Source organism: Numida meleagris, chromosome 2 (genome assembly GCF_002078875.1).
Source record: "Numida meleagris isolate 19003 breed g44 Domestic line chromosome 2, NumMel1.0, whole genome shotgun sequence".
Lineage (NCBI taxonomy): Eukaryota > Metazoa > Chordata > Aves > Galliformes > Numididae > Numida > Numida meleagris.
The window spans coordinates 144,260,713-144,404,891 of record NC_034410.1 but is presented as its reverse complement, the minus strand read 5'-3'; the positions used below and the strand labels follow the sequence as shown (position 1 = coordinate 144,404,891).

Below are 144,179 nucleotides of genomic sequence, written 5' to 3'. Positions count from 1 at the left end.
ATGCTTGTGGCCATGTAGTCTTGAGTCTCCATTTGGCATCAGTGTAGACCTACAAGCTATCTATACCTAAAAAGAGCAGATGTTCTGAGCTTAAGACTAATTTAAAAAACAGTAAAAAATATAATTAAGAAGAAAGGAGGGAAAAGGAAATGGCCATCAGAGAAGTTCAAACACAAGCAAACTAATCACAAGTTAAAAGATGTATGTTTATTTCACAGTTACTGTATTGGAATAAATATATGAAACCATTTTCATTATTTCTACAGAATTGAAATTATGACATCTTCAGAACGAATTTGTTATACTGAAATGAAACAAAGTGAGTTTCTGACATTTCTCACAAAATTTAATTGCCTGAAACATTTCTTAATTGTTTCAGCTCCATCAAGGCATTCTGTTTTGCTTTGATGCATTGGAATATTTCTAGCTCATTTTATTACTGAATTTCATATATACATAAAACACTCTTTTTCAAATTAGGATTTGATTATGCTTCTTAAATTAAAATGTAAAATCAAACGAACATATATTGGTATTCCAAATGGGCAATTGGGATTCTAACTGTAGAGGTAATTTGAAATTAGGCTGGTTATCTCTGACAGTCTGAACTCTCAGTGACCATTTGTCCCTGGCTCCTAGCAGGTAATTGCAGAGCTGAGCAATATTCATGGGAATATCCAGGTCAGGTACTCAAGTCCCTTGCAGGACTCTGACTGCTCAGGAAGTGGCTGTATGCAGTATAACTCTGTTGAAGTGTCATACAGAATGGCTTGAGACAACTGAAAACAATATTAGTAATGCACAAAATTTGCTGAACTGAGAAGATGAGCTGTTGCATTATTTCTAGAATACTCAATTTTTCATGCTTTCTTGACAAATTTTGTCAAAACCATCCCTCCAAAAAGAAAAAAAAAAAAAAAGTTGACATTTTGCAGCACAGGATGCATCTGGAAGAACATTCTATATGTAAATTTTAAAGATGTTTTTTATTCGTAGGATGCAATTCAGCTCCATATTTTGCAGTCAAGATATATGTTCCTTCTCTCTGGGAAGGCTTGCTGGATTTGTATGGGGCCATCCCACCTCTGCTGCAACAATGGGGCTGGACAATGCAAACCACTGTCACATCATCACAACCTGTGATGTAAGGGTGGGGTACACTGTACTACAGCACACAACAGCTCTCTTGTGCCCTTTTTACCTAGTAATACTCACAATTACTCAGCAGAGAGAAAATGGGATTCCTTCTTTCACCAGTGTCCAGGGAGGTGGTGGAGTCACGGTCCCTGGTGGTGTTCAAGAAATATGGATACGTGGCACTGAGGGGCATGGTTTAGTGGGCATGGTGGGGGTGGGCGGACAGTTGGACTAGATGATCTTAGAGATCTTTTCCAATCTTAATGATTCTATGATGTCTTTCTAAATGCACTGATTTAAGAAGTAGAGGTTCAGTCTTCAGTCAGAGACTGCAATCCCAAATAGAGATCAGTTTTGAAACTCCTATCCCAGGCCCATTTTCAAAGACAACAGTCTTAACAAGAGTATTTCTGCATGTCAGGACCAAAATGTATGGTAGAAATTCTACCAAACTTTCTTCAGTTCTTGTGGGTCATAAGCTCAAGATGATTCAACAGCATCAGGCCACTCAAAAAAAAAAAAAAAAAAGAGAGAGAAAAAAGACAGTATTTCTTCTCTGCCAGTAGTGATCTGTGCTTTGGGAATCTCGATGTGCAAGGTAGAAAAACAGAAACTGACATTTTTGCCAAGGAAGGAGGAAGGAAGGAAAGAGAATACATCATAAGTGAATTCTAGGGTATATAGCACAGGGATGAGAGTCTCCATACATGCCCAAAAGCACTGCATGTTCTCAAAAACAATCCAAGCATCCATCATGCAATAAAACACAATAGTTGATCCTGTGCATTTTCTCGCAGTCCCTTCCAAGTCTGTTTAATGTGTTTCTCTAGAAAAAGGCAAATCCCTGAATAAGTATTCAGAACATGCTAATTTTACACGGGTAGTTTTGCTAGAAAAAGAAAAAAAAACCAACAAAGTATTTCATTCAGGGGCTCCCATGCAGGCCAACATGTTCCCTTGGATTCTCCAGTTCCTTGGGTGGCTTACTGTGTTCCTGATTTTTTTTTCACACTGCATACTATAGGTAACACATGAAGAGGAAATAATTCCTGCCTATCACTATCAATATCTCCCACAAAGCCTAGTTTGATGCTTCTGATATCTGGGAAGTGGAGAAGAAATCCAGTACTGATGAGCCTCAGCTTGCCAGCTTAATTCCTGAGGAATACATTATTCATGCATTTATGACAGAGAGCAGGGAGTGTAACATGCAGAAATGTGCTCAGAGAGCTGTTGGGTTATTGCTGGGGATTGGGACATCTTTGTGCTAGCTGCTGCTGCTGTGCCAGTATTCCCATTCATCCTGTGATCCCATCATGTAAATATTGTTAGTGTCTTTTGTTTGCATTGCTTTTTGGTTTGTGGAGCTTATCATCACTTCACATTTGTGATATTTACTAGTTGCTATTGGAAAACTAAAATGAGATGAAAAAATGTTACCCAATTGCACTCCAAAAAAAATCCTGGTGAAACAATCACAGATCCATAGAATATCCCAAGCTGGAAGGGATCCAGAAGAATCAGTGAGTCCAATAAGTCTTTCACATTTCCCTTTATGTCATTATAATCAAAGAGACCAAGTCACAATGGCCTGGAAGCATTTTATTTTAACTGACTGTGAAAATATTTGGTGCTATGATGTAACACCATCAAGAAATTGCAGATACTACAGAGTCATTGAATCACTGATGCTGAAGTGACTGAAAGACTCGTGTCATCCTGGTATTGCTGAAGTGCTGGAAGTAGAATTCTTTCAACAAACCAGAGTTCCTTAGATTTAGGCACCTAAAACATGTAGCAAGGATGAATCCTCTTTAGATTGATGGGAGGAGTTTTCATGAGGGGGGTATTCTGCACTTTTAAATTGTCATTTAAAAAAAAATGAAAAAAAGAACAAATTTTATTCTAAAAATTTCAAAAAAATACTTCAGTTTGGTTTTTTTTTTTTTTTGAAGATTAACTTTTAAAAAATATTGGTGCTTATTGGTATCATAAAAAAAATAAAACTTTTAACACCATTTTATTTCCAAAAAGCATTCATCTGAATCAACATTCTGAGGAAGGAATTTTCTAATCTACTCAAAGTGAGCTATCTGAACCTCACTTGCATCTTTCTGTTCTGTGGTGGGTTATGTGGGAGACCTGCTGCTTTGATGACCGAAGAGGATAATCAAGAGTGAATTTTACTTCCATGCTTAGTTCCACAGTCATGCATATCCCCATACACACATCTCAACAAAACTGGCCAAAGTGGGCATTTTAACTGATCCAATCATGACATCTTGCATTATAAACGAGAACAAAGAATTATATCTTTCCATGAAGTTGACCAAGGCTGCTGATAGCAGGGTAGCTATCACACAGAATCACAGAATTGTAGGGCTTGGAAGGGACTTCCGGAGATCACCAAGTCCAACACCCTTGCTAAAATAGGTTCCCTACCATAGGTCACACAGGAAAATGTCCAGACAGGTCCTGAATATCTCCAGAGAAGGAGACTCCACAACCTCTCTGGGCAGCCTGTTCCAGCGTTCTGTCACTCTCACAGTAAAAAAAATTATTCCAGGTGTTAGTATGGAACCTCTTTTGTTCCAGTTTTTGCCCATTGCCCCTTGTTCTGTCGCTGCACACCACTGAAAAGAATCTTGCCCCATCCACTTGACTCCTGAACTTCAGATATTTATAAACAGCAGTGAGTCTCAACTGGCACAAGTTGCATTTTGATGATCAAGGAATCAGAGATAAACATTCGTGTTATCCACGTCAGTTGTCTGGACATCTCAGAAAAAAAGAGCTATCAACATCATGAAAGTAACAATAGCAGTAATGTTATAATCTCAACCACGATTTCATTGGAATTTGTATGGATTGAGAAGCTTTAATATTTTCCAGACAGATTTCACATTCTAAATGAGATTGAAACACACCGAAGGTCCTTCTAGAGCTTGCCTGACCTTTGGCCAAGCACTGTAAACCTATTACAAAGAGAAGTGCTTTAGTAAATTTCATGTTAAACAAAGTGCCTCTTCTTCAGAACAACTGCAGGGGAACAAATCAAAAATCATCAAAAGCCTGTTTGTTTTTTTTCCCTATACAAAGTTATGACAAAGCTAAAAGTTCTTCAGCCATCACAATTTTGTCCTACTCCACTGATTTCCCTTAACAGTATTTAAAGACCTTTCCCATAATTCATAAACATTGAGCCAGAAGATGCTACCATCATTCTACAGCATGGTTTCTTATGTTCCTTCAGTAGGGCTGAAGATATTAATTTCCTGTAAAGTGATGCCTAGCCTAACTTGCAATTCGGTGCAATATATTACTCCAAGCTATAAAGGCTAACGAGAACTTTGATTGTACAAATCAGAATATATCACGGTGACATGCTATTTTCCTGTTATTTAGTTCCACAGTTCCTAGCGCAAGAAGGAGCTGTGCAAATGATACAAGGTTCAGAAAATGAACCTCTGCATGAAAAACAGAAAGAGCTTGAGCTCTTTAGTTTAACAAAAAGAAATTTAAGGAGTCTGTAATCAGACTACATACATTCCTATAAAGGGAAAAGTAATTGCATAACAGAGGCTTTCAGCTTGGCAGAACACTGAGTAAGACTATAAAAATGGTTGCACCAGGCAGACAAAAGATTATGTGGTTCCTATGTCTCTTTCTAAGATAAGCCTGCAGTGGATATGTAGGGAAGAGTATTTAACAAATGTCTAGGAGATTAAATTTGGAAAGTTCAGAGGGAAATTAAGTTCAGATTTTTACTTGCAAGGATAGTGAGGCATTAAAACTCACTAATGTTGCAGCAGATTCTCCACTGCTGGGTGGGAAGAAAGTGGTTTTCTTAAATTTTAAAGTTTAATGAATTTGAAGAAAACCCCTCTTTTCTCTTGTGTGGGAGATTGAGTGAAATAATTTCAGTTGTTGCTTCTGGCTGTATGCTGCATTGATTCATCACTGATATAACTCCTAATCTGATCAGGATCAATTAGTCCTGGCACCACTATGTCTTCCATCAGACTTGTAAGAAGGGAGGGAGGAAAAGTGCCAATAGATGTTTGGGCAGTGGTGAACAATGACAGTTTGTGCTTCCTCCAGAGAGAGGCAAATAAAAACAAGCTAACAAAAACAGATGGCTTGTTATAGCATTATGTCTACGACTGCAAGATCTGAGAAAACAAATGCAAGAAAGCAAAGAGCTCCATTGTCTCAAAAGCAGGAGAATCATCTCTTTCATCTCCTACCCGTATGAGATAATTCTCAATAGTGTAGTAGTTGAGGTATCCAGAACTGGCAGATTTATTACCAGATACCTTTTATTTTGTGCAGAGATTTCACTCAGACCAAAAATGAAGATAACAATTTCAATTCACAACACTCTAATGCCCATTAATTTGTTCAGTATTTGTCAAAATAACATGAATCCAGGTGAGCTGATGTATAGAATTAGAACGATCACCAACTTTATATTTGTTGTTATATTTGTTGCTGCTTAGTGCTCGGTAAACACAACATTTACTATCAAAGAAAATTTGTAGAGAAGCAATTCCATGCTTATAGGAATCTTTGAAAAAAAAAACAATGAAATGTTTAAGACATTCTTGTTGCTGCGTGATAAACTGAGAATGAGAATCATGATTTTTTTTCTTCATGCTCTCAGGACCTAAGATTAGCTGAGTTCTGTTCTTAGACCAACTGCTTCCTGCTTGACATTTGTATGTAGCTTTGGCTTAAAAAGTCTATTTGCATTGTCTGTTCTGTTTTCCTGAAAGGAAATCACCATCTGTATTTGTAATTATTTGATGATTAGCTACAACTAGTACCACACAGCTTTTTTAGGTGTTTGCTCTGATTAATCCTTCACCTGTTTTGTTTTTGGTTTTTTTTGTTATCGATTTATTAAAGAGCTTCAAATTAATCCAAAACTCTTCATTCTAAATGGCTTGTTTTCTCCCATGGAAACTGGTTTCCAGTTATGATACTCTGACCATAAGAACCACTATTAGAATCCTAGAATGATAGGACCATTAAAGTTGGAAAAGACCACTAAGATCATCTAGTCCAACCATTAACTCATCATCACCATGCCCACTAAAACATGTCCCTCGGTGCCATATCTGTATGTTTCCTGAAAACCACCAGGGACGGTGACTCCATCACCTCCCTGGGCAGCCTGTTTCAATGCCTAACCACTCTTTCTGAGAAGAAATTTTTCCCAAAATCCAACCTGAACCTCCCCTGTCACAACATAAAGCCATTGCCTCATATCCTATCACTGTTACCTGGAAGAAGATGTCTACCCTTACCTCACCACAACCTCCTGTCAGAGAGTTGTTGAGAACTCCAGACTATACAATCCCAGTTCTCTCAGCTACTCCCCATAAGACTTGTGCTCCAGACCCTTCACCAGCTTCACTGTCCTTCTCTGGACATGCTCCAGGGACTCAATGTCTTTCTTGTAGTGAGGGGCTCAAAACTGAACATAGTACTTGAAGTGTGGCCTTACCAGTTCCAAGTACAGAAGGATGATCACCTCCCTGCTCCTATTGACTGCACTATTTCTGATACAAGCCAAAATGCTGTTGGTCTTCTTGGCCACCTGGGCACACTGCTGGCTCATGTTCAACTAGCTGTCAGCTAACACCCCCAGATCTTTAACCTCCATGCTTCTTTCCAGCCACTCTGCCCCAAGCCTGGAGCATCACATGGGGTTGTTGAGACCCAAGTACAGCACCCATCACTTGGTCTTGTTAAAGCTCATATGATTGGCCTGTCCAGATCCCTCTGAAGGACCTTCTTACCCTCAGGGAGATTGACACTTCCTCCCAACTTGTTGTCATCTGCAAACTTACTTATCCCTCATCCAGATCATCAATAAAGTTATTAAACAGGGCCGGCCCCAATACTGACCCCTGAGGAACACCACTCATGACCTGTGTCTGGATGGATTTCACCCCATTCACCACCACTCTCTGGGCTTCATCATCCAGCCAGTTTCTCACTCAGTGAAGACTACACCTGTTCAAAGCATGCTGAAGTCTATGACATTGGCAAATGCCAAGGCCCACATCACAACACTCTGTAGAAGATTTGTTCATTATTCTTTCCTCATAATTGTTAACTGTTCTTGACACTATAAGAATGGCCAAAATACATACAGGAAAAAAAATGGCAGATTTCCAGGCAGTGAAAGCAATATTTCAAAACTGCATTTCACTGTAACTCTCCTGTGACTGGTCTCTGTATTTCTGCAGAAAAACAGGAAAGCCAGATATGCTTGAGGAAAGAGAGAGGCTCCACCCAAGCACAATGACCTGGGGGGAGAAGAAATCACACGCACAAAAAACTCGCTTGGAATTTATTTTTCCTTTTCTGGCACAGTATTCCTGATTGATTTTATGTTTTTAAAATATTTCCTCTGGATGAGGCTATTAGTATGTGATATCATAGAAAGGTGCTTAAAGATCCAGTTCCAACCCCATCCCATGGTTCCCAACCAACCTGGCCATGAGAGCCTCCAGGGATAGGGCATCCACAACTTCTCTGGAAAGACTGTTCCAGCACCTCACCATCCTCTCAGTGAAAAATTTCCTCCAACATCTAATTTAAATCCTCCCCCCCTTTAGTTTAAAATCATTCTCCCTTGCCTGCCTCCTCACTCTCATCGTTGGACTCCAGCACAAACCCTCTGGGATTGACTTGCACATCCTCCCTTTTCTTATTTGCAGTTTGTGCTGTGGAATGTAATTCAATTGCCTAAAAGTAAGCAGTCTGCACTATTTGAGGCTCTTTGGTGTCTGACACATCAGCTCAGGACTGATAGCTGTGGCAGAAAACCTACTGATGGCGCAAACTCTGCTGCAGAAGCGCCTGAAGGCCAAGAAAGAAATATGTGTATAATCCATAACAGTCATTCAAATTCACAGGCACAGTCTTCACAGAAGAATGTGATTCTGCCAACCATTTGCACGCATTAACAGCACAAGTATTGCTTTTGATTTTACCTTGCAATTTGTTCCCACAGACACTTCATCAGGATTGCATCCTCCCCTACAAATTGAAAACATGTGAGTCAAAAATCACAGGAATTCTGAACCCCTTCCTAGACATCAAAGGGCCCATCGTGTATTTGAGCACAGCTTGTCAAAAACTGTCACTATGTTACAGCACTTCCCTTTGCAGCACATCAGAACACAGAAAAACCAAATGAAAATAACAAAAAAATATATGGGTAAGCATATACAAGGAATAAAAAACTAAGAAAATTACATGAGGTTTTACCTCACCTAACAATTTAATACCCAGATCTTGTCTGACTAAGGGTGAGCATAACTCATCTTCATGGTTTATATTTCTCTAAGAGAAGATATCATTCTGTTTAAACTGCTCCAGACTGTAATTATGACCCTTTACTTGGAAACTAAAGAATTTTTGCTCTTTACTATTATTTACTGTAGCTGTCCCTGACTCAATAGTAATCTCCTAAGAAAAGGTGTAATCAATATCTTATTAAGGAATTTTTTGAACACAAATTGGCTTTTATTCTGCAGAAACCTATACATTTTCTTGTTTTAGTGAGCCTTTTCTCTCTAGATATCCACTCCCTTTTCATTTAATTTCAAATCAAAATGCAGATGCATTGGTTTATTTTTAAAGAAAGTGAAACAAATGGAATTTTGAGATAAAGACTAACCGGTACCATGAGAACAGGGATCCAGGAGACCTGAGCGGGACTGTGGCATGAGTTCTCTGTGAGTTCAAGCTGTAGTTACCTTTCTTTCTGTGGTGATACCCATTCTGTGCCTCTTACTGAAAAGAAAAGCAGATAAAGAGGGGAGGAAAAAGGAGAAAGAAGGGAAAGCTTTGCTGCATCTGTTACACTCACCTCTGTGCCAGGGAAGATCATGCAGCAGATCCTCCTGGAAGCTATTCTAAGGCATGTGGAAGAGAGGGAGGTGATATGGGAGAACCAGTATGGCTACACCAAGGCCCGGTCCTGCCTAAGCAACCCTGTCATTTTTTATGATGGCATTACTGCGTCAGTGAACAAGGGAAGAGCCACTGATGTCATTTATCTGAATTTCAGTAAGGTTTTTGACACAATCCCCCATAACATCCTGTCTCCAAATTGGAAAGATATGGATCTGATGAGTGAACTATTTGATAGACAAAGAACTGGTTGTGAGATCGTACCCAGAGAGTGGTGGTCAATGGCTCACTGTATGGATGGAAATCAGTGACAAGTGGTGCCCCTCATTAGGGGTCAGTACTGGATATTATGCTCTTTAACATCTTCATCAACGACATCAACAGTGGGATCGAGTGCACCTTCAGCAAGTTTGTGGATGACACCAAGCTGTGGGGTGCAGTAGACACACCTGAGGGACAGGATGCCATCCAGAGAGACCTAGACAGGCTTGAGCAGTGGGCCTGGGAAAACCTCATGAGGTTCAACAAAGCAAAGATTTGCACCTAAACCATGGCAACTCCCACTGTTGATTCAAGCTGGAGGACAAAAGGATGGAGCACAGCCCTCCCAAAAAGGACTTAGTGGATGGCAAGCTGAACATGAGCCAGCAATTTGCCCTCACAGCCCAGAAAGCCAATCATATGCCAGTTCCTGAAAACAACATTCCAGAGTTCACAGCCTCTGTCCTTAAACCCTTATAAAGTCAGAGAAATTCAAATCCCAGAGAAGATCCTTGTTATCAATGTGACTTTTTTGCATTATTATCTTTGACTAGCATAAAAGAATTTTCCCTCTTTCTTCCATATTCAGTTAAATTTAGACTGAAAGAGTTGCAACTAGAAAGAACTGATAGAAGGTGTGCAAATAAAATGAATGACCAATATTAGGAGTGCACCTGAAGCCAAGCAAGTCAATAATCCGTTATTTTCATAACAGAGGGCAGTAAAATTACAGTAAGGACACATTAAAGTCTTTGAAGAAGTCTTTATTTAGATATTCATTAAATAAAAAAGTATGTGCAGCTTGAAACTGTCAACCAATTATGTTCAGACTAAAATAATAGGAATTAAATCAAGAAGCTGCCTGCAACAGTACAAAACTGAACTGAAGTGTGATGGATTGGATCTGAGGAATGAAATCCATTGGAATAAAAGAGATAAAAGGGTGAAATGAGAAGAAGAAACTGTTTAGGACCACAAATATGATTGATGGAAAAATGAAATGGGAAAGGTAGTGGACTGGAACTGTAGAGCATGAAGCATCTTCATTGTCAAGTTGAGGCTCCCTTGATAGGATGCTTAAGTTCACACAGCCTGTAAATCGCTGTGCACTCCAGGTCTTCTTGATGAATATGTCCTGACCCACACCCATCTTGATCTTGCATCAAAATTACCATCCTCTGTGGAGGGTTTACCAAGACTTCCCATGTAACCAATTGAGCAGAGTGATAAATTGAGCACCCTGCCTATGATTCCTATCTTGCTGCCGAAGTGAGGCAGTCAGAGGCAAAGCCCTTCTCTCTGTACCCTGCCCAAACTCACAACTTGATCCATTTTTGCTGTAAGGGGTTTTTGATTTGCATGAGATTTCCACAAATCCTTTCTTTTTTAACAGGAGTGGATGGTATTTATGATATGTTTAGCAGCTGTGGGGAAAAGGGGACTGAAAATTTATGGAATCCTTCCTACCCTGCAGTGTCTGGGACATTTTCAAATGTCTGGAAATGCTTAGCATTTTAGAGGAAAGCACTCTGAAAGGATCCCAGTGCAGCAACCAACATTTGCTTAATGTTCTGTTAATATTTAAACAACAAATCTGTCAACAGATTAATTGGCACTGTCACTTTCCAGCAGTTTTATGGATACTTCAAGCCAGTAGCATTCTATTCCTAAAAGGAAGCATATAGCATTTAAATATGTATGTGTATGAGATAATAGGAATATTAAGCACCCTGAGGAAAGGCCATAATTGCTATGATGCTGCTCTTGTGCTGAATTCCCAGTGCTTCCTGCTTTCTCTGGGGAGGTGTTGACAGAAAGAGGTAATCAAAAGTATTTGGAAATTACTTTGGCATTTTTTTCCATGGCGGGGATGTCATATCAAGGACCAGGCATGAACTGCAAAGAGCAAGACAGGAGAGAGGAGGAGGGATAATGGAATAGAATCATAGAATAATAGAATCATTAAGATTGAAAAGATCAATAATTTCATCTATTCCAATCATCAGCCCATGCCTGTGACCACTTCAGACCATGTCACTCAGTGCCACATCAACCCCTTTCTTGAAAACCTTCAGGGATGGTGACTCCACCACTTCCCTGGGCAGCCCATTCCAATACCTCAGCAATGTAAAAAGCCATTTTAGACCTTCTTTAGACTTTAGCCTCTTCTATTTCTTAAATACATGTGAGATGCATCAAATCATAGGTAATTAACTTTAGTGATATACACCATCCAAGTCACCATCACTGCAAGAGCAATTCATCTCAATTTGTTCACCATTCTGTCAGCCATCCCATAGGTGTTTCTTCCAACAATTTGATCAGTCTCCCTGAGGAGTCACTGGTGACAAAGATACTGCAGAAAAAGTCAGTTCTTGGATGCTCTGAAACTCCCTTATCCTTTCTTTCCACACTTTGTTGAGGGAACTTAGATCATTAGATTTGAATTTAGGCCTAAAAGTTGAAGTTAGGAGAGAGGAATCTTATCTCTAGTAGTTCAGGTTGATGGCTGGACTTGAAGATCTTTTGCAACTGAGGCGATTCTATGAGTCTATGCATCTATTTGCCAACATACACAATCCTCTCTGAAGTACTCTGACTTTGCCACTTCTGCTTTGACAAGCACATCATGGTTAACTACGGGAAGAATGTTGTGAAATGTGCATAGAATAATTCATGCACTATCTCAGAGGTGATCAGAGTTAATAGATCAAGGAGAGAGTTATAGAGACCACCCAGACATCAAAACAAGGTTAAAGTGGGGATATATCCAGCAAGTGATTACAAGACATGACTATTGGGTATCCTTTAGTAAGCATCCTGGGAAAATGACATGCTCAAGTACCTCTCTGAAGTGCATGTACATCAATGCACGTAGAATGGGGAAAAAATATGAAGAATTAGATGTCTGTATGCAGTTGCAGGTCTTTGATCTCACTGCAATTACAAAGACACAGTGGGATAGCTTGCATGACTGGAATGTTGTTGTGAATGGCTACATGCTTTTTAGGAAAGACAGGCCAGGAGTGGAGTTGCCTGTTACATAAAAGAACACCTGGTGTATATGGAGCTCTGTTCTCGGGTGGCTGATGAGCAGGTTGAGTATGGATTAAAGAACAGACTAACATGGGTGACACTGTTGTAGGTGTTTGCTACAGGCCACCTTATCAGGAGGAGGAGGTAGATGAGGCCTTCAAAGAAGACTTGGAAGTAGACTCGCAGTCACAGGCCTCAGTTCTCATGGGGCTTTCAACCACCCTGATATTTGCTGGAGGAACAACACACCAAGGCACAAACAATCCAGGAGGTTCCTGGAAAGCACTGATGATAACTTCCTGACCCAAGTGATGGAGGAGCCAACAAGAAGAGGTGTGCTGCTGGGTCTTGTGCTAACAAACAAGGAACAACTGGTTGGAGATGTGGCAGCTGGGGACAGCCTTGACTACCGTGACCATAAGATCATGGAGTTCTCTATCCTGTATCCTGTATCCTGTGAGGAGGAAAGGGCAATATGTAAGATAGAAACCCTGGACTTCAGGAGAGTCAGCTTTGACTTCTTCAGGGATCTTCTTGGAAGAATCCCATAGGACCAGGAAGTGAGGTCCAAAATAGCTGGCTAATATTCAAGGATCACTTCCTCTACGCTCATGAATGATGCATCCCAATGGGAAAGAAATCAAGCATAGAGAGCAGACCTGCATGTTGTTGCTATTCCACTACAAAGTCCTTAGGGACAAAATAAAATCCAGACCCTCAGTGGATTTTTTCTGTAGCGTTTTTTATTTGCACTGCAGTTTAGATGGGGATAATCAAACCTTCTGTGTGTTTCATCACATTTCTCTGCTCAGCCAGAGGGTGAGTAAATAAGACGTAGTTACATTTTATGTTTATAATATTTCATAGCTCTAAATTGTACCTTTAATTTCAAGCAATCAAGTAATATTTGTGTTCATTCAACAGCTGTTCAGTGTGTCTTTGGTGAGGAAGATGTTTGTCCATTTGGGAGTTCAGACCAAGTTTCTGTAACATAAACGGAAAAGATTTTGATATTTACCATTGAGAAGAGTTTTTAAGGCTTATTTAGTTACCCTAACAAGCTATCACACTTTATTTAATGACTGTCTTCTGACTGTATCTTTGGACTATTTCTTCACTGGGGATTTCTGTAATTAACATTTCATTTGAAACTCAACATAATTGTTTGGCTTTACACCTGGTACCTTAACAGGAAAGACAATTTAAAGAAAAAAAGGCAAATTTTGAGATATTTACTCTTACTATTATTTCTTTATTTGGACTGTTATTGAACACAATCCTTTCCACTGTAGTACAATGTTCCAAATATTGACCAAATTTTGGTCAAGTGTTTGAGCTCAAAAAAATGTCTCTGATCCTCTAAAAGTTCATTAAAGCTCCTCCTCCACTCAGCCGCTGCAGTCACTTTCTCCATTACTCCATTCTGATGTCACTTGTTAGTAAATGTGTGAGATGCCATGACCACTAAAGCTGGTTATTTAGAATAAAAGGTTATTACATGTTTTAACAAAGGAGCTAATGAAACAGAGCTTTGGTAAGTATCTGCTCTATTACTTTGAATAGACTGATCTGTAAAATGTGCAAATTATTTAGGGACGGAAGGGACAAATTATGTCTTGGAGCCCCACTTGGATAGAAAGTTGGCATTGCTCTCTGTCAAAGAGCTTTTCCAAATGAAGAAAGGAACATTAATTCAGGACTGCTAAGTTTTCTGTTGAGGTGACAATTAAAATACACTTTCATTACTATTTTCATTTTCCCTGCATTTGGGATGAGATCATCATTGATTTGGGGATTTCTGACTTCAAAGGAAAGACAGCAGAGTTGATGAAGAGATGTAAATGCCAAGGATAAACCAAATGTGCTTACAATTAACATGTCCAGTATCTCCATCCTCATTTCTTTTCTGATCAGTGTTACAGCTTTAAGTATTAGTGAAATTCAGCCTTGAATTTACAACTTTAAGGCTTAAGAAGACACAGCTTCCTCTAAATTGTATTGGAACTTAAAAAGCAATTATAAATCATATATTAAATTACATTACAATCTCTTTATATACACAGAATATTTAAGTTTGCATAATCAATATGAAAGATAGAGACGGCTTTAGTGTGAACTTTGAAATCTGAAATATAACAGTTAATTCAGCCAACACAAGAAGCACAGTCCAAACAGCACTCCTTCAGTGCCAGCTGCAACAATGGACTCCTTAAGAACCAGTTTAACCTCAGCACTTTTCACTCATATGTAACAAGTTTTATTTAAAAGAGAAATAAGATAAAATGCTCCATTTGCAGGATTTATGAAGAAGAATGGAGTGAAACTATGCCTTTAGGATAGAATGGGACCCTGTTGTTCACTGCATTTTGCAAGAATGGGATAAAAAAATGGTCTTTGCCCTGGTGATCATACATGTTGCCCAAAGAGATTGTGGAGTTGCCATTCATGGAAATATTCAAAATCTGACCAGAATCTTGCACAGTCCACTGTAGCTGGCTCTTCTTGAGCAATGAGTTGAACTACATGATCAGGCAACCTGATCTTGTCCCTTATTTAGTAAATTGGCAACACTTCCTGTGGCAGGGAGATTGGAATTAGATGATCTTTGAGGTCCCTTCCTGCACCAACACATCCTTATCGCTAAATTGGAGAGATACAGATGTTAAGGCTGGACTATTACGTGGATAAATAATTGGTTGGATGATCATAGCCAAATGTTTTTGTCAATGGCTCTACATCCAGGTGGAGGATGGTCATGAGGAGTGTCCCCCAAGGGTCCATCCTGGGCCCAGTACTCTTCAGCATCTTTATCAATTACATAGACACTGGGATTGAGTGTACCCTCAGCAAGTTTGCTGATGACACAAAGCTGAGTTGTGCAGTTGACACAATAGAAAGGAGGGACACCATCCAGAGGGACCTGGACACATTTAAAAAGTAAGCACATAAGAATCAAATGAGGTTTAACAAGGCCAAGAGTAAGGTGTTGCACATGGGTCAAGACAGTCCCAGATATGAGTACAGACTGTGAGTAGAGTTCACTGAAAGAATCTCTGTGAAAAGGAAAAGGACCTGGGGGTCCTGATGGATGAAAATCAGGATATGAGACAGCAGTGTGCTCTTGCAGCCTGGGCTGCATCAAAAGAGGAGTGACCAGTATGGCAAGGGAGGTGATTGTTCCCCTCTGTTCTGCTCTGCCCTTGTAAGACCCCATCTGGAGTACTGCATGCAGGCCTAGGGCCACAAGCACAGGAAGGATGCTGAGATGTTGGAGCAGCTCCAGAGGAGGGCCACAAAGATTATCAAAGGCCTGCAGCACCTCTCCTATGAAGAAAAGCTGAGGGAATTGGACTTGTTTAGCTTGGAGAAGTCTCCAGGGAGACATCATTGCAGCCTTCCAGTACAAAAAGGGAGATTACAAGCAGGAGGGGGAATGACATTTTGCAGTCTGATGTGACAGGATAAGGGGAATGTCTTTAAACTAAATGAGGGGAGATTTAGGTTAGATGTTAGGAAGAAGTTTTTTACTTGGAGGGTGATGAGGTGCTGGAAAGGGTTGCGCGTTGGAACTAGATGATCTTTAAGCTCCCCTCCAACCTAAGCCATTCTATGATTCTATGATTCTATGACTCTAATCATGTTACTTTAAACTACACTCTTGGAATTGACATGTCCATGTGTAGTTGTACAGATGTCAGAATGTAAAGGCATACATGTAGCTGGTACTTACAGCAACTTTTTAAAATGAACCCAATTAGGATGTGTTTGGTGTCCGTATCTGAGGAGAACACGTAGGAGAATATGGAGTATGTGGCTAAGTGCTTGCCTTGCATTGGAAGATAAGGAGAAAAACAAGAATCTATTCTAAGAGAATAAAACCTATAAAGTGATTTTAAATTCTCTTAGGAAGATTTTAAAAGAAGAAGAAATTCATGGATGGATTTTATTTTTTAATTGGAGGGAGTAATTCTGAGGAGATCTTCAATGGAAAATACATCAGAACTGGAAGTAGATTTGCAGGAAACTCCTTTTCCAGGACGTACAGTTATTCTACTGCAAACAGGTGGAATGAAGTGAGACCAAGAAATAAAAGTTAAATAACAAAAGGATTAACCTTAATTTGCCCTAATTAACCTAGAGATAAATTGGTCTCTGCAACTATATTCTGCCATCACATTATGGTTTTTAGAAGTTATTTTTATTGGCCAATCCATCTTCACTTCGACTTTCTTTCTCAAGTCTTCATTACTATTCCACAGCTCAATAGATTTTTTTTTCCCACTGGACATGTTAAATGGAGGAAAAATAAAATGGATCAATACAGCGACTCAATTAATTCCTCATCTTAAATTCTAATAAAATCAATTTGGAGAAGTGGCGTATCATTAAGCTTACATCATAATGCAGTAATTAGAAACAACTTTCATCTTGCCAATTCCTTTGAAGATTTTAATGGCAATCAATTAAACGTGCCTTGCTTCTCCATTAAAGCCTTTCAAAATGGAAATTGGATGAGAAGTTGATAAACTGGCTGATTACACAATCATACTACACATCCCCATTTCAAATATTCACCCCAAAATGTGCAAACTCACCATTTAAATGTTAGCTTAATTCCCCCTACCATAGTAACCAACAGTAAGTTTTCTTTAATAGACAGAATTGCAGAGCACTTTGTGATTTGTGTATTTACTGGATGGAAATTTTGATGTAGCTCATTGTGATCAATCATTTTTTAGGTTTATACCCAGATGCTTTTAGGAGTTTAGCCACTTATGTATTAAAAGGATTTAAGATTCAATGTTTGTTATTTAAAATAATTTTATTTTTATTTTTTATTTTTAAGAGAAATGATGAATTTTCATAAGACTTCTTAAACTGCAGCAGCATTCTCCTGATGCTGAGATGTCAGTGCTGCAAACCCTATTCCTGGTGAAGTCTCAGCCGGACGGAGCAGACCATGCACCTGCACACCACCATCTCTGTATTAGCATCCCATGCTATCAGCACCAGAACTTGGGTTTTATTTTCAGTTTTGCTAAATTGCTCATATCTTACATATTAATGTTTGCAAAACAAATCATCATAATCAGATCAGAGATATTGCCACTGAGATAATCATAGGGGAATATTTTTTTGGACCCATACTAAATCCTGAGTACTACTTATTCTCCAGCTCACTACATGCTCTTTTCATGTTATTTTTATTCTCTTTTTTTTTTAACTGTATGTCGTTTCTATAGGGAAAGAAAAAGAAAGGAGCTACATTTAAGTAAAAATCTCTTCCAAGAATTGAACAACTTGTTCTTTATTCCATGTCATTGAAATTTTATGGATAAAACTATTTTAGGATATCTCATTGTGCCAACCTCATTGTACCAACATTTGCAGTCAGTCTGAGTATTGATTAAAATATGAAATGCTATAATTAATTTCATTCGAATTAGATTTCAGAAGAAAGTTAAACTTTTGTTGGAAATGTAAACCCAACTTTTGTCTAAAAATTTTTAAAATTCTTTCTTTGGTATTTCATGAAATATTAGTAAGCGACAACAATTCTATTTTTAAGTTTTCCTGAACTTTCTTGCATTTCAAACACTAAGTGAAGAACGAGTTAGAGAAGTGTTCTAAGAAGAAGGGATTTAATGCAGTGATAGCAAGGGGAAATGACAAGAGCCAAAGAGAAAGAGTAAAAAAAAAATGTAGATACTTTTCAAAAGATACTACCTTCAGAAGTCAGATTAGAAACTATAAATGTAAATTATTTCTGAATAAATTTACACACTTTAGTCAAAAAGTCATCAGGAAGGCAAGAAAATTCGAATCAGAGGTGATTTTTTTTTCTGGAAACCAGCTGCTAGCTCTAAAGAAACCCAAATATCTGTTTGGTGAGGCAGTGAAAGAGGTTGCCCAGAGAAACTGTGGATGCCCCATCCCTGGAGGCATTCAAGGCCAAGTTGGATGGAGCCCTGGGCAGCTTATCTAATGGGTGGCAATCCTGCCCACAACCGGGAAGCTGGAACTAAATGATCTTTAAGGTCCATTCCAACCCAAGCCATTCTGTGATATGATCTGCCAAAGGAAAAGATGAGGATAATAAAGATTTATGGGAATCGAGCCATTTTCAAAATAGAAAATGTGGGACATACTATACGACTTCCAGACATTTCCCAGAAAGTTTTAGCAGTTGCATCCTGTGCTACAGGCTGATGTCTGTGCTGCAGATATGTGAAACAAAGATGCAGTGGGACATGGAACCACTTATTACAGACCGATGCAACAGAGGCCTGGGATAACTCCTGTGCACCTCTAGAAAGAAACAGCAAAAAAGTGACCACTCTCATGGCAAGCCTATCACTGAGTTAGTATTTTCAGGATGGAGGATAGATAGCTGTTTACTCAGAAAGTTCTGCAAAAATCAATTAAAACAAGTTGACATCTCAGCTTGGTTCAGTTAACTTTGGTACTCAGTCTGCACCCGGGGAAAGCAGTGGCAGGGTGCATTTGTCATCCCTGACAGCCTGAAGAAACTATTTGCTTGGGGTTTTGCCCACTGCCCTGGGGAGCCTGTTCCATGCCCACTGCCCTCTGGTGAAGAACCATTTCCTAACACCTACCTGACCCAGAGGAGACACCAGAGAGCAGAGATCAGCGCTGCCCCTGCATTCGCTGTGAGGAGCTGCACCCACCATGAGGCCTCCCCTCAGCTCCCCCACTCTGGGCTGAACAAGCCAAAGGACCCCAGCTGCTCGTCATACACTTACCCCTCTAGACCCTTCACCGGATATATCCCGTGGTTTGGGTGCAGGATGGGAGAGAGAGGGAAGCTGAAAACTCCAATGGCACCAATAGAATGATCCTTCCAACAGGAAAAACAGAATTTGCTGGGCTTGAGGTTCACACTGAACATTGTGTTGACAGTTTGGCTGGACACATCCTGACACTGAAAACCACTATATACAGAGGAAGGGACAGTTGAAAAATACTGTTAATTTCCAGAGAAAATAATTGGAGATCTGATATACAGTGTTTCATGCATCTATTCAGGAACTGCAATCTAAGTGGCCTAATGGTACCATCAGTCATTGCAGACACTAGGAGAGAGGGCAAGATAAGGCTGATTCAAAACATAAAGCCATAAATATCCAAGCAATGCTTACCCTTCAAATATCTGCTGTGGGATATTCACCAGAGTCAGAATTTCATGCTGACGTCCCTAAAGAATTTTGTAACAGGGCTCCTGGGCTACCAGCTGTCCTTTTGTTATTCTCTGGAGAGAAACTGAGCATGAAGGAAAGATTATTTGAAACTAAAAAGAAATATACCTGTGTTTCTTGCTGAGCACTTTACATTCCCACTGACTACCAAAGCATCATGCAAGTGCTCTGTAAGTCTGTGGCATTTCCAGCCAGGTTTCTGGGATTTCACTAGCAAAGAAGTGCAACAAGTCTACTGCTCATTAGCAGAAAGAGGCACTTCAAATGTTAAAACAGAAGTCTTGCAAAGAATTAATTATCTAATGTTTAAAAGTCCCACAGGTGCTGTTTTACACCTTTAACGAAAAGGCATATGAAAATTCATATGATGATCTCTGATTAGAAGACAAATTTGTATATATTTAATGTATGTAATGTAAATACATTGCAGCACCTTGCATAACCACATTCCCCACTTGTGACCACAGCCAGAATCCTGTCTTTCCAAAAATGCAAGAGTACAGGAAAAACAGAGAAGAAAAAAGATCTCAGGGAGAGAGGAAAAAGAGATTATTTGAGAAAGGAAAGTAGAAGTGTTGAATAATTTAACTTCACAAAACAGTTAGGAAATAAATATCTACAAAAATTATAAAACATTAACAGGGAAGCTGCATAATTTCCTTCATCAGAAGTGTGTAAGAAAAGGTTGAACTGGCATGGCATCAATCCAAGTCAATAGCCTCTTGAAGGAAACAGCTTGACCTGATATACCCTCAAAATCTTTTCTAGTCCAGTATCCCTGCAGCATTCTCACACTCTTTTCAGTTCCTTTATGTCAATTAAAAAAAGCTGAAGCTGCACAACAGGAATTTGACAAGTCTGGTTTCCAGAGTTGCTCCATGCAGGAACTGAAGGAAAAAACAGAGTCTATTTTCTGCAGAACCATTTGCTGTAAAGAGCATTGCCAAGCTCCAGCAAGCCATTCTGACCAGGGCAACTGACAGCACCGTAACGTGGATAGGTGGCCATAATTCAGCCCTTGGGTCAACTAAACTTTGTCTTTCCACAACCATGAACTTGTGGCTAAGATGCCACATTCATGTAGGGAAAGATGTTGCATGCAGACTGTAAGATGAAATTTTGCTTTGTTGTCCCCGTGACAGTCTAGGCATAAGGATCAGGATGTTTTCTTCTAAAGAGAACAATTTATGCTCTGGGTATTTTCTGCACATGCCAGGGGATGGTTTAGGTAACAGTCATTCTGAGGGTGCTGAACTATAAAAATATTAAATATTAGAAGTTACTTTTTTTTATGCTTCCCATGATATTCATCAAGCAGCATAGCATCCCTTCTGCTACCTTATACAGCCACGCAGTGGTTAAGAGGGACTTTCATTGGTCACTTGGTTGTATCTCTGGTCAGGTTCACTGAATTCGATCCTGATCTGAGAGGCTCCCACTCAAAACTAGAGTTGTATTGAATTTCAGGTGATTATCCATCAAGTGGTTAAGCCATTATTATGTTCAAGCTCATCTTTCTCATCAGTGGTGGCCTATAAATGTCACATATATGCCAATACAGGTACATATATAGCTTACCATTAACGTAGTCTATTTAAAAACCAAGCCACCTTGAACAGCAGTTTGTTAGTATCATTAAATTCTTTACTCTTTTACGAGGGCATGTTTTTGTATGATTTACCCGTTCATGAAGCCTCATTAGACTTGCGCAAGAATTAATTTGACTGAAGCTGAGAAGAAAAAATGGCTTTATCTCTCCCTAGTAGATAGTTTTCCTCCTTCACTCTCTCACCTTCTCCACTCTTACTGGTTTTAAATGCTGTTGTATATTGCTTATCTCTAGGGCTGAGAGCTAATTTAGTACAACAGTACAAGGCTTTGGAATGGAAAACAGGCACAGAAGCAGCTCTGATGTGTCGAGGGGACAACTTGCTGTATGTCAGAAGTGTCTGGAGAGGGCATCTCAGCTGGAAGTGCTGCTCACTTGTCATCAGACTCTGGGTTAGCCTTCAGAGCCTGGTCTCTTACAAATCTCTGATGAGCTGAGGACAGGCGGAATTCTGTGGCAGTGGCTGTTTTTCTTGGGGAAAAAGAAATAACTGGGAAAAAAAAAATCACAAGTGAGAAGTGGTACTGATGGACATGGCCTAGTGGGCACAGTGGTGATGGGCTGATGGTTGTACTGGATGATCCTAGTGGTCTTTTCCAATCTTAATTATTTTATGATTCGAAGTTGTCTACTTCCTTCACAAAACAAATGTCTGTAAGATTTGTGCCCATGTGGTCTTCAACACCAGTGGCAACCAGGACTTTAGGAAAAGCCTCTAGTTCTCCCAGAATTCTCCCAAAGTCTCTAGAAAAGCAAGAATAGAATAAGAATGTGCAAGAAATCTACTTCTGCCCTGTCCTTCCTGCTGCTAGTTGTTGCATGCTATCCTATGGATAACAGGGAGTTTGTGAGTAAGATGGGAATTTGTTCTTGACTCCTCTCATAATTATCTATGTATCGCTCAAAGCATAAAAATTAGTGAAAATATTTGTCAGTACCTATTTCATAGATCAAAACAGCCACAGGAACTTCACTATTCTCTGAGATGACAGGAAAAATAACAGACATCTCATTTTGTGTGCTGAGACTGTTGCATTGTGCATTTCAATTACTCCTGTCAGTGAAAACATCTTATCATGTGTTTACTAAAAATGAACAGCTCACCTAGACTGACCCCTCATTTCCTTCTCCTTTTCTTAATCAGTGCAGTTGGCAGAAATATTATTGATTTTCTTCCTGAGTTCTGATATTGATTTGAATTAAGTGGCTGTGTTTGAGGAGGAGCTGAATAGAGAGAAGAATAATCAGACCGTATCTCCAAGCAGGCACCTGCTGCTTTCCCCTTTTCCTGCCCTAATGCTGGAGACTGAAATACATCAAAAGGATCATCAATTGTCTTTAGAAGGTGAAATAAAAGACGTTAAGTCCAGATCGAGACTAGCATCAAGAGAATGAAGCTTGTATTTTTCTGTAGTGCGGAGTTTACAGTCCCATGCAGTTTCCAGATGGAATTCAATCTCGTCTTCGTAACCATCTTTTCCAGAAAAGAAGTTGTTGCTTAAATTAGACAGATGTAATTATGCTAAATTGTGCAGAGGTAAAGTAAATGAGACTCAGTCATGCATGAGGGTCTTAGAAGAAAAATAGTGGGGCAGATTTTGTGGTTTCCATGGAATTAGTCTTCACGTCAATCAGTTTGATCTAAAAAGCTGGGCTGATAAGTCTTTTAGGATTTTATTATTATAGTAGCATCAGGAAATTGTGATGACTTGAGAGGCATCCACAAGCCAAAAACACTTCTACATTCTCAGACATTTTTTGCAGTCTTTCAGAAAAAAATTTAGGGATTGAAAGTGCCTGTCTTTTGGTGTGCTGTCCATTTTCCGAGTCTTGTTGTAAATGCTGCCAATTGATTAAGTGCTGCTTCCATTTATTTTTTTTTTATTTCTTCAAGAGCTGTCAGAAGTCCTGGCTTTTTACCACCATCATTACCTGCAGTTTCCTTTGAGTGCTAATAGTTAGAACAGTGAAGACATCTTATATGTGACTAGTGTGTAGAGATCTGGAAGGAGAGATTAAATACAAATGGATCCCTAGAGAAGCAGAGTATGGGAAATAGTGCTGTACCATAGCCAGCAGAAGAAAACTCCATAAAAGTACATGAAAGCTGTAAAATGACCAAATGAATGTATAGCAGTGAAACACATTTGAAGGCAGTGCTGAAGGGACATTGGAAATAAGGATTAGAAGGAGTGGTGAAGGATGAAAGAGTGGAAAGGAGTGTTTTTGTCCATGCTGATAATTTGCTTAAATTAATCTCCACGTAAATGAAAATCTCCCTGAATTATTTATTTGGCGGAGGTTTCTGATCTCTGTGCACTCACAGATGTGTGCAGACACAAGCACATGGATTACAGAATCACACAGAATGGTTGAGGTCAGAAGGGGCCTCTGGGTCCATTGGTCCAACCTCTGCTCAACAGAGACACCCAGAGCAGGGTGCCCAGGCAGCTTTGAAAGACCTGCCAAGAAGGAGACCCCGCAACCTCTCTGGGCAGTCTGTGCCAGTGCTCAGTGCAGTATAGAACTTTCTAAAGTTTGGGGGGAATTTCCCACATTCTGGTTTGTGCCCTGCACCTCTGAGCCTCATGCCAGGTATCACTGACAAGAGCCTGACTGCATCTTCTCTGCACCTTCCCTTCAGGTATTTATGGACATATGTGAGATCCCCTTGAGCCTCTCTTCTCCAGGCTGAGCTGTCCCGGCCCCTTCAGCCTCAGACCTCTTAGCAGAGGTGCTTCAGTCTCTTCACTGCCTTGATGGCCCTCCACTGGACTCTCTCCAGTATATATATATAATAATTTTGGATACAATAATAATACAAGTGGGGCCTCACCAATGCAGAGTAGAAAGGAAGGCTCCTCTCTCTAGACCAGCTGGCATACTTGACCTAAAACAGCCAAGAATACTGATGAGGGCACATTGCTGACTCTTGTTCAGCTTAATGCCCACCAGGATCCCCAGGTCCTTCCCTGCAGAATGCTTCCAGATGGTGAGCCTGAACGTGTCCTGGTGACTGGGGTTGTTGCTTCCCAGGTGGAGGACTTTGCACTTCTCCTTGCAGAATTTCATGAGGTTAGCTACTTCATACTGTACTGAGGCATCAGAAGGAGGCAACCAAGCCATCAGGGATCAGCATGCATGGGAAAATCCCATAACCTTTATCTGCAGAGAGCAATAACACAGGTAGTTCTGGCTGGTGGAAGTGACTAGGAAAGCCAAGGGCAAGGCTGAGCAAAATCTCTGCCTCTTAGGTTTCCAGGAGACTGGAAGTCAATTGAAATAACCTGTCAGTGTCAGCTTATATACCTCTAGTAAAGTAAAAACTGATGAATTTGTGGGGGCAGGAATGGCCAGGGGAGCCTGGAGAGATGTGAAATTTGAACAAAAACAAGCACAGGTCAACCCTCTGAGCTCAGCTCTGGGACTTACCTCTGGAGAACAGTCCTGTCGATCTGACAGGCCATTTACGCTCTCTGCCTCCTTCTACCAACAAAAAAATTGGGACTTAATAGCCCTGGAAGCACTGCTGTTTTACAGGCAGGAAATCACAATACAGGGGTAAGCACAAGGTTGTGCTTCATAAAGAAATTAGTTGGTGGCCAGAGTATGCCAGGCATCTCCCCATCCAATCTTCATCAGATCTCAAAAGGAAGCCATAGAGATTTCCTCTATATGTTACCACAGCCAGTCCCTTTCCTTCTTGTCTCCTTGCCTGCATGTGGCTAGGCTCAGACTGATAATGAGGGCTCTCCCCACTCTATTCTCAGTGCTTTATGCATCACAGGCATTGTCTGGTCTTTGAAGCCACTAAATCTATGCAGGAGCTGTTGTTTTGCACACTCTCTTGTGCCTATTAGCTCTCTGTGGGCTCAGCTAGAAGCTTGCAGACTGCCCTGAACTTTTGTCGCAGAAAGAAATAAACAGTCCTTGTGATTTTTGTCCATGGCACTCTGCAAAGAAAAGCAAATGTACTGAAAAAAAAAAAAACCCAGACTTTTAGTCCTCCAACACCTGAAAAGGGGAGAAATTGTCCAATTAATAGTGAGGTGAAGCTAAGTTCATTCCGTTTTTTAAGCTTAATGAAGTCCATAGGAGAGGAACTGCAAAAACAGAAAACACTGTCATAACTGAAGGTAATGCTATCAGGAGATGAAAGGCCTGAGACACAGGTTCAGGTTATGGCAGCTCCACAAGCTATAGGTCACTCACAGATAAAAAATGAAGCAAGTTTATGTTGACACAATTTATCTCTTACTTGTAAGAAGCCAAAAGAAAGTGCTGTATTAACTGTACCACCAGTGTAGGGTGACCTCACTTGGCAGCCATACCTCCACTTCCTGATGGAGTCTCCAGGATGAGCATTTTAGAAATTTTTAAAAAATATTGATACAATGAGATCTCATCCCACTGTGACTTCCTTGAAATCATAGAAGAAAAAGTAGCAATGTTGGGAGCATAACCAAAACCCACTGACTACAGTTGCTTCTCTTGGTGACCAGAGTAGTATCCAACGGAAAAAAAACAAAAATTAAAAAAAAAAAATCTGCCCAAGTACTACTGTTACTTCAAACCCTATTCTCTTAAACTTTTGTGGGGTTTTTTTCCTGACAAACTGCAAATACTTTCTGCCTTCCACAGGGTCTTAATATATCGCGTGTTTGTAGCAACAGATCTCCTGTGGGCTGGGTCCATTTGGTTGGCTGTACTGCTCAGGTCAGAGATTGTTTTAGATGAATGGAGCCTGTCACTTTTAAAGTAACAGCTGTTACTCACAAAATTGGACATTTTCCAGCTAACCACTGGTATGAAGTGAAGAGAAGAGTAAATAGAATCCATTTAGAAGAGGCAAGAAACTCGGCACTGCTAGAGAGCCGTGACTGTCACAGGGGACAGCTGTCCTCGGAGCAGGAAGGAAGGGCAGGTGGCAGAAGTGTCCTCCCATCTGCTGCTTCTTCAGCAATAACTGTCAACCTTATGCTTTACATAAGCCATTGCCTCAGGTAAATCAAGCCTTGGTGCTTCTTATCTGAAGTAAGCTCACAGAAAAAATAGCATAGTCAAACCGCTTATCCAAGATGTCAATGACTGGAGGAGTTAACCCAGGAAAACCTCCCCAAGAAGAACCTTCAAATATACACTTCTGAAAAGAATGGTGACAACTGTGTTAACTCTTCCATGGAGCAGCAAGGCAGCTTCAGTACTGTAGTATCATAGAATCATAGAATGGTTGGAAGGGACCTCAAAGATCGTCTAATTCCAACCCCACTGCCATGGTCAGAGTTGCCATGGTGGTTAATGAATCAGTGGGACAGTCTTATTCATCTCTGAGGAGCCTATGATCAAAGGCCATGTGTTAGCTGGCTGCAGAGATTTGGTGTTGTGTTAGTTGTTGTAAAGCATTAAATGTCAGTTCTGCAGTATGGATATCTGCATCTACAGCGTTCTCTCTGGGCAAGACTCATGCATCTCATAGAATAGAATCATAGAATCATGGCATTGTTTGGGTTGGAAGGGACCCTTAAAGCTCATCTAGTCCAGCTCCCCTGCAATGAACAGGAACACCTTGCTCAGATCCCTGTCCAGCCTGACCTTGAATGTCTCCAGGTACAGGGCATGCCCCACATCTCTGGGCAACCTGGACAAGTGCTACTTTAGGTTGAAACTAACATGCTTCTACTTTGTCTATAAACTAGTTCCCATTGGCTTAAAAAAAGATCATTTATATGCTTTTACATAGATGTCAAAATTTTAGAAGTCCACACAGAGTCACACAAATCCTAGCATATGCACAGCAAGACAACAGAATTTCCAGTGACCTAAACCAGCTCAAAAAGTCATCTATTTCTTCTTGGAGAGTTACACCCAATAGGAGACTTCAGCAGCTGTAGGACAACTCAGTCCAGTCCAGTTTCCTACAGGGAGGCTTTGCGAGTCCATGTTCTCCTATAAAAGTCAACACTGTGAAAGCATTGGATGAGTATGATGGTCCCTGGCAAACAGCACCTCTTCTCTCATTGCGTGGAGATTTATCTGACTGCCTCCCACAAGAGGTCAGAATTGATGTGTGAAGGGCACACCGACTTTGTAAACCCAGAGACACATTCCTTACACTTTCCTTTAGCTCATTTCATGCAAGTGCCAGTGCAGGGATTCGTTCATAGAGAAAATTCCTTTCTGCCTCACATGAAAGCATCATTAGCTGTAACTGAGCTCTATATGAGACACACTGAAATGGATTTCCAGGCCTCTTTTTCTTCTTCTTTCTCAGCAACTGAACTATCCTGCCAGATAATTTAGAAGGAAAATGTGCTACAAACAAAAGGAGCAAAACAAATTATTTTCTTTTTGCTTTAGACATCTTCCAGTTCCTCAGTTCAAACCACATTCAAGATTTGTTGAAGCTCTCAACACAGTCTTACAGCCACACCTGCTGGGGAAGGCTGTGAAGAGGAGGGTCTGCACCAATTCTTCTGCTCCATCACAATCACCTCAGCCACATGGGATCCGCTCATCACTTGCAGAGAATGTGTTGGCCTTACGCCATTCTTTTCCTAGTGAGCTCTTTGGAGGTCTTTAAATCAATCTATAGGCAGTGTTGGACCAGGTAGAAGTGTGGGTAGCAGTAAGAGGTCCAGAACCATAAGGAAAGTGAATGAATCATAGAATCATTAAGGTTAGAAAGACCACTAAGATCATCCAGCCCAACCATCAACCCATCACCACCATGTCCATTAAACCATGTCCCTCAGAGCCACATCTACCTTTTTCTTGAAACCCTCCAAGGATGGTGACTTCACCACTTCCCTGGGCTAATGGTACCATGATACATGGGTGGGAAATTCTATTATATTGTATAGGCTGGTACAGGGTTATCTCTGACACTTCATATTCAGAGCTATTGATTTCACAAGTCAATGCACTTTGGCCTCAACTTCTGCTGTCAGGCAAAGGAAAATGAGGCAATATCACCTTGGAAATGGCCATGGCAGCTCTGCTACACAGGAAGGAGAGAAGGCAAGGAAAAATTTGCCCTTCTTACTGCCACTGAGCTGCTATCTCCTACACTGTAAAAGTGAGTAACAACTCCACATTAGTGTCTGCACTCCTGCTTGACTGAGATTTTAAGCAGCTCCATGGAAGAGCTAGGAAAGAGAGCAGTGTGGGCAGGAAATGAAGGAGGAGGATTCGTCAGTGGGAAGAATGCTAATGTGCAGCTGGAGAGGGATGTGGTTGAAATAAAACAATAATGGAAACAAGAAAAAAAGGAGAAGGAGAGGAGGGCACACAGACTGCATATGCGTTTATTATTTAACCAAAGAATCTTGTGCATACTGATAATAGTGTTGGCTGGTCTTCATCAGATCAATGCCCAGCAGGAACTAAAATGAAGCAACCAGACCCTTTCATAAAGACCAGCAGCAGTGTTGCCACATTCTCTCACTGGGAATTTAAATCTTTATGAAATCATAGCTCCTGGAGAGACCTGTTATCTGTTCATCTCACTGATGGTTTGAGCGTGCAGGTGAATGCAGGTGGGAGCTGAGTGGTCACTGGGCTGGAGCCATCCATCCATCTATCCTTCCATGTCTTCATTTTTTCATCCATCTCTAGGCTACACAGTAAAATGTACACTCTTATATCCTTCTGTTATCTCGTGTCCTGTTATATCCCTCATGTAAGCAACACCCATTCCACATTCAATGTACATGCAAACACTTGGGTCCTCACGCCAACACACTGCCTCTGGGCTTTCAGTACATTCCACCATCCGTCACACCTGTCCCTCAGATCCCTCTTTCCTATACTGACCTCGTGTCCACCTTCCAGCATCCTTAAATCACTCAAATATTCCAGGGGCTATCACACCAGATCCAGATTATTCTCAGTAATGTCTAAGTCCCTCAAACTCCCCACCAATAAACTTGGATTCCCAAAGCCATATCTAGAAGATGTCAGAAAGGCACCAAAGTAAGGAGATGTGATTTGGAAAGGGAAAAGTGAGTTAAATAAAGTTACAAAATCAACAAGATGTCTTATCTTCTGCTACTTCAAAGTCTGTGAGTTTTTTTTTCTAACACGCTTTTTTTTTTTTTCATTGCCATTGCTGACATATCCTCAACAAAATGCTTTTAGAACTTCTTTGCTTTCTAAATGCTATTTCTGTTGTAATGAGTGCCTAGGAAACCTCTTGAACCCCTATCAAATAGAGAAATCTATCTAAAGGAGATGTTTTCTCTTAGAAAACAGCATGTGCCCAGTCTAAAACAGGTCTATGCTACAAAATAACTTCAAATAACTTCAACTACCTTGTCTCAGAAGTTGTTGGCTTAAGGTATCCTGGATAACAGGGAACAAGGGCAACATGTGCAGGTTGGCATAGGGCATCTAATTTGACAGTTCACACTATTTAGGCTTTACTTCCCCAGGCTTTCCTCTCCATCTTCCTCAAACAGACATGTGTCCAGGCAATATACATACTAGGGTTGACCAAATGGTATTACTACAGTTCTTGTTGTGGAAGGAAGATGCATACCCACCCAGCTATCCATTAGCATATGGTAATTTAAGCATTACCATCCTAGCATTGCAGGATGTTCCTTCAGGCTCATACAAAATTGTTCACTTTGATGGCAAACATCACTAAAGCAGCAAATATTTCCTTTCATACAGTATTGCTGGACATGATTCTGTGGTGCTTTTTTTTCTAAAAATGGTTCTTTCAAAAGAGATCCTGAAACCAGTCAAGACTGTGTTGGGAGGGGGAGTGAAGCAGCCACACTGGTTAATGGGGCAATTATAAAATGTGTGCATGAGCCCAGCCATTATTTATCCCTTTTCCAGTTCAAATGCAAGAGCTGCCTCAGCAGAACAGCCACCCAACAGAGCACTGGCAAGTCACAAAGCTCTTTTATGTGCAGAAACAAAAGTATCAAAAGTAGGATTCGATGATTCTTGTGGGTCCCTTCCCACTCAGGAGGTTCTATGATTCTATGAGCCTAGCTGGATATTTCTATGGTTTCCCATCACCCCATCACTTCAGAAAGATGTTCAGACTTAAGCAAATATTGCAAGTATACATTTCTTATGGCAACCCCAGAAGATCCAAGCACTGCCTTTGCACCTATCTCCTGCTCTTTCAATCTTGTTCCCTGCTTGCTTGCTCTTTGGTGGCCCCAGGCTTGTTTCTCCTTTTCGGCTGCTCTGTCCCACTCCCAGCTCCTGTTCTCAGCAAATTCCACTCTTTTTGCTGACCCTTTCTGGACACATGGGGTTCCTGCCTTGACCTTCAGGCTGTTGTGTCCCATGGCCTTTTGATGTCTTCATCTCAGCTTCAGTATCCCAGTGTTTCTTCCATTGTAAGTTCAAAAGCAACAGCCTATGCTCTGATCAACAGCTTCTCCCAAGAGATATCCACTTTGCAATCCATGCACTTAATGCTGTGTAAGCAAGCAGAATAAAAGCAATTCAGGCCGTTCACAAATTGTAGGGTTTGGATTTGGCTAGTTGTTAAGGCAAGGTATCACTGTTTTCCAGTGAAAAGCAAAGTCTTACTTTTTTGGCCTTCTGCATATGTTCTCACTGAAATTTCAATTTCCAAAAGTAGCTCCAGCCAGGTTCAGATTGTAGCTATTATGTGGCTTTGAGCCCAGGAAAGGACATAGATTTTAGTACTGCCTCTGCTGTACTCCAGTGCCTGGCATTAAATTACTGCAGTTCTTCATGCTGAAAGCTCTGAGACTTGCAACCTATGACTTCTTCATTAAGAACAGTTGCTTATAGGAATTAATTAGAGCTTTAGGATATGGAATTCCATCATGTAAACAACAAAAATCCTGCTTGGGAAAGTTCTTACAAGGACAGTCTTGGACTCCAGCCTTTGTTGGAGGACTGCTATATTTGAAGGTACTACTTGAAGCATAACAAGGAAATGGGAATGCTGACTTTGCTGACAAGAACTTTAACTCTTGTTTTCTCTATCAAGGCAGAACCTTCCTCTGAATCCACCAAGACTGCCCTACTCTGGCCTTCTCTTTTGCATGAGGATGATCTTTGCACTACTGCTGAAATTTTACAGAATCAAAACAGAAGACAAGGACCAAGAAGGGATGAAAACAACATAGGCTGACTTTAAGGACAGCCTATTATCCTTTAAGCATCTGTGTTACATTACATACAGAAAGTAAGTGAAGTTGATCACCATCTCATAGAATAGATCTGAGCAAAAAGTGTGTATACAGTCAAGTGACTTCCAATGGAGCAGGAGTAGTTAACAGAAAACAACCTCACTGACGCTTCCTTCCTCAGCCAGCTTTGTGTTTTGCTGGACTCCTTGCATGCACTCACGCATATGCATCTGCCTAAGACTATGCAGAGGAGCTGCACGAGCTACAGTTCAGTGGGATGACTCACACAAGTTTCTGTGTGACTGAGAAGGGCATTAGTAGGAATTCTAGTTTTGTAAATGGCCATGTTCATTTAATAAATTAGACATGCAACATGATATACATTTCTGACCAGTGTTCAGCTTTTGATCAAGTTTCCTGAAGAGAAGCAAAATGTATATTAGTAAAAGACGGTGAAGAAAAAATGTATATTATTAAAAGAGGGCTGGCAATCTGCAGGATGTAAAGAGAAGCTTCAAGGTCCACAAACACAATTTTTGAAAAAGAAGTAAATAATGAATACATTTTCCCCTCCATGAGTAAGCAAACAGATGGGAAGTGATGCAGAAGCTTCAAAGGGGAAAATCATCAAATGCTCCAAAGTAAAAAGCTACAAGATCCATTTGGATGAGTCTCACTGGCTCATCAAACACTGGCAACCCTACAAGCTGAGTAAAATCCTACTTTCTTAGATGGAACTTTGGCTTTTCTCTTTTGCTGTTTTATCCTCTGGCTTTTCTTGGTTTTCTTGCAGGAAGGAACCCAGTACGGCCTCTCCCCAGCTTCTTTCTATGTCAAAGCTGAAGAACACTATGTGATCTGAAATACAGTAATTTCCCAGGCAGCATTCACCTTGATGCTCATGACTCCCCTGAAGCTTGCCATGCTCTATGACTGAATTTTGCTCTTCGTGTAACAAGCAGCAGGCATTCACCAGTCAAGAAGACACTTTTGGTAGTGTCCTTTTCAATGAAGGCTATGCAAATGAGAAAGTTTATGCTGTGGCAATGTGTCTATCAACGCTGATTGTTTTCTCCTCTCGTCCTAAAATTCAATTTCTGTTTTGCAGATTTATCAGAAAGCATGCATGTGCAGAGACACTCTTACCCTTTGATCATACTGTAAAGGTGAACTTTCAGTCTTCAAGAGGTCTGGATATAAGGAAATGTTTTTTACAGCAATGGCAGTGAAGCACAGGAACAAGTTGCACAGAGAGCTGGTGGAAGCCCCATCCTTGGAAACATTCAAGGTCAGGCTGGACAGGGCTCTGAGCAACCTGATCAAGCTGTAGATGTCCCTGTTCATTGCAGGGGAGTTGGACTAAGTGACTTTTAAGGATCCCTTCCAACTCAAACAATTCTATGATTCTATGATTCTAGGTCTATAGGTTGTGATGTGGAAACTTCAGAGGAGAAAATGCTTCCCAAACAGCTCAAGCTCTCACAACTAAGCGAATGGAGGTCTTTTCAGAGTGACCATAATTCCATTCCAGGCTTAACAGTTTTGAAAGCTGATGAAACAGGAATTCACGGCCAACACATGGCCTGCTTACAAAAGGCTACTTTCCATGTTGATTCAACATGGAACCAGCACTGTCTTCCAGTTTTAGCTGCCTTCTCTCATGGCAGCTTGCTTTACTCAGCACCTGATTGAGAAACCTTGAATTTGACCTTCCTGTCACATTATCTACATAGACCCAATCCTCTGAGACCATCCAGTAACAACTGATTACTGTTTCTGGAGGTTTTCCAAGCAATACTAAACACAGAGTTTTTGTAAATGCAGACGCTTGAAAGTGTACCTTTTTCTTGGCTGTGCTGGCATTGTTTGTGCTCTTCTCAAGCTTTTTATTCTAATAAATTCATTTCTATAAAGGGCACATTTCAGAGCAAATTCTCGATAGAAAATATATTTGGGAGATGTACTCATTACATGTAATATCAGGCAGGGATAAGATTATCTCCCACTTAAGAATGCTTTTGATACATTCATGACAGGATAACTATTGATTCTCAAGTGCAAACAGCAGAATGACAGAGATGATTTCACAGCTTGGAAAAATTCCCGAAATAAGAAAAAATAAATAAATACAAACCAACCAGCATGTGTTTCGTCAGATGTAATCATTAAGGAACAATATTTTCTTTCTGAGGGTATAAAAGACTATAAATACAATGAAAAGAGTGGGGTTTTGTCTGTTCTTTTTTCATGAGAATGAAAAAATAAACTCGCTCTTGTGTCCACTGGTAGTCGCTCTGTGCAAAGGCCAAAGAGAGGTCAGATTTGAATGAGAGATCCATTCCAGATGGATCCACTCCTGCCTTCAGGTGGGAATCCTGGAAATGCTAAACAAAAGATAAATACAGTAAGGGCAAGTCAGAGCAAAATTCTTTGGATAGCTTCAGCAAAACTACATGCTACCAGAGAACAAGAAAAGCCAAGATCCAGCTCTTGTGATTCTTTCACCAAATAGCCAGCATACCTCATCAGAGCCTCCAGTAAAAGCTTTGGCAATGCTAGCTGTGTTGGCCAGACACTGAGCCCATGATCCAGACCTTCAGTGCATCAGTACTGTGAACATTCATGTCCAAGAGGCAGTCCAAAATGGAAATAACCATCACTAAAGACTTGGCAGACAATTAAAAATCTCAGGAGCCAACAAGCTGATTTCCCATTTGTGCAAAAGAAAAGGCACAGAGCAAAATGACAACCACACTCAGTTCCTTGTCCCATGACATCCAGGGATAGGAAGGATTGTTGTTCACGGTGAATATTAATCTATTCAGATATACTCTTGAAAATACACCTCACACATCCCTAAATTCAGAGCTCCCTTGCTTACCCAAGCACATATGGTTCTTTTTTAGTGATATCATATAACCACATTTGCTATGGACCATATAAAAATGCTACCCCACTGTGCTGTAGTCATAGTGGGCTGAGACTTATCTTGGGCCACATTACCTGCTGGTGGGGCCTGGCATCACGGTCATCAAACTCAACAACTAACACTCCTCATAGGCTAAAACTAAGTCCAGCAATGCTCATTTCATATAAATTTTCAGGACAAAGGCAGGAGCTGCAAGGACTGAGCCCAAAGCTAAGGCTTTATAGTCCTGGGTTTAATTATAGAGCAACTTCATGGTTTGCACTTTGGTTTGGTGATCAGGAACAACAGTTGTCTTGCAGGAGATCATTTGTTTTCCAAGACACACCAAGTTTGGGGAAGTACCCACTATCTCTCTGCACCAAACATTCCCATTCAAGTGCAGCCACCAGCAAAGAGAAAGTCCCTACACATGCGACACACATCATTGCTGCCCAGGGTGTCCAGAAAGACCAACCAATTGAACTAGAGGACCAATGTGAGATGTGTCCATGCTCTATCACAGCAGCACAGGCCTGAAGAGAGATGGCTACATCTAGTTCCTTTCCCCCTGGAGCAACCATGCCATATATTCCTTATTATAGCCCTACCATGTGCTTATTTAGGACTGATAATCATATTCTTTACCAAAAATATACTGCATTGTTTCACTCTTGTCTGGCAGCTTCAGCAGAGCACTGAGGAAGCAGCCTGAATGAATGTGTTTGAGCATCACATAAATTCTTGGAAGAAAAGGTTATGCAAATATTTCATTTGCACAGCAGCAGGCTTTGACCTCCGGGCAACCACTGTGTCTGTGTTGTGTCTGCTAAAGGCACAGATCTGGCATGTAAGATTAATAGCCATGTAGAGGGGTTAGGTTTTGTGCAGAAATATTGTTGAAAGGCAACACAGTGATTTCTCTGACTCAGTAGCTATACAGCTCATTTGGACAGTGAGAGGATTTCAATCCAGCTCCAGCTTCAGTCCAGGTTCCTTCTGCAACAGCCCTACATCCATCTCCTGGTTTAGTGGGCATGGTGGTGATGGGTTGATAGTTGGACTAGATTACTTAGTGGTCTTTTCCAATTTAAATGATTCTATAATTCCTCAAAGGCTTTGGGGCACCCCATTCATCACACAGAGATGTTTAAAGGGAGCAACTATATTCATGTAATCAGACTCCCTGGCTCATCCTGGATATTGCTCCTTGGCCAGAGATTCTTGCTGTAAATCCACTGCTTGTGCTGCAACCAGAGCATTGTCATCACCTCTCATCTCTGGACTTTTCTGTGGAATATTTTTAGAGTTTTGGCTGCAATGTGACTGCCAGAAAATGGTCTGAAACTCAAAATGTCTTTCATAACAGATCAGCTCTAGATCCATATACCATTCAAACCATCTATTAGACACTATGGGGGAAGAAAGAGTTGAACAAGACCCAGTATAATTTGAGAACAGTTATTGAGCTCTAGGCCAGCATATAATAATGATTTTCCAGTATTAGGGCTTCCTCTGACAGAGCTACAATCTTTACCTGTAATGGTTTTTGACGGATTTTTTTATCCCCTTTTTAATTCATTCTCTGTTGTCTGGGTTCACCTAAGCTCCTGGCATCCTCACTGTCCCATGGCAAGAAATACAGAATGTTAATAAAAAGACTATGCAAAGAAATGAAAGAAAATTAGTTTTGAAATGCAAACACTGAGATCTTTCCCTCGGTCCCTTTATTCACTTGATTTACCATGGGCTTTTATGTCATTCAGCTTGACAAATGGTCTTTCTTTCTGTATCATTCACATCCTTGTAGACCGCTGTCCTCAGACCTGGGTGCTCCCACCTATTTGAACAAATTTAGCTTTCCTCTCCATCTCTTGTTTACCTGTTTCCTATTGAGGTGACAATCTTGCTATTCATCTTAATTAAAACAAGCCGTCTGCAGTGCATTCTGCTTCAAGAAGTGTGCACACAGATGCCAGAATTATAACAAAATTCAAGTAAGAATAACCTCAATAAATCCTCTAGTCCAACTTCCTGCTCAAAAAAAAGGGCTTTGACATTAGAACAGATTGCTCAGGGCCTAGTCCTATCTTTTTTTTTGTATCTCCAAGGAAACTCTACAGCCTATCTGGGCATCCTGTTTCAGTGTTTAAACTAGCATTGATAGGAATGAAATTTTATCAATACGTTAATATATTCTGGAACAAATTTGGGATGAGCCAGCCTGGACTTGACTTGTGCTGTATCTCTGTTCTTTGTATCTCATTATCAGTATCTTGAAATAATTCTTCTCAAGGATTTTAATTCCAGGGGCTGTGATTGCTTTCAAATTGATTGTCTATGGTCACTTCTTATTCAGATCTAATTTCAGAACATTTACTACAGCCTCATGGGCAACAATCTTCAAATCATCTCTTTCAGCTTTCTTGCTTCTTCATGCAAACTTTTTATTTGTACCATAAAAAATAAAAGTTAACAGAGAAAACCAGCTATAGGAAGACACTTTCTACTGTTCTATGCAGAATAACTGGGAGAGAAAGCGAAAATTTTTATACCTTTTTTCTTTTTTCCTTTCTTTCTTTTTTTCTTTTTTGTTTTTAAATTCTTCTTTATCAAGACTTGAAAAATATCCTGCTTTCAGGTTTCCAGATGGCCCCATCTCTATGATTATTTATTGTGTGGACATGAGGAGGCTGGTTGGCAATAAACAAAGGTCCACAAATTTTCAAAGGAATTCATACCACTTGTTGAAAAACTAATTAAGTATCATACAGACTAGATGCATGCTACAGTGATTGCAAATGCTTTGTGTCTCAAGTGCTATCATAGCACAGACATCAACTTTATAATTTTAATTTCCTTACACCCATCCTCTCTTCAGTTCCGCCCGAGTGGTTTACTTGGGCTTTTCAAGTGATATGAATTAGCATAAATTGAAATGTCAATATCAGGCAAGAAGAGAAAAAAAACTCAAAAACTAATCACTGTTGGGAAAACTACATGTCTTTTTTCAGTTACTTGAAGAGTCTTTATTTTTAACTAAGGAAGCACTACCACTTCAAAATGCTACAACCTCAAGAAGTTTAGTTAGTCTTATAAAGGAAAAGGAAGTGCAGATCATGGCTTAGAATATATACTGGTCTGTAATTCTTAGTTTCCCATTCCGAAAGTGCAGGATTTAATAATTTCACCATTTATAACACTAGAAGAGATGGAATTGCATGGCTCAGAACCTCACTGAGTGGACAACGGCCAATGATCAACCCAGCAATTTCACATCAGTAGCTAAGAGACCACTTTGCAATAGATGTGTGTCATCCCTGTCCATGTTAAAGATTCACAGGATCAAATAAGAAATGGACATTCATCCTCAGCACTGTTTCTTATGGGGGACATCAACCACTCTGATATTTGTTGAATAAGCAACACAGCCAGACACACAATGTCCAAGCAGTTCGTTCCTGCAATGCACTGGTGGTAACTTTCTGATGCAGGTGGTGGAGCAGTCAGTGAGGAGAGGTGTGCTACTTGACCTTGTTTTTAATAATAAGAAAGGACTGGTCAGGGATGTGATGGCTGGGGGCAGCTTGGGATGCAGTGATCATGAGATGGTAGAGTTCAAGATCTAGTGTGGAAGACACAAAGCAATAAGTAGGATTGCTACCCTTGACCTCAGGAGAGCAAACTTTAACCTCTTCTAAGACCTACCTGGAGGTATCCCATGGTCTAGAGTCCATAGTTGGCCCTTGAATATCACTTTTTCTGAGTTCAAGAACTGTACATCCCTAAGAGTAAGAAATTGGGGAAAGGTGGCAACAGGTCTGCATGGATGAACAAGGAACTCATGGATAAACTAGAAGGAAAGAAGAAGGTCCAGGAAATGTGGAAAAAAGGCCTGTCCACCTGGGAAGAAGATAGGAATGTTGTCAGGGCCTGTAGGGATGCAACGAGGAAGGCTAAGGCCCTCTTGGAATTAAACCTTGCAAAGGAGGTAAAGGATAACAAGAAAGTTTTTTTAAGTATGCCAACAGTAAAAGGAAGGCTAGAGAAAATATGGGTCCCCTACTAAATGAGGTAGGTGCCCTGGTAACAGGAGATTCTGAAAAGACGGGGATTCTGGATGCCTTCTTTGCTTCAGTCTTTAATGCTAAGATTAGTCCTCAGGAATTCAAGATCCTAGAGGTAAGAGAGAATCTGGGAAAAGGAAGGCTTCCCATTGGTCGAGAAGGAGCTGGTTAGAGAGCACCTAGTCAAAATCAATGCACACAAATTTAGTGTGTCCACTAATCTAATCTGTACTAATCAGTACAATTAGGGAATGATGTGCTGGAGATGAGCTGTGCAGAGGAGGACTTGGGAGTCCTCCTGGAAAACAGGCTGGCCATGAGCCAGCAGTGTGCCCTTGAGGCCAAAAAGGCCAATGATATCCTGGGGTGCATTAAAAAGAGTGTGGCCAGCAGGTCAAGGGAGGTGATTTTACCTCTGTACTGGGAAAGATCATGGAGCAGATCCTCCTGGAAGCTAAGAAAAGGCACGTGGAAGACAGAGAGGTGATACAGGAGAACCAGCATGGCTTCACCAAGGGCAAATCATGCTTGACCAACCTAGTGGCCTTTTATGGTGGTGTCAGTGCATCGATGAACAAGGGAAGAGCCACTGATGTCATCTATCTGGACTTCAGTAAGGTTTTTGACATGGTACCCCACAACAACCTTTTCTCCAAATTGGAAAGATACATATTTGATGGGTGGACTGTTCAATGGACAAAGAACTTGCTGCAGGATCGAGTCCAGAGAGTGGTGGTCAATGGCTCAGTGTCTGGATGGAGACCAGTGACAAGCGGTGTCCCACAGGACTCAGTGCTGGGACCAACACTCTTTAATATCTTAATCAATGACATTGACAGAGGGGTTGAGTGCACCCTCAGCAAGTTTGTTGATGACACCAAGCTGTGGAGTGCAATTGACGCACCAGAGGGACAGGATGCCACCCAGAGGGACCTAGACAGGCTTGAGCGGTGGGCCCAGGTGAACCTCATGAGGTTCAACAAATCCAAATGCAAGATCTCGCACCCGGGTTGAGGAAGCCCTCACTACCAATACAAGCTGGGGGATGAAAGGATTGAGCACAGCCCTACTGAAAAATACATGTGAGTACTGGTGGATGGGAAGCAGGACATAAGCTAGCAACGTGCCCTCAGTCCAGAAAGGCAACTGTTTCCTGGGCTGCATCAAAAGAAGCACGGCCACTAGGTTGAGGGAGATGATCCTGCCGCTCTACTCTGCACTGGTGAGACCTCACCTAGAGTACTGCAACCGGATGTGGAGTCCTCAGTACAGGAGAGACATGGACCTGTTGGAGCGCATCCACAGGAGGGCCACATAATTGATCCAGTGAATTGAACACCTCTCCTATGAGGACAAGCTGAAAGAGCTGTGACTGTTCAGCCTGGAGAAGAGAAGGCTCTTGTGGTGACCAGATAGCAGCCTTTCAGTATCTAAAGGGGAGCTACAGGAAAGAAGGGGACAGATTCTTTAGCAGGATCTGTGGTGATAGAACAAGGGGAATGGCTTCAAGCTCAAAGAGGGTAGATTTAGTTTGGATATAAGGAAAAAGTATTTTACAGTGAGGGTGGTGATGCACTAGAACAGGTTGCCCAGAGATGTGGTTGATCCCCCATCCCTGGAGGCTTTCAAGGTGGGGCTGGATCAGGCCCTGGGCAACCTGAGCTAGCTGTGAATGTCCCTGTTCATTGCAGGGAAGTTGGATGAGATGACCTTTAAAGGTCCCTTCCACGTCAAAGGATTCTATGATTCTATGATCCTCACCCTCTACTCTGCCCTGGTGAGGCCACATTTAGACTACTGTGTCCAGTTCTGGGATCCCCAGTTCAAAAAAGACAGGGATTTCTCAGGAGTCCAGTGGAGGGCCACAAAGATGACAAAGGGCCTGGAGCATCTCCCTTATCAGGACAGGCTGAGTAACTTCTATCTGTTCAGCCTGAGGAAAAAAAGACTGAGAGGGAATCTGATAAATCTTTGTAAATATCTAAAGGGAGGTGGGAGGCAAATGGATGAGGCCGGGCTCTTCTCGGTGGTGTGTAGCGATAAGACAAGGAGAAATGGCCTAAAATGTGTACATAGGAAGTTCCATACTAACATGCTGAAGAACTTCTTTATGGTAAGGGTGACAGAGCACTAGAACAGAGAGGTTGCGGGGTCTCCTTCTTCGTAGATATTCAATACCCATCTGGATGCCTACCTGTGGGATCTATTGTAGGGAACCTGCTTTAGCAGGGGGGTTGGACTCAGTAACCTCTCGGGGTCCCTTCCAACCCCTGCGATTTTGTGAATAGTGAAGAATATCTCTCTTATTTGCAGTATTTTGAGGCTCGTGCAGAAGAAATCCCTGTGGTCTCAAAAGATTGTCTATCCCTTTGACTTCGTGTGGACTACGTTCAAATGGTATCATGTTGCACAGAAGCAGAGTGTAGGAAATTACCTATATCAAGGGAAAGTCATTGTGCCAGGTACACAGAAGAGGGTAGGTACTGGAGAAACCCAGAGATGATCTCTAACATAGTGAACTTTACAGCTAAGGTGACAAGGATTACAGACACAGAGCATAGTGACATGGTAGGTGACATTGTTTTTCAGGAGGCTTTTTAAAAGCCAAAACGCAGTAAGCCAGTGCAATTTCTACTTCATCTTATAACTTCTTAAGTCTTTAGAGAATCTTCCACTTATTGTTACCATCTGTGACGTGAAATCAAGTCTAGAAGAAATGATTTAACAAGTCACAAACACATGACTGAGAAGCAAAGGTGCTCCTTCTGTAACTATGTCTGCAAGGGAAGGAGAACAGATGTGTTTCTCTGCTGTTCATCAAATATTCTAGAATTTTTAGACCAAAAGTGCTAAATGAGAGCCAAGTTTTATGACGCATGGTGGCAGCTATATTAACAAACTATAACTAGGAGCAGCCAGGAAACAAATGGCATGTCTGAAAAGAGTTTTCATTTCAAAGTGCAATCACTTCAAATCAGCTGCAGCACTTTGGACATGGCTTTTCCAGCCTGGACAGTAGAGCCACTGCTTTTTTGTATGATTTCAACTGTCCATGACCTTGTGATCTTCCTGCCTTCATTTGTAATGTTCACTTCCTGTTCTCCATCAAACCCTCAAGATTCTCACATCCTTGCATAAAGGGGCTGTAAGTGGGAATCATTTGTTCTATAGGCATACAGCCTCCAACCACGCAGCCCAGCAGTTCTCTGCTGCCGCTATTCCAAACCAAAGTGAGGAGCAGATATCAGGTAGCAAGAATCAAACATTTCAGAGCTGGGAGTTCCATTATTTCAATAATACAGGTACATAAATGCTCCTCTAGGCTCATTACTTTCCTTGCCTTCAAGGAAATTGGAGAGCTTGATGGGATCAATAAATACATTATTACTCTTGTTCAATTACATTCCTGCCTGATTCTGAGCTGGCTGAAGGAAACCATCCATTGGGTTCAGCTTTCATGATCTTGTTGCCACACAGCCAGGGGCTCAGCTCTGAGGTGGTGCCAGCCATCCCTCCTTGTGCAAGGTACTGCCTACAAGAGCAGTCAGAGCACATCGTTATCCGAGAGGCAATGAAGCAATGAATGTATTAGGGATGAGGTGCAAAGACGGTAAAACTGCTGAATATTATTTCTGACAACCTATGAGCTCAACTGTAGAATTGCAGCAGCTTTTAGGGCAGGAAGAATTTCCCTGCTTATTAGTTGCTTTGTGTGGCAGAAAGTTCTCTCTCTAGTTCTCCTTAGAAAAAGGGATGGATTACTGTTTTCTAAGGCACAGTGTTAAACATCTTTTTATGTACATCCCATTTTTATGCATTATGCAATAACAAAGTGTCATAAATATGCGGTGCATTGTGTGAGATTCTGTGCTTGTAAAAATAAATTTCTCAAACTAGGAACTTGTTCATTTTCCAAACCTTCTGCAAAAGGAGAAACTCGTCTCATTAAAGCTCATGTCTACACAGTTGTAACTCTAAGCCCAAAGACCACGTTCTCATCACAGTGAAATTGGCATTGCCTGCTTCATTTTCCTTGGTTGACCAGATAACTTCCAGTTTGTAGCTGAGATACTACAACCCCCTGCAATCCCTTCTGCTGTTAGTGGGAGAGATAAAACATATTGACAAGACTTGAGGCAAGACAAGTGAAAAGACTTTATTTCATTTTTCATTTGGAAAAAGAGACTTTATGACGATCTTCAACCTCTTGTCCTGCCAGAAAATTTCTGCTGGGGGACATTTCTTAATCATACAAAGATCTAGATATGAGTTTGTATCTGGAAGTCTACAGAGTTTGAACCAGAAGCAAGCTTCAGGTTGGATATCCAGAAAAATTTCTTCTCAGAAAGAGTGGTGAGGTATTGGCACAGGCTGCCCAGGGAGGTGGTGGAGTCACCATCCCTTGAGGTGTGAAATGTGGAGATGTGGTACTGAGGGACATGGGTCAGTGGGCATGGTGGTGATGGGTTGATGGCTGGACTAGATGACCTTAGAGTTCTTTCTGACTTTAGTCATTCTATGATTCTGTGATTCAAGATACTTATTTTAACAGAGGACAATTAACTACTGGAGATTAGCATGATGGGACAAATGAAAATTCTCCACTGCTTGAGCCCCTTAGTCAAAGTAGAATATCTTTCCAAAAAGAGTGACCACAAATCATTAAAGGGAATCTGAACAATTATAAAACTATGTGGAGTCTCCACAACTTCTCTACATCTTGAGCCTTCGTATGTGTTTATTCTTTCAGTGAATATAACATTCAAAGACTTAACTCTTGGCACCCAGCATGAACTTTATAAATAAGCAATGGTCTTGATAGGTTTTTACTCAAAAAAATCATCATATCAGTGTCAAAAATCTGGTGTCTTTTAACAATCTGTTAGCAGGCAGATGTTTGATTCTTTGGAGGAAAAATGCAGAAAGCAGCAGGACATGATCAAGATGCTGTGCAGAAAGGGACAAAAGGCACCAGTGTCACATAATCCCCTCCAGTTCATTCCTATATTTTGAAGTGGAAAGACTCACAGTTGAAACTACATGATCTATAACGTCCCTTTCAACTCAAACCATTCTATGATTCTATGATTTGATGGATATTCTTACCAATGTCTGCACTGGTTACTACTGTCTATTACACGGCAAGAGCAAGTGTTGGATTCCATGAAAAAAATATTCTTTCCTCAGAAAGTTGCAGATGAGATGGATCATTTAGTATCTGTGGTTTTGCAGATGATCTGATATTTTATCAGTAGCAAAAGTTGTCTTTTAGTAGGAAATGAACAAGGAGAACGTCATTCTTGTCTGTACGAGAACTGCAGCCTTCAACTAATGCAGTTTAAATTTACAAACAGTACTTTGAAGGAATGCCTTGGAACAGGGCCTATCTTTCCTCTGCACAACAAAGACCCATTACTGAGAATGTGCAGTGTAGCAGGAACACTTAATAATTGTGTTAATTAATCAATTTTTTTTAGAAAGGTGTCACAGAGAATGGCTCCCAAAAATTCACCTAGACCTTAAGAATAAGAGGAAGGCTGTGACTGACTGAGTTAAAGAGGAAAAGTGCACAGACACACAGCGCTCCTGCAAACCACTGTCCAGATTTACCCTTCCTATTTCAAAACATTGTTCTAAATTACCTCTCTGGGGCAGATTCATCAGATGGGGACAGATTTACAGTAGCACTTTCCAACAGCACATACCCATTTCACTCCGAAGTAGCTCCAGTTCTGAGCAGTAATAAAAACTAAATTACATTTATTAAATCCCTTGATCCCACCTTTAAGGATTGCTAGTAACAGCATTTTCATAAAAGGAAATGTCTCTCTTAGCTCCAAATCTTTCCATTTCTGTTGGAATTTAAAGTGGGGAATAATTTCTTAAGAAAAGCTATCTACCAATGGCAGACATTCGTGTTAGGAATGGTTAATATTTAATAAAATGTTGAATACACGAGCTATATATCAAACACTTCAGACACAAGATAGTAGATGAGTATCGTACAAGAGACATTTCAATTTACTGAATGATCATTCCCATTGCTCCAGAGACTGTGAACTTCCAAAATACATTGTGTTTCAGGGATATTTTGTAGGAATTCCTACCACAGGAGATGGTACATCAGTAGATAGAAGTCCCTCTAGGGAGCAGGAAGGGTTTAGGCATCAGTCCAACACAGCACAAATCCTGCACACTAGCTCCACAGTACTTCTTGGCAACTTGTCCACAGCCTTGGAAAGACTCAAAAACGTTCCTACAGACCTAGATCTGAGCTCCAGTATCCTACCCCAATGTATGGTGAGCACAGTATTTATGGTAGAGTATAAGGACAAGTCATATGGAAAATAGTTCTTATCCAATATATCCATCATCTGCTTTGTTGTCTACTGTGATTTTAGTACTTCTCCTACTTGAAGATAGGGCCCAAGTCACTGTTGACATGCCCCATGTTTAATAACAGAAAGTCCAAGAAACTAATGTGCTTGCTGGATGAGTGCCTCAATCACACCAGAGCTAGGGGAAGCTGTGGATATCTGTGGGAGGACAAGAAACAAGAAAGGTATTTTTCTCCTAATGATTCTCTGCACTGTGCAGAGACATCATCAGTCCCTTGTTTCACCAGTTCATCATTTTCCATGACAACTAGATCTATTTTACGAACACACGGAAAATAAGCCCAAGTGAGATCACTGCTTTCTCGCCTGAGCAACTTGACATCACTGTGGACTCTCATCGCTGGCAAGTCAAAACGAGACTCTCGGTGACCCCCCACTGTCACTTCTCCTTGTTGATTGAGGACTATGACATTATATTATCACAGTGACATGATTACCACTCAAACAAGAAGCTTCCCATAGCAGAATATGATGCTACTTGTAAAGACCTAGTAGAATCTCTGGCCTATTCAGACTGATAGAATCCCACTTGCCACTGAAAAATTCTGAGGAGCACTTTCTGCTCTTTCCTGGTACCACAAATTGTGCTTCTCCTTTTATACTCTATCATTAAAGTTCATCGAAAAATGAATTGGACCTTCTCAACAAGCTCATTTTTCTACTGCATTTTTCTACAACAGCTGCAGTTAACAGAGATGTAAGGGCTGAGGCTTTGCCAGGATGATGGATGATTATTGACTGTAGAATTCCCTGAAAGTAGTTGTACGATGCAATTCAAGTCCAGCAATGGCAGTACATTTACCATCAGTGATGGAAAGGGACTTAACTCCAAATTTATCCTGAAATAAAATGCGGTCGTCAATGATAAACTAATTCAGGATATCAAAAGAAAGCAAAGGAAGAGAAGCAAACAGGGAACAAGTCCTTATTCCTTGACACGTTGCCACAATGTTGTGATGATGAACAAAGAGGTAATTAACAACAGATATGGAAGCAGAATACCTGTCTCCACTTCGTAATTTTTTCCTCCAAATAGAAATAAGCGATAGCTTTTTGCAGCAGATATAAGAATACAAGGAATACTTGTCAAGGAAGGAAGGATACTATTCAGCTGTGGGATTTTTTGTTTGTTTACTTGCTTGCTTCTTTTTAGAAGAGTCTTGACTGGAATTTGACTATGTTGACATGCCAGCAGTAACAAGAAAACTTCAAAAATATCTTGCAGTGCTCCTCTAAAACAAAGCCTGGTCTGTTAAGCAGTGTCTGTGCTTGCACACCAGGGTACTGATTTAGTTGCAACTGTAGGAGAAAAGTGCTGCAGGGGCTGAAAAGTTCAATCTCCTGTGGATTTACTGAGTGAAAAGCCCTCAGACCATTTACCTCTGAAGATGAGCTAGCTTGCATTCACTGTACACAAAGGAATGTCAGGAATATTAATGTATTATTATGGTCCTAACCCATTTAATGTGTGTTTAAACAAGAAAAATGGAAATAAGAAAGCTTTTGGAAATTTGAGAGTATTAGATGAAACCTTCATTTTAACAGTTTCCCTTTTTTCATTTACCAACTTCAAGCTTCAGGCATAAGGAGTCTCTGCTTTAAAACAGTTTGGGGTGTTTTTATGGGAAGATCACAGTATCACAGAGTTACTGAGGTTGGCAGAGGCCTCTGCCTGCTCCAAATTGCCTTCTCCAATCTCCTGATCAAGGCAAGGTTAGCTAGAGAAGGTTTCCCAGCCAAGTTTTGAAGATCTCCAAGGATGGAGACTCCTTAGCATTTCTGGGCAAACTTCGATAGCTTTTGACCAATGGCAAAACACTGACTTCATCTTGTTTACGTGCTTTTTGCCTCACTCACTGCACTGTGATCGTGATTAGATAGGTATGAGCTGCAGCCACTGGATCCTGATCCCAATTGCTTGAAGACAAGACTAAGAGCCCCTCAGAAAGAAGGATAGGATGGAAAGAAAGAGAATGCAGCTTCAGCCTTCAGGTCTTCCTCCTTTACAGCTTCACTGTCGGGAAATTGCAATTTCAACAGAGGAACAGAGCCGACAGGATTAAGGAGAGGACCAGATCCAAATGCTCTAGTGAAGTACTGCTGGTGGTCAATAGGAAAATAAGATAAATTACAAAGTGTGTAAAATAACAGGACTTATACCTGAAGGACTTTGTTCATGAGTAAGGACAGCGGGCATGAGTTTGCTATCACGTAATAGCTTTATTGCACCAAAGCTTGTTTCCCCTGGATGTCTGCTTTTGTTACGAAACCAGACATGCTTTTACCTCTTCACCTGGCTGTCTTTCCTCCAGCACTGAGAAAAAACAGTCCACAGTCAATAAAGATCTGGCATCTCCTCTGGAAAGCATGGAGATAAATTTGCAGTGCAGTGGAAGCTTACAGTATTGAAATATATATTCCATCTCTAGGATTGTCAGATTAAATGCTTTCATAGCATTCAGTTGGCTGAATGCTTCCTTTTTTTTTCACTTTATTTCTTTTTTTTAATAAATATCCATATTTTCTCCAGACCGCCAGATTATCTTCAGGTTGGTGCACATCATTGGTCTAAGCATTTTTTCTCATTAGTAGCTCAACACTCAGACTGATGTCTGGGGTCTCTGCCAAGTTTCCTTCTCTTCTAGTTGAGATAAAAAGTCTGTCATTTAGATATGGAGGATTCATTCTTCTTTTTGGCACTTCTATGGTTCTTTATTTTTCCACAAGTTGAGCATTTCCAAAAGAATTCAAAATAATTTGAAGTATTCTAAGAATAAGGTAGGTAGGACACAATGTCTGTTGCTGGGACTCTAAGCTGAAGACATTGTGCCAAAAGGGTTCTTCCCCACAGTCTATTGCTGCCAAGAAGTCCTGGTTTGGGTGACTGTAGTTGCTGTGGATTTGGGAAAAGCTCTGTGTTTTATGTAGTTGCATTCAGGTAATGTGTGGAAATGTGATTCTCCAGGCATCAGTGCCTGAGTTATCACAAAAATGCATTTTGTAGCTCTCTGTGATTACTTTGGAGTTATTACTTCAGAAAAATATTGGAGTAAAATTTTGGCTTTGTATACATTTGTCCATTCCCTCTAGAAAACAAAGAAAAACTAGAGGAAGTTTGTGAACATCTCTTTACTGGCCAGTATGTGTTGATTTTCATATATCATCAGCCATTCGTACAGCCATCACCTGGTCTTTAATAATCACAAATAACTTTGAAGAGGCAATCTGATAGAAAAGCATTCTGCACCATTCCCATGGTCTTAATTAAGAGACAGAGCTGAGATATCCTTAGATCATTCACGCCTGTTCTTTAGTTAAACGAAAACATCGGGTATCTTAACAATATTTGTCTTCTTTTGGATCCCTGTTTCGAAATGATAGCTAAATACATCAAAACAAAATGTGAGGGCACGAGATATTCCTTACTGCAATTACATGTGGGAGCTATGTTGATTAATCATCTCAGCCTGGATGGTGGAGAGGTGAGATTATAAATATAAACTGCTGGGGTCACATCTGTAACAAAGCCAGAATACAAGCCAAAAAGATTGGTGGGAAAGGGATAATATTTTAGCTATCTCTATTTTGGAAAAGTTCATCAATGGTGAAATGCCGTAGGAGTTAAGAAAACATTTTATCTACTAAAACTGATTGAATGCTGTTTCTCTGCAGAGAGGAAATTCTTGCCTGTTGCTATTTTTTATTTCTTCAGAAAAATTTTGTCTCCAGAGACTATACCAGAATTCAAGTCCTCATGAACTATTGCTACCAGCCATAAGCTTGAATATTTTGTTTTATTTGCTAGGGAATAAACTTGCTACTTCGTCCCAGCTAGTTAAATTAGCTTTGCTTTTTGCACTGATTCCCCAAGCCCAGCAGAAAACAAAATATCAACACTCATTTGTTAAATAGAAAAACATCAGAACTGGAAACTGGATTTTGGTGGATTTTGTAGCAAGAGATCTCCAGCAAAAATAAAAGGAAGTCAATTTCTTTGCATTCTCCCTATCTCTGTGCTGCTTTGCAGTAACTTTAGTTTAATGAATGTTTCAAGAACATCTGTTTTCGTCATTGGTCCAAGATAAGCAACCTAACCAACTGTAGCTTGATTCCTCTTTTCTGTAAGCATCCATTACCCTTTGACAATTTGAAAGTTTTAAAATATATTTTTGTAAGATGGGAATGATGGGGTTTCATTTTCTGGGTATACAGCAAAACCATGGCTTTTGAGGTGTTAAAATCAATGGAAAGTGGAGCAACAGGAATTGTGGCAGCTTTGTCCTCCACTGCCTCCCAGGCCTTTGCTTTTCTCTACCTCTTCTCCTTCACCGAGGTCATGAGTGTATGTCCTTGTTACTCCCTGCTCACTATCTGGGACATTGCTTCTCTTTTCCCTTAGTAGAAGCAGCTCAGCTCCATCCCTCTGGTTCTGTCTCCTGCCAAGAAGCCTTGAGTCATCTTTGGTTTCTCTCCAAACAGAAGAAGAACTACAGAGAGATGAATTTTTGCCCAGCTCTAAACTCAGTGAGTTTCTCCTGGTCTCCATCCCTAAACATGTCACCTGTTTATCTAAGGGCTTTTTGGATCAGCCATGGACATAAATCTTGCTCCAGAGAGTTAACATATAAATTGAACCTATCTGTATGTGGGAGGTCACAGCATGAGTTGAACAAGTGGAAATGTGAGAGTGGGTTTTGTTTTGTTTACTGGTGGTTTTTTTGTGTGTGTTTTGGGTTGTTTTTTTTTAACAGCATTTCACATTTCATGCACAAAACACACAGACTCTGTCTATGCAATAGCTTAATTGATGGGACATCCCTCAGCAGAAATTTCAAACCCTTTTCATTGTTTTGGACTCATATTGGCTATAGTTGGAGCCAACGGCAAACAAGTTGTTCTGGACTTTTTAATTCTAGGGTTAAAAAAAAGTAGACACTGAACAATGGTTCTTCCCTGTTTGCTGTATTATCAATTTTTCTTTTACTATTCCATAAAAGTAAGAGGAAGCACTGACTTCTGTGATTCCACCATAGAGATAACCAGAGGGAACTGCATCCCGGGAATTTTAAGGTGACTCCATGGTAATTCCGTGTTGATTCTAAAACGATTCCACGTTGATTCTAAGGTGGTTCCACAGTTGTTCTATAGCACAGTGATACTAAGCTGTCTCCACGGTGATTCCACATAGTGATTCTAAGCTGTGTTTCAGGTGTCTCTAAGGTGATTCTATGTGACTCTAAAATGATTCTAAGCTGATTCTACTAAGGTGATTCCAAGAAAGTACTAAGGTGATTTCTGAGGTCATTTCAAATTTATTCTAAGCTCATTCCCTCATCATTCTAAGGTTTTTCTGACACAATTCCAAAGTGACTCCAGGGTGATTCCACAGTGATTCTAAGGTGATTCCATGTGATTCTAATGGTTTCTTGAGACAACACATAACCAGCTCATCAGCAAGTTCACATGAATGACATGTTCCAATGAGCAGCTTGTTTTCTAGGTGTTTATAGTGGTGAGGGTTGGTGTGGGAGGGCTGACATTATCCCAAAGTAACAGTCTTGAAGCACTCTGTATTGGAACACTCTGTAAAACACCGAACTTTCACCAGATCATTGATCACCCACAAGAGTCCAGACTGCATTGTCTTCTAGGGCCAGTTTATTCATAACCAAGCCTAACATAAAATCTTCTCCTTCTACATATTGAAAGTAATAAAATTTTCTCACATTCTCCCTTAGTTCATCTTGTTGGTATAGATAAGGGCTACTTTGCAAAACTCTCTATGCCTGTGTATTTACCTAGGGCTTAGCATAATGAGCCACTAATCTTGTTTCCGGCCTCCAAGCAGTATTGAAATATAGACTGTTATTAATAACGATAGCACTTATATATTACTGTTGCTGAAATGGCAGCCCTTCCTACCTTGCTTGCAAATGCTGCAGGAGAGTATGCTAGCTGAATATCAAATGAGTATGTCAGAAAAACAATGTTAACCACTCCAGCTATCCCCAGCTTTAATAAACATCTCTTCTTTGAATGACAGTGTTGCAGGTTCCTGCATTAAATAAGTAATAAGTAAATAAATAAAAAATGACATTACATGTTGGAAACTTCATACCAGGCTTGCAGCTCACTGAGCTGGTATGAGTCAGGCAAGGCACTGTTCCATCAAGTCTGATAAATCAGGGAATTGAATATGATGACACTTGTGGTGTCTCATCATATTCTCTGCTAAGTAATTCAAAATGTGGTCAAAAGATCCTCGATCCCAGGACCTGGGATGCATATTATGGGCTGCTCAGATGGGAATACTTCTATGGCTTCGATCGTATCATAGAATCATAGAATCATTGACTGGTTTGGGTTGGAAGGAACCTTTAAGATTCAACTCCATTGGACATAAAAATGACACTCTTTGGGTGCTCCACCTTTACAGCAAGTCGGGAACTTCTGACTCACAACAGTTTTTCACCAGAAAATAACATTAAATCGAAACAGAGACGTTGTGTTGAAACCTGTTGATTTCAGTGGCATTTCAGATGCTAAAAGTGGAGAAATAGGGATTGTTTTGACTTCCTCATTCAATTTTGATGCTAAAATATTTTGCTTCAGTAAAGTAGAAAGGAACTATTTCCACTTCATCACTCTTTTATTTCACCTTAATTTTATGTTATAATCCTTTAAATTCTATATTTATGTATTTGGCTACTATGACAGTAGTTCCTTGGACCATCTGAAAATTTGAAAGAAACTGAGTATAATTCATATTTTTCTGTTAATAATAATGATTACTTCACTTCATACTGTTTCTGCAATCACTAAAGTTTTTTATTTGGAGGTTTGTTTTTAAAATTCCATAGAAGTTTTATTTTATTTTATTCAGGTTTGCATTTTTTTCTTTTTTTGCTACAAAAGCAATTTTCAAAATGGCAGTTTTTCCCACAGAAGGGAACATTAACATTTCATTAGAACTAATGTGCTACACTAACAGTGTCCAATCCCATTCAGCTTCCAAGGCAATTAATTTGCCCACCATGTAGCAACAGTTGCCTTTTTTCTGCTGGTTATAAAATCATAGAATCATTCAGATTGGAAAACATCTCTAGGATCATCAAGTTCAACCACCAACCGATCACCACGATACCACTAACCATGTCCCTCAGTGCTACGTCTCCACATTTCTTGAACACCTCCAGGAATGATGACTCCACCACCTCCCTAGGCAGCCAGTTCCTGTGCCCAACCACTGTTTACCAGAATAAATTTTTCCTAATATCCAACCTGAATTTCCTCTTGTGCTACTTAAAGCCATGACCTCCTAACCTGTTACTAGCAACCGGGGAGAAGATACCGACCTCCACTTCACCACAACCTCACTTCAGGGAGTTGTAGAGAGCTATAAGGTCTCCCCTGAGCCTCCTCAGGACTGAACAATCCGAGTTCCCTCAGCTGCTCCTCATGTGCTCGAAACCTGCCACATCTTCATTGCCCTTCTCTGGACACGCTCCAGGGCCTTGATGTCTTTCTTCTTGTGGGTCGTCAAGAAATGAATACAGTACTCAAGGTACTGTGATCTACAGTCCCTCTTGTACAACTTCCTCCTGGCACTGGAATAAGTCCTCTGGCCTCCTTGCTGGGAAAATTAGGTACTGCTTCTCTACAGTGTTAAGAGAAGGCATCCTAGTTAGATGTGATGGCAAATGATGGCACCAATCAGGTTAACATTCATGTAAGCATGTGCAGGTGACCTAGAAATATCTCCAGAGGGTTGAACAACCTTGTTCTGCACAGCCTCTTCAAGAGCTTAGAGGATGATGGCAGTGTGTCTACCTCAGTCTTGTTCCCTGGATGTTCATCTCATGTTATCTTTAGGTCCATACCAATCCCAATAATCAGAGCTAGAGAATCACAGAATTATATAATCATTTGAGTTGTAACGGACCTTTAAAGGCCACCTAGTCCAACTCCCTTGCAGTGAACAGGGACACCTACAGCTACATCAGGGTGCTCAGAGCCCCATCAAGCCTGATCTTGAATGTGTCAAGGGGCAGGGCACCCACCATCTCTCTGGGCAACCTGTTCCAGTGCTTCACTATTCTTATTGTAACAATATTTTTCCTTATATCCGAACTACATCTTCCCTCTTTTAGTTTGAAACTATTCCTATACACTTTTTCCTATCACAACAGACCTTGTTCAAGAGTCTTTCTCTTTTTTTTGTAATATAGTTATAAAAATATATCTTTTTAATAGATATATATAAGAACATATGTATATATTTATGTATCTTCATCTAACTCTTAATATTCCTTGTACACAGCATGCACAAAAACTCTGCAGCTTTATTCAGGAGTGGCCATCCTTCTGCCAAACAAAGCACTGCCAACATAATGGTGTTGTGACATGGACTCAGCTTGAATGCTCTGACAAGTTTTTTGTTACTCCAGTTTTTGACTAACATATTTGTGTTTCTAAACACTTTCCTTATTCTCACTTGTATTTCCACCTCTGTACTGCTGTTATCTATTATTACCAGGTTGCCACAGTAACCACATTCCTCAACACTCTTTATTTGTTCCATACCAATTGTTATATGGGCACTGTTTGTTCCCACTGTTGCCAAGATCTTGGTCTTTTTACTTGAAAATTCCAGCCTTATCTTCCCCCATTTATCAGTAGTTTAGAAGCATTTGGCGACATGTCATGGGGTGAAAAAGGGGCAACTACTTCTCTAAGGCCCTGCATTCACATTTCTCATCGGCAATGTTGTTATTTTCTGAGGCAGCTGATCCCTAGGCATCCGTGTCTGCAGAGCACTCAGTTTCTCCATCTCTTAAGGATTAACACCCCTTAAGAAACAAGGAGACTCTCTTTAGCCTTCAGTGCCTCACCTCTTTCCCTGGAATTGCTCTGGTTGGATTTTTAGCAAAATTCTGGCTTTGGCCAGGCTGCAGGAGCATTCCCATGTGAAGCACTGGGCAACCCCCAAATCCTGTGAACCCGTCTTTAAAACCTTTAAACATGTTCCTGAAAGCTTTGCAAGGGGATCTCCTTTCTCTCTCTCTATGTTTTGCTGCCCTCTTCTGCACAGCTATGAAATCTGTCACGGCTTTCAAATCAGAAAGCCCCTCTAAGAGACCCCCCCTGGATATTACAGTCGCCCTCATGCATATTACAGATCTTCCCTGATGGGAACAAAGCAGCAGAGGCACCAGCCAGGTACAAAGTGTTAGTGGAGGCCAGGATTAACACATCCGACAGTGCCGTGGGGGGAAAAAAAAAAAAAAAAAAAAAAAAAAAAAAAAAAAAAAAAAAGCCTAGTGAATGCTCTTCAGAAGAATCAGAGAACATAGGAGTTGGAAGGGATCACTGGAGATCATCAAGTCCAACAGCATGCAGAAATGAACAGCCCCTGCAGCTTCACTGTGGTGAAAGGGGCATTTTCCAGTGTTCCATGTGTGCCCTCGGGGTACTAAAGGTTTTTCCCTCCCTTTTCCTCCCATCTCACTGTTTTCCTTGATTTTTCCACAGCTCAAGGTGTGACAGCAGGGAAGACAGGCACATTGCAGAGAAGTGGGACTAGATGGCCTTTGAAGATCCCTTCCAACTTAAACAATTCTATGATTCTGTGATTCCATGCTGCTGGCATGGCAGTCACAGAGCTGCAATAAAAGCTAAGTACCTTGCCACCTACGTACCTATTCCATATTTATCATCTATCTAATGGGGCTTAGCCTCCATTTCAGATGTGACTGGAGAGATTTTATAGTGCTTTTACTGATGTGTTGAGTGGCTTTGCTGTGGTGCAGAACAGAAACTTACTTTGCGTTGACAGAAACCGAGAACCAAGGGCCTGTACAGCTGCAACTCTGCCAAAGCATCAGGAATGGAGCAATTTCCTCCCATTAAAAGCCATCATAGGAAAAAGGAGACTGTGGCTGGTTTTAGTTGATTTTGTCCTTGAAAGGAAGGCAAATGGTTTCCGTTAACTCACTCCTTGCAATCCGGCACTGGAACATCGCACAGTAATGCAGGAAACTGAATCATCACGTCCCCTTCGTGATAGTTCTTGATTGGCACTGCTGTTGTACACATTACTGAGCCCATGGCTTGTTTTTGACACCAAGTGGCTTTCCCCACCTGAAGACAAACCAATGAAAACTTATATTTTGCAATATGTGATTTATATTCATCATTTCTTTGCATAACTCATTGCTATTTTCTCCATGGAGCCAGGGTATAAAAGCTCAGCAAGATAATGCTGACAGCAAAATATCAAATTCTTATATTAAATAGCATCCTCTTTCAGCAGAATATTGTATTAGTTTATATTTTTTGAAAGGCTGGCTTGACTAGAGAGTCAATGAAAATCTGTACATCTTCACGCTCTGGAAGAGTGCCAAATAAACTAATAGCTGCTAACCCTACGGTGTTCATCCAACCTCCATTAAGAAGATCAGACAAAGAGAGGTTGCTGTCCTACATGGAATATACCTCCACACACACCGAAAATGTTGGCAGAAAGCTCTGTCTGAAGCACAAATGGAAGAATATCTAACAGAAAGTGAGATACATCCAAGACACAGATGGTGGACAGGTTACCCACATGCTCAGTGCTTAGGGATGTGCTGACCATGGGCTGGAGCAGTCAATACCATGGAGAGGGCATTACAGAGTTTGTGACCACTTTGCAACCAGGAAAAGTCCGACTTCACTGAATATCCAAATTATTGCAAATCTTTTCCAAAAACATCATCCTTTATGATGATGTTAATATCTGGAGTTCCTTGTGCTAAGCATCTCCCTGGAAGAAACACATAAGCTGGCATCAGGCAGCAGACAGAAAGCAGAGAAATGGCTGGGAAAACTACTGACTGTTTTGTTTTAAATTCAGATACTAACACATAGAAATGTTGAGCAATAGCAGAATGGAATCAACTCAGCCTGTAAAAGCAAAATAGGCCACATTATTTGAAAGCACTTTTAAAATAAGTTTTGATGTTCACTTAATTACATCCCCTTGGTTGAGTCAGAAAAACAAAACCTTGCCTTATTAATATCATTTCACATATTTATGAAGGTCTTTGATTGGGTTTAGTAGATGGCTTTAATGGGATCTGTCAAACAATAGGATAATCCTAATTTAAATGAAAAAGCTCTCTCTCCCAAAAGCACATTTGTTTGATTAATGGCTCTTTCATTAAGGCACAAGCCTAGCAAGGCATTGAGTCATGTGTTCAAAATATAATGGCTTACATGATTAACACAGAGTTAACATAGAAAGGTATAAGGTACTTAAGAAAAATCTCTTTATTCCCAAGAAGAAAAAGAAGGCTGTGATAGCAGTATTAATATTTACTGCTGGCTCTGCAGCAGCTACCTCTGCACTCAGTATAAATTATCATTTAAATTCTACAGCCCTCCAGTAACATGGAGGTCCAGGGAACTTAGAATAATAGATCATTTAGAGTTGCCTAAAAAATTCCATTGGAAGAAAATTCCTTAATATGTTTATCAAAATCATTACTAGAATGAATAATTTCTACCAACACAGTTAGAACTGGAGAATAATATCAATCAAATCAGTGAAAGCAGAAAGGCACATTTGTCAAAGCAGTATTACCAGCAAAGAGGCGTATCATAGCAAAAATGCAGAAAACTGCACTTTTTCTTCTCAGAAAAGCCATAATTTGGCAAAGAACTTCAGTTTGTGCCTGAATTATAAAGTACATTATACATGATGGAAGCGAAGCAGTAAGGTTATTATTCCCCGGAATGGTGTAACTTAATTTCCCCCATTTAGCAATTAACCTAGCATGGGAAAAATACCTTAGAAAATCAAAAATAAATATACCTTGGGAAGTGCTAATAAAGGTCTGATGTATAAGACAGTTGGCTATGATGTCCAAACTTCACAGAACTTGTACAACCACATACATTACTGATTCACTTGCAAACAACCATGCTACAGATCTGCCAATATACCGGAGTGCCTCGGGCCTTTTTGAAAACCCATTCTATGTGAGAAACAAGAAAACCCAGACTTCTTTTATTTATGATTTAAAGCAGAGTCTCTGGGGTTTTGTCAAGGCCGAGAAATGTTCGTGCTTCAAGGCGTGTTGCAACCATCAACTAGCAGAGGTCAGGAGGAATATGTCCTTGCTGGTACATCCCTTGAGGGTAGGACTACCCGTAGCAAGACATGTGTGCTGGGCTACTGTGAAAAAGAACTCATTGATCCTCACTAGTAATTCCTCTGTCCCTGGTCACGAAGGACATCTCCATGAGGATCTCAAAGGATATTGGTTAGTTTTAGCCCTTGCATCTTCCCCAGCCAGATGCAACCTGCCCAGAGTGTCTCTGGATTAAAGCCAAAGGGTCATAGGCAAAGTAACTGTACACTGGGAATTGCGAATTGGTGGGGAGGACACCATAGCAAGGATGATTCTCAATAAAGCTGTGCTTTCATCTAGAAGTAGAGAAGTGAAGAAAGATTCAATTTGTATACAGTATTGCTCTTCATCTTTTCAAGTCAGCCCTCGAGCAGCCTTATGAATATCAAGGGCATTGTGCAGAGACCTTTGGACAGATCTCACTGGATACATCTCTACCATCATATAGCTCAGCTTCCCAGTCACCTCCAGGGTCCTAGCTCCTGACAATCCATAGATACGTAAACATCAATTCACTCCCATTTTGGAATAAACCAACCACTTCCTTCCAATACAATCACCATGTTTCAGTTGGGTATTTTTACTCCAAAACTCTTGCTCTGTGGGCAACATAGATGAGATTACACTAGATTCAGTGCCCTTTGCCTTACAGTGTGTTCAGATGGGGTCCCAGCTGGCTTTATACCCTTCACAGTACAGCGTGAACACTTCATTCTGCTCTGAAAGAGACAAGTCCTGATTACTGTGGAGAAGTAGTGGGCATAATGAATGAGGAGAATGGAGAAAGCAGGAAAAGATGGCAGTAGATGTTTAATAAAACACAGGAGAGTGGGACAAAATCCCCAGACTTAACAAGTCCTCTATGTTGAATGTATTATTCCCATTCAATAGAGTACTGCTGAAGAGCACCATTCCCAGCTGCAGCCCCTTTCCATGGTCTGCCATCCCATCTCTCCTGCAGCAATGTCAACAAATACAGCAAAAGTGAATTCCACAGGGCCACAATTTCTCCTAGTTACAGCTATGCTATGCTCAGGTCTGCCCCAGTAGATCTGTGTGAAGCTCTGACAGAGGAAATCTGGGCCCAGTCCTCAAGAGTTCATGAACCCTTCAGCAAAACTGTCTCCAGCTCCAAAAAATCCTGGGCTGATGTCCAAGAAAAACTCCCTTCAAGAACATCCTGCCTCGCCATAGCTCTTCTGCACCCATCCACCCAGCTCATGCCAGAGAATGCTAGACACTCTCTCTGCCTTTAATTGCACACACAGAAGTGGTAAGGGATCTTGCTATCGGGAAAGCAAACAAAAACAGAAAGGCCAGGTGTCTGCTAAAGGCAGCCAGAAGGAGCCTCTCTCCTCTCTAATAGCTGGTATAACAAGTGTGTGTTAATTTACAGATGCAGTCCCATGGAATTATGCACTATACCCACATCTGTTCTTGCACTGAGTACTAAGGAAGAGGGAAGCACAGGCTGACATGCTTTTCCTCCTGTTTTGCAAGCAGAAGAGCATTTGGCTTCTCATATTTGTTAACCTCTTCTGGGAAAGTGACTTTGAAATATATCATCTAAACCCAGGGAGCCAAAAATAGACAAATGGATCTGATGGGTTGTGCCCTTGCAGACAATAGCCGTGTGCAGACATTGTTAGAATAGGCACAGCCAGCCCACAGCTCCCAAGCTTCTCCTGCTGCCCATGCAGATGGCTCCGATGTCATGTCCCTGACACTGCAGCAGTGCCAGGATTTCCTAGGTTATCTGGCCCTCATATTGCAGGAGGAGATAAGCAGAAAGGATAAGCAAGACCAGCATCTCCAGGTGGTAGCTGGGAGGGACCTGTCATGTATCATCATGCCATTCAGTGTTGTGTCATGCCCATGGATTACTCTTGGAGCTGCTCCAGCTCTCCAGATATCATAGAATCATAGAATCATTAAGGTTGGAAAAGACCTCTAAGACCATCTAGTCCAATTGTCAACCCATCCCCACCATGCCCACTAAACGATGGCCTTCAGTACCACATCTCCACATCTCTTGAATGCCTCCAGGAACAGTGACTACACCACTACCCTGGGCAGCCTGCTCCAATATCTCATCACTTTTTCTGAAAAATTTTCCTAAAATCCAACCTGACCGTTCTGTGTGTGAAATAGCCACATTTTCCAACCTGCAGTGATATGAAGGGGCTGGTGGTCTGGTGTCAGGAGCAAAGTTCTTACCCTTATATGACAGGGTGCAGCCATTCTTGAGTCTCCTTCCAGCTGTAATTCTTTCAGGAAGAGATGGGATGTATTCAGGGATTTAAACCTCCATCATGTACTTTGAGTACCATGTTCAGTTTTGAGATCTGCACTACAAGAAAGACATGGAGGCCCTGGAGCATGTCCAGAGAAGGGCTACGAAGCTGTGGAGGATTTGGAGCACAGGTCATAGGAGCAGCTGAAGGAAATGGGATTGTTCAGTCTGGAGAAGAGGAGGCTCAGGGGAGACTATCGCTCTCTACGACTCCCTGACAGGAGGTTGTGGTGAAGTGGGGCTCAGCCTCTCCTCCCAGGTAACAGTGAGAAGATGAGGGAATGTCCTTAAGTGGTGCCAGGAGAGATTCAGGTTGGGTATTAGGAAAAATTTCTTCTCAGAAAGAGTGGTGAGGTATTGGAACAGGTTGCCCAGGGAGGTGGTGGAGCCACCATCCCTGTATATGTACACGAAACATGGAGATGCGGCACTGAGGGCCATGGTTTAGTGGGCATGGTGGGGATGGGTTGGTGGTTGGACTAGATGATCTTGGTGGTCTTCTCCAGCCTTAATGATTCAGTGATTCAATTATTCTATTCAACAGCAGAGGGCAGAGTTCTCTGTGCCAGGATTTGAACTTATTTCAAGCACAGAGCTCAGCCAGAATGTCGGGGGTTTTACAAAGAACTGATAAACCAAAGAAGCGCTTATGCAGATATTTTCAGGCATAGTGGGAGAGGGTTAGGCAGGACTAGGCAAGCATGCTGTTCTCATTTGCACTGTATTTCTGGCTATCACACGCTCAATGAACAGAGAAACTCTGCCCTTGATGTATGTACTAAGCGTATAGGACAGCACTGGAACCACTTAGCACAACATCACTAGTTCCTATTCCACTGACACTGATTTTCCTTTCAGTCAAGAAGAAATGGGAGAAATCACTTTCAGTCATTGTCAAGTCCAAGAATTTCCGATTCTACATGCAGAGAAGCTTGTTATCATCACTTTGCAAATTATAAAGGAAGCAAAAATCCTTCTGCTGATTTGACGTGCAATGCCAGCCCTCTGAGGAGCAGGTTCAGGTCTTCAAGTCACCTCTCATTCCCTCTACAGCTCCGAGAAAGTTGTTTGATCTCTCTCTGTCCTTCAGATCTGCCTCTCTAAGTGAGGATAATGCTGCTGACCCAGAAGCTTGTTGTAAGGAGAAAGGTCTTCGATTATCTCCAGTACCACACAGAACGAACCAAGGGAGAGTTTAAGGAGAAGAGAAAGGGATTACTTTCAGTTCTGCTTCTTAATTGCATAGAACTCTATTTGCAAGTAATTGGAGGAAAATGCTCAAGTGTCTGTGAGTGGGGAGAGAGGAGAATTCCACTAATTTGCATCTCACTGTTGCTAACTGAGATAAATAGGCTTTTCTCTTTCTTATCAAATTTCTACGAATGGTGGCCAAATTGTGCAACACTGATCTTTCCTGAGTATGGATAGATGGTGTATGTGTTCAGCAATGACAGGATAAATGATTAATGAGATCTTCCTTAATGGTGGTGCCTTTTTAGTCACAGTTATCACCTAATGCTTTAAACTAATGGGTAGTTAAAGCCTGGAGGTTTCACCTAGTTTTTTTTATGAAAAAAGCTCTCTCACTCCAACCTCCCTTGCAATTCGTCTTATCATCTCCAGTTCTGCTGCAGATTTACCCAATAATGGAACTGGGAGAGGTTTGAGCCTCTCTACAGCCTTGATACAAAGGTCCAGAGGAGTCCATATGAACTGCGAGAGGAAGAGGCCAAATATGGAGTCCTCAGTATAGGAGAGACATGGACCTGTTGGAGCACATCCAGAGGAAAGCCAAAAAATGATCCAGTGAATGGAACACCTTCCCTACAAGGACAGGCTGAGAGAGCTGGGGCTGTTCAGCCTGGAAAAGAGAAGGCTCCAGGGGGACATGAAAGCAGCTTTTCAGTACCTAAAGGGGGACTTTAACAAAGAAGGGGACAGACTTTTTAGCAGGATCTGTTGTGATAGGACAAGGGAAAATGGTTTCAAACTAAAAGAGGGGAGATTTAGATAGGATATAATGAAAAAGTTTTCTATGATAAGAGTGGTGAGACACTGGCATAGGTTGCCCAGAGAGGTAGTGAATGCCCCGTCGCTGGAGACATTCAAGGTCATGCTGGATGGGGCTCTGAGCAATATGATCTAGCTGCAGGTGTCTCTGTTTATTACAGGGGAATTGAACTAGATGACCTTTAAGGATCCTTTCCAGCTCAAACAATTCTATGATTCTAAGAGCAGGCAAAGTGTGGCCCATCTATTCACACTGCATGAGCAGGCACTTGGATTTCACATTCCTCCACATCCATCCAATCATTTGCATCTCAGCCTTCACAGAAGGGATGGAAGCTATGGTTTGGGTTCAGATTGATTGGACCCACTTCTAGGTTGAATGAGCATTGTGAACTGACCCTTGCTATATATATAAATTTTTATATATAAACATATATGTATATATATTTTTAAGATTCTTTCCAGTCACCTTGCACCATAATCAGCAGCCAGGATTAGGTCATCTGCATGTAGGTGTTGCCATACACCTGTGTGCTAGTGTCTCAGCTACCATAATAGTCAATGGACATCATGAGTAGCATGCAATTCCTTTTACACAGCTCTTTAGTGTCATTTTAGACACTTCAGGCAATCCTACCTGGCTATAATTATGTCTTCACATGGACATAACTCTCCTGTATGGCCTCTGCTCACTCTACCATCCCCATGAAAATTGTTCGTGTGCCAAATGGCAGTAGGAGCCTGTGACAACCAAGTACTTCCACCAGCAAATAAAGCAACCTTAGACCAGAGCGTGATGCACTCTAAAGCAGAAACTTATGAGCTATTCATCCAGAAGGAGGTAGGTCACTCAGAAGACCTCTGCTACTTCTGCCTGCCACATAGATATTTGTGGATGCTCGCAGGCATGCCAAATGACATGGGGCATTTGTATTTGGCAAATGAATTCTACCGTTATGCTGTCATCTGCACTAGCTAAAAATTAACACACAAAAAAATCCAAGAAGTAATCATAGCCAAAGCCACTGTAAGTGACCTCAAGACGTATGATGTAGCGGGTAAAGAAATCCATCATTTTGAGTCAGTTATTGTTTCTTTTCTCTGAGCAGTATTCCTACTTGACTTTTTAAGCTAGCAAATCTGCATTAAATAGTAGCACGTCACTTAACTCTATTTATATTGATATATATCACTTCTCACATATGTTTGCTGCGCACGATGTTAACTGTGCTTCTTGCCAATAAGCCATCCAGAGAAGCAGAACAACATTAAAGATCAGGAGAAAACAAAGGCAAGTCAATAATAACCTCAGTGGTAATTTCATGATGAGAAACTCACTCGTGGCCTTATTTGTGCCTGGGAGCTCTCATTGTTCTTATTATGAATCCTCCGGCAGGAAAAGTGGATGTGACTTCTAATTTAAATAGAATTTGTATCACCCTCCAGAACTGAATCTTCCTGAAATGATTAAGCAGAGCTCCAGCACTGCATTTTGAAGAGAGCTGCATGTTCTGAATAGTATTGTATCTGCATAACTGACTGATGGTGACAAGCACCACTGCCTTCCTGGTAGAGAAATGGAACCCCTGTTAACCACGTTTCATACATATACCTATGTGCCAATATGGAGTAGAACTGTGCTTCTGGGGAAAAAAAGGATAGGGAGCATTCCCTGAGGTATCCTAGGAAGTCATCATAGTACTGAGCTTGTGACTTATGAAGGATTGAATGATTGCCAGTGATACTGACATTTGCTGGGACATGTAGTATAGATCATATCTTGTCCTGAATGTCTGAATATTTGGAAAAGAGAGTGAAACCCACAAACCTAGAAACACTTGCCACACCAGTAGCACTGATGATTAGTCTCAGTACTTCAAGAAATAATAAAGTTTGCTTAATTGCTGCAGGTTATCAAAAGATAATTCTTTCTCTGAGAGCCCTTCACATTACATATCAAATCCTGCTACAGAGCTCATGTGGATCTTGGTACCCATTAGACAACACAGAACATTGTGATATCTCTCCCATTTATTACTTATCAGACAATCAATAAGCCACCAATAGCCCTTTTCAAAGGATGCCCAGACCCTCATGTATGGCAACTCACTTTGTAAGTTTTTGACACTGGGATTGTGTAGTCTGCCAAAGAGGCTCAGGGGAGACCTTATCACTCTCTAAAACTCCAAGAAAGGAAGTCGTGTTGAGGTGGAGGTTGACTTCTTCCCCTTATAACAATGATAGGACAAGGGAGAAGCACCTCAAGTTGCTCCAGGGGATGTTCAGGTTGGATGTTAGGAAAAATTTCTTCTCAGAAAGAGTGGTAATGTTGGAACAGGCTGCCCAGGGAGGTGGTGCAGTCACTGTCTTGGGAGATTTTCAAGAAGCATGGAGATGTGGCACTGAGAGACATAGTTTATTGGGCATGGTGGGGATGGGTTGACAACTGGACTAGATGATCTCAGTGGTCTTTTCTAACCCTAATGATTCTAAGCACCAGTGAGGCCACACCTGGAGTACTGTGTTCAGTTTTGGGCCTCTCACCACAAGAAAGACATTGAGGCTCTGGAGCGTGTTCAGAGAAGGGCAACAGAACTGGTGAGGGGTCTGGAGCACAGAATCATACAATCATGGAATGGCCTGGGTTGAAAAGTACCTCAAAGATCGTCGAGTTTCAAGCCCCCTGCAGAGTGCAGGGTCGCCAACCACTAGACCAGGCTGCCCAGAGCCACATCCAGCCTGGCCTTGAATGCCTCCAGGGACAGGGCATCCACAACCTCCTTGGGCAACCTGTTCCAGTGCGTCACCACCCTCTGGGTGAAAAACTTCCTCCTAATATCTAACCTAAATCTCCCCTGTCTCAGTTTAAAACCATTTTCCCTTGTCCTATCACTATCCACCATTGTGAACAATCGTTCCCCCTCCTGTTTATACGCTCCCTTCAAGTATTGGAAGGCCACAATGAGGTCTCCCCAGAGCCTTCTCTTCTCCAAGCTGAACAAGCCCAGTTCCCTCAGCCTTTCTTCATAGGAGAGGTGCTCCAGCCCTCTGATCGTCTTGGTGGTCCTCCTCTGAACTCACTCCAAGAGCTCTGTGTCTTTCTTGTACTCCAGATGAGGCAAGGCACAGGCCTTATGAGGAGCAGCTGAGGAACTGGGATTGTTTAGTCTGGAGAAGAGAAGGCTCAGGAATGATCTGATTGCTCTCTACAACTCCCTGAAAGGAGGTTGTAGTGAGACGGGTGTTGGCCTCTTCACTCAGGCAACTAGTGATAGGACAAGAGGGAATGGCCTCAAGTTGTGCCAGGGAAGATTCAGGTTGGACATTCAGAAAAAATTTGTCTCCAAAAGAGTGGTCAGGTGCTGGAACCAGCTGCCCAGGGAGGTAGTGGAGTTACCATCCCTGGAGGTGTTCAAGAAATGTTTAGATTTTGTACTAAGGGACATGGTTTAGTGGAGAAATGTTGGTGGAAGCTGGACCGTTGGACTGAATGATCTCGGAGGTCTTTTCCAACACTGGTGATTCTGTGATTCTGTCATTCCATGTTTCTATGATTCTAAGGTTAAAACAGGAAAAAATGTATTTATTTGAAGATAGTCTATGATGTCAGATTGTGCTATTGTATACTTGAACAAAAAACTTCACTTACTGTAGCAATATCTCAGATTTTTTTCCTTCTTCTCCCCCAGGTGAGGTGAAATTTCCATCCACCACCTAAAGATGAATTCTCCACTGCTTATACTGCCTAAAGCAATTTGAGTGTCAAAGTTTCTGAAGTGTTATTCACACCCTACCAAGCCCCTGCCCCTTGATGAGAACAGCAGAGGTATGGCGTGAAAGCTTCTAGGTCAGTGCAAATTAGCATTGCCCAGACTTGCTCACCTCCTCCTCAAGGGCATTTCCTTCCTGTTTCCTATCATTAGTGCTGCATTCGTACCTGACTTAGCACATGCCTGGCCTCAGGCTCCTTGTCTCTGCTACAGCTGCCTGAAAACACATTTGTAAAACGATGACAATACATGAATGCATATTTTTGGTACATGTGATTTTTTTTTCCAAAATAATTTTGCTTACTTCTACAGGAAAGTACAAAGATGCAGGCGCTATAGCCAAGGAGCTGTATTCTAGAAAGGAATACAGGATTCTACAAAGGATTTTGAGATCAGAGCAATCTCCTGCAGCTAAATAAATCCTCGGGTGCATGAAGAATTAAGCAGAACTAAGGAAAGGTTTTAACCTCTGTGTACTGCAATCCCATATAGAGCTTTGGATCTAGAGGGCTGAAAAATATTTAAAAGCATACATTAAACACTTAGTGTTCAAGAACTATGGAAACTGACTTAAGTGAAGATTCTGAGGAACTGATCACAAGGATGGGGCTGATCTGATTCTTGTGGAGAAAAATGTGGATATTAGTGACTTATGTATATCATATATATGTACATATATACATATGAGAGAAAGAAGTAGCAATAAGCTGGGTTGTGAATTGGTTGAACATCTCCATACATTACTTTCTCCTTTATCCTTTATCCCTACCTTTAGAATTTTGGAAAAATTATCACCAGAAATACCAGCATGCCTTCAATGAAAAATTGACAAAGGCTCTACTATATTTTCACCAACCAAAAAAAAAAATACTTGCAACACTGCTCTGATCCTGTGGCAGTGTTCAGAGGTCTGAACTCTGATATGGAAGAAAAGCCTGCAGAGCAGAAGAGTGATGGAGATCTGGCACCCTCATGGTGCCTATGCCTGGGACTGAGCACATGGTTTGCATAGTCTGCATCAAATGGCCGTCAGTGACCCAAAAACTAGGTCTCTTCCAGTCCCATCTGTGAGTTATGGTGGAAGTTAAGGTGACCTTGAGGGAATGCTGGCTGATAGGCATGAAATAAACATCTTTGAAATCAGAAGGCTCAGTACTGCTGAATTACTCTGTTTCAGGACAAGACAGTTCTGGAGGCAAGAAACCTTTCTGCTGAATTAGCCCCTTCCTCTGGAAATTACTTTGTCATATAACATGAGCATAAAATGATCAATTCCATGGCTGAGTACACAGCAAAATCCACTTTAATATAAGGTAAATAATGATTAGAACAAAATCAGTATCTCCATCACATACAGAGGGAAATCGTGGCAAGGAAAAGGACTGCTGAGAGCTCAGACAGGGGCATGAGCTCAAGCTCCAGGGGTCCATAGCTGGCACTTCCCCTGAGTGCCTGTGCATCTCTTGGAGCCCAGAAGTGAATGGTATGTATGACATTTCCAAGAAAAAACAAAAGCAGTTAAGAGCCTTTCATCAAAATGGCTCAAAGGGAGCACAGGGCCCAGAGATCTGAGGTTTCAAATTTGCAAAAAGTAACTCTTGAACAAATATAAACCCTTTCTATTTCTCTCTCCCCTCTGGTCCCCATCTCCTCCAGCCAATGACCCTATAAAGTCAAGTGAAACGCTGTGCTTAAGCAGATTCACATGGGCTAGTGCCAGGGGTGTGGAGGTCACCTCTGAAGTTTGCTTTTATAGATGACAATTCATTGCTTCTATGGTGGAACACTTTTGACAGTATACAAAGGTGCCATAAGCAAATTCTACTTAAGTTTCGCCTACTACAACACTTGCAATAGGACTCCTTATATCCAGAGCTGTGGGCACAAACTAGGGTGTGAGGGGAGAGAGAGAGAGAGAGAGACACTTCTGTCTGACAACAACCACATCCATGGTAGTTTAATCATAGAATCATAGAATTGTTTGAGTTGGAAGGGACCTTTAAAGGTCATCTAGTCCAAATTCCCTGCAATGAACAGGGACATCTATCCACACCTGAGTGGGTTGCTCAGAGCCCTGTCCAGCCTAACCTAAAGCATTCCTTCCCATCTCTCCAAGTCATCTTGTTTGTGCTAGGGGTCATCCAAGTCAAAGCCACAGACCATATTATAGGAGACCAGGCAAATCTTGCTGGGAAAACTTCTGATTAAATAGACAAAGAGATCATAAAGTTATTCATGAGAAATCTGGGAAGAAGCAGCGAAACCTCTGGACAGAGGCCAGTGGATATCTATCTGATATGCTCATCCAGTTGGAGCATACCAGCATCTCTCAGACAGGACCATCTCTTCTTGACTCCTGGTGGACACAGTGCAGTTACAAGGCTCTGCAATGTGTTTTGATCCCTGGATGGACATCAAACTCTTACTTTCTTGAAGTAAGTATGGATCTTCTCCACATTCCTCCAGTTTTGGGCTTGCTGGGGGAAGTCCTCTCCTGCTGCAACTGCATGGTTGCTCATTGTCCATGGCCACCAGAATGCTCTTGAGGGCAAAGTCCTCTATGTTCCAGGATAGCACAACAAGGAACTTACCCAGAAGAGACAAATTCCAGTTCCTCTGCCTGTTTCTTCATGTTTGGAGAGTCACAGCTACCCAAACTGCCACACTGTATATTAGCCACATAAAATTGCAACCTACTGTAGGGAACCTGCTTCAGCAGGTGGTTTGGACTTGATGATCCCCAAACGTCCCTTCCAACTCCTATTATTCTGATTCTGTGAAAATTGCAGGGGAGTTGGATGACCTTTGAAGGTCCCTTCCAACTCAAACGATTCTATGGTTCTATGAAGATAAGTGACACAGAAGAGGAAGGGGAGATAGATACATACCTGGTGCCTCTGTCCCCTTGAAAGCTGGGGATTTCTGAAAGTTGAGTGAGTACAATCAGGTGCTAAAACTTGCAGATATGTTTTCCTATTGTCAACGGTTTACAGGTGTTCGGCCTGGGGATGGGGGATGGGGGACCCACGGGCCCACACCCCGGGAAAAGGGAAAAGGGAGAAAGGGTAAGGAGATGGCCCTGAGAGCAAAGAACAGCGGCAACAATCTGAGGAGAAACAAACTAATTTACTAAATAAGATATCAGAATGCAAAACAACACACTATAATACAATATAATTACAATTTAAGCTGATAAATCCAATACAGAGAGAGAGAATGTCCCAGAATCAAGGTAGGCCTTACTCTACTACCGATGATAAGACAGCTGGAGAGCGAGGTGCTGCCAGGAGGAGAGACGGGCGGAGGTCTCGTGATCTGCAAGTTTTTATCTTTTCCCTCCAGCTGGAAAATGGTAACAGAGGAGCAAAGTACCGTGGGGAATGTAGTAGTCCTTCTCTTCTGAGAACCACGTACATTCACTACAAGATGTTATGATGTGGAATACCAATAACCGAAAATCATAAAACCATGACACCTATGTTTTCTCCTAAAGAACGTCCCCTGGCCAATGTGCAGGCTTGGGCACTGGGATTAGATGATCTTTGGATTGGAGACATACAGCAGCTTTTATGTTCTCATTTACCATGTCTCCCTGTTTCTTGCATGCTCCAATGGCTGTCACAAAAAGTGCTATTTCCATAGATGCTGGAGTGGGTTGGGGTAAATCAGAGACAAACCTTGGATTTCTATCTCTAGGTCTATAGGTCTCTGGTTCTGTCCTTCTCTGGTGAGAGAGAAGGACTTGAATATGCAACAGAAGTTTAGACTGCTATTTCCAGTGCCCTCATCTCCATCACTGCTGGGAAATGTCTTATTTTTGCTTGCTGCTATTTTAATCCCTTCCTTTCAGAAAATTCTGAAGGAGAAGCGTCTCTACTAAGCCTGAACAATATGTACCTACTATAGTTTCCTTTCTTATTCCTTACTCCTTCCCAGACATCGCTGGGCTGTACACATGGCCAGCACAAGGTCTCTGAGCAGTGCCAACCTGCATGACTATTATTCTCTCCATACTCTTACAGCACAGCTGAGCTTACCTCCCTTGCATGTCTCTCCAAAGGTAGCTCTGTCATTCTGTATTTATCTCTCTATATATATTTTTATTGCATCATAGATAAACTATGGGTGACTCTATATCATATATATATTTATATATATATTTATGTTTTCAGTGAAAAGTTTTATTTGGTAATTGAAGCTAGTTTGGCTAATTGAAGGAAGGAAAGGAGAATATACTCCCTTTTACTCTGCAATAAGCTGGGAGTAGAACAACAAGTTAGTAGAACAAAAAAATAGTTATCAGGGTGAAAAGAGATATTTCCTTTCAGATTCCTGCAGGGGGCTGGAACTAGATGATACTTAAAGTCCCTTCCAACCTAAGCCTGTCTATGATTCTATGATTCCCACTTTCAACTAAGAGAAGCACAGGAACCCCCACTGCTGGGTATCAGGAACCTGCCCATGGATGGTGGATTTCTGCACACATCTCTTTCCATGTCTCACCTCTTGAGCACTTCCAATGAACCTGGCAACCATAGAGCATTCTTAGCAAGTGCCCCATTTGCTGTTCATTGAACCCATCATGCAGCTGCTGTGCCTTTCTCCATCCCTTAAACATTCAGAGTCATAAACAAAAGCATCCTTTAATAAAGCAAAGAAAGAAGCCTGTAGAATCAAAGAATTGTTTGAGTTGGAAGGGACCTTTAAAGGTCATCTAGTCCAACTCCCCTGCAATGAAGAGGGACACCTACAGCTACATCAGGGTGCTTGCAGGTATACATCAAGGGGTGTACCCTAAGAAATGTCACACCATTTTCAGTGGGGTAAGCAATTGCATTCCCCATCAATCAGCAGCTCTTTCTGCAGGAACAGGGAGCAGAAAACACAAATCTCACAAATCTCAGGCACTGTGCGGGTGAGGCTTTGCCCTTCACTCCAGGTCCTTGAGTTCAGCCGCAAACAACAGCGAGTGCAAGGGTGGGCAGATCTGAACTGAAGTTTCACACGACCTTCCTCCCTGAACCAAATCTGCTGACGTCCACCCAGCCCCAGTCTGGGCACGAATCCAGAGCCTGCTTGTGAAAAGTTGTCCCCCTTCCAAGCCACCCCAGCTGGAACCTCTGAGTTCCTGAACCTGCTCCTCCTGCAGCAAGAACAGCCCTAGGCTGCAGTTCACCTTCATGCAAACAGCCTCCGTCTGCATAGCTCCCCAGTAACAACTCAAAAACTGCCCCCACTGCACCTCCAAAACAGGGTCTTGGAGACAAAAAGAAGCCTGGAAATTAGGCAGCAGCATTCTCAGTTTGTAGCCAAACCCCTCTTTTGCTGCCCTGTGTTGTCATCATTGTGCTATCTCCATCCTTCTACCTCCTCCTTCACAAGTGCAGAAAACTGCAAGTTTCAACAGAGAGACTGGAGAAAAGAGTTGTTAACTGAATCTTTTTCCTTTTCTTCTTTCCTTTCTTTTGCTTTTACTTTTTACACTTTTTTTCCTTTCTGTTTTCTTTTTTCCTTTTCTTTTCCAACTTCTTTGATAGGACGAGAGGGAATAGCCTTAAGTTGCACCAGGGGAGATTCAGGTTGGGTTTTAGGAAAAATTTCTTCTCAGAAAGAGTGGTAATGAGTGGTAATGCATTGGAACCAGCTGCCCAGAGAGGTGGTGGAGTCGTCGTCCCAGGAGGTGTTCAAGAAATGTGGAGATACGGCACTGAGGGACATGATTTAGCGGGAAGTATTGGTGGTAGGTGGACAGCTGGACTAGATGATCTTAGTGGTCTTTTCCAACCTTAATGATTCTATGATTCTTTTCCCTCTTCTTTTCCTTTTGCAATACTCATTTTCCAACTGAAATAAATAAGAAAATGATTCCTTTGAGAAGTGCCTTTATCTTTAACAAGATACCTGGATTTCCATATCAAGGGGCCAGCACTTATTTCTCAGAGTTAATAAAAAATGCCCCAGGAAATTCTGATCTACACTCAGTCACTGGTGAGAAACCTATTGATAAAAATAGGAAATATTGTAGGAAGAACTGGACAGATTTTGTATGAGGATTATCTCTTTACCAAATAGGTGTTACAAATAAATAAAAGCAATAAAGTTACAAAAAAATAAAAGCATTGCATCTAAACAGAGATGCAGACAAGCTGCTTTTGCAGTAAGAAAAGCAATTATTGTTGTTCTTATTCTTCAAAAAGATGAAAAAGAAGAGCTCAAACTCATAAACTAGCAAGTCAACATGATTAAAGTAATATATAAACATGAAGCAGTCAAAATAGAAATGCAATTAGGACAGTGAAGAAAGAAAAAAAAAACACTGAATTGCAGAATAACTTCACAAAATAGCATTTCAAATAGCAGTTTGGCGTCTCTCTAGTTAGAGGCTGGAAGGAAATGAGCTTAAAGAGCCCTGATAAGCAGATAACTGTATTATACCAATTCATTCCTCCCTCCAACACAGCTCCTTAATGGGATCCTTGAGCACTGGAGAGGTTTGGAGAAGTGGCTCTCATCCCTCAGATAACAATTCAAATCCTCTTCTCAATGAGATGTTTAATCCCAGATCTGTTCTGAGGACAGCAGGCCAAGAAAGGGGCTGGAGCAGCTGCCAAGCTGTGTTGTGTCCCTCCCTGCTCAGGAACATGTTGCCCAGAGAAGGTGTGGATACCTCATCCCTGAGGTGTTCAAGGCCAGGTTGGATGGGGCCCTGGGCAACACAAACTGGTGGGTGGCAACCAGCCAATGGCAGGGGGTTGGAACTTGGTGGGTTTCAAGGTCCCTTCCAACCTAAGCCATTCTGTGATTCAGTGATTTCCTGGAAGAAATGCAGCATTTTGGACAACTTTGTCCTTGGGAAGTCTGGTGCTGTCTGGCAGCTTCCCAGGCATCAGTGAGCAGATGTAAAGACCATCACAGTGCAGAAGATGACACAAGTTAAATCCTATGCAAACTCTCAAGTGGTTAAATTTCTTACAGATATAGTTGCCCACATAAGTAATGACAGCCTGCATATTTATAACCTCTATTCACCAAATACTGGGAACAATGCAGGCAAAAAAGTCATACTGATTCCATACCAACCCTGGAGCTCAGCCCTGGCAGAAGGAAGGGATTCAGACAACAGCTCTTTCCCAGGTGCTCATCCATCGCAGAGCATCACAGCAGTAGGCCCTATTGGGTGGCATGGACATCAGGGATGTGAACGCAGCGCGGGTGGTAGGTGAACATGGCAACAATCACTGTATGAGACAAGGGAAGAGGGAGTAAGAGTTTCAGTTGAGTGGGTAGAAAACAAGGAAAAAAGGAGAGCTAAAATATCTTACACAGGGAGAGCTCTGCATCTTCAGAGCCTTTCCTTGGGGTCTTATCAGTGCTAACAGGACACTCCCATGCACCAGGCTCTTAGCACTCTGATCTAGATGTAGGTGTCCCTGTTCATTGCAGGGAGGACCTACAATGGACCACATGGCTTTTAATGATCCCTTCCAACTCAAATGACTCTACGATTCATTGGGGCCAAATCCTCAAAGATTCAGAATTTGGATCACCATTTAGGGGTGGACCGTAAAACACATTCAAGTCTGATGAATTTTCGTAGCACGCTGAAAAAAGATGGGTCATTTGGAAAGAAAACTAAATGTTGGCTTCCTGTTTGGCCTTGATTTTTCTAGTGCAGGCAGATGTTTGATTCAAGAGTTTTGGCTGTTGCTTATGCACTAGAGATACGGAGATCACAGAAAGGAGAGGGCAGGTAGACACAGATCTATGCTGAATCCTAAATACACCTGCCTGTGCAGAGTGACACATATACAATTCAGCAGAATGTCAAAGCATGCCAATTATCTAGAAAACTAATTTCACAGAAAATCTGTTACATTTTTGGAAATAGTAGCACCCTTATTTGTGTGTTTTGTAAACAATCCTAGGTCAGCTCAAATTTTGCAGCTGTCTATATGAAACCTAGGGTTTAGATATTTTATTAATGATCAGCAATGCCATATTTATCAGGCTATGGCCCCAGAAAGAAATTAACCAACAGAAGCATGTACTGAGCAGGCAGTGCTGGCACTCAAAGGCACTCTTCCAGCCAGATCCAGACACTGATAAATCCTGAGTTAGCCCTTAAAACTCAAGTGCCCAGCTTCAAAACCCACAAGAGAATCTGACATTTATAAATAATAATAACAGCAGCAGAAGCAGTGAAAACCTTGGCATCTTACCCTTGGCTTTCTGCTGTATTCCCAGCTTGCGTTTCTCAGCCAGCATTCACTTTTTGATCATGAAACCTGAGAATATTGTATGTTAGAGGATCCCAGGAGCTGGATGTTTCAGGGAAAACCTCAAGTATTGCAAAACTAACCAAAAAAAATTGCATGACTTGACAGCAGTGTTGTGCCTGGCATCTTTATGAAGCACGCTTATCTGTATTTCTTTCACTTACCTCAGAAAATCTACTGAATATCTGTCCTTTCAACTAAGCAACTAAGTGACTTTTAGACATGTTTAGTTTTATGCTTTTCTCAATTTCTTCTTTTTACTTTCCCCTGGAAAGGCAGAATGAGGGAGAGAGTGGAATGGGAAAGCCAAAAATATCCTTGATTTCCATTTTCCAAAAATGGCCAGTTTGGAGGTGAAAAAAAATGTTTTGCTTGGTGGCTTAAGACAAATGCCTCTTTTTGAAATACCAAAAATGCTATTTCCCATCCAGACCTTCCGGCACAGGGAAATACGCGATGCAATTGTGCAAGCCGAACGTGCTTCAGTGCACTTAGGGCAAATGGAGAAGTGCAGACATTCAGGACTGCAGACGCAGTTCTGGACTGCATCCCCATCTCCATCCCCTCCTAAAATCCCTCGCCTCAATTTCCCTGTGCGTAAAAGACACTAAAAATAGCATATCTCCTCCCAGAGGAAGCCCTGTGGAATAATTAACTAATGTTTGCAGAGTGTCGGCAAGGACTAATTACTATCATTATGCTGGAGAGGAACAGTTGGGGTTTGCTTTGGTCCTAATGGTGCTTATTTTCCTGGGCTCAACGAGCCACTGCATCAGTGAGCCACTGATGGGGCTGTAAGTGGCTCCCCAAGGCGCTGCAACACTTCCTGACAATATAAACACCAGCAACTTCATTTAGCACTCCAGCAGCCCCCAGGGCAGCAATGGTTCCAGCCCCCATGCTGAGGATGAGCAAATACCGTTATTCCCATTAGTTGAGGCTGATAAAGAGCCCAGGCTGAGCTGCCCATCTCCATCCACCATTTGATTTGTCACTCCAAAAGTAATGCCTCCTATTTATTTCCAGGGAAATACAACTGCTGCAAAGAATACAATAACACTATTTGATAGAGAAAATTCTCAGCCACAAAACATTATTTTTCAACATAGCTGCCACTATTATCTGTGTATTTTCACCAGCAATGAACAAGAGCCTGAATGCTGTGCTCATAAAATCTGTACCAGCAGAAGTGACCCACTATTTCACAGCTGTTACAACAGTGTAATTGATGAAATGCACCACCCACCACCCACCACCCACCACCCCACTGTACTCATATCCACTGTCTGGACCCCATAAACCTTCAGCAAATGTCGATGAATGCCAATGAGTGCCATTTTTGCCACATGGAGGAATTCAGTTCCACATCTTTGCTTCAAATGCACTTCCATATCAGATGCCAGTTTATCAGACTGCTCTTCTGCTGCCAACTGTTGCACGGCAACAAAATGTAACGGAATATTGGTGGGAAGATATAACTCCTACTGCCATACTACCAACATCCACCACCGAAGTCGTGGGCCAACATCATAAAATAGGAGGCATTACTTTTGGAGCAGCCCTCATATTTACCTGACCAGGAAAATATCAGCTATTCTGTCATCCTCCAGTTTTACACTGGGAGAAGCTGCCAGGTGTACAGATCTGTGCAAGTTCAACCAAAATTACAGAAGGATCCAGGGTCATGAAGTGATAATTATGTGACCTTATTTACAGCTCATCAATCGTTTTGACAACTTGAAACACAGAATAAAATTTTCTTTAGTAAAAAGGCAGCCAATGTCAGACTTTTTCTTCTTTCCTTATAGTTTAACTCCAAGTAAAAATACTTCCAATATTGATATTAATGCAATAGCTGATTATACGGAGCATGTGTAGCACAATTTGTTTTCTAATAGAAAAAGGTGAGAACATTTTATGGGATGAGCGCTTTGATACAGCTGCCAGTGATTTAACTCCCTCATGTCCTTCATATCTATCTTCCTGTGATTGCATTTAATCCAAGTATTTACTCTGACTGCTAAAACCAAGTCTTTATTAACAAAAAGAATCTTAACAGATCACACTTTCAGTTCAACCTTTTGTTTTTTTTTCTCTGTAAAGAGAATTTCTTGCTTGTTTGCTTGTTTAATGGAAAAGTAACGTTTTCATCTATTAGAATGTTGACAGTTACTAATACCTAGTATAGATAACAGCACGGATAACTTTGCCTTCTGTAGGGGATCTGCTTTAGTAGGCTGATGATCTCTCTAAACTCATTGATCTCTAGAGGTCTCTTCCAACCCCTACAATTCTGTGATTCTGGGTGTGATAAGGAAATAAGGTTATAAGGAAAAAGTTTTATATTATAAGGGTAGTGAGGCACTGGAAGAGGTTGCCCAGAGAGGTGGTGGATGCTCTGTCCTTGGAGACATTCAAGGTCAGGCTGGATGAGGCTCTGAACATCCTGATGTAGCTGTAGGTGCCCCTGTTCACTGCAGGGCAGTTGGACTAGATGGCCTTTAAGGGTCCCTTCAAACTCAGATGATTCTATGATTCTGTAATTACGGATGTGGGGCGGGGGTCTGGTGGGCACGAGGACGCGGGAGAAGAGGCAGCCTGATCCTGTGAGTTGCCCACAGAGGGAGCGTGACAGTCACCTCTCATGCTTTGTCCCGTGACATAGGAATTTGGGAAGGTCTCAGCAGTGTGGCAGCTCTGCAGAGCAGTGTCTCAGCTCCACACTAAAGCTGGAAGGGAATTTTTGTGATCCATCTCTTGCTGCTTGTAAGCAAAATATTCCACTTTCTCCTAGGAAGAATGTGTCTTTAAGAGCTAGATGGGCTTGATCCTTTTGCTTACACCAAAGCCCTTACAATTAACAGGATTAAGCTTGAAGAAACCAGCCTGTGTTACCCCAGTATGACATTAGATGTCACCCATGCACTGCATTCCCTGTATGTCCCAGTGTCCTGGTCCCCAGATTGGAAAGCTGCATGCAGCCCATTCCATCCCCACATCCAAAGACTGATTTCAGGTGATTCAGGTTGGGGTGGACCTCAGGAGGTCACCGTGACAATGCACCTGGAGATGGCCCTAACAGGAGATGTGCTGACAGCCCAATATCTGAAACCTCAACCTGGAAGTAGTGGGATGGGAGAGGAGTACCTCATCCCCCCATGACTCTGTCTTGGGGTGCAGGGGTAGATAACCCTGCAGAGCAAGGAATTGGGCTAACAGGATGATCCACAGCACAGATATTTAACTCTCCACGTAGCTCATGATCCGCGTTAGCTAGCACTGCTCATGTTTAAGCAAGGGGAAATGGCTTCAAACTAAAACAGGGGAGATTTAGATTGGATATAAGAAAAATGAGTTTTACTGTAAGGGCAGAAGGGCAATGAAACAGGCTGCCCAGAGAGGTGGTGGATGCCCCATCCCTGGAGACGTTCAAGGTCAGGCTGGGGTGCTGAGCAACCTGATCTAGCTGTAAGAGCCCCTGTTCGTATCAGGGGGTTAGACTAGATGACCCTTAAAAGTCCCTTCCAGCTCAAATGGTTCTATGAACCTACGATCCTCTGGAGGGAACTGAAGGGTTTGCGGACTAGTCTCAAGTGGGAGGTACACCTAATTCAGCATGAATCATGTACCTAATGCATATTTATGTTATCAGAGGTGTTGTGCTAGGGAATAGGTCTTTGGATGGGACCGTGGCCAGCAATGACAAAGGGATCACCCTTATATGTAAGGCAAGCGAGGTGCTCTGCAAAACCAGAACCGAGCAGCCTCAGGCTGAAAACCTCAGTGCTGCTGTGGTGCTGGGTGGAATGGGATGGGCATCCTCCTGGCAATACAGAGGAGCAAAAGAGGCCAACCTCATGAAAGCCCATGGAAATCCCCTTCCACATTCCCAGCAGTGGTGCTTCCTCTCTCGCAAGGGGACTCAGTGGTGGCAGGAGGAGGGAGGCACTTTGGGGAATGTGTTTACAGAGCTCCTGCCAAACCACAGGAAGTCCCAGCTCCTGGGGATGAAGAGCAGGAAGAGGAGGAAGAGGAAGAGGCCAAGGCTCTGTCAACTCCTCTCCACCACTGCTGGCAAACAAAAGCCAGAGCACTGTACTGCTGTTGTGCAGAGCCATAAGATACAGGAGGGGCTGAATCCTTCTCTCCTTGCTGTTTCATCTCACAGTAGCTCACAGGGTGAAGTCTGCCGGCAAAGGGAGACGAAAGCACCTGGGAAACGCATTGCTCATATGAAGGTGGCTTTGCTTGGACACCAGAGCTTCTGGATCTCGCAGCTGAGGGCAGACCTATGCCAATAAGACACAACAGCTCACAGTCCAGAAAGCTGATATTTATTTGTCTTAAAAGCAGTTTGCCCTGATTTGTATATACCATTTATTTCTTGCGTTTCTGTTTACTCATCTGCGGGTGGTTGTCTCATGCTGTTTTCCCAGTGTTTGAAGGGCTGGCAGCAGAGCAACTCAAGCATCTGAGGAATCTGCTGCCATGGCCACTAGCTCCAGCCCTGAGTTGCCACTTGCCCATTGAGGCTACCAAAGTCTTGGGCAATAGGCTTGCAAATGCTCTTGCTCGATCAGAGCACCCCTACGAAGTATTATGGAGTGTGAAAGAGCTCCTGGGGCCAGGCACCATGGGTCTCTCCTCTACTGACACCTCCCAAGCAGAATTTGGGCAGTAGATCCACGGCACAGTGAGCTTTTCCTTTTCCTCCTCAGAGTGCAGCGCCTTGTGCTTGCAGCTCTGGGTGGCCTTGCTGCATCGTTGGCAAAGACCATACACTCATAGTATCTAAAGAGAAGCACTTCTCAACATTCACCAGCGTAATACTCTGAATGGTTGCTCCCTGTTCTCATATTTGACTTGCTCAGTGAGGACAGATACTCTACACCCTGATTTATCTGTTCACATCTGCAGGGGCACAGACAGGCAGAAAAACAACCCACCTACTGAAATACTGCCTCATACTTCTCAAAGTCATTAGGAACTGCAAATTAATCTGTAACAGACTGAATTTGAGAGCTAAAGAAAAATATAACTTCATTTTGCTGGACATGCTATTTCAGAATGAATAATACAGCTCTGTTTTAATAGCCATTAAACTGACAGAGTTAATAAAAGAGCAAAGTCCCCAAGAGATTTCAGCTGACAATGAACATCCTACTGAATATAGGCAAGAGTTATACTGATGTTGCCACTGTGCTGAAGTCTATACAATTAGTAGTTCTCTGCACTCCTTTTTGGCAATGGCGTTACCAAATCCCAAATGTCCATAGTGAGTTAAAAGTCGCTGGAACACCTCGCAGTCAAAAACTCTGGGCAGGCTCTCATATCCTGTGGCGTTCTTAATCATTAATTATCTGTATGTGATGCTGGTTCCCAGAAGAATGGCCTCTCCTATTAGCTGAGCTATAGTTAATCTCATTTCTTTTTTGGTTTACAGCAGACTTTTACATCACAATGACCACTGTGATAACCCATGGAGACTGGGCTTCTCCTCTTTAAGTTAAAAACTCCCATTCTTTAAACACTTCTTTCGAGGTGAGACTTCCCAGGTCTTTCTATCATTCTCTTCTGGACTTAGAGCATGGTATAAGAAATATATTGTCCTGCACCCAAGTGCTAAACTTTGACTTCCAGGCTAGGCTACATGCTTGTTTGTGCCTCCCAGTATGCTTTTCTCCCTCCAGAAGAGGGTGGATCTCCTGACTCCCCTGCAATCCATTGCCCAAATGGGTTGTTCCCCGTTCTGTATCTGTGGAGTTAGATGCTTCTGCCTCATTCCACCCTGCATGTCTCCTGACCATAGCTCACTCTGCTTTTCCTAGCCTAGTTCTCCACTGATCTGAAGCCACCCTACATCCCAGTTTCATGGGCATGGTGATGATGGGTTGACAGTTGGACTAAATCATGGAATCATGGAACATCCTGAGTTGGAAGGCACCCATAAAGATCATCAAATCCAACTCCTAAAGGTCTTAGAGGTCTTTTCCATTCCTAAACTTTCTGACTTTATGCTTCTCCAGTGTCATCTTCAGTCCTTCCTGACTCTGTTCTGCAGTTCAAAAAGCCTCCTTTGTACTCATGCATCCACCCTGTAGAACCATGCTAAATGTTCACCTTCCTCTCTTGGAGGCCACACTAAAAAGCATGAGTCATGTGCTTTAGATAGTTGAGGAAAATATCAGTGATGAAAGCCTTGCTGGAGCCAAGACACTTGGCATCTGCTCTCTCCTTTCCAGAGAGACTCTCACAAAGAGAATTTGATGGCTCTGAAACTTTCTTCCGACGAGACTCATTTTTGTGGTACTTACCATATATTTGCAAAGAGGACATTTTACCATCTGTCCCAGCCCTTGCTTCTTCTTTGTAGGACTGTACGTGTCATGAGGTATTGGAACAGGCTGCCCAGGGTAGTGGTGGAGTCACCATTCCTGGATGTGTTCAAGAAACGTGTAGACGTGGCACTGAGGGACATGGTTCAGTGGGCATCGTGGGGATGGATCAACAATTGGACTAGATGATCTTAAAGGTCTTTTCCAACCTTAATGATCTGATGATTCTTTAATCCTACGTCTCCTATATTTCACCTACTGTCTCTGTTAATCCCATTTTACTGTGGTTGTATACCTTGTCTTAATGGCATTCTGTATCATGGTCACTGATCCTCAGCATGAAACAGCTCTGCCACCAGGAAAAAAAAAAAAACTGTTGAAAATCCTGTATGAACCTGTGCTAAATATTACCATTGTCCTCATTGAGTATTGGGGTCTCAGTCCATCAGATCTCAAGAAAACTCTTAACTTTAGGCACATGAGTAACACCAACTTCACTACAGGCCCACATAGTTTTGGCTCTGGTTCATAACATTGTTAAATTTACATGTTTTCACTCATGGGTTAAAAAATACCTAGTGATACTTATCTATTCCAGGGAAATAGAACTGATAATTCATTTCACACCTGTGAAATGGATTCACATATGACAAACATTTTCCAAGTCTCAAAATGAAAACACATGAACCAAAGAAGGGGAAATGGTTTCAAACTAAAACAGGGGAGATTTAGATTGGATATAAGAAAAAAGTGTTTTACAATAAGGATAGTGAGGCACTGGAACATATTGCCCAGAGAGGTGCTGGACGCCCCATCCCTGGAGACATTCAGGGTCAGACTGGATGGGGCTCTGAGCAACCTGATCTAGCTTTAGGTGTTCCTGTTCATTGCAGGAGCGTTGGACTAGATGGCCTTTAAAGGTCCCTTCCAACTCAAACAGTTCTGTGATTCTATGAAACCCTGGCCTTATGCTTCCTAGCCAGGCTCATACCCCTGTTCTCCTGGGAGACCTGTGCTGAGCTGGCCTCTAGGGAATTTCGAACACGCTTGACTTAAGCACTGACATTTAAAAGCTGGCTCCCTAGGGCCCTTATATAACCAAAGAAGAGCCAGAACACCACTCCTGGATCTGTAAGATAGCAAGCACGAATGCCAGCTTCTCTGGTATTCTTTCTTTTTTTTTTCTCCACTGCTTTGGGGCAAATTGCTCTCAGTCACGACAAGGAGAAATCAGAGCTTGCATTCCACCCACTGCTCAGCTCTTCTGCAGAGACATAAAATTCATCCCAAAGCCAGTTCCTCAGTGCCAGAAAATGGAAGGTATCCAATGCAAACAGCAGGACAAATAAGCCAGCCAGCACCAGCTCTCTCTGTCCATCCGCCTTCCCTCCAAAATGAAAAGCAAGCAACTCCCAGAGGTCTTTCCTGCTCTGAGCATGGCTTTGCAATTATAAATTATCCCAAGATTATCTCTGTCCCCAGTGCTGCTGTATTCACCTCCTCTGTGTTTTCTGGGGAATTAATTGCTGCTGCATTGGCTGCGCTGCAGAATAAAAGCTTGGGACACAGCAAACTCCTAATTACCACCATCATTCAGTGGCAGCAAGAGGTGATAAATTTAAAGCCAGATATGTGAAGAAACGTTTTTCCTTTTAACAGTCTGCAAATATGCAATTAACCAGCACAGAGCGCTAGTGGGAAGGACATCAAGACAAATAGGACCAGCCACTCAAAAGACCCATAGGAAGAAGGGCTATCTGAGCTGCATTGGGTGGGATAGCAATGCTAGGCGCTGATCCATTGTGGCATCATCCAGATACCAGGAGGTACTTCTGACATTTTCCACGTCCTAGCATGGTGTCTGACAGTGCCTGGCTGCAGCATCCATCCCAACCCTGGTACCTTCCTGTCCCCTGCAGTCAGGAGGTCAGCAATGTATGGCTAATGGGGCATCACCAACATGAGGGAGGCTACAGTGGTGCCAGCTTACAGGATTCTGCACTTGAAAGAGGACAGTCCCCACATTCAAGCTCCTTCTCTGATGTACTGCATGTCCCACATCATGTGCGAAAGCAATGATGTCAGAAAGGAGCTGAACAGAATCATCATAGATTCATCATTCTCCCCGATCAGACAAGAGGCAATAGTTGCAAATTAAAATGAGAGATTTAGATTGGATATAACAAAAAAGTGTTTTACGATAATGGTACTCAGGCATTGAAACCTGTTGCTCAGAGAGGTGGTGGATGCCCCATCCCTGGAGACATTCAAGGTCAGGCTGGATGGGGCTCTGAGCAACCTGATCTAGCTTTAGGTGTTCTTGTTCATTGCAGGAGAGTTGGACGAGATGGTCTTTAAAGGTCCCATCTAGTTCAAATGATTCTATTATTCTATGATCATCAATCATCAACAGAAAAACTTCTGGTTTGCAGAATTTACCCTCATCATCCTCATCCATGATGGGAACAAGCAACAAATACACTTCTCACCATCTCCAGGTTGGAGCAGAGTAAAGCTCCATGGGATTACTGGAAGCTTCTGGACACCAGTCTCACTGTCATTCTGGTGCTATGGGAGTGCCATGCACCCAGAAATGTGGACCCAGAGGCTCAGATCAGATACTTGTAAGAGCTCCATGGCCCTGAGTGGGCCTGGGCTGGAAATCTGTGAAGCTTTCTCATGAGATTTCCCCTCTCCCCTCTCCCTCCTGGTTCTGTTTGAGCTGGAAACACCATGAGAATTACTTTCCTCCTCACATTTCAGCAGTTTTGCTTCCGGGCCTGGGCTAAACAAGGAAGTGCAGAGGCGTGGGAACTGAAGGGAGACACAAACATATGAGAGCATGGGCTGAGCTGCTCCAAATCTCTGTACGCGATTCATTGCTTCCATCAGGGCAGCTCTGCCAAAGTAACTCCTCCATCTGGATGGTACCTTCAGATGGAGATGGCTTTGTCAGACTTCCCTGTGGGCCAAATCTCATTCAGACAACAAAGCAGTCCCAGAAACAGCTTCTCAAATTGTACCAGTGCCAAATGCTTTGTTCATACTCAGATTCAGAATTCTGATGCATTTCAAAGACACATCAGCCCATGGACTACAGAGCACTTGGGCGTGAAGACCAAACCTCCATAGAACCTCAATCTTCTCATTGTCTACCATGAGACATAGGAAAAGGGCTTGATTTCTTGACTTAGTATCTCAGCACCCCAAAACCAGGGAGCATTTCAGGTGACTGAAGTTAAGCTTCCAGTGTGGAGAACCACAAACCATTGGCAGTTCAGGAAGGGGTTGACCTTATCTTCCAGAATCCAGATTGCTTCACTGTCATTTGTCTTCAGCACCCACTAACCAAACAAGGTGTGCTCACAGCAGCACGTATGGTATGTAGGGATGAATAATGCTCCTCTCACCCCTTATGTATGTCAGGATAAAGTTCAGCCATCACCACAGGCTAACACATAATGTAGGTTTAGACCAAACCCACACTAACTCAAAGCTACAAAGAATGAGGAAATGGGAAAGAGCTGTTCCCACCCCAACTGACTTGCAGTTTAAGGCATTGCTCTTTCCCACAAGCTGCCACCAGATTGGCATGAAAATCTCTAGGATTAGGAGGATCTGTTCAGTAGATCAAAGGTTAATTGGAGCAACACCAGAGTTACAAGCAGAAAGACAGGGACAACCTGTCAATTGGACAAGAAGTAATGGCCTTAAGTTGTGCCAGGGGAGGTTCAGGTTCGATATTAGGAAACATTTCTTCTCAGAAAGAGTGGCAATGCACTGGAACACACTGCCCAGGGAGGTGGTGGAGTAACCATCCCTGGAGGTGTTCAAGACAAGGGTAGATGAGACACTGAGGGCCATGGTTTAGTGGGCATGGTAGTGATGGGTTGTACTAGATGATCTTAGTGGTCTTTTCCAACCTTAATGATTCTGTGATTCTATGAACTTCTAGCATTAAGGTCATGGAGCTCCTGAGCACAACCCCCTAGAGCATTCATCATTATTTACTTTTTGCTTTACTAATAGCTAATACGATTTAAGGCATTTGAGGTCTCTTCAGCTTTTCAAAAGAAGCAAGTCTCTGTTTTATTTGAGGACTTCTAAACAGGAGATGGGTGTAGCAGCCTTCTAGCCCAGCAGGCCCTATCTCAGCAGCAATCACTCAAGGCCATAGGACTTCATGACTTCTCAGCAGGATCTGGATCAGACCATGGGCAAATCTGTTCAGGTTCATCTCAAGGACTTGCTTACTGATTACAGAGACTCTGAGACAATTTCAGTGCTAGCCAGGACAGTGACTCAAGAGTCATTGAGAGCAAACCTGAGAAGGATTTAGGGGTGTTGGTTGATGAGAGACTCAACATGATCTGGCAACGTACGCTTGCAGCCCAGAAGGCCAACTGTACTTTGGGGTGCATCAAGAGAAGTGTGACCAGTAGGTCAAGGGAGGTGATTCTGCTCCTGTACTCTCCTCTTGTGAGACCCCACCTGGAGTACTGCATCCAGTTCTGGGGCCCCCAACACGAAAAGGGCATTGAGCTGTTGGAGCAGGTTCAGATGAGGGCCACAAAGATGATCAGAGGGCTGGAGCGCCTTCCCTGTGAAGACAGGCTCAGGGAGCTGGGGCTCTTCACCTCACAGAAGAGAAGGCTCTGGGGGGACCTTATAGTGGCCTTCCAGTACCTGAAAGGGGCTTACAGGAAAGCTGGGGTGGGACTTTTTGTAAGGGCATGTCATGACAGGACAAGGGGAACTGGCTTTAAACTGGAAGAGGGTAGATTTAGACTAGATATTACAAAAAAATTCTTTACTGTGAGGATGTTGAGACACTGGAACAGGTTGCCCAGAGAGGCTGTGAATGCCCCTTCCTTGAAGGTGTTCAAGGCCAGGCTGGATGGGGCTTTAAGCAACGTGGTCTAGAGGGAGGCGTCCCTGCCTACAGCAGGGGCACTGGAGCTAGATGATCTTAAAGGCCCCTTCCAACCAAACCATTCTATGATTCTATGATTCAAGACGTCACCTCCAATTCCATCTGAAAACCTGGCTGCCTCTTCATGCTACTCAGCACCAAGGGAACTCCATCCAATCAGATGCTTCTTGTTCAGTTTGTCACATCTCATTTTGAGCCTGATATTCAGGATTAGTACTGGTTGCAAAGCTATATTCTCATCCTGGACAATGCTGCTTATCACCTAACCAGGTTCTGTAGTCCTTTCTCTACAGCAACCACTATTTGCCTGCTCTGTACACTGGTATTAGCTGCTCAGCTGGAACTGCATCCCCAGAGGCATGTGCATGGTTTCTCCATGTCCTTAGCTCACAAGAAGTCCAATGGTCCTCCCTCTCTGCCTGTGAGAAGAAGCAAGAGAGGTAGAGATGTGGCCGTGAGCCATCCCGTGACTCTGATCTTTGCCAGCTCCCTCCAATCTCCCCTGCCTAAGGCATTTTTCCCCATCATAGTCTGACACATCTATTTCAGATCTGAAATTCAGAGGATTGTCACATATCACAGGGAATGAGAAACAGATTCCCGCTGCGGAAGGCTGGTCCCAGAGCAGTGTGGCGTCAATGACATGCCCTTGAAGTTCAGAGGAGAAGGACCCAGATGCTTATTAATCCTGCTTCCCAGTTGGTGATTTCTAGGGATAACCTAACCAAAGAATTCTAGGGAAAACTTTAGAAAAAATTTTAGCAGAACACTGTGAGAATAAAATCCCCAGCCTTGCGGCTCACAGGGAGGTAATGCTGCTCATTACACAATAAACCACATGTGCCACTGGACACAGATTCAAAACATGAGGAAACACACAGGAAAGTCTCTATGCCCTTCTAGCAAAATTGTATCTCTCTTTCATTGATTGGCATTAGAAACCTGGACACAGTCTCCTGTGCTGGGGTGGATTATATGATGTCTGCATGTCTACTTTTCAGCCCCATTTTCCACGATTCTAGGATTTACTTACATGGCTGATACTTTACCCCTCAGTACTTCCGTTAATTCAGAGACACCTTGTCTTGGAGGACAGGAAGGAGCAATATGGAAGCCCAAGGTAAGGCCGCAACTGCTCCTCCAGAAGACAAGCACATGCTTAGTGGCCACCTTGATCAAACTTTGCATAGTCCTGTCAATAAGGGATAAGAAATGAATCAACAGGACAGTGCTTCACCTTCACACTGCAAGGAAAAAGAGTCAGGGATGAGGGTAAGTCATGACATCAGAGCTGCGTGGTCAGTGTCTCACCGCATTGTGCGATCGGCCACTTGAGTCACACCCGTGGAATTCATCTCAATTAAATTTATACACCTAAAATGCAGACTTTTATGCCTGGCCATGCAACTTCATTTTATTTTATAGCCTGTGATTCATCTGACCTCTCTCAGATACTGCTGTAGACTGAATCACACTCTGGTTCTTATTTCTCTGCGTCGGAAATAAAGAGAGCTGACAGTGACTGGTTCATCTGAAGTCAGACAGCTCTCTTTCAGATGCCGAAATAAGAGCAAAGGAATCCCACTCTGGGCATTGTCATTTCTCCCTAATTGAAGGGCTTAAAACTTTCAAAGTAGGAGGACAATGACAGTTGGATTTGTGGTTGGGTTTTTCATGCCAACATTCAGAGATTGTTCCTCCCCTGCCAGCTTGCTCAGCTTAATTCATGGGAATGTCTAGAAACAGGAACCCCTGGAGCACAGCAAAAATGAGCCCAGCACTGGCATTTGTGTGAGCAAGTAGTTCTTTATTATTTGAGCAGTCCTAGTGTTGTGCAGCAAAAACATGCACCAAAGGGACTACAAAGAAAGACTCACATGCAAACCTCCATATGGAAGGTGGACTAGGGTATCTGCAGCTTTTATAGGTGCAAGGGAACAATAGCCAGTGTTAGAACGTGTAAGAAATCAGCAGTGGTCATGGCATCAAGCTGTCAAGAGTTCAAGAAGTGCTTGGGCAATGCTCTCAGACACAGAGTTTGAATTTGGGGTGGTCCTATGTGGAGCCAGGAGTTGGACTCAATGATCCTTGTGGGTCCCTTCCAACTCAGGATATTCCATGATTTATGACTCTTATGATTCTATGATTCTGTGGGTAAGGTGCAAATTCTCGAGAGGATAGGAGTTTGCTGGAAGTGAGAGTGATAGGAAAACCGCACAAGTGGGTAAAATTATTCATCAGTCTACAGAGGTTGGATCCCTGGGGAGATGAGGTTTCCCACTTCCTTAGGAGACAGATCAGGGGAGGTTCAGGTTGGATATCAGGAAAAATTTCTTCTCAGAAGGAGTGGTGAGGCATTGGGACAGGCTGCCCAGGGAAGTGGTGGAGTCACCATCCCTGGAGGTGTTCAAGAAACATGGAAATGTGGCTCTTGGGGACATGCTTTAGTGGTATGGTCATTTTTGATGGTTGGACTTGATGATCTTAGAGGTCTTTCCCAACTTTAATGATTGTATGATTCTATAGAGCACATGTGACTAGAAATTAGGGGTTTATCCTTTCAGCTTCCTGCCCTGAGAAGAGCTGCTTGCAGAGCAAGGAGGAAAGGAAAAGGCTTAGGCTGTGCCCACAGGCTGCACTCAGACCCCATGGGGCTACAGCAGAGCACTGGAGAAGGAAGTCTTATGGCAAGGTTGTACAGCAGCTGTCTGCAGGAATGAATCCAGGAGCAGCATCCTCCTGGGATGGGCCAGGAGGATCTTGTGTTGACTGACTGCCCTTCCTGAGTTTGGGAGGAAATTAATCTCCCACCGTGGGCTTCAGTTTATTTTTACATTGCAAGTTAGCCCAAAGGGGAAAAAAAATCATAAAAAAAAAATTCTATTCCCTAAAAGGAATCACAAATTTCACAGCGAACTAAGGAGATTAGTCAAATCCCTGTGACCGTCAGCAGTTTCACTTAGGTCAAAGCCTGGCATAACTCAATCTCTGTGAGAATAGAGGAGTGGCTCAGACTGCCCAGCTCTGCAAGCCTCTCTGACAGGTCCCTTTTGCAATATCTGGAGGGAAATATCCCTTTTGCTGCCCTGGAGAGGAGAGGCAGTCAGCCTGGCCCAGAGTGCAGACAGCAAAAGGGAACGTTATCTCTTGCAGATACCAGAGTGAGACCTTCCAAGCTGGGAAGCAGGAGGGGGACCGATTTCCCAGGCTAGGAGACATCAAAGGCTGTGTGAAACCTTCTGAAAATGCTCACCCTGAATTTCTCATGCCTGGTTGGGCATGTGGGATAACTCTCCACCGGGGCAGGGAAATGGAGAAAGTAAGAGCTGTTGGGTTCTGATTCACCTCTTGCTCTAGGGGAAAAAAGAAGAAAATTTAGCTCAATAGCTAAAATTAAATATGCTGCCTGTAGGTTTGGTTTTGCACATAAACCAGCTCAGGTTAGGTAACTGAGGGCCCTTTTTGTATGAAGTCATTTCCATGCCCTGGCAAACATGTCTGTGCCGTTGGGCTCACAAGACATCAGACTTCTGAACCACGCATCAGATTTCATCCTGGAGATCAGTAACACTCAGGAGCTGTCGTACCATTGCAATGCACTTACCAAGCAGACAGGTGTTGGAGACGGAAACCAAGGACAATTTTTTGCATTGCTCTAAGGAGGAATAGGCCTTTCAGCTCATAATCAGTGATCTAAAAAGAACTGTAAACCTTTCACTGCGAGGAAGGAGCCTCCTGACAGAAACTGAAGTGACAGTCTCCCTCCCTGTTATAGGAACACAGACAGTACTGTTTTAAATTGTATCATGAAGCCAAATAGGATGGGAAAGCTCATGGTGCCTGCCCTCCAAAGCAGAGGCCAGAGGCTTTTTGCAATTGTTTCCCTTTCCCTGATAGAGTTGCTGGGGTGGTTCTGAGACAAAATCAGTATTTTCTGCAAGTCTTAGCTCTCCTCACAGGGCAGCTTGGTCTCTACTCTGCCATTTGAACCCTTTCAGTAGTAGCAGCCCCAAGGTTTCCAAAATTATGAGTTGAGCACGGGGAAATCCTTACACTGATATAGAAACAACAAGATTGAAAACAAAACACCAAAGAAAAACCAAATATGGGAATTTTCAAGCTGCTTCTGGTCTTTGAGCCTTTAATGTCAAGAGTAGAACAGTCCCATTGTGGTGTTTCTGGGCACCATCACACCTGCAATTCCAGCTGCAGTTTCTATTCTACATTTTCGGCCTTTGGTATTTGCTCCTGACACAGTGAGAGCTTTCCTGCAGGAAAAAGGCAAGAGCAATGAAGATGGTTTCAGTGTTGCTGATGTCAAAGCACAGCCTGCGTATAGAAAAAGACATTCACGTCCTGTTTCTAATAGCAGACATTGTGGAGGTCCCTGAAAGACCTCTCTGATCAGATTCCCAGGGTGATTAGTGCTGCTAGAGCAAGTGGGAAGATATTCCACTCCCAGGAAATTTACATCTGTGAGGCAGAGCACAAAGCAAGAACGTGGCCCTCGCCTCTACACGTAGAAGAAGCAGATCCAGAAGGATGGAGTAAGCCGAGGTCCACCAGCACTGGACTGTGGGATTAAGCACCTCTTACTCCCTAGGGTCAGAGCAATGCTTGTGCAGCAACATATACAACCATTAAAGCCAGTCAGACCTGCTCTGTCCAGCCCCAAAATATCTCCTCTCTTGGTCTTTTGCAAGGTCAGGTTGCTCCGAGCTGGAGTTTGCAGCCCTGCACCTATAATCCATGCAAAGAGGACACAAGCCCTGCACTGTTTGACCAATTGATTGCTAGTCGTTTCCAGGAATGCTATGAAAGTGCCTTGCAAAGTGCATGGCTTTGGTGTTTGTTTGTGCTGCAGAGGGTCTCTCCCAGTCCAAAATGTCCATGATCCTATGATTAAAGCTTACTTGGATCTTTCTTTAAGGAGTGGGAACTTAGAGGAATGAATGAAGAAGCTGCAACGGCCTGACCTTAGAGACAGAAATGCAAGAGTGGAAACGCAAGTGAGAGAAGCAAAATCTTCAAAATCTTTGATCCAGGTGGAGGAGCAGGATCAAAATCGAAGTTGCGCCTACTTGGCAGATCAACCTACATCAAGGCTGAGTTCGGTTCTGGATCTACAGAAATAATCATTGAATGGCTTAGGTTGGAGGAGACCTTAAAAGATCATCTAGTTCCACCCTCCTGCCATGGGCATGGTTGCCAGCCACTAGATCAGGCTGCCCAGGATCCCATCCAAGATGGCCTTGCATGTTTCCAGGGATGATAATAAAATATTCTTCCTGCCTCTTCCTGCCACTATTTCTATAACATCACAATGACCAAAAGCATGAGTTGGACTTTGCACCCAAGCAGGTTCAGAGGTAAAATGGCCTTTTGCTTCTGATGATCTCACCAATCTGATATTGGTTCTCACACACTTCCCCACACTCCACCCAATCTCCCCCCCCCACCCCCCCAAAAAAAAACCCTAACTAGAAACACACATTTCAAAGTAACATTTTCCAGACCACCTTGCAAAAGGTAAAGTGGGACAATTTTTTTTCAGCACAGCTTCAGTAGAAGTTCCCTGCTCTTACCTGGCCCTGTGTTGTCTGTGTCCCGACAGATTCCTCCAGCAATCTTCTATTCCTCTCGACTTCGCCTTTTTGTGGTGTTTGTTTCTTTGCCCTTCTTAAATAAACCATTGGCAGTTACTATGGTAACATGCCTCATTCTTTCTAACTCCTCCCTAAAAAGTCTATTTCTATTTAACAGGCTTTTAAAAAGACTATTTATACTTTCTTTTGTTATCCTGCCCCTGCTCCCTTGCAGCCAGACAAGGGCAGGCAGGGAGAAGTGCGTGCATGAGCTGATGTTACTAATAATGGCTATAAACACAAGAGCGAGCCACGGGGATCAAAGCTGTGACCTTCATCAAGAGATGTTCTGTGTCTCAGATGAACAAAAAGAAAACCTGAGACACAGCACACCGTGAAGAGCGGCTGGAAGGGGCCATCCCCACCTTCCATGAAAGGCTGCAAGTCCCCAGAAAAGCATCATGTGAAAAGCAGTCATGCTATCACTGCAGGCAGCTTCCACCTTTCATCCATTCTCAATGTCAGACGTGCGTCTGCTCTGCTGGTAATTGGATAAAAAGAAGAGCCGTGCTCCTTTTTGTTTCCTGTGAAAAAGAAAGGCTGCCTTCTTCTCTTTGCTTTTTCATTTTAAATCTCGGGGTTATTAGCAAGTGTCAGGGTTTACTTCCTTAAGGCTCATTATATCATTTCAACGTGCAGATTGCAACTTATCTTAATCCTTAGCCAAAGCAGTAGGTGTCTGAATTTTTACCACGGCAGCTTTTCTCCTATTGTTTCTCAGGCATTTCTGCTAATACAAAACAATGGGCCTGAAACAGTCTCCATTGAGAGGTTTCACTTGCATTGTCAGGCTGGTGCCAGAAACCACACGTTTTTTGGTCATCTTTAGGGTGTTCCAGGAAACATATTGTCGACAGAGCTCAATTTTTCAGTAGGAAAAGCAAGCAGAAGAAGGACTCCCCAGCCCTTCTTCCCTCCGCATAAAGATAGCTTTCAAGATCTCTTTATCAATGAGGCATGAACCCAAAAATCATTAATCCATTTTTCTTTTCTCACTCGCAATTTCTGGACAGCCCTAGAAACTGAGATGCTCTCAGTGACACTCCATAAAGGGTTAAGATATCTAGAACTTCAGCCTCAATAAGCAGCTAGCAAAAGTGTCCTGTCCCCAGGGTAGGATCAGTGTATGAGAATTTGCTCAGATCATGTAATGTTTGTAACTTGATTTCCTGCCGGAAAGCTTCAGTGGGTGGAGTTTCTGCTGAACCAGACAGAACTAGAATTATTTCCTTCTCCAGATTGCTTGTGCATGTCCAGTCAAGCTCAACTGAATTAATAGCAACCGGCTCATTTCCCCCACACACCCCTTCCCATTCACCTTTTGCAGTGGAGGTGCGGGAAATATGTGATAATCTTTCTGCCTGAGGATGTGGGATGGTCCTGCAAACTTGGCCAAGTCCCCTTCTTTCTATGCACCTCTTATCCAGGTCTTCTTGAATTCTGGAGAAAGGATGTCCTCATGACCAGCTTGCTGCCCTACTGATTTCCTACATGACCTTGGGAAAGTCTCTTAACCTCTGTTCTGTAAAATGGAAAGGAAACTAGTGGGAGCCTTGGTCTCCCTGCTGCCAGCACCAGCATCAAAGCAGGACCCACCAGGACTGAAAGAAGGAATTTCTCCAGTTTAAGCTTTAAAAAGTCAGTACCTTTTCCTGGAACAGTGGTGGACTGCCACAGAGGCGATTCTGCAAGAGAAATACAGCTCCCATTCTCCCAACTGCAAATTGATTCATCTGTCCTCTGCCTCCACTACTCCAGGAACCATGAGTTTCTTTCATATCCACCACTGAGCACAACCAAGCCTCCTTCAGAAGGCCAGATCCTGCTCCAGGTGCTCTATTTTTTACCAAAGTTCTGAACTTCACTTAACCTACTGCCAATGTGGTCTAAGCTGAACTACAGCAAAGTGCTTTTGTCTATATCAAGAGCATCCACAAAGGGATGAGCACATGCCTCGCCAAGTGAGATCCTACAGATCCTGTACGAGAATTAAGAGCCAGGGCCAGGTTTCTATGCCATGTACAGCTCCAGGACTCTGCTGGCTTTGAATGGGACCAGGTCAAGTTATCTGGGGTTCATCTGCTAACCCAGACACTTCACCATGAATGTTAGGGATCACAGAATATCCCAAGTTGAAAGGAATCCATAAGGATCATTGAGTCCAACTCCTGACTCTACACAGGACCACCCAAAAATCAGACCATAAGATGAAGATGGACAACTCCCTTCCCCCAGTCAACATTCAGCAGCACATTTTGAAAACCTTTCCTGGTTATCCTGACCAAAATAAATGAAGCACGCTTTTTTGTTTGTTTTTGTTTTTTCACATGAGACCAGGGAAGAAACTCCTCCAAGGCACAGAGACATTTCTGAGCTCCATTTTTCTCCCCCATTTCCAGTTGCTGTCTCCATCAGCCTGGGGCACACCCTGTCCCTTCCACACCGATAGTATCATGCCCTTAGGATGTGTCTGCTCTCCCAGGTAGAGCTTGTTACGCAGAATAGTCCTTTCCTTAGGGGTGGCTGAGTCTGGATGCTTGGGTGTGAGATAGAAAGTAGGCGCTGCTGTTTATTGTACAAGGAAAATTATGCAAGCATGTCCTTTGATAAGGAAAAGGCTATTTTTATAGGTTGGCTGCAGGTAAGTTCGGGCAGTGAGAAGGGCTCTTGCAGCAAGTACCAAGTTTTCCAAGTGCCAGATGAAGTGAGGTATAGATGGAGCAACCAGCTGCCCCTCAGCAATTTCCTTAAATCAAAGGACTGCTTCATTATCTGGAGTAAAAAAAATGACAAAACTTGAGGACTGTTGCATGTAGCATCACTTGAGGGACTGCCACCACGCTGCAGAACTCAGATTTTTATCTATTACTATGACTCCTTCCCTACCTCCTTTCTGATTTCTGGCTTTCTGGCGTGGGAATGCATGTGTATGGCTTAGTTTTTTTAATTACAATCAATCTGCAGACCACCTTCTGGAGACCACCAGTAGAGCAGGGACCACATGGGAAGAAGCCCTGCCCTGGGAGACCCATCCTGCCTTCCCTGATGTGATTAAAATACCATTCCATGTTGCAGTGTCTGCAAAGATTTAACCAAGTTCTCAGACCAAACGAAAAACCCTGGACTATGCCATGTGCCTCAGAAAGCAAGACCGAACCTCAGCTGTGTTGGATGGCAGCAAGGAGGCTATCTAGCTGTCAGCAATGATCCCTGCATAGCCTCTCCCATCACCCGTATGTGCAAATGCAACTTCTTAGTTCTTCCTAGTTCTTTCTGTTCTGAAGCCTTCATCAGCTATTAATACCCACGGAATCTATGATGTATGCAAACAAGGTTTTGACGTGTGTGGGAAAAAGAAAGGCACTAACACGTATGAGTGAACTTGAGTTTCACTCATGTGCTGAATACAACTCAATTAGTCAGTGCCTTCAAGTGAATTCCAAGTGTTGGTCCAGCTATTAAATGGCTCTTCATGAACAGGTAAATGCTCAGTTTTCAGCCTCTCCTAGAGGAAAAGCCAATCTAATTTAAATAAAAACAAACCAACACAATAACATCCAAATTTTAATCAGAACTTTTGCATACGTATATATATATTCTAGCTTTCTCAGCTCTCCCAGAAAAGAAGTACTGACTAGTCACTGCACAGCACCTTCTGAGAAATCCACAAGCTGGAGAAACTCAGGTTGTTTATGACGCAGGTGAACATGACGTCTGTCTACCAACTGGAAACCTCATCCAGATGTGGAAATCCCAGAGGAACACCATGTGTTAACTGCTCCCCCAAAGGAGCAGAAAAGTACCTTGTGTACTTGATGGAGAACCTGTTCACTTCAAACAATTAGTAGATAAGAAGGAGCAATCGGTGTTGAAACATTAAAACTGACATATCAGGAATCCATGTTTCACATCCTACCCTGGAGGGGTTGTTTCTCCTGTAATCTTTCCAAGCTGGAATTATCATTTTTCTGCTGCTTTTCTCCAGCACAGCAGCCATGAGTAGTATTCTTTGCAAGTGGCAAAAAAGAGCAATTTTTTTTCCATCATTTATGTGTTACAGTGCCCTGACTCAAAGAAAGCTTTTGCATTCAGCTGAAATGGAAATGACAGAAGGACCATGGAAAAAATGATTACAGAAACTCACAAAGCAGGTGCCTGGGTGCTGCTACCATCCTTTCAGCAAACATGGTGGTTGCACAGACTTGATATGAGCAGGTGTTCAAGCTGTAATACAAGCACTTCCACAAGCACGCATTAATACACAGCCAGGCTTTCCACTAACTCTAAGGCAGATACAGTCCTCTGGGATTAGCATCCGCACAGAGGTTACAATCCTCCCACATTGCTTGTCAGTGCATTATGCTGGAAACTGTGCTCAAGGATGCTAACATTCACAGGAGATTGTCGATATTTCTGCTGCAAATCCATTCAAATTCAGGAAATTACAGCTAACGTGAAGCCTATTTGATCCTCTTAAGGCAGTGACCTGATTGCAGAAACATTTCTCTGTCTGTTTTTCTAAAATACAGAGAAGTGAGTTGGCTGAAGATGAATTCAGGTTTGCCAAGAGACCTGAAGGTGTTCCTCATATCAATTTTTAATGTCTCCATTTCCCCTTCAGCTTAGAGAGAACAAATGTTCACCCACCATAGAGCAGAGGCAAAATTGGTATGAATTTCTACCCTTGGCCAAGAAGCTCATGCCCAGCAACACTTCAGCCTCTTCTGTGAAAGAAGGATCAAACTTTGACGTTTGAGGGCACTTCTGAGATGTGCGGGAGGCTCACGCTGTTGCCCCTTTTTTTTTTTTTTTTGCCAGGCTTTCAAGCTGAGATTGCACTCGAGTGCTTAAATTTGCCATGTGACATTTCAAATGGTAAGTAAAGAACAGCCTGCCAAACAGCACTCTCAGGTTCTCGACTAAATAAAAACAGATTACTGGCATTTGCTGCATCTGAAAGGAAGGCAGGCAGATCATATTCACAAACAGTAAAACAAACACATTCCCTTGGAGCCAAATGCAGTTCCCCCATCATGCCTGGGAAACCCCATGGAAGGAAAAAGGGTCATGCTGTTTTAACAAGAAAGGATTTTACCAAAAATACCCGAGTAAAGCAGCTGCAAAGTTGCTTTTCTTTGTGCTGGATTTTTTTTTGTTTCAGTTGTCTTTATATTTTATCTTTTTTTTTTTTTAGAGAAAGCATTCACAAGTGGGTTTCTCAGTCAGTTCTAGAATCACCAGCACTAGCAGGAGTGCTGTGGTCCTAGCCACCAAAGACATGCTCTGAGTACTTTGTTAAAAAAGTTGATGTGGATAACAAATGATTTTCTCACTTAGAAAATGAAGCAGGGAGTCAAAGAGCAAAACCCAAACGTTGATAGCAAAGGAAGTAACAGTTTTGTTTCTGTTTTCAGCGGAGTTCTATTGTAAGGTGTGTACTTGCTGATGTTTCATCAAGGTTAAGCTTATGCTATGCCTCTGCCTCGAAAGGGGAAGGAGAGAGCTAGGTGTGCTGATGGATATCCCTTTTATCCAGCTGCCTACTTTCAAACCTGCCAAAACCTAACATCCTCTGAAATACATCAACGGATTCAAAAGTTTTAGCAAAGGTTCCATTCTACATACTTATCCACATACACTGCAGTTACATAAGACTCATTGCAACAAGAAAGCTTGGGAAAACTGACTTTTATTACTAATTCTTTTGTGTGTGATGCATTAAGAAATTCTGAACCATCTCTTCTCGTTTCTTCCTCTGGAAACACTCAGTGTCAGATGAGATATTCGCAGGTTTTGCCTGGAGAACTTGTAGGCTGGCCCTGGATCGAGGAGGAAGCCTCCTGACCCTTTTAATGAAACGTGTTCTTAGAAACGCAAAGCACTGCTGGACGGTTCTGGTTGCTGTGTATTTGAGTACAGCTTCTGAGAACTAACTGCCTGTCACCCCCCAGAGAGGCCTGTCATACCGTATCATCAAAGGCCACCATGTTTTTGGCTGTTTCAGCAATGAGCCTTGCTAGAAGAAGCCTGCAATAAATCAGAAACAAATGAAAAGAGGCCACTGAAGTAATGCACTCTGATTTCCTTCTTCAAATATTACAGTAGCTACTCATGCAAGGAGTCACAGAAACACAGAATGGATTGGGTTGGAAAGGGTCTTAAATATCATCTTCGTAATCCCCTGCCATGGGCATGGCTGCCACCCACCAGATCAGGTTGCACAGGGCCCCATCCAACCTGGCCTTGAACGCCTGCAGGGATGGGGCATCCACAGCTTCCCTGAGCAGCCTGTGCCTGTGCCTCACCACCCTCCGAATAAAGAATTTCTTCCACATCAAACCGAAATCTCCCCTTTTTCAGTTTAAAGCCATTCTCCCTTGTTCCTTCACTACTAGCTGATGTAAAAAGTCAATACTCGTCCTACTTATAGGCTCCCTTCAAGTGCTGGAAGGCCACGATGAGGTCACACCAGGGCTTTCTCTACTCCAGGTTAAACAAGCCCAGCTCCTTCAGTGTTTCTTCCTAGGAGAGGTGCTCTTTGTGGCCCTCCTCTGGACCCACCCCAACTACTCCACATCTTTCTTGTACTGGGGGCCCCAGGTCTGGATGCAGTACTCCAGATGGGGCCTCACAAGGGCAGAGCAGAGGAGAACAATCCCCTCCCTGTCCCTGCTGCCACCCCTGTGCTGATGCAGCTCAGGATGCCGCTGGCCTTCTGGGCTGCGAGAGCACACTGCTGGCTCATGTCCAGCCTTTCACCCACCAGAACCCTGTAATTCCTGTCAGGGGGAAGGGGACACACCCCCGACCCACACTACACCTCCCATGGTGCTAGACCTCCTGTTGTACAAGGTCTCCTGTGACACCACATCGCACCCCCCCTCCTCACTCACCTCAACCCCCCCACCCCTTAGCTGTCCCCGCCCCCACTCACTAAAACCCCGCCCCTCTCTCCAAGCTCAGCTCGTAATCCCGCCCACCCCACAGCTCCGCCCACCCATAGCCCCGCCCCTTCACCGTCTCTCCTCCCCTCCACCTCCCCTTCCTCCCTATTGGCTCTCGCGCTGCCACGTGACTCCAGGCGGGGGCGGGGCTCTTTGGGGGCGGGGCCTGCGGCGCGCGCGCGCGGCTCGGGACCAGCGGGAGAAGGAGCGGCGGCGAAGCGGTACCGGCGGCGGCTGCATGTGCGGGTGCGGAGCGGAGTGGGCGGCGCGGGGCCGAGCGGGGCGGCGCGGCCGGAGCTGGAGCCGGGCGAGCAGTAGGTCGGTGCGCACCGGGAACCGCGGGGAACTGGGGGATGGAGGTGGCGAAGCACGTGGGGCCGCCCGCGCAACAATGCCGGAGGGGAGGAGGAGGTGAGGGGAGGGGGGGCACGGACCGCGTGTTGCGGCCGCTCCACGCGGCGTGGGGCCGTGCGCGGCGCGATCGTGGCGGGGGAAGGGCCGAGCGCGGCGATCTCGCCCGCACGGTGCAGTCGTGGCAGGGGGAGGCCGCGCGCCGGGCGATCACGACGCGCGGGGGCGGCCACGCACGGGCGCCGCGCGCCGCTGTCACGGCGGGGGTGGGCGCTGCGCGCTGCGGTGCCCCCGGAAACGGTGCCGGGGGGGCGTGCGCGGTGCTGCGGGGCTGTTGGCAGCAAGGGAGGGGGGGGGGTCGTGCACGGCGTGGCACGGTGCGGTAACCCGGGGTGGGGGAGTGAAGGGGGTTAAGTGTGGTATTGCCCGGTGCGGTAACCGTGGGGGCTGTAGCGGGGGTCATTGTACGGTGCGAGAACCGTGGAGGGAGGGGTGAAGGGGGTCGTGCACCGCATTGCACCGTGCAATAACCGTGAGGGAGGCGTGCGTGGCATTGCACGGTGCGGTAACCCTGGGTGGGGGGGGGTGAAGGGGGTCAGGGACAGCATTGCGTTGTGCGATAACCATGGAGGGTGTAGAGGGATTCCTGCGTGGTATTGCACGGCGCGATAGCCACGGGGGGGTCTAGGGGGTCTTGCACGGTGCAGTAATCCGGGGGGGAGATAGCATAGCATTGCACGGTGCAGTAACCATGGGTGTGGTGCAGGGGGGTCGTGCACACGTTGCACGGTGTAGGTAACCCTGGGAGAGGGATAGCAGAGCATTGCACAATGTAATAACCATGGGAGGGGTGCTGGGGGGTCGAGCACGGCATTTCATGGTGCAGTAACAATGAGGAGGTAAAAGGGAGTCATGCGTGGTGTTGCACGGTGCAATAACCATGGGGGAGTTAAGGAGGTCATGCACTGCATTGCACGGTGCAGTAGCCATGGGGGGTGTAGTGGGGATCATGTATGGCATTGCACAGTGCAGTAACACCGCTGGGGGATAGAGAGGATCATGCACACAGCAGTGATCGTGGAAGCAGCTGAGGTTTCATGCATGACTATATCAGTGCAACAGCCCCAGGGAGGCCACGTGCAGGGTTGCACACTACAGGCACCCATCCTAATGGGGCTGTGCATGGTGCTACACACGAGCAAGGCTTCTCCACACGGGACTTGATGTTGCAAGGGACAAGTGTACACTCCCTTGCAAGTCCTGATTTTGGCTCTTTGCATAAAACAGCATCAAATGGATTGGATGCGTGGGGTTGCAGTGTCTTTCCCCACCCTGCATAAGGTGTATATTGCTTGTAACTGGGATTGCTAATAGCAGCCAGGAGCTGGAATCTGGCACATTAGCACTGCTGCCAATTTCCAGTTAATTTGGTTACAGCTTCGTCTTCCTGCTCGTGGGAGCTGAAACATAAATGGGGCATCTGGAGCTGTCGGGTTGGCTCTTCATGCAAGCTTGGCGTCTTTCGTGCTGAAGGAGGATCAGCAACCAAGCAGAGCCTTATAGAAGTCGTGTTATTTATTGATAGTAATAGGGAAGGAGTATTTGGGGTAAATTTATAACTGACAGTAGGTATGGATCTCCCTACCCAGTGTTTGTATTCTGCAGTTATAATATTTCCTAATTTTTGAGGTTGGATCATTGCTAACAGCGTGCAGTGAAAGGCTACAGGTGGATTTAATGCTGGGGGGAACTGTACATCCACCAGCATTCAGCATTGATATCTACATGCAGCCAAGAGGTTAATCTCATGTTATCAGTAGGCTTCAGAGTTAACCACCCAGGTGCACGCAAAGGGTGTTGCAACGTCAGCAAAGCTGCATTTTGGGGATGTCAGATGCCAGCAGCCGCCATCAGATTTGGCACTGGGGCAGGTGGAGGAAGCGACTTTTACCCTTTGGTGAATGCTCTGCACTGAAATGCACTCCCTCTGGAAGGCGATACTCATGTTTGCATGGGGCTGAAAATAGTCGTGTCACTGGAGCCCTGTTGGCTCTGCTTGCAAAAGCTGAAACCTTCTGTATGACCACAGAGTGTGGCTGGGGTTGGAAGGGACCTCTGGAGGTTATCTGGTATAACCCCCTTCTTTCATTAATACTCTTTTAGTTTCATTATTATGTGTATCTCGATAACTGGAAATCACGCAGTGGTTTCCAGGCAGTTCCTGATCGTAGAACCGGTAAGGTTGGACAAGACCATTGAGATCAAATCCAACTCTCTGCCCATCACCACCATGCCCACTCATGGAATCATTAAGGAGGAAAAGACCACTGAGATCATCTAGTCCAACCCAACCCATCACCACTATGCCCACAAACCCACGTCCTTCAGTGCCACATCTGTCTGATGAGCAGCATCCTCTAGGATCAGTCTGCAAAGTGCACTTCTTTGATCTGAAGGTACAAGTGCCTATAAAAACATTAAAAAAAAACACTCTTAGCCCCATTTCCAGCTTAATCATCCCCTGCAGATGATGGAAATCAGTGCCTTGAGGTCTAGCAACTCTTGATATCAAAATAGCTAGCAGTAAACATTGGCTCCTATCAATAACTTTAATTACAGTTTGGGTTTTGTCTTAAATAGCTGCATGCTGCCACGCTATAGGGAAATGCATGGTTAGCATCTGGATGTGTTTTTATAGCCTAAGTGAAAAAATAGGATTTCTTCCCCTATTTTTTCCCATAATGTGCTGTTGTGGAAGAAAACAACCAACTTTGGGGCTGGGAGCATGGGGTTTCCGGGCACTGCATGAGGCTGTCCCACTTTTGGGGACTTTACTGCTTGGAAGTTTATATTTTTCCTCCAGTTTTATCCCTAGTGGATGGAAGCGAGCAGCACCCGTCACTCCATTACGGTCCCATTTTTACGTGGTTACACCACTTTGCGAACATGAGAAGGGCCTGGATTCCTGTGGCAAGGAGCCCTTAAGATTTCAACAGCCCTACCTATAAATCTATAAATATATTCAGTGTGAAAGGCAATCTGCCTTCAAAAAAAAAAAAAACAAAAAAAAAAACTACTGCACTCAACTCATGCTCTTTTTTTAGTCCAACTGCATCTGCCTGACTTGAGTGCAATGCAATGCAATGCGTCTCCAGAGCAGAGCGCTGATTTATATGGACAAAAAGTCATCATTGCAGAGTGAAAGGCTGGGATTTGTCAGCAGGGAGGCAGCTTTTGCAGAGGGACTTTGGCTGATGGCTTGGTGCTGGTGGAGGTGCAGCACTGGTAGGTGATGCACTCACAGCCCCCTGGATGCAGAAGGATGCGTTGGGTGAAAATTAAAGCAAAAAAAGAAAAACAAAGTGATAATGCAGGGAAATGCATCTCTTCAAGCAGGAGCTGGGTGTTGTCCCTATGTCTCCGGCGCAAAGCACGGGGTCACCTTGCAGAGTGAAAGCCGGGGACCGCCGGCCGGGCAGGGAAGTGCTGCGTGTGCACTTCTCGGGGCTGCGCGGGAGCTGCAGACAGCTCCTCACGTGACCGTCTGCATTTCAGATGATCACTGGACCACTTTGCCAACAGCCTCTTGTAGCTCGTCGGCTGCAATAGAGCTGCTTTTTTATTTTTTTCCTTCCCCTCCCCTTTTCTCCCCACCCTGAAAGCCTGATTTCCAAACAGGAGGGATGGACGGCTGTGACGGAGGCTGGCTGCAGCTGCACACAGCTCTGCATCCAAATGGTTTCCTGGAAGGCGAGTTGTTTTATCTTTAAAAAATAATTTTTTCTCCTCTTGTCTCTGTGCTGGTTGAATGTCAGGTTTCGTTTCCCATGACATGGGTGGGGGGAAGGAAGGGTCAAATGCCTTTCACGCACGGATCTCCCCGCTGTGCTATCACGCCCAATCAATGGCAAATGTGTCCCCTCTCATCTCTGCGATAGTTCCTGGTGATTTCCTCTTTACGTCACTGCAGTTAATAAGATGTTTAACTTGGGAGCTGGCAGCACTGCTGCGTTATCGCCTTGCAAAGGGGGGGGAACAAGTGCCCAGACAGCCCGATGCTGGGGAAGAACAGATCGAGGCAGCCTTTGGGATGGGGGAGAGGTGGGCGTGGAGCTCTTCACCCTCCTTACATCTCATTTTTTTTGATATTGTTATTTTTCCTTTAAATACTGAGGGAAGCAACTCAATCCCTACACATGCTGCATTGCCAGAGTCAAGATCTTGAATGCACTCATTGTCCCTCCCTTAATATTGGGCGTAGAGTCATAGAGCCATTAAGGTTGGAAAGACCACTAAGATCATCTAGTCCAACCATCAACCCATCCATACCATACCCACTAAACTATGGCCCTCAGTGCCACATTCACCCTTTTCTTGATCACCACCAGGGATGGTGTCTCCAGCACTTCCCTGGGCAACCTCTTTCATGGTGCCTGGTGGTGCTGGGTTGACCATCGGACTAAATGATCTTAGTGGTCTTTTCCAACCTTGATGATTCTACGGTTTTTAAGCAGTTTGTATCTACTTGCCTGAATATGGGCTCTTTTCCCCTCTTTTTTCCCTGCAATGCATTTCATTAGTATACTTGATTACTTTTTTTTAGTGTCATGACATGCAGAGCCAGAGCCATCCCCAGCTCCCGGCTTGAATTTGGGAGTCCCTTGCGTGTTGCTGTTTGATGATAGAGTTAAAGCGTCTCTGTAGATGTGTCTGGACAGAAATAACATCCCTCCTGGCTGTGGTTTGCAGGGCCAGCTTGTTGGGAGCGGGTGAGTTGGTCAATAAGTGCTTCCAGTGGCACCCTTGGGACTTCTGCACCAAAATGGAAACACCGGCGTCCTTCAGCCCTTCCCTCCTCACCAAGCCATTTCCTTCCCTGCTCCGACCTGCCACTCAAACCCTCTCCTTTCTGCTGTGTTTTTCCATAACTCTTTCGAGCATGACAGCAGTGAGAAGAAAGCCAGCACGGGGCCATGGGGCTGATGCTATCGGCCCCCATCGCCTGTGGCTTTTTGGGATGCGGCAGCTGCAAATGGATTTGTGCTCAGCATTGCTTGCACAGCCCTTCCAGTTCAGGGTTTGAGGGTGCTTCATACACCTACAAACCCACCCCACATGCCCATCTCTTATAGACTGCACCACTTATCATAGACTGGCTTAGGTTGGAAGGACCCCATCCAACGTGGCTCCTCCAGGGATGGGGCATCCACAACTTCTGGTTCTAGCTAAGCTTTTAATCTGCAAGAACTCCCAAGTCCTCCGCAGTGCTGCTCTCAGTGAGTTCTTCTCACAGTCTGTACACGTGTCTGGGATTGCCCCAACCCAAGTGCAACACCTTGCACATGGCTTTGTTGAACTTCATTAGTTGTACATGTGCCCACTTTTCAAGCCTGTCCAGGTCCCTCTGAGTGGCATCACTTCCTTCTGTGGTGTCAGCTGAACCACTCAGCTTGGTGTCATCAGCAAACTTGCCGAGAGTGCACTCGTTTCCATCATCTATGTCACTGATAAAGATGGTAAAGAGTACTGGTCCCAAGACAGACCCCTGGGGGACACCGCTCGTCACTGGCCTCTACCTGGACATAGAATCTGTGACCTCTTCCAGGGTTCCTTCTCCTGGTCACCCAAGTGGGTTTAACGGAGATGCCCCAATGCAGGTGATGAGTAGAGAAGGTCCACGTAATCCTAAATGAGCAAAGGGGTGAGTAATGGGGCAATTGGATTTGGCAAGAACAACCTCAGCCCCAGTGGTGGCATCTCCCAAGGCTTCCAGTCTTCAAGCAGGACCTGCCACTAGCTCAGGTTCAGACTTAATGCCAGTGATTTTGCTCAGAAATCCATTTTATTTTTATTATTATTCCTTATGAAGATCAAGATGCTTCCTGGCAAATAGTGGGAGGAGAACCATGTGATGAGTTGTTATGGGGTTGAGGGTGCATGCAGAGCAGGTCTCACCTGGCTTGGTTTTTTGAGTGTTGCAGTCTCAACGCTCTGCTTTCACTCCAGGAAAGCTATGTGGAAGCAATTTTCAGCTCACTTGGGCTTAAAGAGACTTCTGCATCCAAGCTATGTGAGCTGACATGTAATTGTGGGGTGCAGGGGTTAATTTTTCTTGCTTCTGCCATGCAAAGCAGCCCTTCCCATGCAGGAACAAGGGGAAATTCAGATGAGAGTCGGGGCAATCCCAACTCAGCACATGTCCCCGATCTGGGCGGCCACCAGGGGCCCCTTTATGTGAACGGGGTCAGCAGCTGGGAAATTGCAGAGCAAAGTGCCTCCATGGTAATTCCCAGCTGCCATTAAAGCGGCTTTAAAATAAATTCCCTCTGAGAGCAATTCCAAGTATTTGAGGGTTTGAACTTTTTCGGAGAGGACTTTGGGAGCTGCTGTGCTGCACCCTGGCACTGTGGGGAAGGGAGTCAGGGGAATTGGTTTGATCATCTCAGCCTCTAGAAAATGCTTTTTAACGTATATGCTGTTATTTGTAATGTATACACTGTTATTTATATATCATGACTTTTGTTTAGTAGTTGCATGTGCAATGCAACAAAGTGCTGCTGGAAGCGCGGCTTGCATTAAACTTGGGGACTTGCTGAGGGTTGCAAATGTGGCCCTCACCGTGCCACCATACCTGTCCCCACTCGTCCCTATGGGCTCGGTGCCCCTTTGCCGAGCATTCCTCAGCCAGCACTGCTTGGTAACATGGGCACAACAGAAAACAAACTTTGCAGCGAGCTTTGCTCTCCCAGAGCCCCTGAAGCTTGCTTAACAAAAAAAAAAAAAAAAAGAAAAAAAAAAGGAACTTTGGAGCAATGTGGTCTTTTTTTTTTTTTTTTTTTTTTTTCTTTTTTCTCATGCTCATGAAAATTCTCATACCAAAGCTGTAACCTCTGCTGCCCCGATTTCAGTATTTTTTAAGGTGGAGTTCGGGGGCATTTAAGGGAAGGTTTATCCAGCCTCTGTGTCCCCATTCTTCTGCACCCCATCAGTGCCAGATTGCAGCTTGTGCAGAAGGCAGAAAAACAGACGTTTTGGTCAACAAATGGAAAAAATTCATCTTGTTCTCATGCTGATGGATACCCAATATCTCCCAAATAATAGGGATGCTGATAGCATGGCTCTGTCCACGTTCGCACCTCTGTGTCCCCATAATCTTTGCCTTGTGCGTGCATGCTCAGAGCAGTCTGGGGATGAGCTGAGCCTGTTTGGGTTCAAACCATGCTGGAAATGCCAACTGCATCAGTGTTTTCCACCCTCCATCCAGCTCAAACAAATTTTGTTCAGTTCTTTGTGGACTCCTTTTCCATTCTTTCACCTAGCTGTTCTTCTCTCTGGCAGCTTTTAAATTAATGATCGTGTTTATAGTTTATTATTATTGTGCATCGAGGTGAAAGAAATGCATCTCGTAAGAGACAGAGCAGGGAAATGGGAGAGAACTTCGGATTGCATGGGATGGGAGCTCAGTGGGCGCAGTCCTAGCTCTTGGCCAGGTCCAGACTCCCATCCCCAATTCACATCCATCAGACCACACACTGTGCTCTCTCCTTTCTCCCTCCCAAACTAATCCCTCCAGCCCCTTAGGCTTTGTTGTTGTTGTTGTTGTTGCTCCTCTCTGAATTCCTTCTCATTTACAGGCTCACTGCCAGCATACAACACACTATAAAAAGGGGACTTGTTCTTCAAGGCTCCCCTCTGGTACAGAACACTCACACAAATAGCAACACAAGTCGGCCCCGTTCCCCCTGCTAGTACTGAAATGTTGGTAGGGTGCTTGGGGGAGCAGAGCTGCTGTCTTAAGAGAAGCCAAGTCGAATTTCATGGAGCCCAGATCCAGTCAGCAGTTAAGCTCCCATCCTCCTCTTGTCAGCTGGAAAAACAGAGCCATGCCTTTATTTTATTTTTTTTATCCCTTTTCAATCCCCCTGCAGTTTCCCCAAGAGGATGCATAGGCAAGCACATTGCAGTGGATTTATAGAATCACAGAGTCAAACAATCATTTGAGTTGGAAGGGACCCTGAAAGATCATTTAGTCCAGCTCCCCTGCAGTGATCAGGGACATGTACAGCTAGAATTTGCTTTGCATCCCTTTGGGCAGGTGTGGCTATTGGGCAGGATTTGGGCACACCCCCCCCGACAGCATCTGTCTTCAAACTACCAACCTGTTTGACTCTAGCAAATCCTCTGGAAACATGATGCTTGTAAAGTGTTCTTGTTTTTAACCGAAACTCAGTTGTGCATGACTTGGACCCATTTGTTCTTGTGCCTACATTGGCTCTTAGAATTGCAGAATGGCTTAGGTTGGAAGGGACCTCAAAGATCATCTAGTTCCAACCCCCATGCTCCAGTATTTACGCTTTCCTGGGATTTACCCTGTGTTGGGGGCCCACCAGCCTAAATTACCCCAGTGCTCATGGTGCCAGTGTGGTTGGGAAAGATTTTGCCATTTGGGGGGCTCTGCTCATTTGTGAGGATGCAGAGATGCTCATCCCTGTATGGACCATGCAGAGCTCTCGCTGAGCTGCTCCTTCCGCAAAGCTTCCCCAGTGCTCCACCATCTAGGCCTGCAGAAGGATGCTTTGCCATCAGCTGATTTCATTACCACTCTATTTTGCAGTGCAAAAAGCATTTTTGGCAGAGAAGGTTTTTATTAATGCAGCCTTCACTAACACCCTTCCCTCTCCCACCAGCTTGCAACCTCGGGTAGCAACATCACAGCTTGCTGCTGACCGTGCTAATCTTGTGCTAATCTTTGCCCTGGTTGTGTGAAGCAGAAGTTTCCTGTGTGTGGCTGAGCCAGGTGCTTTGCTCAAAGTTGATGTTTATTTATGACATTTAAGTTTGGTAGAGCAAAATGCACGTGTGTCTTTGTAGCACTGGTCCCCTCCAGGTGCATGGGGCTGTCCACGACTTGAGATGATTTGGTTAAAACCCTACTGAGTGGGCTTGAGTCTCCATGCGTGAGACCTTGCAGAACTCAGGGTGATGGTTGGGAGCCTGCTCACATGTAGGAATTGCTGCGAGGAGTCTGCTTTCACCTTAAAGGTGATAAATTCTCACTTTGGTGTCTCATTTCCCCCACTCTTTCTTTTGAACATCTTTGCCATGAGTTTTCTTGGTGCCTTTTTGCACTTTCCTTGGAGGCTCTGTGCTCCTTCCTGGAGATGCTGCGATGCTTGTCGTGGTCTGGACCCTCTCTTTGGCGGGCAGAACTTGGTACCTTTGATGCAGGGAAAGATGCTCCGGGTGTTCAGCTTATCCAGTCTGTTGGACATCATCAGCCAGATCTTACACTTTCTCTGTTCTCATAGAATAGAATCACAGACTGGCCTAGGTTGGAAGGGACCATTAGAGATAGTCTTGTTTTCCTTTAGTTAGAAGCTGATTTCTGTGGGTTTTTTATCCTTAAGCTAAACTACATCAGCGTGTGCCCATTTACAACAGAGTTTTAAATTCCACCGCAACGTTCTTGCATTATGCCATGTCGTCATTAAACCACACGTAAATTAGCATCATCGAGGAGGAGCTGGACTCTGCTGTTATTAGCAGGATTATTCTTGGCTCTCCATTTACCAGCCAAGCTGCTCTGCTGTAATAACACAATTCTCAGCTCCTCTCCGCTGTTGGGTGCCAACCTGACGCTGAGGAGCGGTGGCAAATTCCTGGGAGCAAACCAGCAGAACCCATTGCTTTGCTCCACATCAAGTGGTTTTCCACCCTGAGCTTCTCTTCTCCGTGCCGTGTGGTTTTGTACATTACATTGGGCATTAAATCTCCAACCCAAATCCTTTATGAGCAGCCCGCAGGCTCCTTCGCAACCCAGGTCTCCTATTGTGCATTGTGTCCTCCTCACTGGGTTTGCTTTTTTTTGCGGCATTTTATTTTCTCACCACCTAAATCAGGCTCCTCAGCTTCCAGCACTTGTTGTGGGTGCAGGTGAGCATTTTCTCCCTGCAGTTGGTCTTCCTCTTTCTTCTGTCCCCATTTCCTTGATTTGAAGGCAGGAGTGAATGTTTTGCAACCTTCTGCTCCTGTTGTTCATTTCTTAGAATCGAAGGGGAAGGAACCACAAGCAACAGAGAGCCTGAGGTTTGGGGACTGGCTGCTTATTTGTCAAAGCTAGAAATGCTGAAGGAGATGAGAGGAAATCCTCAGCAAAAATGAACCTCAATTACGTTCAGGCTTGGGCACATCAGAACTAAGGGGACTATAAAGGGCCAGTGAAGCAATGAAGAACCAATGGAGCATGGCCAGTAGCTGGAGGGGGAGGATTTTATAGAATCATAGACTCATTGAGGCAGTGACTCCACCACCTCCCTGGGCAGCCTGTTCCAATACTTCACGACTCTTTCTGAGAAGAAATTTTTCCTAATATCCAAACTGAACTTCCCCTGGCACAACATGAGGCCATTCCCTCTTGTCCTGTCACTGTTACCTGGGAGAAGAGGCCGACCCCCACTTCACCACAACGTCCTTTCAGGGAGCTGTAGAGAGCAATGAGGTCTCCCCTGAGCCTCCTCCAAACTAAGCAGTCCCAATTCCCTCAGCCACTCCCCATAAGACTTGTGCTTCAGACCCTTCACCAGTTTTGTTGCCCATCTTTGGACACACGTTTCCTCCTGATATGGTTTTCATGGAAGTGTTACCATTGCAATGATTACAAATAGCATCTCAGGTTGTTGTTTTGCACCATATTTTTGCAACCCCCTGACCGGCCCTTGTTTGCACAGTGTTGCCCATCTTGGTGGCATTGTGGCATCACCTGCAGTGGGTTTGCTCATGGTCAGCTATAAACCAGCTCCAGGGGTGTAAGTGCTGGCAAGGAGACTCAGGCCAGCTGTGAGATGCTTGGGAGAGGGAATATGATGCCAAAGCACAAGACACTCTGAGGTCCAAAAAGGATAGAAATAGGTGTTCGGATTATTAAAGGGCCTTGAGGACTGCTTAAGATCTTTTCCCTTGGAAGTAGCAATTTACCAGATGAAAGAAAATGTCTTCAAGCAGGCATCTAGACATCTTGGAGCATCTGTTTCGGATTTTGCAGACACGTTTGGGGAAGTGGGGAATGCTGCTCGCCATGTTTATAGCTGGGCAAGGCAGAGCAGTGTCCTTCAGGGAATACAGCCAGTGCTTATGAAACAGCTTCGACAGGAGTGATTTCCACATCTTGTCTCTGTTTCAGTGTGCATCATCAATAATTTTTTCAGGTGCTGACACTGAGCACAAGAGGTATTTCTGCTCACAGGGAATGTCTTTGCACAAAGCAACGAGCGGAGGGATGCACATGCAGTTTTCTCTTTTCTTTATTTCCCCTCCTTGCTACTGAGGAGGCATGGTCATGTAATTACCACCAGCTGTAATCCAGCATGACCAACTGTCTTTCTGGCAAATGCAAACGCAGTAGGAGCCAAAGACTATTGCATGCCCCAGATAAAATGATTACAGCCCCCCAAGCAGTTCGCAAAGCATCCAGGATCAACTTAACGCCATTTTCTCAAACCCAGAAGTCTTGGTTTGATGGCATTGGATGATAAATTTGTGGGTTTTTTTTTTTTGGTTTCTTTGCTAAGCCACCTGCCCGCTGGCACTGGCCGCATCTCGAGGTGCACCTGCAGCTCCCAGCAGCAAAACATGTGGCTGCCGTTAGCGAGCCTCCCGCAGACTGTGCTCTGTTCAGAGCTTTCTTGCTAAAATTATTCATGACTTTAATTGAAACCAGAGATGAGCTAAGGCATATTGTGCTGCCTGGCACATGACTTTGTCCAATGCTTTGACCAACTGATGGAAGGATGGAGACACCAGGCATCATGCAAAGAGCCTGGAGGAGCCATCCCGGAGGATCTCGAGGGCCACTACGATGATTAAGGGCCTGGAGCATTTCCCTTACAAGAAAAGGTTGAGGCACCTGGGACCGTTCAGCCTGGAGGAGACTGAGAGGGGATCTTACCAATGCTTATAATGGGCAATAGTCAGTTGGACGGGGCCAGACTCATTTCGGGGGTATGACAGGACAAGTGGCAGCAGGCACAAACTGGAACATAGGAAGTTCTATATGAACAAGAGAAATATGCAGCCTACTCTATGGAATGTGCTTTAGCAGGATTGGACTAAATGTGGTCCCAGAGGTCCCTTCCAACCCCCTACGACTGATTGTGTGATCCCGCTGTGCTTCTCCTCCAGCTCTTGCTCTCGGCTGAGATTTACAGTGAAACCCAAAGGATTTAACTTTCTAGCCCTGAGCAAACACAGCTTGAAGTGATGCAAGTGCATGGCCTGACCCAAATCTCGGGAAGAGGTAAGTATTGCATCACACAGAGCTGGCTATCTCCTTTGCACCACTCTGAGAAGCTTTGCTTTTTCATCATCCTCCCCAGTGATTTTGACAGAGAAGGATGTAGTATAGAATCATCAAAGTTGGAAAAGGCCGCTAAGATCATCCAGTCCAACCATCAACAGCCCAACCAGCAGTTGGGCTCAGCTCTATTGACTGTTCATTTAAAATGTTCGTTGTCACCCAGCTGGGTGCTGTGCTGCTCTTACTTTTCGCTGGTGCAAATGACCGCTGCTTTGCACCAATCTGAAACGTTGCAGCTCAAACCCAGCTCTGTTCCAAGCACAAGGTTTGGGGAAAAAGGTGGGGAGGAGATACACGATGGGAAAAGCTTTGCCCATGTCACCGAGTTTAATGATTATAGAATCACAGAATCATTAAGGTTCAAAGATCAGATCATGTAGTCCAACCATCAACTCATACCTGTGACCAGTGTAGACCATTTCACTCCATGCGACATCTACCCTTTTCTTCAACACCTCCAAGGATGGGTGTCACCATTTGTAACATCACAGGCATCCAAGGCATCCATCCTGTCCTTCCACCCCAGTTCTGGCTGCCAGTATCCCCATAGAGCTTCCAGCAGGGAGTAATTGGGTTTCACAACCTTTCAAGGCTCCCATAAGATTACTGGAGGGAGAGGAATGTGCCAGAGAAGATATCCCAACTGCTGTTAAAAGGCATGACTTTCTCTACTCCTTCCCTCCCTATCTCACCCTGGGGTGCCTTTGCCCTCCTGGCCTCCCCTTCATGTGCAAATAATTGCAGATGTGATAAGCAGGAGCTGTTTGGCTTTCCTATGAAGGAGCTTGTTGCTTTTCCTCACTCTGCTCCTGGTTTAGAACTCAGCCACTTTATATCTGCACAATAAATCTCATGGCTGTCCAGGACACACCCTTTGTACAAGGCAGTAATGCCTCTTAAATAATGAGCCTGCCAGATTCTTATTCTGTCTGGGCAAAGAGCGTGCCAGCCAGTTGTAGCATCTGTAAGTCATTTTCCAGGATGGCCCAGACAGCACAGGAGTCTCAGTCAAATCTATTTCACCCAACCCTTTGAATCCCCAAATTTATTTCTCAGTGCTTCAAGATGAAGCATCAGCATGCTGGTGATGAAAGAAGCACCCTACACATCTTGGGAAATAAAATCATAGAATCATTATGGTTGGAAAAGACCACTGAGATCATCTAGTCCAGCTGTCAACCCATCCCCACCATGTCCACTAACCATGTCCCTCAGTTGGGTGCTGGGGAGGAAGGTCAAGAAATCGCCCACCTTGCTGCTCCTGCTCCTGAAAAGCATGACATCTTTAACAGGCAAAGGTTAATGTAAGCCATTTGGATCTATTCTTTGCGTCCAGTGATGCTTTGAAGTATTGAGAGCATTGCTTGGAGTGATGTCCTGGGTGGTGGGGATGGTTGATTTGCTGTTGAATCCTCTCTCCCTGGTTGATGTGACACTAGAAAGGCTGAAAGTGGGGATAACTGATGTTCTCCACTGCTCTTCTTTTGGGGCACTATGACCCCAGTCACATTTTGCCTCCAGCAAGAAGAGCTCCTACAAATTCTCTGCAGATCTCATTGCATCTGACACACCAGGATGGTGTCTTTGCAGTGCACTTGCCTTGGTTTCTCTCCCAGGCTAATTACAAGCCTCTTGGACTCTCTCAGGCGGCGTTGGCAGGTGCTATGCTTTTCTAGCTCCAGCACCGGGGAGCCCCGGCCACAGCCGTCAAGTCTTTCCCCAGCTATTAGAAAGCGTCTTCCGCTGCTGGAATCTGGGAAGTGAAAGGGATCTACACAAATAAACTTCTCAAGGGCAAGGAATCAAAATATCCCTGGGCATGTTTGGTGGAAAAAAGTTAACCAGCTTGAAGCCTTGGACTTGCTGCCGACCCAAACTTGTTGACAAAATATGGTGTTATTAATTGGAGTTGCAGGCAAACAGCCTGAGGATATTTAGCAGGAGGTTGCCCATCACAGTGGCTGAGACCTCCCCGGGTAGCATCATGAGAGCAGATCTGACCCTGCTCTTCAGAGAGCTCGGCGGAAAGCTGAATGAAATCTCTTGTGTTTGCTTGCCAAGCTGCCCTGAAAGCCAAGGCTGCTGTGCATTGCTCAGATGGAGAGGATGCTGCAGCAGACCATGCTTTCTTGCTCTCTCTCTGATCCTCTTCCAGCCACAAGCTTCATCTCTCAAGAACATAATGCCTTTGGAGATGTACCTAGGGTCTCGGCCACGGCTCTGGGTTTGGGTTTTATTGCTAAGGATTATGTGAGAAGGGTTCTCAGGTTCCCACAATGGCCATGGGACCAAGAGGGTTCATGAACAGTGAAGCTACAGCAGAGAGAAACTTAAATTCAGATTTCTTCTCTCATACTTAGTCCTACCCATAGCATCATCACCTGGACAGGAGCAAGAGCTTGACGATGAAGTGAAGCACATGGTCCTAAACCTCACCCCAGTTAATGTTGCACAGCATTGGAGATGCTCACCCTCCCCTTCCACAAGGGTGAAAATTAACCGCGAGCTGGTTAATTTTGTATCACAGCAGAGCGACTGTGGCTCTTTTGGGTGCATCCACAGCATTTCATCTGTAGTGCAGGAGCTGGCTGTCCCTGTCGTGGCTGGCAAGTTGATTCACAGGATCTCACGGCAGCAAACAGCCCATCTGCTTGCTTCCCTCGGCTCGAAAAGCAAGCAGAAAGCAGTGCTGGCGCTGGCCCAGAACAGAAGCTATGGGATTCCTCCTCAACAGCGTGACATGAAATGCTTGTCTCACACAGGGCCGGTGCTGGGAGGCTCTCGCCTGCCGAGCCAGCAGCAAAGCCCATCCTGTTTCAGGAAGAACTTGCCTTGGGCTGCCAGAATTCCTGCACCTGAGTGACTAAGCGTGCTGGAAAGCACCTTTGGTACATGCCAGGGTGGTGGAAAGAGGGATGCCAGCAAACAAATGTGCTCATGCACATGCCACCATGCTTTGAGGAGGTGGGTAGCATCTGGCAAAGGGGCTGTTCCCTCCTCTCAGTCTCGTGGAAAGGCTGAGATCATCTCCTAGGTAAGGTCAAGCACGTTGTGCCCCATGTGGGTGAAGTGTGCTCCTTGTGGTCCCTGTAGCCTCACAGCTGAAGCCCCCTTGCTTGGAGTGCTCAGTTTTTGTTTTTCTTCCTTAATTCAAGTTATGCTGTACTATTGAGCAAGTGGGAGCAAGATGCCTGATCTTTCCTCTTGTGCAGCCTCTTGACATGGTGTTGCCCACAGTGAGACCATCTCAGGATGGAACAGGAATGCGGAGCAGCCCAACTGTTCTCTGTGGAGCGATGATGGCAAGCAGCCCGCGTTGCACAAGTGGGGTTTTCCCATCAGACTCTCCAGCTGCTATAAATAACAGGAAACGTTTTGTCATCTCTGCTCTGGAGAAGGTCAGGAGCTGGATTCTGTGGTCTTTGGAGTTGTAATGAGGTTGGAGATGTATGCAGAAGTCCCATGGGACAGCCTGCCTGAGGCCATTTGATTCCTTGGATGAAGAAGTCTTGAGCACCAGCCTTTGACAAAGTTGCTTTAGCCACGCTGGTGAGATTAATTCCTCCTCATTCAAAGAGTCGTAGAATGGCTTGGGTTGGAAGGAACCCTAAAGATCATCCAGTTCCGTCTCCCCTGCTGTGGACTGGGTTGCCACCAGCTAGATCAGGCTGTCCGTCAAGGAAGCTGGTTCTTTCTGAATCATCCCTGAGTCTGATGGACAAGCCCTTTGACTGACTATATCCTCAAAATGGCTTTTGTCTTAGGAATGTCTTGCTGGAGTGCACTGTCTGTAAATCCCACAGTAAGGCTCCTACCAAAGCCCTGGTTCTTCCCAGTTGCCATTCTCTATGCTCATGGATGGTACTTTGGTTAATGTTAGGGATGTGTCCTACACTCCTTCTGAAGTTAGTATGAGGGATGGAGAAGTACTTCCAGAACTTGTTTCGCTCCACAGACTTGTTTCGCTTTTTCTGTATATTACTTAGAGAAGGAATAAAATGCAAAGGCTAAATAGTATTTGTCCAGGTCTAGCTGGTGTTGGAATCAAGTCACACACATTTTCTGGCTAGTAGTAGTGATGAATCTCTTTTGGGGCTGTATTATTTCCCATTGGGCATCCCCAGCTTCTCTCCTTATCCTTCTCTCTGCACACTCCAGGAGTTTGCTGAGACATCTCAGCAGCTTTCCCTGCTTGTGGATTGCTGGGTGGAGAGCTGCACAGGGAGGAGGCAGACGTCTGCTGCCTCTCCCTTTTCCCCAGCAGCTGCAGGAATGCTTTGATGTTTTCTCTTCCAGCCCCAAGCACCCAGCACCAGGATTAACCACCAGTCAGACCCCTCCACCACCTCCAAATAAATCTCCAGGTCTCAGACAAGACCTGCTCAGAGGGGTCCTGGCATTCCCTTCTTGCAGGATAAGAGTTAAAAATAGCGTCTCCCCTTGCACCTGCTCCTCCAAAGCCAAATCTGAGTTTTATTTTTACTGCTCAGATTTCCTGGTGATTGTTTCCACTGATAGATGAGGGACAGGAACAGGGAAGAATAAAAAAATCACTCGTCTCAATGGCACGAAGAGAATAGGCAGCATGGAAAGTGCTTAAGCTACGCATCGGTTGGAGGGAGCCTTTCCTCTCCTTGTAACCGTGTTTCAAAACTGAGGCAGAAATGATGGTCCTTAGTAAAAACACATGATTTTACTCCTTTTTGCATTTTTCCAGGCACCCCTTCAAGGAGTGAACAATTGCAAATGGAACTGTGTGTTTTTGGGAAGTGTTATTTCTGCTTACGAGTGGTTTTCTGGGTCTGAGTTAGCATCCTTTAGGCAGATGCATGAAGCAGAGAAGAAAGCCTGGCTCGGCCCCAATTGAATGGCTTCAATGAGGTTGAATTTTTTTTTTAAGTCTATGTGTTTACGTTTCATAAGCTTATTTTAAAACACATATATACAAGAGCAGGCTTATTTATAAGTCAGTATAGCCTGCTGTGTCCTTACCTGACTGGAGTGTCAAGGAAGCAGCTTTTTTTACTTTTTACAAGCATAGTTTAAAATAAAATACTGGTTTGTTGCACCCCAGTGAATCTGCCCAAGAGGAGGTCAGGGCAAGGTCTTGTTTTCCGAGTGTAAAAAACTCTTTGGCTTGTTTACTTGTTTGCCAGCCATCATTTTAGGGCAATCTGTTAATGACAGCTATAGGTAAAAAAACTCATTTCCATCCTCTAGAGTCTTGGCAAGCCTGCACTGCTCAAATCCCAAATCAACCCAGCTTCCCAGCAAAACGCACTTGGGTATTTTCCATCTGTAGAGCTGGATCCGCTGGGTGACCCATCCAGTTGAGGTCTTGGCAGGGTTTCTGGCTCCAAATCCCCAAGGTAAATTCATCAGAAAGCCTTTTTGGGGTGATGGATGTTATTTCCCTGTTAGTCCTGCTGACTAAATCCTCTCTGCATCCAAGGAGCTTCTCTGCCAAGAATGGGGTAGTCCCAAGTGAGGAGGAGATGGAAAAGGAAGAGGATGCCCATGACCAAGGGAGGATTTTATTCTTCATTGTTTTAACCATTTGAATTGGCAGGAAGGTGAGAAGCACCTTATTATGTTCCAGTGAAGTTTCAGGTGGATGAAAGTATTGTGAGATATTAAGTATGAGCCTTAATGGCTGGACTGAGCAGGCAAGGAGAGCCCCAAGGAGTAAAATCAACCACTAATTCACATGAAAGCAAAGTGAAACATGTAAAATTCATCTCATACAAGGGAGGAAAAGCCTGTAAATGTTCTTATGCCTACACTGAGATATTTTTTTGCCTCTAGCAAGCTTCTGTGAAGCACGTGGTTGTGATGGGTATGAAGACATAGGAGGTAGGAACACTAGCAGCTGGTTTTTTTATACCCAAGGAAATAGCTGAAGCAGACATAGGGTGAAGGACTTTTTTTTGATCCAGCAGAGCTGTAAAACCAAAGGCCTGACCACTGGTGGTTATTTAAAGACTTCCTGCGATGGGAAGGTGCTTGGCCTATGTTCAGGTTGGGTGACTGCTCTCTGCAAAGCCAAATAAACAGAGGCCACTTGAACTTTCCACCTTGCAGGCTCAGCCTCATCCCTTGCTACAAGCAAGGCTCCTCTGCATTTCAGATGGGCTTTGCTGATGGGATCTGGGGTGACCACCATGGTGTGCTCACCTCTCCTATGAAGAAAGGTTGAGGGAACTGGGCTTGTTTAGCTTGGAGAAGAGAAGGCTCCAGGGAGACTTCATTGTGGCCTTCCAATACTTGAAGGGAGCGTATAAACAAGAGGGGGAACAATTGTTCACAAGGGTGGATAGCGATAGGACAAGGGGGAATGGTTTTAAACTGAGATAGGGGAGATGTAGATTAGAGGTTAGAAGGAAGTTTTTCATTCAGAGGGTGGTGACGCACTGGAACAGGTTGCCCAAGGAGGCTGTGGATGCCCTGTCCCTGGAGGCAATCAAGGCCAGGCTGGCAAACCTGCACACAGCAGGGGGGTTGAAACTCGATGATTATTATGGTCCTTTTCAACCCAGGCCATTCTGTGATTCTATGCTGTGCTTTTCCCTTCATCCAAAGCAGGAGTTTGGTGTTGCCATCTGACTGCTTGGAGCTGGAAGGCAGAAGCTGGGCGGGAAGGTCTGTGTCTTCAGGATGGGCTGGGATGCCCTGCATGTGGTCTGTGTCCTCAAATGACTGTGGGCAGGGCAGAGACAGGAAATTATATCCTTTAATGCTAGACATGTAGTTTAGATGCTAATTTCCCTAGAGGAGCACAGTTGAGATATTTCTGAGTAGCTGAGACCAGGAATCTTGTCCATCCATCATGGACCTACTGGAGCAAGTCCAACAAGTGGCCATGAAAACGGCGGGACGGGAACACATCCGCTACGAGGAAAGAGAGAGCTGGGACTGTTCAGCCTGGAGAAGAGGCTCAGGGGGATCTTAACAATGTCCAAAAAGGGAGATATAAAGAAGATAGAGCATGGCTCTTTTCACTGGTGCCCAGTGCCAGGACAAGAGGCACTGGCACAAACTGGAGCCCAGGAGGTTCCCCCTGAACATCAGGAAGCTTTCCTGTGCTGCGCAGGTGACAGAGCACTGCCGCAGGTTGCCCAGAGAAGTTATTGTGCCCAGAGAGGTTATTGGCTCTCCTCTTTGAAGATCTCCAAAAGCTGCCTGGATATGGCCCTGGGCAGTCTGCTGTAGGTGTCTCTGCTTGAGCAAGGATGGGACCAGATGGACCCAGAGGATCCTGCCAACCTCAGCCATTCTGTGACATGAATTGTGAAACATCAGGCACTCACCTATATGTATTTCCATGCTTTTATTAAGATTTATTTAACATGCTGCGTGCCTCTCCGTGCTTCCGACCCTTGGAGACCCAAGAGCTTTTGGCAACCCACGTAAACCTGCAAGGGGTGCACCTCCACGATGGCTCCCTGCTGCCAGCAGCAGCCCTGTGGCCTGGGAATTTTTGCAAGACTTGGCAGTGGGGCTGCTGTGGGATTATTTCACACAGGACCCAAAAATACTGTCGTCAGGGTAGCGTTGGTTGGTTCAAACAGAGGGTCAGGTCCCCAAGAAATTGAGACTGTTGATGGACAAACTTAAGCATATTAAAATGTTTTGTCTGATTTTCTTGGATTGCAAAGTTTCCAAGGGAGCCAAAAAGCTCGCTTCTCTTCTTGTTTGCTTTGCAGACCCGCGAGACAGCTGGGTTCAGTGAAATTAGGAAGCTCGAGTTCTTGTAGCAGAGGGGGCAATTGGAAAAGCTCAGATGTCTGTTTTGAGGTCCATTCAGTCAGTCCAAGATATTGTGCCTCAGTCTGCTGCCCTGTCTCTGCTCCCTGCCTGCGTTCGACATCAGTGCTCATGGTTCAGGCGTGGGGCAGCCCCGATACTGAAATCCTGGCTTGAAATCCCTCTGAATGTGTAGCAAAGCAATGAATCTGGAGGCGTTTCTCTCAATAAAGGTCGAGTCAGGAACACGCAGGCGTTTCCGAGCTCCTGTGTGCCAGCGCAGAGTTGGATGATAGCATGGGAGATACCGGGTGCGACCAGAGCATCGTTTTAAACTGTGAATGAACTCTGAAATAATAGCAAACTTGAAGCAAGCCCGTGTTTTGGGCCAGACTGGCCGTGAATCAGCTTTGGAAGAATGAAAGCTGAAACTTTCTGACTTCAGCTCAAGTTATGAACTTATAAACTCCCAATTATCCGATTAACTGGAGGCAAGCCAGAGAAAAACATTTTTCGAGGCGAGCGTATGGGATGGCTTCCTGAAAGTGAACTCATTCAAAAAGGCGTGATTTGGAAGAAAGAAGTTACGCTTAAAATCTGGTGTTTTAAAAACCGGGTTAATCCTACATGCAGTTAGCTTTCTCTGGATTCCTAAGCTGCTCTTGAGCATCCTCTGTCCCACTGCTCTTTGCTAAAATGTATGGGAACAATATATCACGTAGAAAAGTTGAAAAAATATCTCTTTTAAAGCCTGTCTGAATGATGGCTTAAATGAGGGCCAGTAGGGCAGCCCACAGCCTGATTTTGTTCTTTTCATTGCACATTTATGGAGTGCCTGGTTCCCCTCTAAAATATTCATTTCTTTTTTATTTTAAAAATTTCTGGGTAGTCCCCAGAACTGTTTTCCAACATGTACTCTGATTTTCTTCACAGTTCCTGACTTTGGGTCAACTCTTTTTTTTGCATAGTTTGAGCTAAAAACTGTGTGTGTTGTATCTCTAACGCAAAACTGAAAGGAATTTGAGACATACATTCAAGGAGGAGAAAACTGCTTTTTGCATGCTTAGAATGTGAAAAGTCTTCAGTGGGTTGGTTATTAGGAAAAATTTCTTCTCAGAAGGAGTGGTGAGGCACTGAAACAGGCTGCCAGGGAGGTGGTAGAGTCACCATCCAGGGAGATTTTCAAGAAAAGGGTAGTGGCACCAAAGGACATGCTTTAGTGGTTGTGGTCGGATGAGTTGATGGTAGGACTAGATTATGTTATTGGTCTTTTCCAACCTCAGCTGTTCTCCGTGAATGAGATTGGTGGGATGGATTTGGAATTGGAACAACAATGAACTTGGTGGTGGTCTCCTTCTGTGCTTCTTTGACCATCTTAGCTTTCCTGCTGATAAAACATGGGAGAGGCATTGTGCACACAGCGTGGCAGCAGTTCCTCCCATGAGCTGTTGGAAGTGCTACCAGAGAATCTTTTGAGTTCTGTTTGTTCTAGTCAAGTGGACGGGTCAAGGACGGGTTATTGGTTCCTGGGCATCAAAGGGATGTGCCCATCAGACCATCTGCTGGGAATTCCCCTCGTCCTTGGGGCTGGGGCTGTGAGCTGGGAGGACTGCCAGGGTGTGCTGTAGGTGCGGAGTTGCAGTCACTGTGCCACAGGTGGTGACCCTGGTGTCTGTCCCCTCTCTGCATTTCCAGTGGTGAGAGGAATGCTTTGCAACAGGAGGGTCATTTGAAATAGCGTTCAGGGACCTTAGAAAATTCAATTTGTGAAAGCCTTGACTTGCTTTGGGTTGAGCCCAGGCGTCAAGCAGAGCCTGCTTTGCCAAAAGCTGGAGATCTAAAGTCCCCAAAGTCTTTTAGGCGTCACTGCTGGGCAGAGCAGCCCATGGGTAGTGCTCAGGGGAACTCCTGTTACTGTGTTTCTAGTAAATGCCTGCTCAGGCCTTGCTAATGACTGCAGAGAGGATATGCTCCATCAAATTGATGAGAATACCATTTGCAGTAGACTTGGAAATGGAGTGGGCAGGGTTCTTTTCAAGCAGCTGATAAAAATGCTGCGGAACAAGCAGCTGAGTTTCATGCCATGCCGGTGCCTTCAATTAGCACTCATTTAGCATCCCTTGGCTGCCTGTCCCTGCCTCGTGCTGCCCACTGTGCTGTGCCATGGTGGTTGCAGATAGGCTGGGATTGGATCCAGCTGAAAATTCGCCTTTTCTTATTCCACTTCCCAAGGTAGGGTCAAGCTCCTGGGTGCAGTTGCCCAGAAGGGAGCAGCCAGCAGGAGCCCATGCGTGAGCCAGTGCTGGCTTCTGCAGAGGTGGAGGAAAACTCCAGTTTTGCTGTCAGCTATTCAATGCTCTTATGCTGGTGGGGCTGAACCAAGCTAGGATTTCAGCTGACTTCGTGCTGAAGCACATGAGCCCCATGTGGTGTGGCTTCAAGGGATGTTTTTGGTGGCCTTCATCTCCCCCCCACCCCAGGCTGGACCACAAGGACAACCCATCCCTGAGCTGGTTTTGCTCTTAGTTCTCATGTGCCAAATTCTGCAGGATAAATTTGTTAAGTAGCTTTGTGCTGGCTGCTCTGAGTACTCTATGCACAACTCCTGTAGGGCACGGTAATGTGCTTTTTTTGCTGAGATAGTTAAAATTGTATGGATTTCAGCACAGAGCCAGGTATATTAATAGGCATGCCCTCATTTAGTTTCACTGAGTTTGTAAGGGAGGAACCAAACAGCATTAAGCACTGAATATTTCTGCATGGTCCCCAGAGATTTTTCCCAATGTTATGTTTTCTGTTTGCTGTAGCTGGGCTCTTTAGGAAGCAGCAGGAAACAGAGGTGGAGAGAAATGCAGGTGCAATGGGGAGAATTGGGAACAGGCTGTGTGTCCCCCAGCCTGAAACCATCTGATGTGTCCCTCTAACCCCACAGCACAGAAACCACTCCCAGTGACTTCTGCTTGCCTAAGGAGAAAGGGGTGATGGGGATGTCCAGCCCAGTCTACAACAGGGTGTCTCCCAAAATGCGTTGAGGTGAACCTGAAAATAAATATTCACTATTTTCATCATCATGACTGATGAATTTAGACTTGCAGCTTAATTAATGAAAACCGGGGAAGCTCGTTCACTTTCAGCCTGGTTAGAGCCTGCTCCAGCACAGCAAGGGTGGCCGGGAAATGCCACCCACGCCGAGGTGTCAGGATGTCACTGAAACGATGGGGAGCGGAGCAGCTTGCGTGTCTCCAGTCCATCAAAACCTCCCCCGTGGGGCTGGGAAGGATGTGCAGAGCACAGATGAAACGCAGAGTCCTCCCTGGCCCGTCCCTGCCGGATCCGGCTGTAGGAGCTGGGGAAAATTTCCTGCTGAGCAGGGTGGGGAAGCTTTGCATCTCAGCCTTGATTTAATTTTCAGGTGATAGAAGTGTTTGCTTCCCTGCCTGGCACGTCTGAACAGCCAGCACGTCCAAACACTTCCCTTTCTGCAGGGAATTTGCATTTCCCTGTAAACAGCACCAGTTTTATGCAAATATCCTAATGAAAGAAAGCCAGAGCATGCTCGTGATTAAGTGTTCTTAGGCAATTCTGGAGAAATCAGGTGCTCTCTTATAAGCCATGTACTGCAATCCATGGGCTCCTCTAGCCTTAAAATCATTGTGTGATGACCGCTTCACCTCCACGTAGTCCTAAAAGTCTGGAAAGATGCTTTGAGGTTGCAGTGTCCTGCTGCTGGATTTGCTTTCCCTTGGTGCACCATTCCTAAGGGGTGTGTGTTGTGGTTTAACCCAACAGGTGGCTCAGCACCACACGGTTGTTCTCTCCCTTCTCCTCTTCCCAGTGGGATGGGGGAGAAAATCAGAGAAAAAAGAAGTAGAACTCATGGGTTACATATATTTATAAATGTATTTAACAAGTGATGCACAAGCAATTACACACCACCCCCCAGTTGATGCCCATCTAGCCCCTTGAGCAGCGGAAGAGAGAGTGATGAACCCCCACTCTCTTCAAAACTCCTTCCACATGATGTCATATGGTATGGAATACCCCTTTGGCCAGTTTAAGTCAGCTGTCCTAATTCTGTTCCCTCCCAGCTCCTTGAGCCCTTCCTTTAATGTCTTCTTTCCTCCCCTTCCTGCCATTCCCTTGAAGACGTCATAGTTCTTCAGTGCTCTCCAAAATCACCTGGACACAGTCCATTGCAGCCAGCTGTGCAGTGCTACACAACATCCTCCTTGCTTTCTCTGCCTGGACAGGAAGTTGGTGGGTAGCAGCATCCTGTAGAGTTTCTGGTGTCTCCTGTTCAGAGCGGGCGTTTTGCTCATGCAAATAGTTCACTGGCTTTTGTAAAGGCCAGGCTGGATGGGGCCCTGGGCAACCTGATCTAGTGCTTGATCTAGCAGTTGGCAACCCTGCCTGCAGCAGGAGGGTTAGAACTGGGTGATCTTGGCAGTCCCTTCCAACCCATGCCATTCTGTGATTCTGTGATGAGGGCACTGCTCAAGCTGGGTGCTGCTCCTGGAGGCTTTCAACACCATGTGACCCCAGTGTACGTGGCTGGTTGATGATCTGGGAGGTTGGTTGTGCTGTCAGTCAGTGCTTACGTCTTCCCCTATTTGGTGATGGCTACATGTAGCTTGGCAAAACATCTCCCTTCTGGAGCACCATCTCCTTTCTCGCTCAGGCTACTCCTTCCAAAGCAGTGCTTGATCCTGCCTCCTCCCCATTCCAGTTTCGTTCCCCATCTCCCTGATGGAGAGGATGTCAAGGGCAGCTGTGACTTTCAGCATTTTGTTCCCTTTGATCTTTTATTTGAAAGAAAACCACCTTTATTTGCTCTGCAAGCTCTGGTGGGTAGGGGAGGTTGGCACAGCGTCTCTCAATGCCGGGCTTTTGCGCAAGAGCAGCGCGGGTCAGAACAAAGCCCTGCTGGGTTTTGTCCCTGTTCGTCAGAAACCAGCAGGTCAGAGGCACTCACAAGCCCCAGTTTTATCCCCAGAGCTTTGTCTTCATGTCGTGTTTGCAGAGCAATGTCCCAGGATTACTGAGGAGCTCTCGCTGTGGCTTTTTGCTAGAGCTAAGGTTTCTGGATGGGCTTTTCAAGAGGAAACCCTGTTATTTGTTCTCTACATGATGTGGGCTTAGGGTTCCAAAGCGTAAACCACACATCAGCGCTGGAAGGGCTGTTAAGAGGAGCATTTTCTGCTGAGTGATGGCAACAGTCAAGGCTGGTGAGGATGAGGAGGAGCTGTCCCAGGGTTTTCGACACAGCACCATCCTCATGGGCTGATGGTTGTTTTGAAGAGTGCTTTGGTGCCCAGCAAGAGGGAGAGGACCTGTTGCATTGCCAGCAGCCAGAAGCCTGTCTCAGTGCATGTGAACCTGCCTAGCAGTATTTCAGTATCTAAAAGGGTGCCATAAGAAAGAAGGGGACAGATTCTTGAGTAGGGTCTGTTGTGATAGAACAAGGGGAAATGTACTAAAAATAAAAGAGAGAAGATTTGGATTGCAATTACATTTTTTTACAGTAAGAGTGTTGAGGCACTGGAACAGGTTGCCCAGAGAGGTGATCGATGCCCTGTCTTTCGAGACATTCAGTGTCAGGCTGTATGGAGCTCTGCGCACCCTGATGTAGCTGTAGGTGTCCCTGTTCACTGCAGGGGAGTTGGACTAGATGACCTTTCATGGTCCCTTCCAACTCAAATGATTCTGTGGTCCTGGGGAACATCGTAGATTGCAAAGGATGAGATGGTTTGGGAGCACAACCACCAAGAGCATGTACTCTGGATGATGGAAGAAATTTAAAGATGGGGTAGGAACTACAAACTCTCTCTCAACCTGGTGCCAGTAAGGTCTGCCTTTCTTCAGTGTTTGACTTCTGAGCAGTCTGGCTTGATGCCACTGTAGAATATCTCTCCATAAGGCTTATCACAAAACACTCAGGCAGAGCATGTTTCCTCATGTTCCATATTGCCATCCTCAACATATCGCAGGACAGTGTGTACTTCAAACGATGCTTGCAGATCGAAATCCACCTGTAGGGTAGGTTGAGTCCCCGTTTTTGTCAACAAACGTCCATCAAAGCCACCGACAGCTGTTTGGCGACGAGGTTGTGCAAGACCCACTGCTGATGCAAAAAAGATGACGGGTGCCCTTTTGTTCAGGGCTGCTCTTGCTGTCACTGGCTTGCCAAAATGGTAGGACCAGGTGGTGAGAGGCACATACACAACAGCATCCCACCACCAAGCAGGGACATGTGAATCATAGAATCATTAAGACTGGAAAGACCACTAAGACCGTGTAGTCCAACTGTTGACCCATCACCACCATGCCCACTAAACCGTGTCCCTCAGTGCCACATCTCCACTTTTCTTGAACACCTCCTTGAATAGTGACTCCACCACCTCCCTGGGCAGCCTATTGCAATGTATTACCACTCTTTCTGAGAAGAAGGTTTTCCTAATATCCAACCTGAACCTCACCTGGAACAACTTAAAGCCATTACCTCTGATAATTCTCTGATTCCTGCCCTTCCCATCCCCCTGGGGACAGTAGCTGCCTGTGTTCCTTGTGCCTCCCTGGTAAGGGGCATTGCTGTCCTCATGTCTTGCCCTTCAGGCACCTGTCACAAGTATTAAATTTGTACAAAATACTGTGAGAAACCACAAGAACAGAGGTCAGATGTTCAGACGCGGTGGGTATTTGGGGTAGGAGAGGCACCGGGGTGAGGTGCTCAAGAGAGATGGCTGGCACCAGAGTTGTCTTGTTCTCCTATATGTGCTGGGGGCAGGAATGATGCTTCAGATTTTATCTTTCCATGGGTTCTTTTGGATGAGGCAGGAAGCTTGGAAATGTCCCATCACTGGAACTTTTTTTCTTTTTCCTGACTCCTATCACCAAAAGAAATCTCTGAAGGAGGTGTAGGGAACCAGCACCCAATATTTCAAGCTCCCAGTGGAACATGGGGTTCCACCATATCCAAACAGCCAGCCCTTTCCCCTCCTCCAAAAAACACGGCATATATGGGAGGCAGCCAGCCTCCAGCATGCTGTTACCATTCCCTGCAGAGTTGGCCTCTTTTCCCCCACACCACCTTTTTTTTTTTCTTTCCTTCCCTTCACATCCAAGCCAGGAAAAGCCTCTGACATCGGCTCCACAGCCACAAGCTGGTGGGGGAAAGCAGCAGAGGGGATATCCTGGATCATGAAATCAAGTCCACACCGCTCATAAGTCAACCCACTGCTGGGCATGGGGTTGTTTTCCCCCAAATCCTGAATGTTTGGTGCATCTTTCATGAGCTTCCCCCATTTGCCGAATCTCTTAGGGTGCAAGCAGGATTTGAGTTTAAAAAAAGAGTTGTCAACACACACCCCAAATTTGGATTGCTCAGGGGTTGGGGAGAAACTCAAAATAGCAGTAAAGGGCTGTTAAAGGGATGTCTGGAGCATCTCGATTTGTCTCCAGGGCTTTAGGTGCCTCTCTTCAAAGAATAGAGCTGCAAATAAAAGATAAAAAGGAGTCGATCATGTTACCCCGGCCTCGGGTGCATTCCCTGCTTGCACAATGCTGGGAGGACTGTGCTGTTCTTGTTATCTGTCTGTCAGTCTGTCTGTCTAGCTATCTGATCTTCCCCATTCCTCCCTCTTTCCCCACCTCCCATGCTTGCCAACCTCCACCCTGACACCATGCCAGCTTTAATGCACCTTTCCTAAATACCACCAAACTCCTTCAAGTCTGATTAGGGCTATAATATAAGGAGCTATACAGTTCTTTTCTGTGAGTTTAGGTGTGAGCTGCTGTTTGCCATGTGCTGTAAAGGAGGCAGAGGAGATGCAGGTACTCCTCGCCAGCTCTCTCCATCGCAGCGCCTGGAGCAGGACATGCCGATGGCTGCCTGTAGCTCTGCCCCCATACACTGGGCTCCTGCAGGGTTTCTTGTTTTTGTCTCACTCCTCCTGGACCTTTCCTGTCAAATTCCTGTTTCCTTCCGCACAGATGTGGCTGGAGGAAATCCCAGCGCGGTCGCTTTCCTCCAGCTGGCCCCACTTCTTCTCCATGTCTTGGGTCACAGGGGTGCTGGTGGTTATCCTGTAGTCCTCACTGTGATCAAGGGTGCACGTGGCAGAGATGGATTGGTGCAAAACTCCTCTGTGAGAATGACTCAGAAACTTGCATTCAGTTTTCAGGGTGTCAGGATGGAAATGCTCTTGTTGCAGCTGGGATTGGGAGAAGAAAGAGAAGGAGTCAGTCATAAGGGAAATGGACTGGCATCGTCTTGCTGCTTGGGATGAAGCCAGGAGAGTGGTTGAGCAAATGTAGCTGTTTTGTTAAGTTTTTCTGAAGGTGAACTTTGAACGTGAGATGTGCGCACTCAGGAGATAGCTATATTTATATACGGGTAAGATACGTATCGTCTGGGTGAGTAAGGCCCTTTGTTCCAAGTGCTGCTGCTAAAACCCATATGGAGCAACAATTTGGCTCTGCAGAGCTTCCTCTTCCTTTGCTGAGGGAGTTGCTGTGTTTAGGAAAACCTGACTTTAGCAGCTGCATCCCGCTAACCCCAGTATAATGCTTAACACCAGCCAGTCCAGCAGTCTGGCATCTGCTCATCTGTCCAGTCCCTCTCATTAACTGCATCAAGGAAGACCTGATCTCTGTTTTTCACCAAAGTACCAGAAGGACAAGCAGCCCCATCCCTGCCATTGTTGGTCCATCCCTGTGTGGCTTTAATGAGGCCAAGATATGCATAACAGAGAAATCACACTGCAAATAAATAGGACGAGAGCTTGGTGCTCCCCTCTGCTCCGCAATGGCCCCAAGTTGCACCAGGATGTGTTTAGATTGGATATCAGGAAGAATTTCTTCAGAGAGAGGGTGATGAAGTATTGAAACAGGATACCCAGGGAAGTGGTGGATTCATCATCCCTGGAGATATTCAGGAGACATGGACATGGCCCCCAGGGACATGGTTCAGTGATGGGACATGGTTCAGTGATGGGACAGTTGGCTTCACTGGAGGACTTGTTCCAGGCTTGTGCTGCCCCTAAGCCAGGGCACTTTTTTGTGTCTGAGCTCTCCAGGCCACCCATCCCTAGGTTTCTTGACACAGAAGGCAGCACAGGGCTCCTCCCTGCACCTTGATGTGCACCAGGATCCAGCCATGGTCATCCCATCATTGCAGGACTCACACCCAGCAGTGTATCATGGTAGGTAGCCCATACAGCAAATTGCAATGGCTTAAGAACATTCTACCTCCAGAATGCATGGAGATTTGGTGGGGAAAAGACTGCTTCATCCATCCAGACAAGCTGAAGTCCATGTATGCATGCAAAGATGAAGTTTTCAGCTCAAACTGGGGCAAAATGAAATTCTGCTGTGCTGTCAGCCAAGCTGAGCTGCAGGGTGAGGGCACTTGGCGCCATGTGGCAAGTCTGCAGTGCTTGTCCCTTGCTCTGCAGTGGCTGGGCACCAGGAAAAGATCGCCCCATCAACGTGCCACCATGGCAGTGATGGGCTGTTCTCATTCCCTTGCTGTCAGTGCAGAATGAATCTCTTTCGACCCAACAACATCTCTTCCTATATCAGAGCCAAACTGCAGATATTAATGTCACAGCATTGTGTGCACTGTGGGGAGATGGTCCCTGTCCTCCCTCCCTGTGCTCTGGTATGGCAGGACAATGGTGGCAGTGGGGACAGAGCAGGGTACCCAGCTCCTCCACTTGCCCACACTAGATTTCTTTCATGGGGCTTCACCCCACTGAGTTTGAGCCTGGAAGACCAGCACTGTACCACTACACGTCTTTGTCCAGGGCTTGTTTATCACATATAGCATAATTTGAGTTGGAAGGGACCCTTAAAGGTTGTCTAGTTCCACCTCCCCTGCAATGAACAGGGCCATCTGCAGCTAGATGCAGCTATGTCTTCATGCTTCATCCTGCTTCCTTGGAGCTCTGCAGTCTCAAGGATATTTAGTCACTTGGCAGGTTATTAATATTAGCTGAAATACCCATGTCTGCATTGTTCTGCCATACTTAATATGGTAATCAGCATTGCAGCCTGTATAGCTAAGGATGATTTGCGATTGAAAATCCATTAGGAATTTATGGGCTTTGGGCTGAATTGCCAGGATGTGCAGTTGCCAAAATACTTGAAATGCTTCCACTGGAAATGAGACCTTGTGGGAAATGAGTACTTGCTTTTCTCATACACAGTCAGTTCCCATTGAATCTCCACTGCTGGCAGCTAGTACACCCAAGGCAATAAAAACACATGTAATACTCAGAGCACCTATGGAGCACTAACCTTGTGTCAGACGATGATGGATAACAGACTACAGCTCCTGACACACAGTGCAGAGTTGGTGCTCGTAGCAGCTCAGCATCCCACAGTGTTGTTTCAGTAGCTGGCTTTAATCTGTGCATGAGGCACTTGGTGCTTTTTACTGCACATTGATGGTTGGACTTGAAGATCTTAGTGGTCTTTTCCAACTTTAGTGATTCTATAATTCCTTCAAACACACCTTGTTGGAGATGGGTGAAATTCCCATGCCAGCTTGGAAAACCCTACGTGGAGGATCAGGCATGGAGAGATGGACAAGGATGGTTTGGGGTTATTGCTGGTCTGAAAATCCTCCCCACAGTACCCACAGATAGGAAGGGACATCTGCAGGCAAGAGAAATGCTGCAAAATTGAGGGACATGGTTTAGTGGGCATGGGTGATGGATTGACGGTTGGACTAAATGATCTTAATGGTCCAACTTTAATGATTCTGTGTTCTATAATACCATGCAGATACCATGGGAGAAAAACATGGATGTGCTTGTAAGGATGAAATCTAGGGCAATTCCCACTTTGTGACATTTCCTTTAAGCAGGCACCTGTGGCTGCCTCCCATCCCTGAAGGGGATTTCATCTCTTTTAACTTAAAGCATATGGAGAAGAAAGGAAAAATCTTGCTGGAGAAGATAAACACCAGTCAGTTTTTCTTGGGAATCATTTGCTTGGTGGGTTGCTGGCTCTTCTAAAGTCCAGTTTTGAGCAAAAATCCCAGCTTCTGTGATCTGGGTAGCAGGTGGTGAGCTGCATGGGGGAATCTGCAAAACCCCTTCGAGACATCCCATTCACCCCCATGGCTCCAGTATCTCATCAAGCCAATTTTAACAAAGCTTTGCAGGAAGCACCAGTTGCCCTGCACCAATCGCTTCAGTCTGTATCACTCTGGAGTCCAGACCAGCATTGAATTCCAAAAAAGAGCAAGGCTTAGCATCACTCAGGCACAGATCACCTTGAGGAACAGCAGAGCTGGCTTCATCCTATCTCCTCCTGGCTCCAAAGTAGCGTTATCCTATTTTGTATGGGGAAAAAAGTCAGGAGTGAAGCAATGGCATTGACATTGGTAGGACTGAAGTGATGTCAGTGGTGCTCCCAACTCCCAGCTAAGAAGAATGGATGGAAAAATTAATTGGCTCTGAAAATACCATAGAATCATGGAATCATTACAGTTGGAAAAGACCGCTAAGATGTTCTACTCCAGCCATCATCTCCATGCCCACTAAACCATGTATTATGGAGTAGTCCTCCTTCAAACCCTGCATATGGTGTGGTGTGGATGTCATCACTCCCACCCTCGTGTCTCCCCTCTACCTGCTTCATAATCCCTTGCCCAGTAAAACCAGGTTTGGTGGGACCATGGTGCCGAAATCCCTTCAGTTTGTGCCCTTTCCAGCTCCCAGCCCCCTCTAATCTCCTTTCCCTAAACCCATTCACGTGGGGCTGGGCTCTGTGCTGCACACCAGGGGCAACGCCAGGGCTGGCACGTGCTGTGAATAATAAATAATTAGCACATGAACACTGGGAAAGTCCGTGATTTTCACAGCCAGCTTGGGCACATTTCCATTGGAAAGCTTCCCCATACCACTTCAGCTGCTCCCTGCTTTTGGTTGTTGTTTTGTTGCCTTTTCTGTTTCTATTCATTCCTTGGGTACCACCTGGAAAACAGCCTTGGCAGAGCAGGTGGAGTGGCTGGAAATGATGCCTGGGAATTGTGTTGAGCTACTCGGTGCACAGCCCCCTTCCTAGCCTCTCTTTCTCTCTTTGCATCAGAGCCTTTTCAGTGTAGAACAATGTAGGGGGAATTTTCCAGGCGATGGATGGGAGGAGAGGCGAGGGGACGCGTATTCTCCCAGCTCGGGTTACTTATGTACTTATGTTCTATTTTGAGGCTCTGGCCACGCGGCGCTAAGCAGCCGCTGACCCAGGGAAGAGCTTCAAAACAAGAGTCTGATGGGTGACAGTCCAGGGAAATGCTAGGTTTCCCTCAGCACAGAGCAGGGCTCACAGCATCTTCACATTCACCTATCTGTCCTCTGTTGGCTGGAGGTGTGTCCATGGGTGAAATTTTATTTTTTCTGTTCCCTCTATTTTAATCTCGGTGGCCAGAATGAACTTTAATGCTGAACATTGCTGAACATGCTGTTCTTACCCACTTTTGGATGTATCTGTGCCCGATAGGAGGTCAGCATGTTCCAGGACTTGGGTCCTGGGCAAAACCAGTGGCTTCCTTCTTCCCATCACCATCGTTATTATGTGGTCTGACAGTGATAAGGCAAGTGGGAATGGCTTTAAAAACTAGAAGAGGGGAAATTCACATTAGATGTTAGGAAGAAATTCTTTACTCATAAGGTGGTGAGGCATTGGAATAGGCTGCACAGAAAAGCTGTGGATGCCCCATCCCTGGAGGCGTTCAAGGCCAGGTTAAATGGGGTCCTGGGCAGCCTGATCTGGTGGGTGGCAGCCCTGCCCACGGCAGGGGGTTGGAACTGGATGATCTTTTAAGATGCCTTCCAACCTAAGCCATTCTGTGATCATGAAGGCAAAGACGTGTCCCAGCTGTGGGGTACTTCCTAGGGAGCTATATGCTGGCAGCAGCAGGGATGCAGATGAGCAGTCAGAGCGAGCAAGGGAGCGTCCATCCCTAAGAGCTGCAAAACCACATACATGCCACCCCCCTCCTCCACCAGCTCCCCTGAAAAAAAGCTCATTTGCAGGCGGCTTAGGTAGCCTAAGAGCATTAGAGATGCATTTGGTTGACATTAGCCGCTCGAGTAACTCCAGGAGCATGTGGCTGATTAGGGGCAGGCTCGGCTCGTTGTGCACAGTGGAAATATTGCTGGGACGCTCCGGTAAGGTCTGGAGGGACAGGATGGGTGAGAATTGGGTTGCTGCTCCAACACGTCACCCCCATGGGGTGCCTGCGAGCTTCCCAGGGGTGCTGCTGGGTGATTACGAAAATGCTGGGCCAAATTGCATAATGAAATGCAGATGGCTGCAGAGGGATTAGGGCAAGCACCTGCTGGCCAGCAGAGGAACATAGGGACCACCAGCACTTAACCACCTCAGCCCCCTCATTCTCCTCCTTGCGCCCTGTGCGTCATCCAAATGTCAGTGCTGAGGCTGGGGATGCTCAATGGGGATGCAGTGCAGGGCTGTAGGTCGTGCCTTGGATGGAAATGGAGTTTTATCTCCCTTTCCTTATTCTGGTTTCAGAGGAGCCCCCATCCCAGCATCCCATCCCCTGGGATGTGCAGGGCAGCTCCAAGGTACGATCCCAGAGCTTTCTTTGGAGGTATTCTCATTGGGACTGCCCTGACCGCTGTGTTTTGCTTTTCCTCCCTTTGCAGCCTCGCTCTCCACCGGGATTTATGGAGGTGCTGAGAAGCAGCTTTGAGCTTGGCAGCCCCCGGCCACCTCGCCTCGCCCGGCATCCCAACCTTCGGATTTAACCATTCAAGGCTCCCGTGCATGGATTGCCCGAGCCAGGCACCGCTGCCGGCCACCGCCGCCCCGTAGGCTCCCGGCCCCCCTTGCCACCCCCAAGTACTCCACATACCCCGATGGGGTAACGTGACGGGGCCACCACCGTGCCACCACCATCCCCATATGCAGAGGCCTTTCTAGAGCGCAGCACCGGAGGCGACAGCCGCTCGCCATTGCACACGCCGAGGACGCCGACACTACAACAAAGGGATTTTTTTTTTTTTTTTGTAATTATTATTATTATTATTATCATTAATATTATTATTACTGTTTGGCTTTCACCCCGGGGGCTTGCGGTGTGTCGAGGAAGCCGGCGCGCTCCCAGGAGCTGGGATTATTTGCACAACATTTGTACATTGAGTTCTCGATTCTCTTCTGTTGTTTTTTTTTGAGTGCAGAGAGGGGTATTGGTTTTTCTTTTCCCCTCCACGCCACACTTTTCTTGGGTTTTTCCATCATCAGCGTCACCTCCACATCATCCTCCTCTTGTCCCATCATGGCCCGGATGAACCGTCCTGCGCCGGTGGAGGTCTGCTACAAAAACATGAGGTTCCTCATCACCCACAACCCCACCAACGCCACGCTCAGCACCTTCTTGGAGGTAAGAGGTGGGGATCGTGGTCTACATTTTGGGGCTAAAAGCTGCAAATGGTTCATTGGAATGGAATGGGAGGCCCCTGTTCCATTGGGCAATGCAATGGTGCATCCTGTTGGTACCCCAACCCTGCTGGCATCCCAGCCACGGTCCATATCACCATCTGTTTCTTGGGGCAGGACGTTTGGAGGACCCTGAGTATAGGGTTTGTCAGAGCTTTGTCAACCCCACTGCATCCCCTACCAGCTCCCTAAAAATGCTGCACAAAGGCAACCTTCCAGCATGTCAGTAAAGGACTTCTCACCCCAAATGGCTCCAAGGTTACCTCTGACAGCAAGGAAACTGTACACACACACACAAAAAAAAGCATGCATAAGCATTATGGTCTTGCAGCAGAGAGAAAGTGGGGACAACCACCCTGTGCTCCTGCACACCACAGTGGTGGTAAAATTCACCTTCCCTCCAGATCTGCACGTTTTTTTGGCTGAGAATACAGGGATTTTCAGTGGTTTGGCAGCCTCGAGTAGGGAAGGGATCAGTGGGATCATCCAAGCCCCCAGCCTGCCATGAGCAGGCACAGGGATGATCTCACTCGGCGCCTGGCCGGGGCTGATACACCAGCACGTAATCCAGGGGCAATCCGTGCCGCAGGTGATAAGCCCAGCTGGAAACAGCCCAAGTCCCAGCGTGCCTGCAGCACGTTCAAGTAATTAACTCATGGGGTACAGCAGCAAAACGCCTTCATCAGTCAAAGAGAAGCCTCAAGCAAATGCTCAGTGAATTCATGGGAATGCGCCAAGCACTCACTCATCTCCATGCACTTCTGCAGGGGGAGTTGAAACCTCACTGAACACCCAATAGTTTCTCCTTTAGAGGATTTGTCCCCGTTCAGGGATTTTTCTCTGGGACATCCACTGCAGCTCAGCATCATGCCCCATGCTCCTGGTTTTGTTCTTGGTGCTGGGCCCCTGGGTGCTGCTTTTTTTCAGCCTGGAGTTAGCCTCGATAATCTTTATGGGTCCCTTCAAACTCAGGATATTCTGTGATTCTATTATTCTAAGCTTTGGCTGCTTACATGGGGAATATGCTTTTGAATACCTTCAAAGTGTTAAAATTAAATGGTTCCACTGATGCTCTGGATAAAAAAAGCTCATGCCCGTGTGGGGGTTTGGTGCCCTAGGATTTAATGTTTCATTGGAATTGGTTGTAGTTTTTCCTTCCCAGCCCATGCAGATCATGGGGAGTTTTGCTTGGGCATCCAGGGTTTGGGCATGATGCAGTTTTCGGGAGTATATAGGTCCATGTGGTCATAGAATCATAGAATCATTAAGGTTGGAAAAGATCACTAAGATCATGTCGTCCAGATGTCAGCCCATCACCACCATGCCCACTAAACCATGTGTCTCAGTGCCACATCTGTCCTCTACTTTAACACCTCCAGGGAAGGAACACCTCCATGGGCAGCCTGTCAACACAGAGCTTGGCCATGCTGAGGATAGCCAGGGTTATCCCAGTAGGATTTTCCCATATCTGCCCATCATAAGACCTCTCCTTCCCTCTCCAGGATCTGAAGAAGTATGGTGCCACCACAGTTGTGCGAGTGTGCGAAGTGACCTACGACAAGACCCCACTAGAGAAGGACGGCATCACTGTCATGGTAGGTGGACAGCACCCCGTCCATGTCTCCCACCCATCCTACGGGTGCAAAAAGAAATGCTGCTCCATGATGGGACACACAGAAGCTTGGGGTCCCACATTCCTGGGGGGCAGCACTGGGATATGATGCTTTATGCACAGACATGTATTGCTCCAGGTGAGCACCCAGCTTTTTGCACATCCCCAAATGGATGTTTTACGGACAGATTGGCTCAAATCGGTTTTAGAGCACGGAGAGGAAAAACTGGGGATGGTACCAAGGTCCTGACACCTCTGCTACCCAGTCCCTGGTGAGGCAGAAGGGTGCTCAGTCAGCGCATTCTTGTCATGGTGTGAGCAGCATCTCTGCTTCATGTCCAAGCACCCACGTGGTACAATCAGAGAGACTTAAAGATAACCAGGCTCCTGCTGGGAAAGCTGGAAGTGGCTGGTCTCTGTCCAGGACAGATAGGAGATGACAGAGGAGATGTATGTGGGTTTGGGGCAGTTGAGGCCTTTCCACGGCACTGCAGAAGCCTTTGGAGGATTTTTGTGTTGTCTGAGCTGCAGGCTCCCTGCCGTGCAGCCAGAGCTTCCCACTTAGCTACTGTTGCTCAAATAGGATTCCTGCAGCAAACCTTCCCACGCAGCCAGCAAAGGGAGTGTTTTAACAAGTGGGGAATTCTTTCCAAAATAAATGAAAAATCACAGGCTTTCCTTGATCGACAGAGGGAAAAAGCTACAAATAGAAGGAGAAATTCAGCTTGCTTTGAACCAGCATGCAGCAAGTGCTTCCCAAAGCAGGGGCAAAACTGAGCTGCAAACACCATCCCTGGGGTCTGCTTAGCATCCCTCATTCTGCATCGCTCGTGCTTGCCTGGGAGCTTGAAGGCAGGGTTTGAAAGCCAGCTTTGGCCTCAGGCAGAGGCTGGCAAACTCCCTGCTTCCCGGCGTCAGGCTGAAATTGGGCTGGTGCTTTAAAAAAAGAAAGCATTGCCCACGCACTCGAAACTGTGACTCATGCAGCTGAGCCCGCAGCTGCCTGTGCTGCCCTGCGCTGGGGCTTGGAAGCACCCAGGGAATGAGAGCCCTTGATCCCACATGGAAGATATCCATCGTTCCTGTTGCCCTCAGCGTTATCTTATCTAAGGGGTATTAAAAAAATCAGGCGGCTTTTTTTCTTTGCTCTTTTTTCTGGGGAATCAAAGGGAGACAGCAGCCAGGAGGAAAAAAAGCGAGGATGCTGAGCTGGCACAGCTTGGGCTTTATCTCAGGTGATAAATAATTGGAGATGATGTCAGGTGTGATTGCCGTGCTGGGGAATTGGCACAACCAGTGCTAGGTGAGCTGAGAGCCCCGCGGGGCAGGCAGTGAGTAATTGGAGAAAGGCAGCAAGCTTTTGGAAAAGTCCCTTTGTAGAGCAGGCATGTTTCTGGTGGGGTCCAGCCTTTCCCAGTTGAAACAGAGAGTTTTAGGAAGGGTCTGAGGAGTCTGGCAGTGCTGAGAGCTCGTGTGAAACTGCCTGGGGTGGGATGGTTGAGAGTTCTCTTTACATGAGATGTATCCTAGCTGTAATGTATATCCTAGATATCACAATGATTCAGGTTGGAAAGGATCTCTAAGATCATCTAGTCCAACCATCAAGATAGATAAGACCTAGATGAAAGATGTATCTAAAATACAGAGAGAGATCAGGTTGGATGTCAGGAAAAAATTCTTCTCAGAAAAAGTGGTGAGACATTGGAAAAGGCTGCCCAGGGACATGGTGGAGTCACCATCATGGTACATTTTCAAGAGCAGGATAAATGTGGCACTGCGGGACGTGGCTTAGTGTGCATGATGATGATGGGCTGACAGCTGGACTAGATGATCTTAGTGGTCTTTTCCAACCTTAACAATTCTATGATTCTGTGATACATGTCTTAGATACAGAAACTCAGCCTGGAGGACTCCAGACAGAAATAGGGTAAATGGCAGAATTTGATCTGCACAGGAACTGTGTCCTACCTATACATCATATACGTGGGATATAGTTATCTCTCTACATAAGGTATATCCTCTATAGAAAAATAGTCTACATCCTAGATCTATGATAACCTATAACATATGGATATTTCTATTTATCTTCAGAAGAAATATATCTATATCCTATGTATCTATGGATAGATATATCTGTGCAGATATAGAGAGACATCTCTACATATCTATATACCAAATATATCCATATATATAAGATCACAGAATCATTAAGTTTGGAAAAGACCACTAAGATAATCTAGTCCAGCTGTCAATCCATCACACATGGACAAGGTATCCTGTCCTTTTCTTTGAGGAATAGGTTCAAGCATTAGAATGCCCCAAATCCCAGTATGCTCATTTCCTATGGAAGCCTGATGGAAATTGCATAACTTGTTCAAATTCCAAAGCAACGTGAAGCTTAGTGGGTTTTTTTGCTATCTTACACCGAGGATGACTCCAGCACAGCAGCTCAGTGACTCAGCCTGTAGCCACAAGGATTCTGGCCCCGTGCTTCTCACCTGTCAGATTTCACTGCATCTCATTGCAATTATGCTCTCCTGCCCATCCTTGTCTCACATGCCACATTCCTCCTGCCAAATCCACCATTTTGGAAGAGAAACACCCATACTGGGAGAAATGTGAAACATCAGCTGCCTGATGGTGCCCATAGGGAGGGACTGTTCCTTCCCCAAAACACTGCAGAGGAGGAGGGAGATGCTTTTCTCCCTTGCAGAATGACTTTGTGCTCCTGGCACTGGATTTATATGGGAGCTGATGAGGGGAACGATAGGGCTTGTGGCTACCCAAAGCTCAGCACAGCCATCCAAATGGCCAATGCCAAACCCAAGTGTGTTGGAATGAAACCCAAAATGAGTTTGGAGGAGGCAGACAATGGCCTATAAAGGCAGGAGAACATGGGGACAGGACCACGTTGGAGGTCATGGAGGTACTTGTAAAAGATGAGCCTCTTTGTAGGAGATGGGAAAACCATGGACCTGGCATCATCCAACCCAAACCCTGAGCCAAAATATTTGTTCCCACCTTGCTGCACCATGAGCTCAATTTGAAGAACATGCACTCACCAAAAGGCATCACCTCAGGATAAAAGCAGTCCTGTATAGTTTTCATTATGGGATCTGACAGTGTTTCTCTCTCTTGACGTCCCTCTCCCATCCCTGCAGGATTGGCCGTTTGATGATGGAGCACCTCCTCCCAGCAAGATAGTGGAAGACTGGCTCAACTTACTGAAGACTAAGTTCTGTGAAGACCCCGGCTGCTGCGTGGCCGTGCACTGTGTGGCTGGCTTGGGGCGGTGAGTCAGAGTCCGGCACAAAGTGGGAAACACCCGATTGTTTCCCCTCTCCCTTTTAGCAGGGTTTTGCAGCAGTGAGAATCTTAGTGGAAACAGGCATTGATGTGCTGCTCTCTGAGCTTATACTTGCCAAATTCTGGGTGCCAGGGGGTATACCAGCAGTGCTCAGTGCCTGGTGGTACTTTTGCTTTTGCAATCTTACTGCAATCCTCTCACTGAAACCAGGAGCTGCTGCTTTCCCTTGCAGCAAGTCAGGGCTGTGTTTTGCATGGATATTTGTATCAACTTGTACAATTTGCCTCCAAAATCCTTCCGCTCAATAAAGCGCAGCTACCAGCCCCATCCTGTGTGTTTTACGTGCGGGATCAGCCACTCTTTGGGACCACACTTGCAGCCAAATGGCAAGAAATAACAAAATTGAAACCCAGTGCTGGTGACTGCCCAACAGCCTTGTGGTCCCCACCCTGGGATGGAATGTGAGCGCCCAGCCTAGGGGCTACATGGCTTGGGGTTGAACACTGCTCCTGTTGCCTTTCAGCGCTCCTGTCCTCGTTGCCCTGGCTTTGATTGAGAGTGGGATGAAGTATGAAGATGCCATCCAGTTCATCCGACAGTAAGTGCCCTGGCGAGTGGCGTTTCAGCACAGGGGCAGAATCACAGAATGATTTGGTTGGGGTTGGAAGGGATTGGTTGGGTCCGTCTGGTCCAACCCCTCCTCAAGCAGGGACACTCAGAGCAGGTTGCCCAAAACCTGAAGATTTCCAGGTAGCGACACTATAAGGTGGGGAGACAGCAGCCCTGCTCCAAGGGAAGAGTTTCAGGGCTGTAAAAGGCTCAGTGCCCACCACAACCCTTGGAGGATGCACACAGCTTCAGCCTCCAAAGTTCCTTATTTGCTCCAGGCAGGGGATTTTTGCATCATGATGGGTGGGTTTGGGTTGGTGTTCTCCTGCTGTGTTGCTGACTGCACCAACTCCTCTTTTTTCGCAGAAAGCGCAGAGGAGCCATCAACAGCAAGCAGCTGACATACTTGGAAAAATACCGACCAAAGCAGAGACTCCGGTTTAAGGATCCTCATAACCACAAGAACAAATGCTGCATCATGTAACCTCAATGACCTCTTGCCAAAATTTGTGCACACAGACACCCGGGCACTCGCACACATCTCCCCTGTCTCTTCCCAGCCCCGTGCACACCACGCACTGCCCCATTCGTGGACCCCACTGCTGGGGGCTGGGGAGGAGGGGGACACAGAGCACCGCCAACATGTCCCGGCACCTGGAGCGCACTTGCCTTGCTGAATCCCTAAAAAAGGATGCTCAGTTCAGCTGCAGCACCAAAAAGGGAAGGCAGTGCTGCCCTTTGACTCTTGAGATTAGCAGGCAGTGAGTTCGTGTGCCGGTTCTTTGTCGCCTTCCTTCTCCTCTTCCTCTTCCCCTTCCCTTCCTGTTGCACTGAGATCAAGTCCGGCACAAGGAGAATGTGCACAGGGGCACTTGTTTTGGGGGTATGCAGGTAGGGCTGTGCCATCCATGGAGGGATGGGGAGCAGGAAGGCTGGGGTACCCACAGAAAAAAACCCTTTCCCACCTCTTCCCCCCCAGAAAAGGGCTGCAGCAGTGGGAATGGAGGTGGGGATGGCTCAGTGACCTCGGGAGGAAGATGGTGATGGCAAGGAGAGGAAGGGGGCTTGTAGCATGGTGATCATGGGAACGGCTGAGCTTCGTGCCCCAAAGCACCATCCCCTTTCTCCTGCCCCCTCTCCATCACCATCTCCCTATGGGGTTTGCAGGAGGCTCACTGCCCCTCTGGGCCCTGCAGGTATACAGCAAAGGCATCAGAAAATTTGGAGATGATGGCAGGGCCTTGAGGCACCCAGCTTTCAGGGGTGCAGCGTCAACGAGTCTCCCCAGAGTGCTAGATGCTCTTACTTACGGCTTCCAAACTCAATGCACAGAGTGGTGGTTTCTCTCCCACCATGTCCCCTCTGCTGAGCTTGCAGTGATGCTGTGGGACTGAGCTTGTGCTCAGCATCTTTGCCATTGTATCCCCAAGCCACGGTGCAAACCAAGTTCTGGCTGCGATGCCCTGTGAACCCAAAGTGCATCTTGGGGCATGTCCACACCCTCCACCATTACGTTTGCTGGCCAAGGGGCTGAGTGCAGCTTTCCTGGGGGATTTTGGGTGCTCCCAGCAAGAGCACATCACCAAATTTTGCACCTGCCTTTCTTCCCTGCCTGATGGCATCTGCAATGTACATGGCACCCGGCACCCCAAAACTTCACCAGTATGTGCCATGGGGTGGATACAGAGCTGCCCCTGATCCAGGACGGGAAACATCTCTCAACTTTCTGCCTTTGAATGCTTGCAGCAGCGGGAGCAGTGGGCATGTAGGGGGCACAGGTGTGGTTTTTCTTTTGATGAGGGTAAGAAGAAATTTGCTAATTAAAGGAAAAAAAAAAATCTGTTTGTCTTCCGCACGTCCTCTGGCCTTTATTTCTCCCATTGCTGCCCTGTAGAGCCCAGGAGGTAACTCACAGCCCTCCAGACTGATCCACAGCACTATCTCTGGGACATTCATGTGGCCCAAGTAATGCTCCATGTATCCCATGGGCTCACTGTCACTCACCCCTCAGCTGCAGAGTCACAGATGTTTGGGCAAGGTGAGCTAGTCACCCAGCATCTTGTGGTTTGGGGCTGCCCAACTTGAGATGCCTTCAGTGCCCTGTGTTGGGTGTCCAAAGGTTTGTGTGCCTTCTGAAATGCAGGCTGTCCAGAAACAGTTCGGAGGGCTCATTTCTGGGGGTAAATGGTGAGCAAGTCAGGATGAGCTTGGAACCTTTTCTAGAGAGCTAGATCCACTGTATGGCAGGGATGACCACCTCGGGAAAAACTGATGGTACCAAGCAAGGTGGACCTGTTATACCAAGCTGTTATACCAAGACCTACATAGTGGGTCTGCCCAAGATCCCTTGAGCTTCTGCTGCCCCATTTCAGGCTGTTGATTCCCATCTTTCATGGGGAAGGCAGTGGTGTCTGGAGGGTCTGCTCTGTTGGGAAGGGTGATGAATTAGGCTGATTAAAAGGCCTGATCCTGTATTAAAGCAATCTCTCTGGCTGGGTCATCCTCCCCTTCCTGCCCCATCATGTCCTGCTGCTAAAATAGGTGCTGTGGCTGCTGCTTCATCCACAGAGGTTTTGGGAAGTGGCTTGACGTTGTGACTGAGACAGCCCCAATTCCTCTTAGAGACCTATGGAGGGTTCAGGATAAAGTGATGGGAACCAGCATAGAGATATTTCTGCTCTGACAAAGGGAGGAGAAATGTTGAAGTCTGTGCTTGTTTTGGGGTCACTGTGGGGCGGGCTTTGCAGTGCTTCTTCACTTCATGTAGCATCAACCCAACCACCTTAAAAATAGGGAACTCCTCATGCAAGACCAGTCCTTGACCTGGAAAAATCCATGTGGCCAAATCTTGAGCACCTCTGGCTGGCAGAGCAGTGTCTTGATGTCCTTCGGTTTTGTGAGTCACTGCAGAAGAAACCATGCTGCTTTAATTGCCCTATTTTTTTTTTTTCTCTAATGGATGTTTCCTCCTGTCATGGAACTTTCTGTCACCTCCCATGTGCTGCTCTGCAGACAGGTCACCTCGACAGCTCAGGAGCTGCCAACCTTGCACAGAGGGTTTTAACTCTCTGAGGTTTCTCTGTGTTGGACAGCCAAATATTTGGAATTTTTTTAATAGGGACTTGGGCTCCTTCCTCCAGGGTACCAGCTCCTCAGTGTTTCAGCCTAAGGTCAGTTACAGAAACACAACATGGTGGGGAAATGGAGGGTATGCCAACTGGGCTTTGGGTTAGAAATCTCAAATAAGCCAGTTCCTTAATGTAAATCTAAGGGATGGTAATAGCGAAGGTTGGAGCTCAGTAGATACAGAGCACCTGAGCAAGTCTTCGGTGACCAAGGGCTTGTAGCTTGGCTGATTGTGCAGTCTCTCTTTATTCTAATCCCTGCTTCATCTCAGATGCCAGAACATCTTGAAAGAAGAGATGTAAAAAATCTGCTATGTTTTCCAGTTTTGTCATGGCTCCAATTGTCTTTATTGGGTCTTGCAGAAGTCATAGGGAATGGGCACCTCCATGGCTTTGGCTGCAAACAAACCACCTAATCCTGCCCTCATCTGCAGAAGCAAAGGCACAAACTGTGTTTCATCCTTCCTGTCCCTATCCTTCTCCTTCCCCTCCTCCATGGAAACCCTCCATCTTTCCATCAGTAAGTCATGGCTGAACATCACATGGGGGATAAATCTGAGCAGCAGTTTGTAATCGTGTCCTCTTGCTGATGCTACAGGTGTGCCTCTCTGCATTTTGGTTAGGAAGCTTGCATGTCCCTTGTGTTCTCCATGTTTGCTGGTCTGATGATGGAGCAGTGGTTGAAAGGAGAACAACACAGCCATCGCAAATTCTTTATTTGAGAAAGGTCTGGCAGCAGACTTTGCATTTGCCAATTTATATTCTGGGTCTTGTAGTAAGGCTGACACTGTGGTGCTTGAACTGAGAGCTTCAGATGAGGATGTTTATGAGTAACAGATTTTCTGAGGATGCGAAGTGATTGTCTACAACAGAATGAGTCAATTTATTTTATTTTATTTTATTTTTCTTGAGTTTTTTTCTTTTTGTTATTAGTCCCAGTGGGGAAGTGCACAGGGAGATTCGTGACTTCCACGCAGTTTCCAGGGTCTTATATCTCATTTGCTTCCATCGGGCTGGGTAGGCAGGGCTTGGTGGATGGTTTTGGATGGGATGCTGTCTGGTGGGAGAGAAACGCAGCCGGTTTCTTTGCATGATAGGGGTCGTGGGGGGGCTGCAATCCCCCTTGCAGACTCTAGCAGACATTGATGGGGAGGGGGATGTTTCTCTGCACTCAGCTTCTCTTCAGACGATGATCTCCAGATGAACTCTTGACTTCCCAGCTGTTTCTTTCTGTGCAACAAAGAGCTGCATATTTTCCTTTTTAACTCTGTGGGCAATCATAGTAGAATGTAGATTAAGCCCAGATGACTTTTTTTTTTTTTTTTTTCAGTCTGAGCCATAGCTAAGTTATTATACCCAATGCTTTTTGTATCAGACAGCATCACTTTGAATATGCAGATGAGGTATAGGATCTTGACACTTTATAACCTTTTTAAAAAGAAACTTGTCTGTTTACTTATGTCTCGTGTAAAAAGGAAAAAAAAATGTATGCCTTTTAGTAATCACTTTTTTTTTTTTTGAGTTTTATGAAATTACAGTGGTTTCACTCCAGCAGCGGCAAAATAAAAAGTGTTCACTCTTTTGTACATCCCTGTGTGCTGCAGTGCTGCTAACGGGGAAGGCAGCGAGATGGGAGGAGGCAGAGGCAAAGGTTAATGGAGAGGTGCACAGGGAGGGCACATTGGGGTCCCATGGAGTAATCTCTGTCTGATCCAGCACATGGTCCGTATTCAAACCCCACTAAGCAAACTGTTGTGTAGTTCTTCTGTGTTGACAGCCAAGCCAGGCAGCCTCACATAGACACTGTGACCTCAGTATCCCACCACAGCAGGGTTAGGACATGGCAGCCTTGCCAGAGAGAGTCCAACTATCACCACATCTCCTTCCAGTCCAAGCAGGACTTCTCCAGAGGAAGCTCTGGCAATGGGAGACCCTGCAGCAGCAGACTTGCTTAAGCTGAACAAGCCAGTTGCATCTGTCAATTGCCAAAATGTGTCACAGCTTTGAGATATCCACCATCATCAAATAATTGGCATAAGGAAAGCCCACATGCACATCCTTATCCAGTGTCTAGCATGTCTCAGCTGATGGAGTTGGACAAATGTTTTTGCTAGAGATGTTGTAAGGTTTAGAGATGCCTTTATCCCATGTGGAAAGAGTTGGCCTCATGGCAAGGCCAACAAGGCAATACTGTTGGTCAATCTGATGAGCTGAGCACACTGGCTGAGACCCCCAAAGGGCCATGGCTACTACATCAAAGCCGTACTTGCTCTTGAGGTCACCTGTGCAGTGGGCACCCCTCGTAGCAAAAATACCTGGATCAAGCGTGACTGGCCTCTCAGCTCTGGCGTGAAGCAGCAGTGGGAGGAACCAGCTCCTAAATAATTATCATCCACCAGTATGAATACAACTGGGATGACTGGGTTAGGAACCTGGGCAGGGACGGTGGCTGGAGTTGCTTTCCCCTGCCTTGCTGTTCCTCTTACAGACCAGAAGGACAGCTAAATCTACTGGGCGGAGAGCAGCCATTGTAACTGAGGTCTTGGGGCAGCAAGTTGACCTCAGTCTACCTATGGACTGATGTACCTCCTGGGTGGACCGGTCAGCACACCAACAAGGAGACACGTTGGATATTCAGGCAAGAAGTGTCTGTTAGCAAGAAGTAGACTTTTGCTGGGAGGATGCGGTCTCAAAGCTTTTGGAGGACTTAAAGAACAGGGCTGTTTTGTCCTATCCAAGTTCAGGATGGGAGTATGACCTCTGCAGTGTGAACTTTGTCCCAGACCACATTAATGCTCTGGGATAAGCTGTGGTCCAGTACAAGTCCTGTCCAAGCTCAGGACCAACCTAACAAAACTGCTGAGACAACTGAGCTAGGCAAGATACAGGGCACTCTGACATGACGGATACCTCGGCATTTCTGCAGGAACTGGAATGTGTTTCCTATGGGAAAATATCTTCCCTTGCATGGGAGAAGGGTAAGGCTGAAATGGCCAGAACTCATAATTGTTTTCTGCAGGATGGTCCCATATAGCCAGAATTCTCTGAAGAACCAATCACCATAATGTCTCAGCTGAGCTGCCAGATAGGTGGGATTTTGGGAATCGTCACAGCTCATCAAAGCCAGCATATCTGGGACTAGTTTTGACCCTCTCTAATGAGTACTGCGCTCTGCAAAGGTCTTTGAAGGGAAAATATTCAACTGACTCAGTGCTGGGTTAGGGCAGACAGCACAAGCCAGCGGTTTGCTTCTTGGGAAGCTGCTGCAAGACTTCTGCAGGGCAGGTGCTGGCATTAGTTCTTTAAATTCAAGAGTGTAATTAGTTTTCCTTATGCTTCCCCTGCTACACTGATGGTTCAACCTTAAACTTGATGATGCAGGGCCCATTTGTCCATCTTTCTACCCCAAGACTTTGAATCTGGTTACTGATTATACCCCCACAAAAGCTCCGAACACCATCACATTCCTACAGGGCCAAAGACAACAGTGGATAAAGGAAACACCTAAGCAGTATGTCCAGTAGACCATGACTCAACCTTGGTTAG

At 44.6% G+C, this 144,179-nt stretch overlaps 1 protein-coding gene and 1 long non-coding RNA gene across 4 annotated transcripts; one reads left to right on the top strand and one right to left on the bottom strand.

Moving 5' to 3' along the window:
- LOC110395193 lies at positions 70,719-90,200 on the bottom strand. 2 transcript variants are annotated; one of them, XR_002436248.1, is made up of 3 exons: positions 90,065-90,200; positions 72,016-72,173; positions 70,719-70,779 (listed from the first exon to the last, which is right to left on the bottom strand). It is a non-coding gene; the product is annotated as an uncharacterized LOC110395193 (long non-coding RNA). The 2 variants fall into 2 exon arrangements; XR_002436247.1 differs by having other exon boundaries at positions 70,724-70,779; positions 72,012-72,173.
- On the top strand, positions 97,238-141,137 carry PTP4A3 (protein tyrosine phosphatase type IVA, member 3). Of its 2 annotated transcripts, none has more exons than XM_021387219.1 (6): positions 97,238-97,386; positions 131,188-131,924; positions 133,483-133,575; positions 136,754-136,884; positions 137,423-137,497; positions 137,875-141,137. In XM_021387219.1, exons 2-6 carry the CDS (start codon positions 131,820-131,822, stop codon positions 137,990-137,992), a joined length of 522 nt encoding a protein of 173 aa, XP_021242894.1. In that variant the 5' UTR covers positions 97,238-97,386; positions 131,188-131,819; the 3' UTR covers positions 137,993-141,137. The 2 variants fall into 2 exon arrangements, with proteins under 2 accessions (XP_021242894.1, XP_021242895.1); XM_021387220.1 differs by lacking the exon at positions 97,238-97,386 and adding an exon at positions 109,591-109,711.

What these genes read in the sequence shown, in the direction of transcription:
- PTP4A3 (XM_021387219.1), top strand. Translation starts at nt 131,820, where the DNA reads ATGGCCCGGATGAACCGTCCTGCGCCGGTGGAGGTCTGCTACAAAAAC. An exon ending in TGTGTGGCTGGCTTGGGGCG is followed by an intron (nt 136,885 to 137,422) that starts GTGAGTCAGAGT and finishes GTTGCCTTTCAG; the next exon opens with CGCTCCTGTCCTCGTTGCCC. An exon ending in GCCATCCAGTTCATCCGACA is followed by an intron (nt 137,498 to 137,874) that starts GTAAGTGCCCTG and finishes CTTTTTTCGCAG; the next exon opens with AAAGCGCAGAGGAGCCATCA.